Source organism: Macrotis lagotis, chromosome 1, assembly GCF_037893015.1.
Source record: "Macrotis lagotis isolate mMagLag1 chromosome 1, bilby.v1.9.chrom.fasta, whole genome shotgun sequence".
In the NCBI taxonomy this organism is placed as follows: domain Eukaryota; kingdom Metazoa; phylum Chordata; class Mammalia; order Peramelemorphia; family Peramelidae; genus Macrotis; species Macrotis lagotis.
In genome coordinates, this window is record NC_133658.1 from 908,125,405 (window position 1) to 908,261,369 (window position 135,965).

Here is a 135,965-nt window from a genome sequence, read left to right on the forward strand (position 1 = left end):
GCATGTAGTTGAAAAAATAAGTTAATATTATTTTCTTTAAGGTAAGAAAGAAAGAGGCAACTAGGCAGTGCAGTGGATAGAGCATGGGCCCTGGAGTTCAAATCCAGACTCCGATACTTAATAATAACTTAGCTGTGTGATCTTGGGCAAGTCACTTAACTCCATCGCCTTGAAAAAAAAAGTAAGAAACGAAGCTTGGCTAGTCTCAGGTGTTGGAGAGTGGACCCGGGAGATCTTCTGCCCACATATTCAAGTCGACTGGGCTGGCAGCTGACACCACCGAAAATGATATTTTCTTGTTGCTTAATGATCAAGTGATCCCAGGATGCTCTTGTTCCTAAAGTACCATATTGGTGACTTTGCACACTCTCCCAATGTGTGAGTGGCCTACAGTGCTGTCATTGCACTGTCTTAGTCTTAGGTTAAAAAACAAAACAAAACAAAACAAAAGCAACAACAACAACAAAAACCAACAAACCAACTTCCTAAGTAGCTAAACAAAATTTTCTGATGAAAATCTTGCAGTCTTAGTGGCCTATAAGTTCATCACAGAGTCAACCCAATGATAGGGAAGCCAAAATGGGACTTTAGATTGTATTAAAAGAGATGAGGTATCCAGGAAGGGGGGAACAGGTAGGCCCACCACAAGCCTGAAGAGGCTAAGGACAGAGAAATAACTAGAAGCTCCCCATGAGGAAAGCTCTGCAATCTTGGGCCAAATTCTCATTTTTGAGATGTATGGTTTGTTGAACTGGATTTTCCCCCTTTATAATAAAGAAGTAAAAAGATGGAAAAAATAAGCCCAGTTCAGTTAATCAACCAACCTATGTAAAAGTTGGAATTTCACTGTATTTACTTACACCAGATATCCCTCGTCTCCCAAGGAGAGTGAGGCTTTTTATGTCACTTCTCTGGGCCAGCATTCATTTTCAGGGCCTCTGGTACGGTTCTCATCTTCATCTTGTCTTCTTTCATTGTTCTATGTTCTAGCTTGGTTTACTTCATTTCCTAGTCATTGTTAATAAGATTCTTGCCAGAGTCCTCCTTAATAGTCTGATTCTTCACCTGAAAGACGGTCATTGACCTGAGAGTCATGTGGTTTCAGAAGGCTCAGAAATAGTCAATACTCTATTTGCTTATTGACAACTCCAGGAGAATGGCCAAGAGTAGAAGAGAGGTCTGTATACAGTATTGTAGATCTGACTAAGGTCTTTATCTGATACCATCAGTTGTGAGAGTTTTTGGAAAATGATGTCTAAATTTGGTCTCCTGTATAAGTTCATCAGTATTGTACATCATTTCCATGATGGCCCACGTGCACAGGTTCTGGAGAGTGGACAATGCTCTTGAGAGTTCCCAGTCATCAATGGAGTGAAACAAGGATGTGTCCTTGCTCCCATACTTTTGAGCGTGATGTTTTCAGCCGTGTTATCAAATGCCTTCGCAGTGGATGAACACAGCCTCAAGGTCAACTACTGCAGTGATGGTAGATGGTAGTCAATTCTTCAACTTCAAAAGGCTACAAAAGGGGTGGCTAGGTGGTGCAGTGGATAGAGCACCAGCCCTGGAGTCAGGAGTACCTGAGTTCAATTCTGGCTTCAGACACTTAATAATTACCTGGCTGTGAGACCTTGGGCAAACCACTTAACCCCATTTGCCTTACAAAAAAAAAAAAAAAAAACGCTTAAAAAAAAGACTACAAGCCAAGACCAAAGTGGAGGGAGTGTTGGTACAGGATCTTCTGTTTGCATAAGATTGTGCCTCAAGTCAGTCTCTGAAGCTGAGATGCAACAAAGTATGGATCGATTCTCTGCTGTTTGTGCTCACTTTGGCCTAATGATGAACATCAAGAAAACACAGGTGCTGCATCAGCCAGCACCACCCCATCCATAGGTGGAACCATCAATGACAGTAAATGGAGAAGTTTTGAGGACTGTGGACAAGTTCACTTACCTTGACAGTGTCCTTTCCAGGGAGGTCCACATTGATGATGAGGCTGACACTCGCATTGCCAGAGCTAGTTCAGTATTTGGGAGATTCTGAAATAAAGTGGGAGAGAAGTGTTAGATTGACTTCCAAACTGAAGGCTGTTGTGCTGACCTCGTTGCTACATGCCTGTGACACCTGTATGGTCTCCCAGTGCCATGTCAGGAAACTGAATCTCTTCCATTTAAATTGTCTAGGAAGATTCTGACTATCACCGATCACCCAGCAGGAGAAGGGGCCAGACACTGAGGTCCTGTTTTGAAGCAGCCTGCCTAGCTTCTGCCATTACTACAGAGAGTGCAACTGCCACGGGCCGGACACCTTGCTAGAATGTCAAACATAGGCTTGCCAGAAAGACCATTTCAGGGAGAACTCACAGAGGGCAAACACTATCAGGGGTGGGTCAGAAAAACCATACAGGGACATTCTTAAGGTCGCCCTTAAGACCCTGGCATGGGACCACCTAGGACGGCAGGCCCTTATCAGAGAGGGGGCTGTGTTCTATGAGCAAGGCCGAATAGAAGCAACTCAAAGGACACATGGGAGGCTCAGGTGTAGGGAAGGCACCCGAGGGGTTCTCATGCACTATCTGTGCCCCACCTGTGGTAGAGCAAACTTGTCTCTAACAGAGTGACCTCGTTCACTTCCTATTTTACCTGTGCCAGTCACGCTTCTTATATGTGCCATTTCTCTCCCAAAGCCACATCAGCCTGTTGGGCCTTTCTCTTTACCAACAGCCTACTTGGGTCATTTGCCCAACAGTGGGTGGAAGGGTCTGGACGTTGGCATCCCTCTCCACAAATGGCCTTCCAGAACGTTCCCACGATTCCCGGGGCCCCCACGGGGCATCCCGTGCCCGCCTCTTCTGCCATCTTGGCGGAGTCCACAGCAGCGGCGCCCGGGCCAGTGCGGCTGACGCCCATTTGCCAACACAAGGCAACAAGGGGGCGGCGGGCACCGGGGGTCTCCGAGGGAGAGTGGCGGCCGGGTTGCTGTGGGCGATCCCGGGAGGTGGGGGTCTTGGGGGGAGGGCCCTTCGGGAGGATGAGGATGAGGATGGGCAGAGACCCCGACAGGCTGGAGTCACCGGCTGAGTGGGGGGAGAGAAGCAGGGAGAGCCCCCGGATGTGCCCCCACCCCAGGTGCGCCCCTGCCCGGCCTGGCCCCGGGGGGCGCAGGGAGGCTCCGGGCCGCACAGGAGGGGGCCAGAGGAGGGGCCCGGGTGGGGGACTTGACTGTGGCCCCCAGAAGGGGCCGGGGTTTGGAGTCGGAGAGATCTGAATTCCAGCCCTTTGCAGACGCCATGGCTGTGTGACCCTGGACAAGTCACTTCCCCGCCGTCTGCCTCAGTTTCCCCACCTGTAAAATGAAAAGAACGCCATGCGGGATGTGTGGCAGGGGGAGGGGTCTCCGGGAAGCGCTCCGGCAGTGCCTGGCACACAGCAGGCTTACTCCCTCTTCGGAATGCGGGTTCTTCCCCCGCCCCACCCGAGCCTGGCATCCCCCGGTCTCATCCTCCCCGTGGCGCGAGTGCTTTGCGCTCCCCACCTCCCCCTCGGGCCAGTGGTTTCGTCCCGCTCCCCTCCGCCTGGTGTGAGATGGTCTCACCCTCCAGCCACCACCACCCCCCCCACTCCGCGCCGCCTGGGCGCCGGGAGCCGGATCCGGGAGGCGGACGCGTCCATCGCGCCCCGCTGCAGGGGGGACGGCGCCTCCCCCTCCCCGGGCGCAGTGGGCGCGCCCAGCCTGAGTCTGGGGCGGGGCGGCCCATCGTCCGCCGCGGGCGGGGGTCGGCCCATTGTCCCGGCGGCGGGCGGGACCATCGGGCCGGCGCGGAGGGGGAGCGCAGGGCGGGCCGCCGAGCGGAGCGAGGAGGAGCCCGGGGCCGGGGCCGGGGCCGGGGCCGGGGCCGGGGCCGGGGCGGGCAGGGCCGGGGCGGGCAGGGCCGGGGCCGGGGCCGGGGCCGGCAGGGCCGAGCTAGCGCCGCCATGAGCGGGAGCCGCAACCCGGCCAGCGCGCCCACGCCGGTCCAGGACGTGCAGGGCGACGGGCGCTGGATGTCCCTGGTGAGGCCCCGAGCCGGGGGGAGGGGCCCGGGGGGGGAGGGGAGGGGGCCGGGGGAGGGGGCCCGAGCCGCGGGCCGTGCTCACCCCCCGCCCCCCGCAGCACCACCGCTTCGTGGCCGACAGCAAGGACAAGGAGCCCGAGGTGGTCTTCATCGGGGACTCGCTGGTGCAGCTGCTGCACCAGTGCGAGGTGAGGCGGGGACACTGAGGCAGCCGGGCAGGGGCGCCCCGAAATGGGGGCCGCGGACATGACCCTGGGGGGCCGCCGAGATGACCCTGGGGGGCCACGGACATGACCCTGGGGGGCCCCCCGAGATGACCCTGGGCGCCTAGAAATGCAGGGCTGAACGATGACCACGCATGAGCCGTGGGCGCTGGGCCGGTGCGTCCGGCATCCGCCAGCCCTTCCCCGACCACGGTGAAGGGGTCAGTCAGGCCCCGCCGGTGTTTGGGTGTTTGGTGAGTAGGGGGGTGGGGGGGCTAGTAAAGGACAGCTCTTTGGGGGGGTGCGGCAGAGAGCCAGGAGGGGTGTCCACCTGTCTTCCCAGGAGACCCTCCCCTTCCCTCTGACCTCTTCAGCTCCCCCGCCCTCCCATCACAGCAGCTCATCAAAAATTGAACCTCAAAGCCCGAAGCTTTGGGGAAGAATCCGGTATTTTCTAGAGCACTTGCCAAAATGAAATGTTTGGGGTTTGGTTGGTCTTTTTAGCAGCAGGTTCGGGGCTGTTTAAAGGAAATTGGGAAATGGGATGGAAAAGGAAATCCATAGGCAGAGATCATTTATTTCATGAAATCAGAAACCTTACATCAAAGTACAATTGAGTCAACTTTGGAAAACTTTTATGGGGGAGGGGGGTTGGTCGTCAAAAGCGTAGTTAATTTTTTTTATTGTTACAATTCTTCAAACAATAAAAAGCAAATCCTGGTGGGTCTCTCATGCTTAGAATCTGAGCCCCTTCTCGTAGGCACCAACCTTGAAGCGCACTTTATGTTGTGTTTTCATGGAGCAGGTTTTCCATTAAAAAAGGCTGGGGGATCAGATCTATAATGAAGGTTGGGTCCCAGGACAGGAAGGGCCATTTAGATACTTGTAACACTCTTCTAGGATTGTATTCGGTCAAATGTGTTAATTCATCCCTAAAAAGCTCCTAGATTTATTGAATTTCAAGTCCTGCCCTGGCAGAGCCCCGGAGCCAGAGGCACCTCACCCCTGTTCTAGGGCAACACTTTCCTGGGGGCCCCCATGGCACTGACACGTTCAGCAGCAAGATGGACTGGGGTTACCACCTGAGAGCACTGGCTTCAGTTCTTTGGAAGGCTTTGCCAGCCTGGCCTGAGAATCGTCCATGTCTGGGGGTTGGGGGGGGGGTCTTACCTGAAGGAGGGCTGAGTTCCAGGCCCTCCCCTTCTGTCCTGGCAGCTCTGGAGGGAGCTCTTCTCCCCTCTTCACGCTCTCAACTTTGGGATCAGTGGGGACGGCACCCAACACGTCCTGTGGAGGCTGGAGAATGGGGAGCTGGAGCACATCCGCCCCAAGGTGAGAGGGAGGGGGTCTGGTGGGCCCCGGGGGGGGGGTGGCACCATGCCCATGCAGCCCCAGGTCTCTTGAGGCCCTATTTGATCGTGGTCTTGCCACCTTTCTCACAGATTGTGGTGGTCTGGGTGGGGACCAACAATCACGGGCACACGGCGGAGCAGGTCGCAGCTGGCATCGAGGCGATCGTGGGCCTGGTGAACCAACGGCAGTCCCAGGCCCGTGTGGTTGTGCTGGTGAGAGGGGCCGGGCCCGGGACAGTTGGACAGAGGGAGGGACAGCGGGAGACTCTCACCCACTAGACCATCTTGTCTTCCTGCCCTTTTTCCTGTACCCCTGGGGGCAGGTCCTAGGGCTAGGAGGTCTCCAGGAGTGTCCTTGGCACCCCTACTCCCATTTGACAGGGGAAAGAAATGGAGGTTCAGAGAGGGAAGGGGGTCTTGGCAAGGTCACCGAAAACAGGGTTGTGAAGAGGAAGCAAGGCTGGAGAGGAAAAGGCTTTGCCCATGCTGTGCCAAGCTGAGCCTCCCCTGTACCCAAGCCTTCCTGCCCCGCTCTGGGGAACCTTTCTCATTCATGTAATTCCCCAGGAGGGTTTGGGCTGAAAGAACATTCCAGTATCACGTAGGTCAAGCCCCTTGGAGAAGTGGAGGCGCTGGCCTCCATTTCTGGGGGGGAGGTGCCTGCCTTCTCTCTTCAGCCATGCCCCCTCCCCAGGCCCTGCTCCCCAGGGGCCAGCACCCCAACCCTCTGAGGGAGAAGAACCGCCGTGTTAACGAGCTGGTGCGAGCGGCCCTGGCCGGTCGGCCCCGTGCCCACTTCCTGGATGCCGACCCCGGCTTCGTGCACTCAGATGGCACCATCAGCCACCATGACATGTATGACTACCTGCATCTGACCCGCCTGGGTTACACGCCCGTGTGCAGGGCTTTGCATGCCCTGCTGCTGCGCCTGCTCACCGCGGGCCAGGGCCCCCCACAGCTGGAACCCAGCCCCTGAACAGCCTCCCTCCCCATTAAAATCAACCTCTTTCCCTAGTCCAGCCTTCAGCCTCTTTTGTCTCTTTGTGATTTTTGGCCCCCTCCCCATCTTACAGAAACCATAGACCCCTGGGGAGGCAGCTGGAGGGGATCAGGCCTGTGGCAGGGAAGGCCTGATAGGTCCATGGTGGGGAGGGGTTTCCTCAGCATATGAAGTGAGGCCTGGTCTGACCCAGCTCTCTGGGGGGCATCTTTTCACTTGGGGGATGGGGGTATCCAGAACCCCCATACTTAAGCTCTCCCTCTTAACCGGTGCCTGGAATGAGGGGGATCGGCCTAGACAAGGGTCCTTCTACATGGGACTCTGACCCCATACCCTGGGCACCAGGATGGCTACTGGGGAGCCTTGATAGGCAGGTCCAGCTGGTCCTTGCACTTCCCCTTGGGTCTCACAGTGGACCCCTCCCTTCTCTACTGATGGGGGGAGGTAACGAGGGGAGCGGCTGTTAGCCCTTAGGCCACGGGGTGGCAATAGGTACTGCCAGCAGGGGGAAGCCTCTACTGAACTGGCGGCAGCCCAGAGGTGCCAGAGGCAGGGGGCTTCTCCAGCGCTGGTGACAGTCCCCCCCCCCCACCCGGGCCCAGGCCGCCAGACACGTGTGTTAAAACAGCTTTAATCTTAGTCTTTGAGGCTTCTCGGCACAGTAAGAAATATTGCACATGATCAACATGTATTGTTCCGGGGGTGGGGGGGCGGGGAAATTGCCTTCTTAGAAAGTACAGCCTGGTGGGGGAGCAGGTAAGGAGGAAAGGGGTGCACCTGCCCTGCCCCCCCAACCTAGGACCAAAGTGCAGGAGGCCCCCCCCATCCTCCACCCCTACCCCCAAACTAACCTGAGTCCAGCCCCTTGAGGGAGGGGAGAGAGGGAAGTGGGCGCCACCCCCTCAGTCCTGGGCTATGTCCCCAGTCCCCCCCATGGGGGGGGCTCCCATCTTTCCCTCCTTCGGTCCTGCCCTCGGGAGCCTTTTTGCATAAAGTCGAGTGAAAAGATTCGATGGGTAACAAACTCCAGGTTATGTACAGGGGCTCCGCGGGGGCCAGAGCCCCCCTCCAGGGACGGAAGCCATGGGAGGAGGGAACCCCATTCCTCCTTTGCCTGGAGGGGCTGCCCCCCCCCCTTCCCCACACAGCTTCCTGCCCCTGACGCCACCATGCCCAGGGCCAGCTCAGGGCCTTCGGTCTCCTCGATGGGGCGCTACAGGCCCTTGGGGATGCCGCTCCCCAGAGAACACCTCACCTGCCCCCTGGGGAAGGTCCAGGGGGTGGGGGGGAAGGCTGGGGGGCCCCTTCCCAGCCGGCTTCGCCGGGCACCGGTTCTGAGGGCTGGGGCGGGGCAGCCGAGGAGAGGGAGGAGGAAGAGTCCGGAGCGGGAGGGGGCGAGTCCGGGCCCTCGGTGGGGGGTGGGGGAGCAGCCCCCACACTGGCAGCTGGGGGCCCCGGGCCGGGGGCCTCCCCGCCAGGCTGCTGCTCTGTGGGGGTGGCCGCCTGCATGATCTTCTGCCGGACCTCTCGGATCTTCAGCTGGAGACAAACTTTGGAGGGGAAGATGTCTGCGTAGCGGGCCTGGAATGCCGCTGTGGCCTGGGCTGCGGAATGAGGGAGGGCATCTTGAGTGACTGGGGGCGGTGTGGGGGGTTCAAGGGGGGAACCCCCCCCCCAGCCAGTGGGTCCCCTGCTCACCGGAGGGGAAGAAGCCGTGGTCCTGGAAGAGCTGCATGACCAGGGCGCGCCGCTGGTCCAGGGTGCGGCGCAGAGACGAGTAGGGCACCTTCTCGTACTCCAGTTCCCCCAACACATCCTCTGCCTCGGCGCCTGTGGCCAGGGAGGGTGGGTGAGGAGGCTGCCCCCCACCCCCTCAGCAGCCCCCGCCCCCAGCCATGCCCGGGCCTCACCGGTGCGGTCAAAGGTGAAGATGTCGCCCTCACACTTGGCGCTCTTCGGTGTGTTGGGCTCAGAGCTACAGCTTGAGCGGCGCCTCATTTTGCGCTTGGGGGAGGTGGGGTCCTCTGGGGCCGAGTCCAGGTCTGAGGGAGAGGCAAGAGGTATCAGGGGAGCTCCAGCCACCCCACCCCGGGGCCAGGCAGCCCAGGCTCCTCACCTGTCGAGTTCTTCCTCTTCTTCCGGTAGGAGCCCAGGATGGCGCGGGGCGAGGTGGCCAATGACTGCAGCGTGGGTGAGGGCAGCACCTCCTCCGGCCGGAACTCAGGCAGCTCTGCGAAGCGCTCCTCAAAGTCCACCTCAGAGAGGACCCTGCTGGGGGACAGCTGGCATCAAGCCCCAGTCCAGAGCACGTCCCACAGCCCGCCCGCCCCCCCCCCCCCAGCCCGGGCTACGCTCACTTGTCCACTGAGTCAAAAGTCTTCTTCAGGGGAGGAGGCCGGACCTTCACCTTCTTGCTGGGGGCTTCCTTCCTCTCTGGGGTATCCCCGGCCCCTGGAGGCCGCCCACCTCCCCCTTCACTGCCCCCAGGGGCAGGGGCCGGGCTGGGTGGAGCTGGGGGCTCCCCACGACTCTCCAGTGCCACGGCCGGAATCCTCCAATCAGGGGAGCTTGGGATCTTGCTGGCCTGGGGTCAGGAGCGGAGAGAGGAAGGTGGGGGTTCAGATCTGCCCCAAGGGATGAGACAGCAAAGGGATGTGAAGAACCCCCAGCTCCCGACCCCCCAGCTCCCTCACCGTCTCTGGAGCCTTGACCTCTGCCAGCGGGGCTGGGGGTGGGCTGGCCCGCGCAGTCTCTCGGCCAGGGGGGGCCCAATTATCCGCTGAAGATGTGGGGGCCGGCGTGGCAGGCTGGCCATCAGCCTCTGCCTCTGGGACTGCCTCCCTGGTGGGGCCCTGCTCGGGGGCCTGCCGGGCGGGACCGGGCCGGGCAGGTACCCCAGACTCATATGAGCCCACGGGGATGCTGGCAATGGCCGCCTTCACTTTCTGTGGGGGCTTGGGCGGAGGACGCTGGGCTTTCGGGGTCACCAAGCTATACGCCACAGAACCTGTCGAGAAAAAAGTGGTGCCTGGATGCTGCCGCTGAAACTCAGCCCCTTCTCTTCCCACATTCCCTCCCAGGGTTGGCGGACCCGCTCAAGTTCACCAGGGGCATCCCCCACTCGCCAGGGTAACCCCCACAGCAGTCACTTCCCGTCTGTGAAATCCCCATTCCCGCTTCCAAGCACCAGGACCCCGACCCAGGGTCATCACCCACCTGTGGCACTGGGAAAAGGGCTGGTTGGGGCCTGAGAGGCGGCAGGGGCCGGAGGACCAGGTGCCCCACCCTTGGGCAGGATGGCAGCAGGGGGGGCAGCGCTGGTGGCCACAGTATAGACGAGCCCCGGAGGGGCTGGGGTTGGTGGAGTTGGTTGAGGGAGGGGCATGGCTGAGGGGCCCCCTGGCCCGCCAGGGTAGAAGGCTGTGATGACAGGACCCCCAGCACAAGCAGGCGGCAGCTGGGGGCTGGGGACTGGGGACACGCCAACCTGGCCCGGGGCCAGCAGAGGAGCTTGGCCTGGAGAGGAAGGAGGAAGCAGGAAGCATGATCAGGCCTCGGGATGGTCATAACTTGCACCCCTAACTGGACTCTGGTGAGCCCATCTCCCAATAGCCAAGCCCCACCCCCCTCCCCCAACCCCTCCTCACCTGAGATCAGGGGTTGCACTATGGCTGGGCCGCTGGGTCCGATGGTGGTGAAGCCCAGGGCCACAGAGCTGGCAGGCCCATAGCTGGCCGGCGTGCCGGGAGCTCCACTCTGGCTGGAGGAGGGGCTGGGGCCCAGGGGAAGGGCGTGACCCGCAGCTGACTGGACGTAGGTTATTCTGACCAAGAGCAAGCATGAGGGGGTCAGCTAGGGCCTCAAAGGCCCCCCCCATGCCCATGCCCATGCCCGTGCCGGCTCACTGAATTACCTGGTGGAAGAGGGCAAGATGACCTTCTGAGACTGGGAGGCAGGGCTGGGCAGGGTGGCTGGGCTGAGGGGGGGGACCAGGCTGCCAGGGGTGGTCACTGGCACAGGGGTGAGCTGGATGATCTAGAGAAGGGAAGAGAGTGGGCAGTGCCTTTGGCTCAAGACCATGCCGCTGGTGCCACCCAAGGCCCCGGTCACTTACTTTGCTGGATGGCTGGGCTCCATTCTGCACTGGGACAGAGAACGGGGGGCTCACCAAGGGCAGAGGCTGGCTGGCCCCCCCTCCTCGGACTGCGACGCTAGGGGCTGCCAGGGGCACCAGGACCTTGCCGGGCAGCAGCTGGGCAGGGCCCGTGGAGGGCTGAGCCTGTACTGGAGACACTGATTGGGCTGGAAGAGAAGAAAGGGAGGGGGCGGCTAAGACTCCCGGCCAGCTCCCCATATCCCACCCTGTCCCCTCCACTCACCCCGAGCTCGCTGCCCTCTCCCAAGCCTCTGCTCTGTTGACACATCCTTCCCACAGGCACCAAACCCACTGCCTGCCGTGGCACCTTATGGGCTGAGCTGTCACCTGCCTCACTAGGGGCCCCGGGTCCCATCCCTGGTGCACTGAGGCCCAGCTGCCCTCCTCTAGATCATCCTGTCAGTCTGGTCCAGACCCTGGGCCCCAGCGGACGCTCTATTATTAAATCTCGTGCCCCATTCAGATTCCTGGATCTTTATCAAAAGTGGCCGGCTGTCTAGCCTCACCTTCACCACCCTCGACGGGAACCAGGGATGAACCTAAGGGCTGGCCTTCCCCCATTGGCGCTGCCCACCTGTGCCTCAGCCCGCCTGATCCCACATCTCGGGAGCACTGCCATCAAGTCCAGTGACGCTCTCGTTGCCCACCTCCCCCTCCTCACCTTTGGGGGGTGCGGCAGAGGGTACTGGTTGCAGGATGGGAATCCCAGGGGCCGGGGTGGCGGGTGCCAGGACCTTCCCATTGGTGGTAGTCCCTGGCGGCAGGGCAAAGCGGATGCTGGCCGTGGGGCCTGACCCCCCAACAGCTGCAGCTTTGGGGCCGGGTGCTGCTGGAGCCGGGGCCACTTGCAGCTGCTGGGGCAGGGTGGGCAGGATGTACTGCACTTGGGTGATGCCCCCAGGCTTGCCTAGAGGGGTGGGTTGCAGGATGCCCAGGGGCACAGGGCCATTGGGGCCACTGCTACTAGGAGGCCCTGCTGTGCCTGGGGCCCCCCCTCCACCAGGTGGGCCCTGGGCAATGAACTGTACGGCCGGAGGGGCAGAGGCTCCGTAGCCCGGGGTGCCCACAAGGAGGTTAGTCACAGTAGCGGGGGCTTTACCCACCCCCAGGAGGGGTCCTGCCACCAGATGCGGGGCAGTAGGGGCTGCCTGCTTTTTATCAGCGTAGACTAGACCGATTCCAAGAGGGGAGCCCCCTGGTGCTCGAGGACCAGCCCCCACCTCTCCTTTGGCACCTCCTTCAGCCGGCGACCCATCACCTCGCCCCGTGCCAGGGAAGGGTTTGGAAGCAATGGGTACGGGTGTGCTGCTGACCGGCCGTACCACGTTGGTCACCACAGTTGGAGCGGGGCGTGGGGGGCCTGGGGGGGCTCCGTAGGCGAGTCCTCCAGTTCCCAGGGAGGCGGGGGCCGTCACCAGCACCGTGGCTGACGGCAGGCGGGCAGTTGCACTGCTGCCGTCGCGCTCTGGGGGTTCCTTGGCCGGGTACAGGCCGCCCCCAGGAGGCAGCACTAAGGCTTGCAAGACACCCCCTCCTGGGGGTGAGGCAATGACCGAGGGACTGGGGAAGGGCTGGGGCGTGGGGGGCTCAGGCCCTCCCGTGCTCTCTGGCCGCTTGCGCCGATAGGCATTAGGGTCCACGGGAGGAAAGCGGGCTTTGGGGGGCAGTGGGCCTCCTCCGACCGGGTGCTGAGCACGCAGAGACCCTCCAGTAGCCCCTCGACTGGGCTCTTGGCTCTTGAAGGTCCCGGGGGCCAACTGGAAGGAGGAAGAGGAGGAGGCCGTAGGGCCATAGCCCTTGGGAAAGGCTGAAGTTGGGTCAGGGGCTCCGGGGGGCTCGGACTCCAGGGGGGGGCGGCAGTGAGTGAAGGCGGCAGATAGAGAGGATGAACGGATCACGGGCGAAAACAACTTCCTGCCAAAGCCCTAGGGGAGAAGGCACCAGGGTGAAGGGAGGCCCTGCAGCTTGGGGCTCCCCGCTTTCCCAGGCCTGGCCCAGCCCCTCACCTTGGCACCCTCAGGGTCCTCCCCAGAGCTGGCCTCACTGTCGCTGTCCGTCACCCGCTCCTTGCACTTTAGGTCGATGTCTGCGGTGCCAAAACTGTCGTCCGCTTGGGAGACCAAGAGGCAGAAAATCCACCAGTGAGCCCTCACCCCAGAGTCCCTCGGAAGTCAGTCCCTCTTCTGCCTCGGTGGGGACATGCTCCCCACCAAAGCCCAGGCTTTCCCCTGCTTCTGTTAGCTTTGTACTCAGGCTCAGGATGATCAGGAAAAGGCACCCATGGGATGTGAACAGCCCGACTCCTCTCTCAAACAAGGGCCAAGCCTGGGGGGGGGCAGGGGCTTGTGACAACGAACATGGGGCTCACCACACCTTTGGTGAGGGACGTGGGGGGGGGGGCAACGACTGGCCGTGTCCTCACCTATGACGTCGTCATCTCCTTCTTCCTCACAAATGACCATCCGCTCCTCATCACTGGTCATGTCCTCGCTGGCTGTGCGCTGGGAGCGGGAGGGCCGGGCAGGCAGCATCGGGGGCCGCCCCCCTGCCAAGGTGCCCCCTTCGCTGGGAGTGGCAAAGGGTCCGGGGCCTCCATATTGAGGCGGAGGCTTCGGCCCTGTGTAGGGAGCTGGGCCCGACACCATCTGTGAAGAGGGTGGAAATGCAGAGTTGGCTGATGGAGTACTAAGGACCCCTACCCTCAAAGAGTCCTCCCTTCAGCTCCACCTGGGTGAGCTCCTGCAGCGCCTGGCTATCTGGCTCGCTGCCGTCTAAGCCGTGCACGCCACTGTGGGAGAAAGCTCGAGGCCTGGTGGGGCCGGACCCCGCAGGGTGCAGCCGCTCAGTGGCGCCAGGGCCCGAAGCCGGAGTCTTGACGTCGGTGCTCAGTAGGGTCTGGGCCGCCGCCGACAGTAACTCTGAGGAAACTGTAGGAAAGAAAGTAAGTGGGGCAGGTGAGGGGCCAGACCCGGTGTCAGCCCAGGCTATAAACCAAAGTCTGCGGGCCCCCGGTGGGGGTGTCCCCAGAAAGAAGCCCATCCCTCTTCTTCCCGCTTGTCCCGTCACCCGCACGCACAAGATCTCTTCTGAGTTAAAGGTCCCCAACCGGGTGGTGCGGTGAGAAAGCTCAGCCCTGGAGTCAAGAGGACTCGGATACAAATCCAGCCTCAGATGCTTACTAGCTGTGTGAACCCTGACAACCCAGCGAAGGCCCTCCTGAACCGACAAATAAACGTGACCCTATTCCCAGGGAAAGGAGACAATCAGAGACCTCTAGTTTGCTACTTTTGAGACTAAGTAAGTGCTTCCCACTCAAGGGCAAGGCCCCACAATCTTCCACTGGGGACCAGGCTGGAACTCAGAAAATCACCTCTCTCGTCCTCTTGAACCTAACTCCCCCCGCCCCCACATCTTGGGACTCGGAGAAAAAAACCAAAGCTTCTGCCCAAAGTGAGGGCGAGAAAAGGGGTGTTTGATGAGAGAGCTCAGAGGGAGACTGGGGTGGACAGGAAGCCTGGGAAGCGGGGCCCTCTACGAGGAAACCCCTCGGCAGGCTTCCCCATCTCCACGTAGAAGGTGACACGCTCGGGGTTCCGGGTCTCCACGTCGCTCACCTCCAGGTGCGGCTGCCGTGCCGGTCTCTGACATGCTGCGCTCCCGCATCTCTTTGGGTCCTCCCGCCAGACCCAGGGCCACGGGTTTGGTGTCTGAGCTCGACTTCTTCCGGTCCTTGTTGCACCATTTCCAGTCTGGGTGGGCCTTGAAGTGGGCCTCCTTCACCTGGTGGGGTGAGGGACGCGGAGCTCCGGTGGGCCGGAGGCCAGGAGGCCCAGGCAGGAGAGCCCCAGAGGAGCCCGAGCCTGGGAGGAGCGGGGAGAGGAAGTGGGCGGGGGTGGGAGGGACAGGGACTCCCGAGCAGGTTCTGGGCCCCCAGCCTGGGCTCGGGTGGAGCCTCCTCGGCCAGAGGTATTTCCTGCCCGCCTGGGGGAGCTGGTGCCGCACTTCCTCTCGATCTTTACCGGGGAAGGGGTGAGCGCAGGGGGTTACCTGAAAGGCCAGATCGTGGTACTTCTGCTTCTCCTTGGGCCCCAGCGCGTACCACCACTCGCCCAAGATCTTGCTGACGGTCCGATTATCCTGGTTCGGGTGGCGCTGGTGCACCAGGGCCCGGTGCCGCTTGCTGAAGATCATGAAGGCGTTCATGGGGCGCCGAATGTGGTCCTTCTCCCTCTGGGGGCAGACAACAAAGAGGGCGCCGTCAGGCCCCGGGGAGTCAGTGGGGGGGAGGCAGAGGCGGGCGAGGGGAGGCCTAGAGGACCTTGTTGGGGCTGCGCCCGTCCTTCTCCGAAGACGAGTCCCTCTCCTTGGGCAAGGCGCTGAGGGACTGTGTCCGGCGCTTCCCCGGCGGGAGCGGCAGCTGGATCTCCGGGGACATGATAGAGAGGAACCTGTGGAGCGGGGCAGCGCGGGTGAGGGTCCGAGGGTCCGAGGGTCCCAGGGTCCCGCCCCCCCCACCCCCCGCCCCGCCCGCCCCCGCCCCCCGGACTCACGCATCGTCGTGGTCACTCTCGGTCTCGCTGTCCAGCCGGCTCTCCCCGGTGGGGCCCGGCCCTTCCTCCTCGGGATGCTGAGGGGGGCCCTTGCCGCCTTCCGAGCCCCCCGGGGCCTGCGGGGGGCCCGGGGCGGGGCTGGCGGCGCAGGTGGCCCCGGGCGGCCGGCCGGACTCGGGGGCCTGCTCGTGGGCTCCGGCCGCCGACTCCGCCGGCTCTGAGGGGGGGACACAGGGCGGTGAGGCGGCGCGGGCCCGGCCCGGGGCGCCCCGGCCCGCGAAGCGCGCCTCACCTCTGCTCTGGCCCGAGGACACGGGGTGGCCGGCCGGCTGCTGGGCCTCGCTGGGCTGCACCGACGGGTCAGGCTGGCTGGGCGCCAGGAAGGGCACGAGCGAGTGCCAGGGGAACACGGCCACGGAGCGCGGCTCCACGTTCGTCCACACTGCGGGCGGAGGGCGCGGGGTGAGCGGGCGCTGCCCGGGGGCAGACAATGGGAGGCGCCGCGCCGTGGGGGAGGGGCGCCCCCGGCCCAGGCCCGGCCGCCCCCGGCGCTCCCCGCCGCCCAGGCCGCCCGCCCCGCGCCGGGCCCGGGGGAGGCACTGACCGAACATGCCGAGGCCGCGGGGGGCGGCGGCGCCGGGCGCGGGCAGCGGCCGGGGGGCCGCGTACATGGTCCCGCGCGGGCTTCGGGCCGCTCACCGCCCGCCGCCTCCTGCTGGCTCTCGGCGCCGCCTCCGCCGCCTCCGCCGCCGCCGCCGCCGCCGCCCGGGCCCGGGGGGAGCGGGAGGCCGCCGCCGCATGCCCCCCCTCCCCCGCCCGGCCCGCCCCGCGCGGGGGGTCTCGGCCGGGCGCGCGCCTGCGCTCTCCGGGGAGGGAGGGGGGGAGGGGGCGGGGCCCGGCGCGAGCGAGCGAGCGCGCGCCGGTCCCGCCCCCTCCCGTGCCCCCCTCCCCCCGCGCGGGGGCCGTCACGGGGCCGGGGGCATCGCGCACCGCCCCCGCCCGCGCTGACAGGCGCGCGCACGCGCACTGACGGCCGCCCCCCCCCCCCCGGAGCCGCCGCCTGGAGCCGCCGCCGCCTCTTCCCTCTGGCGGCCTGGAACCGCGGCTAACGGGCGCCCTCGGCCCGCGGGGAGGGCGCGGCGCCGGCCGCCGCTCGAGCCTGCCGCTGCCTCGCCCGCCCTCCCGCCGGCCCTGCCCTTCCTCGGGCTGGCTCGCGACGTCCGCGCGAACAAGAAAGCGAGCGAGCAAAAGCAGCCGCTGCCGCCTTCTCCCCGCCCCGCCACTACTACTCACTCACTCACTCCCCCTCGGCCCCCCCCCCCGGCCCCCGCCCGCCCCGAGGGGCCTTCCGCGCAGGCCCGGCCCCCGAGCGGCGCGCCCATTGGCCGCCGCCGCCGCGCGCGGGTCAGGCCCCACCGCGCCCACCCCCATTGGGTGGAGAGGAGGAGGGACGTCAGTCACATGCAAATGAGGGCAGGGCGGGTGGATCCCGATTGGGCCGGGCGGGGCCGGGGGGTGGGGAGGGCGCACTGCAGCAAAGGCAGGGAGCCAGGCGGGGCGGGGCCCGGCGGGGCGGGGCCGGGCTGCGGCGGGGCCGGGCCGGCCGGGCCCACGGAGGCCCCCTCCCCCCGCCCGTCCGTGCGTACGCACGCACGCACGCACGCAAACAAACACACACGCACATGGGCGGCCGGCCGGGGAGCACGCACGCACGAGCGGCGTGGACCGCGGGGGGGGGGGGGGGGGCCCGCGGGGACCTCCACAAGTCGGATTCTCCGAAATCCGCCCCCCACCTCTGTGGGGGGGCTCGCGGCCCCGAGGCCCCCCACCTGGACCATGCCACGTCCTTGCGGCCCCGGCGGCCTGTGGTTGTGCCAGGGGCCACGAGCACGGGCATCCCCCGGGGGGGGGGCAGCTCGGCGGCACCAGACACCCCTCGTTCCACCCCGGCCCAGAGGCCACACCAAAGCCTCCTGGCCGGGGCTGCCCCCGGCCGCGGGCAGAGGTGGGCACAGGTGGGCGAGGGCCCGCGGAGCAGCCCGGGCGCCCCTCCCCCCGCGGGCGCCGCCCCTCCCCCGCCTCCCCCACTCCCCAGTCGCATTACCTCACCGCCCCCGGGACCCGCAGCCCCACAAATCGATGTGTCCGGCTGCCTCTCCCGCAGCCCCCTCCCCACGGTGACTCACCCACCTGGCGCTTAACCTCTTCCTGACTGCCCAGGTCTCCAACGCGGGCCTGCCCCCTGCCCCCTGCCCCCCTGCCCTTGCACCGTGCCTAACCCCCCAAGGCCTCTGTTTTCTCATCTGGACAGTGTTGGGGGGCTGTCTGGTCTCCACGGCCCTCCCGCCTCTTAGGCCCGGGCCACCAGGGGGCAACCCCCCCCATATCTCCCACTTGGCTCCAAAGGGGAGTCCCTCTGTGGAACATCTGGAAGTACAGATGGGGGCAGGGAGGGTAGGAGGCCTTCCCCAACCCTGGATGGAGGAGGGTTTGGAATCTGGGCGGGAAGGCCCCCCCCCTTCCCCTGGGCACAGTGCCAGACCTATACTTAGCAGTCATTGTTCTAGGGGGAAAGAGGGGAGGCATCAGAACCTGAGCTAATCCTCCCCCTCCTCCTCTGCTCCAGGCTAGGAGAGCCTCGTCCCCTCACCCCCCCAACAACCAACAAGTCTTTGGAGAGAGGCTCCGGAGGCCAGAACAAGGGCCCCACCTGGAGGGGTGTGTGCGTGTGTCTGTTAGGGTGTCACCACTGAGAGAGGAAAGGGGAACCTGGGTCTCCTCCCCTACTAATCTACCCCCACCCCACTCCAGACACAGGCAGAGACCTGCCCTCCAACTCCCAGGAACACAGTCCAGTCTGCATGCATCAAACACCCTTCCTTGGCAGCCTGCCTGGTCCGGGGCTTCTCTTCTACTCCGTGCCCCCAATCACAAAATGAGCAGAGTCAGAGAGCTGGCTCTGGGTTCAAATCCTAACTCTGGCTTTCTTCTCTCTGGGCCTCAGTTTCCTGATCTGTAACCTGCGAGAAGCTGGTCTACATTCTTTGACCTTGAACGGATCCCTCTCCCTCTGGGAGGCTCCGTCTCTTCACCTGCCCCACTTCCCTCACTGGGCTCAGATCAAGCCTCCACAGCCATCTACCTAATGGGCAGGTGTGGAAGGCCACTTTTCCACATCAATCACAGTGCATTCCCTGAGTATGGGGCTCTTAGGCCCTTTCTGAATCCCATTTCTGTAGGGCCTCAGTGGGTTTACAAAGACCATTCCTCGACCAGTCCCGGGAAGCGGGCCATTTGAGAGACAGGCATACCCGGGCCCTGGCAGATCTTGTTCCCAGTTACTGGGCAGATCAGGGCTTTCTCCAGGGTGGGCTGCCTTGCCCAATCACTCCCAAGCAGGACCACGAGCTACACCAGACGTCCTTAAGGGAGATGCCCGACTTTCCCTGCACCAAGGGAGTGCCACTCCACCCCCAGACTCCCCTGAAATAAGCTGAGTATCCCCATTTCTGTAGACACGCTGCAGCCTCCCCTCCCCTGTACACAGCGGGCCAAGGTTACCCGGGGAACTGCAGGAGGATTGGTGGAGCTGGGAAGGGATGGGGGGCGGGGGCTAAAAATAGCTTGGGTGGGGGTGAGTCAGTGGAACTCAGGGAGAAGGGATGGAGGAGGGATGGGGAGGAGGGAGGACCGAGGAGGGGGTAGATGATGGGGACCCGAGGGGTGGGGATGCAGGGATGGGAGAGACACCCAAGACCAGGGGAAAGGAAAGAGAAATGGGGGTGATGGGGGGATGGGCTTCCACAGAGGGGAAGGGAGGTAAGAGATGGAAGAGAAAGTTATGTAATCCCGAGGGGGGGCCGGGAGGAGGGAAGTGAGAAATGTGGGGAAAGAGAAGGGGGGAAGGGTGCCCCAGCCCCCCCACATCATCATCATCGGGGCTCCTGCCCCCGGGCAGGGGCTGCTTGCTCACGAGATTTTCCACTCCCGGCCTGGCCCTGGGCCAGCCCCCGCCCCCCGCGGGCCCACAAAGCAGCTTTGTCCGGGAGGCCCCACACCCACGCGGGGGAGCGGGCCAGCTGGCACGAGGGGCCGGGGGCGCCTCCGCCTGGGACCCTGTTGGGCCAAGGATGTGGGGAGCCCGGTCCCCCAAGCAAGGATGGGGCAGGGGGCACCTGGGTTTGGGCAGCGGACCACCAGGGGGCAGCGTGAGCCTGAGAGCCTGGGGGCTGGGGGGGGCTGCTGTCACTCAAACCCGGGGCCCCATCCAGCAGGGTCACCCCCCCCCACTGAAGCCCTTGCTGGGTCCCACCTCTAGACCAGCTTTCTTCCTCTGGAGGAGTGGGGGGATGGGGAGGTGTCCCCATGGGTTGTCCATGGCTTCCTCCATTTGAGGGCTCTGGGGCTGATCCCAGAAGCTAAGTATGGAGCTCGGAAGTGTGGGGGCCCAGCAGGGTAAGGGGCATTTTAATGCCACCCACCAGCCCGGATCTCCTGGCCCCCAGACTGAGGGTCACAGGTGCAACCCCCCCACCCCGGGTGAGGAGGTCAAGGGGAAGAGAAGCCTACTCATCGGGCAGGCCCCCACCTTCCTGCTACAAAAGGAAAACAGGTGTGGGTTGGAAGAGGGGTCTGGTGACAGAAAGCTCAAAGCATATTTCTGACCATGGAAAGGGAGAAACTGAGGCCCAGAAGGAGGGAAAAGAAAGATACTGAGAAGCCCCAGGCCTAGAGAAGGAGACCCACCCAGGCAGGCAGGAGAAGTCCAGAGAGCCAGAGTTAGGCAAAGAGAAACAGAAAATCAGTGGTGATGAGAGAAACAGAGAGAAAAAGGGGCAGGGGACAGAGAGAGACAGAGTTATGGAGGAGGGAGAGGGACAGAGAGGAACACTGAGGCAGAGTGAAAGAGAGACAGAGAGAACAAAAAGGGGTAGAGAGAGAGAGACAGAAGAAGAGAGGGACATAGACAGAGAAACGGGAGGTGGGGGGGGCAGACACACACAAAGCCTGGCTAAGGGCCACTGGCAGGAGCCAGGTCCAGAGAGATTAGGAGGAGACAAGGTGCCACCAGGTCAAGGGGCAGAGCTAGCTGGGCAGGGCCTTCCCAGGTCTCCAAGGGGACAGCTCCCAGCCCGAAGGGGCTTGCAGTGTCTGCGCCAGGCTCTGTCCAGGGTCCAACCCAGATGATGTGTGTTGAAGACTTGCAGATTCCGGGATATCAGGCAAAATATGGATAAGAAGAGACTTAAAGGATTGATGGAACTTTTCAGGACTGAGAGCGAATTGGGAAAGTGCAAAGGAGGAGCCAGAGCTGGGGAGACCAAGGGGAGATGGAGCTCTAGTCTAAAAAGAAAGAGACTGAGGCCCAGGGAGAGAAAACCTCGCAGAGTGAGAAGCAGCAGACCCAAGGGAGAGCCAGACCCAGGCAGAGAGAGACCCCTGGGGGCCCAAGGCCATAGAAGGACCCTGAGGCCTTAAAGATGCCAAGACTTGGGCAGATGAAAACCTAGGTAGGGTCAGAAACAGAGACCCAAGTGAAAGAGACCCTGTGGGAGCTGGCAATGAGGCTGGGACCTGTTGGAGGTCAAGGACCCCTATCCCTGGGCTCCTGGTGCTTTGACGGGGGGAGTGGGGGAGGCAGCGGCAGCAGCTGCCTGAATCGGGCCGGGCCCAGAATGCACAGAATGTGGGGGCGCCTGCTGCCTGCCCGGGCCCATCCCAGAGCGGAAGCAAATGCTTGCTGGCTTTGGCAGGGAGGGAGAGGGTCAGGATGCCCTGGCTCTGCCCTCACACCTGCCAGGTTTCTGAGGGTCACAACTCTGGTGACTCGGTTGGGGCCTCATCCGTATACACACACACACACACACACACAGACATCTCAAGGGCTTGGAGGTCACCTGGCCTTCCTGCTAACTTACTTTGGGCAAGTCATTAAACTTATTCAAACCCGCATCTCACAACAAACCCTAGCATCTCAGAGGTGGAAAGGGCCTGATCTCATCCGACTCCTGGCTGAAAAGAATTCAGCCTCAGTGGAAGACATCATCCATGAAATGGGTGAAGGTCCCCCTCCCTGCCCCTGCCTCCTGTGGCCTAGCCCACAGTCTGGGACCTGGGGTCGAGGCTGAGCAGGGGGACCTTGGGGAAGAGCCTTCCCTCCTCAAGAAGCTGATAGTGGCACTGGGCTTGGAGTCTGAGAGCCATGAGTTCAAACCCAGCCTCAGACTCTTCCTGACTAAGTCACTTCAACTCTACCTCAGTATCCTCAGCTGTAAAATGGGAATCCCAACAGCACCTCTCTCACAGAGTGGCCTTGAGGGTCCTATTGGATAATGGACGTCCACAAAGCTCTTTGCAGTCCTCCAAAGCCCATGGAAACATTGGCTGACTCTCCTTCTCTGGTTCTCGATCATGTCTAAGGTGCCTCCCCGCCCTGATAAGAGCTTGCTTCATCTCAAAGGGGCCTTTTTCTGCACATTCAGGTTATGCTCATCCCAATCTTGGCCCTCCACCTTAGGACCCTTGCTCAACCCCCAAAAGCATCACCTTCACAGCCCACCTTCTGCGGAGGCTGCTTACCTGTCCCAGGCCGGCCCATAATGACCTCCTTCTTGGGGGCAGGGTGCCCAGGATAGCTGCTGGGCACGAGGACTGGCAGCAGAGCAGCAGGTGAAGGGTGGAAGGCGACCGGCTGGAACGGTGAGGAGGCCAATCCAAAAGCCGGCCCTGGTTGAGCCATAGCAGATGGCCCGGCCGGGGGGACGCTGATAGGGACGGGGGCGGGCAGTGGCGGAGGTGGGCCCGGCTTCCCGCTGTTCGGCACGGGCGGCCCTGGGTGCTCTCGCCCAGCCCTGCTGGGCTGGCCACCGCCACGGGCCTCTCCGCCTGTGGCTACCTCCCCAGGGAACTTGGAAGGCAGCGGGACATCGGGGTTTCGGACAATTACGGGAGAATCCCGCTGGACAGCTGGCACCCGCCTCACCGAGGGGCCGGGATCTGATGTTAGGCCGGCTGGGGGGGGTAGCAGCAGTAGTGGGGACGGCTGGCGGGACCGAGGGAAGGGCGCAGCCGGTGACACAGCCCGGAAACCAGCCGGAGCGGAGGGGGTAGGTGTGTGGGAGACAGAGTCCACTCCCGAGTCCAGGCTGTCGCTCTTCTGAAAGTCCGGGCCCCCCCCACCGCCAGGGCCCCCGAGGCCTCCAGGGTGTGGCAGGAGCTCTGGCTTCCGTCGGCCAGGGCTCATGGGCACGGTGAAGGTCAAATTGGTCTGGAAGGTAGGCAGGATGCCTGAGGAATGGCGCTCCCGGGGGGCAGGGGGAGGCGGGTGGGGGCCCAGGTCTGGTGGGGTCAACACCCCGGCCTTCGGAGTGCTGGCGCTCAGGTGACGGCTCCGGACGGCCGTGCGCTGAATCACGGGTGAGGCATTGATGGGGCTGAAGTTGGCAGGCCGGAAGCCAAAGAGGGGTGAGGGGGAAGGAGAGGGGGCCGGCGAGAAGGGAGACTGGGTGGAGACAGGTGAGAAGGAAGGTGTTCCGGAGCGGGAGCTGCCTAGGGACACCAGCATGACCGCAGCCTCACACTCGTCAAACTCGAAGCGGGACAGGTCAGCGGGCGCCACCAGGCGGGGCCGAGAGTCCCCTCGGGCCGCCACACTGCTGGCCTCACTGTCCCTCGAGGTCTCGTCAGCCCAGTCAAACTCTGCACTGCCCTCTCGGGCGGCCTGGCGACCGGCCCCCCCCGCCCCTGGTCCGGCCCCCGCCTCGGCCAGGCCTTCCATCTCCTTGGTGCGCATGGACAGGTGACGGGAGCAGTAGCCTCGACGCTGGGACTCCTTCATACAGCCATCGCGGGAGCACAGGCGCCGCCACTGCTTGCCGTTGAACTTCTTCCGGATGCCATTGGGCGTGCAAACCACATCACCTTTCTTGTATTTCTGCTGGGCAGCTGTGAGGGGCGTCCGGGCCCGAGCTGGAGGGGCCGCCCCCCTTTCCAGGGAGGTCACGCTGCTGCTGCGACTGCCCCCAGCTCCATCCTGACCAGGGGAGGGCTGCTCGGCTGCCCGGCCAGGTCCAGCAAAAGCCGGGGACTTAGGGGGCGGAGAGAGCAGCTGGGGTGGGGGCAGCGGCAGCAGAGGCTGGGGGACAACAGAGGTGGCAGTGACAGTGGTGGTGGGGGGCCGTTTTTCCTCCTCTTCCTCTGGAGCAGCCTGGCCAAAGCTGATCTTGGAGACCTCGGCGTCCTCTGGTTGTTTGGCCTCCAGGCCAGGAGGGCAGGGGCCCAGCTGGAGGGGAGGCTGGGGAGGCGGCTGGACGGGTGGGCTCTCTCTCTGCATCCCCTCGTCTCCTTGTTCCCCTTGGGTGGCTTCCAGCGGCAGCTTCCTTCTCTCCTCGGGGTCCCAGGGAGGGCGCAGGAGGCGCAAGCTAGAGCGAGCCACCCAGACAGCTTCCCTGTCCCTGCGGGGTGGGTTAAGTGGGAGCCCAGGTGGAGGCCCATGGCTGAGACGCACCTTGTATGAAGCCGGCTTGGCATTGACCTCTACCACCACGCCCTCGCGATAGGCCGTCTCGCCAGGGTCCACACAAGTACAGACAGCCGTACCCACCGCGAGGGCCCCAGGGGGTGGGGTGGCATCCAGGACCACATCCACGCTGCCGGCCAGCGCCCCCTCATAGTAGGTGAGGGCCCGGTCTCCAGGGAACTGGACTCCAAGGTCTTGGCTGCGCCGGACCTGCTTTACTACTGCAGGCACGAAGAGTCCGTCCCGCCGGGCCAAGACCTTCTGGGAGCGCAGGAGACGCAGGTCACAGGTCCCGGCACCTGTGGAACCGGGGGGCCAGGGAGTTGGGGGGCCGGGCTCAGGCAGCTCCTCCTCCAGGTCGGCCGAGTGCTCACTGGCTGTGTCTGTGGAGGATGAGCGAGCAGAGGCAGGCAGCTGGACCGGCAGGGCGCAGGCCCTGACCTCCTCGGGGGTGGCTGGGGGCTCCTCTGGCCCACTGCCACCACCAGCACCATGCTCCTCTACGTACTTCTTTTTGGGAGCCCTTGACTTGAAGGTAGCAGTCTTTCGGCTCAAGGAAGGTTCCCATCGCCCAGGCTCCCCCTCGCCCTTAGGGTCCTCCGCGGGGGGTAAAGACTGAATGGAGTCCTCTGTGGGGCCTGAAGGGGGCAGCTGCAGCGGGACAGCCTCCGCATCTGGGACCCTCCCTTCCTCCTCTCGTTCACCTTCCTCCTCCTCCTCGGGAGCAGTCTCTTCCTGCTGCTGCTGCTGCTGCTGCTGCTGCTCCTCCTCCTCTTCTTCCTTGCCCCCCTCGCCCATTGCCCGGCGTTTCTGGGCTTTGGCCCTGGTAGCTGGGGGGGACTTGCTGTTGCCGCCATGGCCAGGAAGTCCACCTGCTTTTTTCATGGGTTTCATTCTTGTCTTCTTCCTTGGCCTGTCTTTACAGAGACCTGCAGGGAGGGAAGAGAGGCAAGGTGAGCTTCCTGTGGAACTCAGGCAGGAGCATTGGGGAATGAGCCCCGATGCGGGCGGAAGAGGGAGACGCTAACCCAGACCAGCCCCTTACTCTCTCTGTCACCTTGGCCAGTCGGCCCCCAGCGTAGGCCCCAGGCCTCTCAATGGGCCCTGGCCCCTGCAGCGGGGCAGCTGCGCAGGCCTTCCAGTTCCTGGGCAACTCGAGGTGAAAAGGTCCATAAGGGTTTACCAAAGCTTTTAGTTATATTTTGTAAATATACACCAATAGCTAATGTTTACCTCACTTGACACATGTGTAAACTGAGGCTAGACGGGAAAAGTGAATTGCTCAGTCTCCAGCAGCCAGTCAGTGACAGAGTTCTGCAGCAAGCCCAGTTTTTCTAATAGGCCACCCACCCTCCAGGGTTCTATCTCACAGCTCTTGCATTGATTTTCGGGGGTCCAGACTCTTTCCCTAGTTCCTAAACTTCCTGACACACCTTCCCATCATTCCTGGCTCCCCCAGGCCCTGCTCAGCCATGCTCCCCTCACCCCTGGGCAGGCACCACCCCTTTTGTGGGGAGGGCCAGTTGCTCTGCCCAATCTGCTCTCTGGTTCTGCTTGTACCCTCCCTACCACCAGTCCTCCTTCATTCCTGTCCTAGGAAAGAGCAGGCCATGGCGTGTCTAGGGCAGAAGTTCATAACCAGCTGGGAGGTGGCTTACTGGGTGTGCATGCACCCCCCCATGATATGAGGAAGACTGAACACACCCATCATGGACAGGGCCCGTAAACAGACCCCTTGCTCACCCCCTCCCCTAGGTAGACAGCTCACTCATAACAACAAGACCCTGAGAGATGGCTCAGATCCCACAGCCCTGTGCTGAACAGAACTCACAGTGGGCCGGGTGCGCGTGCGCGTGCACACACACACACACACACACGTGCGCGCGCACATGCACACTCTCTGTGTCTCTCTGTGTCTCTCTCTCTCTGTGTCTCTCTCTCTCTCTGTCTCTCTCTCTGTCTCTCTCTCTGTCTCTCTCTCTGTCTCTCTCTCTCTCTCTCTCTCTCTCTCTCTCTCTCTCTCTCTCTCCCTCTCAGGCCTGCCTGCTGCTTGCAGCCCTCTCTCCAGCCCCCACCCCCACCCCTGCGCCGGGCTCTTGGGTTCCAGGTTAGGAAGGAGTTCTGGGCCAGGCAGGCAAAGAGAAGAGATGAAAGCCAGGAACACACTGGGACAGACAGGCCCAGCCGCCCAACCTCACCCACACTTCCTGAATGTTCACTTTGGCCCGCCCCCTTTTGAACTGTCTTAAAAAAATAAAAATAAAAACTTTACTCTGAACTGAAAGAAGCAGGCAGAGCGAGGCCTAAGAAAGCCCGCCAGGAGCTGGGTGTGAGGGAGGCCGGGCCACCAGCTGCCCAAATCCTCAGGGAGAGAGGAGGGCTCTCGCCTCTCCCTAGAAGGGCCTTCTGTGGGCTGCCCCCTTCCCTCCCTGCCAAGGCTCTGCTGAGGCCCCCAGGTGAACGTCCTCTGACTAGGGACTCCCAACCTCACCGAAGTCAGCATTTTCCCCTTGGCATGGGCCCCTCTCCAGAAATCTCAGACCTGGGGAGAAAGCACCTGGGGCCTCATCCCTGGATTCAGGAGATGGTCTGATGGCCTTCTGGGGGGCACAGCCCAGCTCCCCTTCATGCCAGGGCCATCCTTCCCCAACTCTGTGCCCATTTCATGGGCACTGCTCCCCCATTCTCTCCCTGATTGCTGGAAGGGTCCTGCCAGTCTCAGGCCCTCCTGCAGCCCTAGTCCCAACCTCCTCCTCCTCCACAGGGCATCCACCTCTGGATGCTGCCAAGGCTTCTTGCCATTCACACCAGCCACAGACATTCACTGGCCCTGAAGTCAGCCCCTTAGTCTTGGCCTTGACATCAGTCTTGCCCTCTGTCCTGTACCCACACCCCCTGCCCCTATTGTCTCAGACCCCTCCTCCTTGGCTCTGCTTGTCCCTGATTACTACTCCCATCTCCATCCTCTCCCCAATCTCCACCTTGTCACCCCTCTTCCTTTAGGGAGGCCAACCCCTCTCCCTTTCACTCTTTCCTTAGACTTTTATGACCATATACCACTCCCTTCCCATATATCCTAGTGACCCCACTGTCAGCTAAATTCTCCCATTTTCAACTTGGTTATCCTTTCCCCTTCGTTTTGTCCTCATCTCTCTCCCCTCTCTCTCTCTGCCCCCCCCACCCCTGGGTCCCCTTTCTTTGTTTCCCCCTGCCCATTCCTGGATATTCTCTCTCTGTTTCTCTGTCTCTCTCTCTCTCTCTGTCTGTCTGTCTCTCTCTCTCTCTCTGCAGTCCCCTGCTCATTCCTGGGTCCCTCTTCTTCCAGGCCCCTCCCTATCTCTGAATTCTCTCTCCTCCTGTAGCCCCCTGGCCACCCCAGGTCCCTTTTCTCTGCATCCCTCTTCCCATCCCTGGGTTCCCTCTCTCTCCCCCTGCAGGCCCCTGCCCATCCCTAGGACCCTTCTCCTTCTGCATTCTGTAGCCATCCCTGGATCCCCTTTCCCTGCAGCCCCCTCCTCCCCAGCTCTGGGTTCTCTCTCTCTCTCTCTCTCTCTCTCTCTCTCTCTCTCTCTCTCTCTCTGCAGTCCCCTACCTATCTGTGCTAGACCCCTCTCCCTGCAGCCCACCCCCCATCCTTGGGTTCTCTCTCCCTGCAGCCCCCTTCCCATCTATATCCCTTCTTCCTCTTGCCCTCTCTCCATCTCTGGGCCTTGTCTTTGAAGTCCCCTCCCATCCCTGGGACCCCTCTCCCTGCAGCAACCCCTCCCCATCCTGGGTTCTCTCTCCCTGCTGCAACTTCCTTCCCAACCCTACGTGCCCTCTTTCTGCAGCAGGCTCTCTTCTCTCCTGGGTGCAGCCCCCTCCCCATCTCTGGGCCTCCTCTCTGCAGCCCCTTTTTCATTTCCCCACCTCCTGCAGCCCTCTCCCCATCTCTTTTCCCGTCTCCCTGCAGCCCCCTCCCTGAGTCCCCTTTCCCTGCAGCCCCCTCCCCATCCTTGGGTGCCCTTTCCCTGCAGCAGCCCCCTCCCCATCCCTGGATGTTCTCTCCCTACAGCTGTTTCCCTGCCACAGCCCCTTGCCCGTCCCAGGGTGCCCCCTCCCCACGCAGTGCCCATGTCATCCTCGTCCCCCAACTCCCCCCGCCGCAGCAGCTCGCCCCGTCACCTGGGCGGGGGTCCGGGCCGGACTCCCTGGGCTCCGCGGGGCCAGGCTGGGCCGGGCCGGGCCGGGCCGGGCTGGGCTTGCTGGGCTCGGTTGGGTTCGCCTCGGCCCGTTCCCCTCCTCCCTCCCGCCCGCCCACCCCCCCCCCTCCGGTTCCTCTCTCCCCCTCTCTCAGCTCCCCCCGTTTTTGTTTTTTTTTTTTACTCCAACACACAAAATGGTGAATGGACCTGCAACAGCTGGCAGCGCTGGCCAATCGGCGGCCACAACCCCGCTGACCGGCGCCGAGAAAGACCAATGAGAGCCGGCCGCCCCGCCGGCCCCGCCCCTACCAGGGCAGCCGTCAATCGCGGCCGCCGCCTCAGACCCGCCCCCTCCCCGGCCCGAGCGACGGCAGGGCCCGCCAATCCCCGCAGCTGCACTAACTGCCCCGCCCCCAATCCGCGGAGCGACGTCAACTTTACACCTCCTTCTCACCTCCCCCCATACAGTAACCAGTGGATGGTCGAGCGACCCCCGTGCGGGACAGTAGCCAATGACTATGAAGAGGTGGGGCTAAAGTAGGAGCCGACCAATGGAAACCTGAAGAAGGCGTGGCTCCGGAAGCTTGTTGCCGGGCCGGCCGTACTGTGCCTCCTGGGAGTTGTAGTCCTCAGTGGCGCCCTGCGCGTACATGGCAGCTGGGTCTGGACTACAACTCCCATCAGGCAGCGCGGTGCGGGCTCTGAGGAGCCGGGCTAAGGGAGGGCGAGCGAGGGGAGGGGAACAAGACTGGGGAGGGGAATGGGGAAAGAATCCGAAAGAACAGTTCCCGATGGGGACCCTACCGGACGCAGGCACCCTGGACTCACCCGATTTTCCGGCTTCGGCGTCGCCCGGCGGCTCCTTTCCGCGGCGGCGGCGGCGGCGGCGGCGCGAGGGGAGGCGCGAGGACGCGGCCAACCAACCGCCGCCCGCGAGCTGCCGCGGCCAATCAGCGGCGGAGGGGCGGTGCGATGACCTCACCGTGTTCGTCGTCGTAGGCCCCGCCCCCTCCAGGCGGCTGTGGTGGCTGAGAGTGGGGAAGTTCCAAGAGGAGGGGAGGAGAGAGAAAAAGGTGATGTCACCTTTCCGCCTTTCCATTGGCTGTGAGGCCCTTCTACCGGGCCAATCGGCGGCCTCTAAGAAGTCAGCGCGCCCGCGCAGAGGGCCCTGTTGCCACCAGGAGGGGATATGGGGAAGAGGGAAGTAGAGGCCACGCATGCGTACTAGATGGGGGGGCAGGGAGGCTGTTCTTGTTCCCCCTTTCCAGACGGTCCAGAAGATTCCTTCTCATTCCACCTTTGAACCCTGAAAGGAAGAAGTCGGAATGTGGGAGAGCTCCCAGCAACCCTGTCCCTGGGGGTTTCACACTGCTCCACAGAATGGGGGGGGGGGATATTCACAGTTACCATGATGACATCCCCTCCCCCCTTTTGAGTGGAATTCTTGAGATTTCATTGGTTTAATGAACCTGAGGGTGAGTGATTGTAAAGGTCCTAGTGACCCGGGGTCCTCCAGAGAGTGCAGTCTGGCTGCTCCCACCTTCCTCAGGGATGCCTTTCTAGTGTCAGGGGATCTCTGGAATGTTCATCCTACTGCCCCCCCCTCCTGCCACTATAGGTGTTCACACCACCCAGGAGGCCTGGAGCATGGCCAGGGCCGTGGAGAGTCCACACTGTCCCTGGGAGCTGGGTGTCCACTGGAGAGCCATCATCTTGTTGAAACGACCCCAGTGGTGCAGGATTCTGTTGGATTCTACCCTCTATTCACACCATCACTTCTGCCTTTGGAAGGCTCCCAGGCCCTAGAGGGATCACAATGGGGGAGTCAAAGCATTCCTGGAGGGGTCCAACTGTCCTTGGGATGAGACTATCCAAGGAAATTCAGACTATGAAATGTCCACACTCTCCATAGGTAATGAAATGATCCATACGTTTTATACTATGTCTGCAATCACAGGGCCTCTTAAGGGGTTCATCAAGTCTTCCATTGGGGTCACACAGTCCTTGGAGGACTTAACATTATTGAGAGAGTAGAGTGACAGTGCTGACCACTGAGTCACACTCTCTCTGGAAGTCAAACTGTCCTTGGGGTAGTCATGGTTTTCATGTGATTCTAAATTCCTTTGGGGCTTCATTCAGTTTATTGATGCTTCACATTGTCCATTGGTGGGAATCAAAGTTGAGTAGTATTCATGCTCTCCATAATATTAACTGGGGCAGAAAGGTCTGTGGCCAGAAACAGGGCCCCTGCTGATTATAGGGAGTCACACAATGGTACCTTCTGTCAATAAGGGTGTCACTTTCAGATATAAGGAGCCTATTTTAATTATGGGTTCACACTGTCCAAAAGGCTTCACAAAGTTCACTGAGCATATACATTGTCGATAAGAGGTACAGTTCAATTCCATTTAAAAAAAAAGGATTAAACTTTTTCCTCTGTTCAAGACACTGTTGCAGAATGATTTGTCCTGACTATCACAGAGTGAGTATACATGGGTTCACACTGTTCTTGAAACTGATTATAATGTATGTGAAGGGAGACAATGTCCTCCTTGGAGATGATCATACTTTATTTGATATGTATATGGTTAATGAATGCGTCACACATAAAGAAAATTACATTAACTGTTGGCCTAATTTGTTGATGGTGGGAGAGTTTGTGTGTGTGTGTGTGTGTGTGTGTGTGTGTGTGTGTGTGTGTGTGAATATACACATATACACTGCAGATGGGTCACATTGCTTTGTTTTTTGCTTAGTTTTACAATTTGTGATGAGATTATTATTAATAATAATTATATCAGAATTGATGAGAGGGGGAACACTTAATGTTCATGAAATCATTTGCATTGTGGTGGGGGGATGTGAACATTAACTAAAGTAAGGTAGGTTACACTGACTTGGCATAGTTTTACTGGGTTCCAGTAATGTGTGAAGAGCTACTGTATCCAAGGGTAACCTCAGCGCATCAGAAATGTGAATGGCTATTCTCAGATTCACCGAATCTCAGAGCCAGATAGGACCTTGCTGACCATCTTAGTCCAACCCAGAGTTGAATAATCCCTTATGAGTCCAAATGGCCAACCCTAAGGGATCATCTGGCTTTTGAAGACCTTTGAGGAGGGAGAGCCCATTACCTCCTAAGGTTGCTAATTCCCACTTCCATACAGCCCTGTTAGTTTTTCTTTACCTTCTGTCTAAAATTTCTTTCTCCCCCACTCACTGAATCTAGTTCTGTCCTCTGAGGTCAGTCAGAAAAAAATAAATCTTCCTCCCTCCTTCCCCCTACCATGAAAGCCTTTCAGATACTTGAAGACAAATAGAAGTCGTCTCTTCTCTAGATATTTTGTGAAACTAAATGACGCACTTTTTAGGAGGAGGGAAAAGATTGCACTGTCTTGGTGGAGTGGGTTCTAGCATCTTTGGTGGGGGACATCCTTTATTGAAGACAAGAGATAACATTGTCTGTGGGAGCCTAAAGGGGATTGTCTATGACTTAGTTATACTTCTATGGGATGTTACAATATGCATCCAAAGCTCATTCTGTTTGTGGGCTGTATGTACTGTCCAAGAAGGTAGGGGTCAATACTCTAGCCTTGAGCTTGACTTTGTCACTCACGGTGTTACATTATCCATTGAGAAGGAAACAGTGTGCAGAGGAGTTCATATCTTCAGTGGAGGAGTTCTACCATCAACAAAGAAAAGTCATTAGATTGTCTAGAGCAAAAGTCATACTATCCAGGGGACCCACAGTTCCTTTATAAGCCTTCATCTGTCCCTGGAGCTTTAGAAAAATCAATGGGATTGCTTTCTGGGGGCTTGAATTGCCCCCTGGGGAAGAGAAGACAGGATCATTAGCTTCCTGTAATATTCATAATATGGGAAGTTTTAATTGTCTTGAAAAAAGTTTTTCATTCTTAGGGTTTTAGATTCTGAGAGGGTGGTCTACTCCTCACAAATGGTTCATATTTTTATAGAGAGTTCACACTATCCATGGAGAGTATTCACACTTTTAATGAGGGATTTATTTAGTTCAATGGAGTGGGCAGTGTAATTCTGGGGAGAATTACACTCCCCTTGAATATTCCAATGTTGGAGGGATTGGGTGGGGGAAGCATAGCCTATATATGTGGAGAGTCCACACCATCTATGAAAAATGAGCTTCCTGTAGTTCACAAAAACAGTTATTAGCATTGTTCCTATGCACTATGACAAATGCAACATTCTCCTCTGGATATGACTTTTTTAAAATGTTGGTCAATTAATTCCCAAAAAAGAATATTTTCAAGAAGATTCAAACTGTAGACTATCAGTATTTATGCTGGTCTTTCTATTAAGATAGATTGAGGGGCAGCTAGGTGGTGCAGTGGATAGAGCACCTGGCCCTGGAGTCAGGAGGACCTGAGTTCAAATGTGATCTCAGACACTCAATAATTACTTAGCTGTGTGATCCTGGGTAAGCCACTTAGCTCCATTGCCATGCACAAAAACAAAACAAAACAAAAAAGGTAAATTGAGGTGTACATATGTGTTCACACTCATATTCCACTATATGCTAGACATTGGGAATAGATACAAGCAAAAATAAAGCTTTTAACCCTGCCATATGGAGAGTAGGTTTAGGATTGGAATAAGGTGTTTGAGATTTTATATATATATATATATATATATATATATATATATATATATATATATATATATATATGTACACATATACATATATGTATATATGTATGTATATCACAAGGCCTGAAATGCTTTAGAGTTCTGGACTTGAGAGTCAGGAAAACCTGGGTTCTAATTTTGTCTCTGAACTAGAACATGACCATATTGGAGCCTTGGGTCAGGGTTGATGGGAGAGAGAGACAATTGGTTTTCCTGTCATTAACATGGTGGTAATATGGTGGTAATAATACTTTTTTGTTGTCTATTCACCAGGGATGTTGTGAGTTTCAAATGAGATAGAGACTTTGAAAACATTAAAGGGGCTTATAAAGGTGATTTCTTATTGGTGTTATTTTTGAACTCTTCCAAGTCTCAGTGATTGTCTTCAAGCTTTTCTGTTTCTATCTGCCTATATCCAAAGTTCTCTAATTTCCAGGTCTGTTTCTTGGTATTTCTCTGTACCCAGTGGTCTCTTTTGGCACTTTCAAATCTCAGCTAAAATTCTACCTCCCAAAGGAAGGCTTTTTTCAATCTCTTTTACTTACAGTGCCTTCTATGATCATCTCCAATGTAGTGAGATCGTTCCTCATTAGATTGAGTAAGAGCAGTCTTTTGGCCTTTCTTTGTATGTCCAACAGTTAACACAGTCTGGTGCAAAGTTGGCACATTAGCATAGGCAAATAGGCTTGTAAATGCTCGTGGATTGTCAATCTTGAGTCTCCATTTCTCTCTTTCTGGGTTTCTTTGTCTCATAATTTGTCACCTTTGGATGGTTCTCCTTTTCCTCTAGTCCTTGTTGCTTCATTCATCTGCAAGGATAAAGCTTACTTGGTCCTAAGACCCCAGCTCCACTTCTCTTTGTGGATGAAATTGCCCCTTGTCTGCCCCATATCTGTCTGCCTTGGTGTCTTTCTTCTGGTTTCCTGCCTTATGGGGCCAAGCAAGGTTCATCTGGTTGCTTTTCCTCCCTTCTTCCCTCCTTCCATGCAACAAGACAGAGGGAATCCCCCTGCCTCTTCTAAGCTTGGGCCCTTCTCCACTTCTCTGGTACTCCCTAACCCGGTTCAAACCCTTACTGCCCAACTCCCATTCTCCAAGGATCTGAATCTAGACCTGTTCTAAAGTTCTCGGGTTCCTTAACCCCTACAGTTTCCTTCCTTAGGGACCCAGGTATCCTGATTCTTCAATTCCTCAGGCTGTAGATCTCATTTAAAAAAAGGCTTTCAAAAATCCTTTTCTTGGGGACTCAAGAGACGTCTCTCCTTCCTCCTGTCGGGACTCAAGTATCTAGGTTGTTGGATCTCCAAGTTCCTCCAGATCTAATCATCCTGACTCCTGCTTCTTCCCTTCCCCAGATCCTCCTCTGCCCTACCCTGGTTCCCTTTAGGGACCCAGAAGCCTTTGTTTCAGAATTTCTTGGAGACCCCTATGTCCATATCCTACTTTTTTAGGAACCCAAGCACCTGGGTCCCCAGTCCTTCCGTTCCTCTGTCTCAATCCCCCACCCACCATCCAGCTGCTCTGGCTCAGGGGTCCGGACCCACCCCCTCTCTACAACAGCTGCAGGCCCAGGCCGGATGCCCCTGAATGAGGCCTTACAATGACCTCTCTGGTCACTTCCTTCCCCAGTCAGTTGCCCCCCCCCCCCCCATCACTTGGCCAGGATGGGCTGAATGCCCCATCCAAAGGTGGAAGGAGGGGAAGAGCTGTAGCCTCCCCCAAGTTCCGACCCTGGCCTGGGGCCCAGGCCTCCCACCCTAGCCTACCCCAGCTGTCTGACCCTTTAGTGGTGGTGGTGGGAAGATGGATCCTAGCCCTTTTGATCCAGTATTAGTCTTTGCATCCTCTGCCTGAGGGCATGATGCATGATGTGATGGATACAAGTTAGCTAAGTGACCTTCCCCTCCTTGGGACTCAGTGTCTGCTTTTGGAAAATGTGAGGCCTGGGCTAGATATTCCCCAAGATTCCTCCCAAATCTTACATTCTGTACTTCACTGCCCCTTTAGCTGACATCCTTTTCCCCTAAGCCTCCCTCCCAATCAAATTCTGATATTCCCTGGGTTTTTTTTAGGTTTTTGCCAGGCAAATGGGGTTAAAGTGGCCTGCCCAAGGCCACACAGCTAGGTCATTATTAAGTGTCTGAGGCCGGATTTGAACTCAGGTACTCCTGACTCCAGGGCCGGTGCTTTATCCACTGCGCCACCTAGCCACCCCTTGATATTCCCTGTTCTAAGGGTCCTCTTGGCTCTCTGACATTCCCTGTTCTAAAAAAAATAAGGAATTAATTTTTTTAAATGTATTGGTTTTTTTTTGTTGTTGTTGTTGAAGGAATCAGGGTTGAGTGATTTTCCCAGGGTCACTGAGCTAGTCCAGACCAGTGCTCTATCCACTGTACCACCACTCTTTTTTCTGTTTTGTTTTTTCACAAGGCAATAGGGCTAGGTGACTTGCTCAAGGTCACACAGTCAGGTGGATTATTAAGTGTCTGAGGCTGGATTTGAACTCAAATTCTCTGGACTCCAGGGCCAGTGCTCTAATCCACTCTACCACCCATTATAAAGTATCGAATTTATATAACATCTATTAAATTAGGATGACAAGATTGATATTTTAAAAAAATGTAGAATTCATTTAAAAGAAAAAATGATCGTAGCCATTAAAGTTTAATAGTGGACGAAGGTGCCTCCCAGCTCTGACATGCCCCTGTCCTCGGGCCCCTCCAGCCCTTGCCTTCGGGCGCCTCCAGCCCTGACAACCCCTCCAGCCCCTCCAGCCCCGCGCCCCTGTCCTCGGGCCCCTCCAGCCCCTGTCCTCGGGCCCCTCCAGCCCCACGCCCCTGTCCTCGGGCCCCTGTCCTCGGGCCCCTGTCCTCGGGCCCCTCCAGCCCCTGTCCTCGGGCCCCTGTCCTCGGGCCCCTCCAGCCCCTGTCCTCGGGCCCCTCCAGCCCCGCGCCCCTGTCCTCGGGCCCCTCCTCCACCCTCTCAGTTCTCGGGTTCTCCAGGATCTCAGGCCCGCACTCCGGCGGCCTCCTGGGCCCCGAGCCCGTGTCCCGAGGCTCCAGGCCCTGCTGCAGCCTCAGTTGCTTCCTAAGGGCCGCTGTGGGGGCGCGGGGTCATTCCCATTCTGCAGAAGGGGCTACTGAGGCCCGGCGGGGCCGGGCCGCGGCTCTTGCTCCGTCCGGCCCGGCTCAAGGTCACCCTGCGGGGGGCGGGGGCGCGCTCTAGAATCCAGGACTTGGGCCTGGGGCGGGCGGGGCCGCCGGGGCGGGGGGGGGGGGGGGGGGAGGATGCACAAGTTCCCAGCCGGCCTCCCGCGGGGGGGGGGGCTGGGGGGGGCGCCCTGCCCTTCCCGGCCGCTCCGCGGCTCCTTTAAGCCCCGGCCCCCCCCCCGCGCCCCCCCCGCCCCAGCCCCCCCCCCCCCGCCCGCGCCGGCGCGCGCGTGTCTGGGTGTGAGTCCGGGGGGAGGGCGCGGGGGGAGGAGGAGGGGCGGGCGCAGCGTCTCCATGGCGACGCGGCGGTGACGTCGCCGCCCGGGGGGCGTGGGCGTCCCGGGCCCGAGTGCGATATTAACCCGGGAGGCGGCGGGCGGGGAAGGGGAGAGGCGCGGAGGCCGGGGCCGAGCGGGACGGGCAGCCCGGGCTGGGGCCGGGGAGCCGCGGCGCGGCCAGCACCCGGGCCCGGGGCAGCCTCCCGGCCAGCCGCCCCCCAGCCGCCCCCCAGCCATGAAGACCCCGGCGGACACAGGTGCGGGCGGGGGCCGGGCGGCGGGGGCGGCACGTGGGGGGCCGCCGGCACGTGCGGGGCCCCCCCTCCCCCGGAGCCCACAAAGTTTCCCGGCGGGGAGGGGGCGCCGGCCGCCGCCACGCCGCGGCGCGGGGGGCGGGGGGCGCGCGGGGACCTGTTGCTCGGGGGCCGGCGGCGGCCCCGGGCCGGAGGGCCGCGGCGGGGGGCCGGGCCCCGGGGGGCGCAGCGCCCCCCCCCCACCCCGCTCTTCCCGCCTCTCGGGCCGCGGGGTCCGCGCCGGCCCCGGGGGGCGCCCCGGCGCGCGGCCGCCCCGTCCCCGGGGGGGGGGGCGGCGCGGCCCGGCCCGTGACCTTCAGGGCGGCGGGGCGCGGGCGGGGGGCCCGGCCGGGGGGCCCCGGGGGGCCCGCGCCCGCGCCCCTCCCCCGCCCGGCCGCCGCGCGGCCGCCACAAAGTTGCGGAGCTCGGGCCGAGCGGGCGAAAAAGGAACTTTTTGTTTCCGACGAGCAACGCGCGGCTGAAGGTGGCGCCGGGAGGGGGAGGGGAGGCCCGGAGGGGCCGCGGCGGACCCTCCCCCGGGCCGCGGGGGCTGGGCGGGGACGCGGGGGGGGGCGCGCCCCCTCCCCCCGCCGGGCCGGCCCCTCCCCCCGCGGCCCGGGGCCCGGACTTTGCGCGGGGGGAGGGGGCGCCGGGCCCGTCGGAATCCGGGCCGGGGCGGGGACGCGGGAGGGGAGGGGGCGCCGCGCTGTTCGAACTTGTTTCCTTCCCCGAGAACTTGTGCCGACTCCCCTCCCCCTCCCTCCGCGCCTCTTAAAGGGCCCGCGCCGCGCGCCGCTCGGGCCGCCGACCCGGGCCGCGGGGGAGGGGCGGGGGCGCGGGGGGGGGCCGGCCGCCTCCCGAGGGGCCGGGCCCGGGCGCGCCCCCACCCGTGAGCGCGGCCAGGCGTGGCTCCCGGCCCCCGGCCCCCCGGCTCTCCATCCTCTCCCTCTTCCCACTTCCTGTTTTTCTCGGCTCCTGCCCTGGCGCCGGGCTCAGCCTGAGGAGGGGGCGGGGGGCCGGCGCCCCCCACCTCCCCACGTCCCCGGGCCGGGCCCCCCCCCCCCCGCCATTGTCCGCCCCGGCCCCGGGGCCCGGAGGGGGGGGACCTTCCCCTGACTCGGCCTCCCCCACCCTCCCCGGGGATGGAGGCAGCCCCGGCTCCGCCGCGGGGGGTCCCCTCCGGGGCGGCTGCGGAGCTCCTGAGTGGGCGCCGGGCCCGGGCCCCCCGGCCGGGCTCCCCCCTGCGCGGGGCCCCGGCAGCGGCCGCCGACGGACGCCCCGACGGACTCACAGACACTCTCGTGCCTGGCTCCGGGGGCCTGGCGAACAGAGCCCCATTGAGAGCCCCTGACGTCACCCTCCCCGGGAACAGGCCCTCGTGTATGTCTGTCTGGTCTGCCGCGGAGGGCCAGACGGACGGGCCGGGGGGCGGGGGCGCCCCGGGGGGCTCGGGCCGGGCCGCCCCCCGCGCGCCCCTCCCCGCCCGGCTCCCTTTGTGTGTCTCCCTTCCTCACTTCTTCTCTTCTCCGCAAAGTTTATTTTTAGCTCCCCTGCTCCCCCGCTCCCCGGCCCCATCTCTGAGCTGGTTGCCTGGTTACAGGGACATGGAAGCTTGGGGGGTAGGAGAAGAGGTGTGTACGGGGGAGGTGGGGGAAGCGTGCCTCCAGCCGCGGCCCCCTCCCCCTGCGCCCCGCGGCCCGTGGGGGTGACCGCGGCCCGTGGGGGTGGGCGGCGCACCTGGGCTCCTGGGCCTCGGGCAGCCGGGAGGGTCGGGGCCGCGGGGGCTCCCGGGGCCCGGCCCCGCTGGCCCCGCTCCCCAGCTCCTCGCTGCCTTTCTGCCTGCCCTTGGCGGCCCCTGCCCTCCCCCTTCCTCCTCCTTCCCCCTCAATTACCGGCTACATCGGTGCTGAATTATTGATGGACTCTGGTTGGCCCAGGGTTTGGGAGATGTGAGCGACCACAGGCCCCCCCCTCCCCCCCAGGGGACCGGCCAGCCCACCACCAACCTCTGCCCAAGGTTAATGCTGCCCGCCCCTGCTTCGGGAGTGGCTGAGAGCTGGGACCCCCAGGGCTCGGGGAGGAGGCTCTGGGTGCCCCCCCCACCCCAAGTTCTCAGACAGTCTGGCTTTCTCTCTCCTGGGGAAGACAGAGGCCCCTGTGTGTGCGCTGACCTCATCGGCTACCATCCACCCCACCCCTCTCTTCGTTTTTTCCAGACGCTTTTCCCCCTAAGGGTGTGGGGGGGCCAGGGCTGGGGTACAGGGGGCTCATCCTCAGATGGTGGAGGGGGGGCCCGAGGTGCTAAGTGCCACAAGCCTCCAGAAGGAATGGGTGGGGGCGAGTGAATCTGTGTGTGGGGGCCAGTCCTCTGCGCCCCAGCCTCGTGTCTCGTGTAGGTCTGTCCGCCACCTCTTCCTGCCCCTCCCCCTCGCTGGCAGCCCTGCCCGGAGCTGGCCGGCCGCCCGGCCCCCTGGCACCGGCCCCGGGACACGGCAGCCTCCGGTTTCCTGTTTCTGCCGGTGTCGCCCCAAGCCGCCGGCTCCACATCTCGGGCTGTCTCTGTCTCCCTCTGAATCCGGTTTTCCTGCCTTCATTTCCCCTCGGCCCCTGATAGACTCACTCGAGACCCCTGCCCATCTCCCGGATCCCTGGTGCCCGTCGCAAAGGGGTCCTGGAGGGCCGGGTTTCAGAGGGTGGGTGGGGATTGCAGGAGAAGGGGGCTGGGAGGCTCTGGATTCCGAGTTCAAACCCCTTGTTACCTGTGTGACCTTGGGAAAGTTCCTTTTCTCGTTGGCAACCAGAGGACATCAGCCCAGGAGATCTTTCAGGGTCCTGATGGGAGAAGAAAGGGAGGGTCCCGGTGCCACAGGCCTTGCCTGGGTGGGGAAGGGCATTCCCTGGGTTCTAGTCCCCCCCCCCCCATAAAGCGGCCCCACAGCTGCTTTGGCTTTCCGCCCTCCGGACCTTCGACTTGCTGATCCTTCTGGGGAAGGGCTCTGCTCCTGACCCTTGGCCCTGCCTCCTCTGCCCCCTCCCCAGGCTTTGCCTTCCCAGACTGGGCTTACAAGCCCGAGTCGTCCCCGGGCTCTCGTCAGATCCAGCTGTGGCATTTCATCCTGGAGCTGCTCCGCAAGGAAGAGTATCAGGATGTCATCGCCTGGCAGGGGGACTACGGGGAGTTTGTCATCAAGGACCCCGATGAGGTGGCGCGCCTGTGGGGCGTCCGCAAGTGCAAGCCCCAGATGAACTATGACAAGCTGAGCCGGGCCCTGCGGTGAGTGGAGGGTTCCAGGGGGGATTGGACTGGGAGGGGCCTGGAGGCTCAGGTGGGCATCATGGGGGCATGGGGTCCTGCCTGGCCAGCGGCGCCGTCATAGTCCTCTTCTGCCTGTCCCTTCAGCTATTACTACAACAAGCGCATCCTTCACAAGACCAAGGGCAAGAGGTTCACCTACAAGTTCAACTTCAACAAGCTCGTGCTGGTGAATTACCCATTCATCGATGTGGGACTGGCTGGTAAGTGGGGCTTTGCGGGAGGAGTTGGAGGCCGTCCCTGGGCTCCCTGCGGTCTCTCTCTGACTGGTGCCCCGCCTTCCCCCTCGCAGGTGGGGCAGTGCCTCAGAGCGCCCCGCCGGTGCCCTCTGGGGGAGGCCACTTCCGCTTCCCCCCCTCAACGCCCTCTGAGGTGCTCTCCCCCACGGAGGACCCTCGCTCGCCTCCGGCCTGCTCGGCCTCCTCGTCGGCCTCTTCCCTCTTCTCCGCCGTGGTGGCCCGACGTTTGGGCAGAGGCTCTGTCAGCGATTGCAGCGATGGCACCTCAGAGCTGGAGGAGGCCCTGGTGGAAGACCCCAGGGCCCGCCCCCCGGGCCCCCCAGAGCTGGGAGCCTTTCGGGGACCCCCTCTAACCCGACTGGCCCCCGATGCGGGTGTCTTCCGGGTCTACCCCCGGCCCCGCGGGGGGCCCGAGCCCTTGAGCCCTTTCCCCGTCTCCCCCCTGGCTGGTCCCGGCTCCCTGCTCCCCCCCCAGCTCTCCCCAGCCATGCCTGTGACCCCCACCCACCTGGCCTACAGTCCGTCGCCCACGCTGAGCCCCATGTACCCTGGTGGGGGTGGCAGTTCTGGGGGGGGCTCCCATTTCTCTTTCAGCCCGGAGGACATGAAGCGGTACCTCCAGGCCCACACGCAGAGCGTCTACAATTACCACCTCAGCCCTCGGGCTTTTCTGCACTATCCGGGGCTGGTGGTCCCTCAGCCCCAGCGCCCAGACAAGTGTCCGCTGCCACCCCTGGCCCCCGAGACGCCGCCCGCTCCCTCCTCGGCGTCTTCCTCGTCCTCGTCCTCCTCGTCTTCCCCCTTCAAGTTCAAGCTGCAGCCCCCTCCTCTAGGCCGTCGCCAGAGAGAGCGGGAGAAGCCCCCGGCGGGGGCCGAGAAGGGCACTGGGGCCCCCGCTGGGGAGGCCCCTCCAGCGCCTGGCCCAGCCCCCCCCCAGATCAAGGTGGAGCCCATCTCCGAGGGAGAGTCAGAGGAGGTGGAGGTGACCGACATCAGCGACGAAGAGGACGACGAGGACGGGGAAGTGTTTAAGGCTCCTCGGGTGCCCCCCCCGCCCCCCAAGGTGGAACCTGGGGAGGGCCCCGGCTCTGCCCAGTGCATGCCCCTCAAACTTCGGTTCAAGCGGCGCTGGAGTGAGGATTGCCGCCTGGAGGGAGGAGGTGGTGGCGGCGGCGGTGGGGGGCAGGAGGAGGAGGACAAGAAGGTCAGGGCTGGGACCCCCTTGGCCCCCAGGCGGGTTAGCGCCGACCTCCAGCATGCCACTGCCCAGCTCTCCTTGGAGCACCGAGATTCCTGAGGGGGCTTCCCTGGATCTCCCCAAGCCCCATGCCCCCCCCCCCCATCCTTTACTTCTCTGCTGCCTTAATTCTGCCCTCTCCCTGGTCATCCGAGGCGGGAGGCCGGCCAGTGGGGGGAGGGGGGAGCAGACAGCTCTTGGGGGTCCTTCCCCCAGGCCAGGGGACATTCCTGGTTCCCTCTTCTGGACCCTTGCCTTCTTCCTCCTGCCCTCTCCTCTTTTGTATAAAACTTTGGTTTTTTCTTTTTTTAAAAAATGGGTGGGATTGGGGGGGGAACGCCAGGGTCTCCATCTCTGTATTTAGGCCCTGGGGAGGGAGGGGGGGGTTCCTATTCCAGGGGAGTGGGTCGACCTCTTTGGGGCAATTTTTATTTGAACTGAGGTTTCCCCTTACCCTGATTCAGAAGTGCACAGGAATTTAAAAAAAAAATAACTACAGCTTAGGAAATGAAGCCTTGATCGCCCTCCCCGCTCCCCCCCCCTTTGGGGGCCATAGCACAGTCTCTCAGTCCTTTCCCCCCAGCCTGTTTGTCCTTTCTTCCCTGCCCCTCCTTTGTGTAGGGGAGGTGGGGGTCCGTGCCTGGGGCTGGCCTTGCCCACCAGGTCTGGGGTGGGGTGGGGAATTGGAGGGGATAACTTTGTACTTAACCAAAAACTTCTTGGGGTGGGGAGGGAGGTGGCATTGCCCTCCTGGGGGCCACAAGTCTCTCTCTCTCTCTACAAGTGCCTACTGCCCCCCTCCCTCTTGCCCTTCCCCAATAGTCTTGACCCAGCCTTCCCTCACCCCTCCTTCCTGCCCCCCCCCCCGCAACATACATGCTCCCTGGGTGAGGGGGCCCAAACCAAACAGAACTGGAACTCTTGGGGTGGGGTGGGGGGACTCAATCAGCCTTATTCTGTATAGCAGGGGTGGGGAGGGTGGGAGGGAGGGACCTGGAGAATGTATCAAAAACAATAAAATTTTGGGATCTTTACAGTGTGTCTGCCTGCCTTCCCTTCTCTCCCCACCCCACCACCCCATGTTGGAAGAACCCTTTAAATTAGGTTCTTTTGGTTGTGTGGGGCCTGGTTAGGGACTAGACTAAGGTCACCACTGCAGGAGTCTTCTGGCAGACAAATTGAGGCTGGCTCAAAGGGCCAGAGGAGTCAGTGCTTTCAGGACTTGTGGATATTGACCCTGGTTTGCCACCCCAGCCTCCATTTTACAGATGGAGGGAATCCAAAGGGAAGGGCCCAGAGCTGAGGTTGGAAGCCCACCTGGCTCCTGCCTCATAGAGGGCTCTTTCCTAAGACTCCTGTGTCCTAGTGCCATCGTCTCACTGAGGAAGAGGTATGTTGGCACCAATACTCCTGTCTCAGTGCCAACCTCTCAATGAGAAAGGTATGATGACAAATCCTTGCAGGAACCTTCCTCTGAAAGGAAGGTGGTTAGGGTGAATTGGATAGGCTGCTCCAGAGAGAAGGATCAGGTGAGAGGGGGCTCATTTGTCACCTCCAGCTGCCCTCCCCCACTTGCAAGGAGTGCCCATTGTGCCCATATGAAGAGGGGGTTGCACCCTGGATTTGGGCACTCCTGCAAACCTCTTGTCAGCTCCAGGCCCATCTGTATTCTCCCTATCCTTCCAGCCCCACTTGCTCTGAAGCTTTCTGAACACCCCCTTCATAGGGACCCCTCCTTCCAAGGGTGATGCTGTGTGACCTTGGATCAGGGAGCAATCTGGACCTGCTTCCTTTTCCTGGAAATGAGGGTAGTCATGTTTGCATTATCGATTCAATGAACGAGGGAAAGCACTTTGTGAGTCTTAAAATATATAAGCATATATATATATATATATATATATATATATATATATATATATATATATATATATATATATATACATATATATCAGGGAAACGTTTATTGGAAGGGACCAAGAGAATAATTTGGTAGGGCAAGGTCCTGATGAGGAAACTCCCCCCAGGCAATGCCAAGTCAGCACTGCCTTTGCGATTTCTGACCGGGCCTGGGGTAAGTGACTTAGTCACCATCTCCTAGCCAGGCTAGGGGAGAGCACATCTCTGCAACTGAACCAAGCTTTCTCTACCATGTTGCCAATGATCTGGGTTTGAGTTCAGGTTCTATTAATTTCTTACCTCTGTCCCTTTCCCTTTCTAGGTCTGTTATTTTGTCTATAAAAATGGGCATATCTGCATCATTAATTATACTGGGTTCTTGTATGGAGAAACCTTGGAGTCAGGGCTTTCATCTCAGGAGACACCCCCCCCCCCAAGTTTTCTAGATGTGTGAGCTAGGGTCATCACCTCAGAGCTGGCTTCCTTGAACTTCGGGGGGTTTGGAGAGGTCTAAGTGCGTAACAGAAGTTAATAAACAGCTTTTTAGCTATACTCGGGGACATGCTATTGAAGGAAATCATGGAGAAGAGAAGATGCACAAATAGAGGGAACATTGGCAAGAGACAGGAAGGATGGCTAAGATCAAAGTAGGAAGAGAAAGGGAGCTGGCTGATGGAGGAAACTGAGGCATAAGGTTGACAGGGCCAGGGCAGTCTCCTGGGTGATGTAAGTCACTCCCTGGGGTGGGGGCCGCTGGGGGTGGAGGCGCCAGGCTATTTCGGGAAGCTGTCACCAGGCAACGCAGATGCTGCTGGGAGGGTGGTGGTAGTGGGGGGGGGGGCGCTGGAGGGAAGGATGTCGTCACCTCCAGGAGGGGGCTGGGACCCTGTGGGGTAGAGACCATGGTTCCCACAAATTCTCATTCCCCACTGAAGAGTGGTCCTGACCCCAGCCCCAAGGGATCCCCAAGATCTCTCTGAGATGGTGCTGACCCTGGCCAGGACACCCAAACAAGCGGGGAGGTGACGACCCTTAGAGTTTAACACATTTCTCCTTGCCCTAAAGAAGCTAGCTACCCCTATCCTTTCCTTCCTTGAGCTCTGCATCCCCTTCAGTTGAGGACTATATCTGGTAAGTGAGCCTTTCCATCCTCATTAGTCATCCTTCCCCCATCTCCATCCCTCTCATCTCCCTCCCTGACCCCCATCTCCACTTAGCACTCTTCCATTCCTCCTAATATGAACCCATCCCTTTCTGAATCCCTATTATCCCGGGTCCCCACCTTCTCTCCTAGAACAAAACATCCTTTCTAACGGAGTCTCTAAATACGCCCTTGTCCCTTCTCCCTGCTGCAAGCATCCCCTCCTCGCCGAGCCCCTAACTCCTTAATGCAAGCATCCCCTCTTCACTGAACCCTTAACTCCTTGGTGCAAGCATCCCCTCATCACCGAACCCCTAACTCCTTGGTGCAAGCATCCCCTCATCACCGAGCCCCTAACTCCTTGGTGCAAGCATCCCTCATCACCGAACCCCTAACTCCTTGGTGCAAACATCCCCTCATCACCGAACCCCTAACTCCTTAATGCAAGCATCCCTCATCACCGAACCCTAACTCCTTGGTGCAAGCATCCCCTCATCACCGAGCCCCTAACTCCTTGGTGCAAGCATCCCCTCATCACCGAACCCCTAACTCCTTGGTGCAAACATCCCCTCATCACCGAACCCCTAACTCCTTGGTGCAAGCATCCCCTCATCACCGAACCCCTAACTCCTTGGTGCAAGCATCCCCTCATCACCGAGCCCCTAACTCCTTGGTGCAAGCATCTCTCATCACCGAACCCCTAACTCCTTAATGCAAGCATCCCTCATCACCGAACCCCTAACTCCTTAATGCAAGCATCCCTCATCACCGAACCCCTAACTCCTTAATGCAAGCATCCCTCATCACCGAACCCTAACTCCTTGGTGCAAGCATCCCCTCATCACCGAGCCCCTAACTCCTTGGTGCAAGCATCCCCTCATCACCGAACCCCTAACTCCTTGGTGCAAGCATCCCCTCATCACCGAACCCCTAACTCCTTGGTGCAAGCATCCCCTCATCACCGAACCCCTAACTCCTTGGTGCAAGCATCCCCTCATCACCGAACCCCTAACTCCTTGGTGCAAACATCCCCTCATCACCGAACCCCTAACTCCTTGGTGCAAGCATCCCCTCATCACCGAACCCCTAACTCCTTGGTGCAAGCATCCCCTCATCACCTAACCCCTAACTCCTTGGTGCAAGCATCCCCTTATCACCGAACCCCTTTTAGGACCTGCCCCCGCACCCCCCAGCAAAGAACCGGAGCAGAATGCTTCGGCAGGGCCCCGCCCCCTCCTAGACCTCCGGGGATAACGGCAGCTCTTCTCCGAGCCTCGCCCCGCCCGCGCCCCGCCCCCAGGGGTGGAGCTTTCAGAAGGAGCCGCGTGGTTCCCGTCGGAACATGCGCATTTCCTCTTTCGGGCTGACGGCCGGCAGGGGGCAGCGCGGTCCTGCCTAGGTCGGGAACTACAGCTCCCAGGAGCGCGGGGCGCGCAAATCTCAGTTTGGGACTTCGTCATTTTCTACGTCCCGCTGAAAAATGACAGAGATTTCTTCAATACCTCTGCTATCCGCTAGGAGCGCCGTCCCGCATCAGCTTGGCGACCTACAGGTCCCAGCCAATGTGGCTCCGACTGAGCTCTGTCCCTTACGCCCTCAGTCTGCCCATCCGCTAAAACTACAAATCCCAGAAACCTTCACGACGGGGGTGGGCATGTATGTGGACGGGGACCCACGTGAGGACTCCAATATAGAGATTCCTTGGCTTTAGGAAGTCCCCAGCATTTCCGGAGACACAGGTGAATGTGTCCCAGAGGACTGCATTTCCCTTCAGCACCGAGAGTGAGTGTTGGTGCACGCGGAACCGTAAGCTTGTCGGGAAGAGTGGCAAGAGTTCGCTTCCCAGCATTCCACGGGTGCGCGGGGAGGAATGAGAACGAAGTGCCGGAGGGGAAAAACGGGGACTGCATTTCCCAGCATTCCTGCAGTGGGGGAGGAGCTGGGAGGACGGGAGCGTTCCTTTTCCCGGCGGTCGTTGCGCCAGGGCGTTGGCTCCCGGCTCTTATCGGTTAAAGGAAGACTCCGTTTCCCAGAATGCTTTGTTGCTCGCTAACCCCACCCCCACGACGAGGGTGTGTCCGTGACGTACGCGCAGCTTTCTCTCCACGATCCCCGTCACTGAGTTCACTGCCCCCTCTCCCTGGCAACTAGCTTGCGGAAGGAGAGTGGAGGCGGGGGTGGGGCGGGGGAGGAGACATCTTTTCCCTTCACGGTCTGCATAGTATCCTCACTTTTAGATCCGGAGTTTGACAGGAGGGGGCGGTCTGGAACTCCATCTCCCAGGATCCTCTGTGGCTTAAGGCAGCCAAATGCTACAATGAAGTCTGTTTCCCGGCGTCCCTCGGCGTCGCGGTCCGTGACGCCAAAGGAGGTAGTTGGGAGTCTCTGCGAAGGAACTACGTCTCCCGATATCCCTTAGAAACCTCTTCTCCCTTCTTCCGGCCCCCCCCCTTCCTCCCAAGAGCAAGGACGCTACTTCCCCGCCTTCCTTGGCCTCCCTCCGCCCTCCCAGTGCTCTTCAGGGACCCGGACTTTCCAGACGTTCTCGGCGCTCCTCGGTCCGCCCAGCGCGTGGATGCTGTTTCCCAGGCATTCCTGGGCTTCTCTGTGGTGCCGGCGCCCCGAGGGCGCGCGCAGACTGCATTTCCCGACATCCTCCAGGGCCGGGCCCTTCGGAGCCAATGACGTTTCTTCTGCGGCAGAGCGAGGACTCCATTTCCCGGCATGCGCTCTGGGCCGCGCCCTCCCTCGTTCCCGGCGCCGAGCGGCCGCTGACTCCATTTCCCGGTACGCTCCGCGGGGCCGGGCCGGCGGTGTGAGCGTGCGCGAACTGCATTTCCCGGCGAGCCCCGCGGCGCGGAGCCGGAGCCGCAGCCGCAGCCGGAGCCGGAGCCGGAGCCGGAGCGGCCGCGGCCTGGAGCGGAGCCGGAGCCCAGCCCAGCCCGGCCCGGCCGGGGCGCCGGGGAGCAGCGCGGCGGCCCCTGAGGCGCCATGAGCGGCGGAGCCCCGGCGGGCGGCGGCGGCGGCGGCGGGAGCAGCGACAGCAGCGACAGCCTCTCGGGCCGAGCCCGGACCAGCTCCTTCCTAGACGCGGGGCCGGCGGGGCCGGGGTCGGGCTCGAGCGGAAGCGGATCGGGCCCCGGGACCGCCGCCTCCAGGATCCTCGGCCCGGCCCCGGCCCCGTCGGGGGTGTCCGGGCCCGGCCCCGGCCCCGCTGCCGGCCCCGGCCCCGGCCCCGGCCCGGGCGGCTCGGGACCCGCGGGCGGCGGCGGCGGCGGCTCGGGGGCCGTGAACGTGGCCCTGGCCTCGGGCTCCGGAGGCGGCGGCGGCGGCAGTGGAGGAGGCGGAGGCGCAGGAGGGGGCGGCGGCTCGAGCTTCCCGCCGCCGGCCGTGAAGCTGGGCCGTGAGTAGGGGTCCGGCGGGGCCGGGGCCGGGGCGCTCGAGGCCCCCCATGGACGTGGCGGGCCCGGGGGGGGTTCAGCCTCCTCCTCAGTAACCGGCCTCCCTGGAGATGGACAGCAGCCCCTACCTCTCCCGGGGACACCCCCCCCCCCCCAGCCGGGAGGAGCGGCAGAGACCCTGGGCCCCAGGACTCCACCCCGTCAGGCTGCCCCCCTTCCTGATATTGGGTGGTCGTGGTGGTCACACGGTGCCTCTTCTTCCCCCAACCCCCACAGGTACCTCTAAGGGGGCTGAAGCTGTAGAGGTCAAAAGCCACCGGTCAGCAGTCTTGTATCAGCCTTTCCCCCCCAACAGTAAGGTGGCCCTAGGGGCTGGAGGTCAAAGGTCAGGGGCCCTCCCCCTCCTCCTCCTCCTCCTCCTCCTCCCAGCTGAGGAGGGATGCTGAGATCAGCTCCTCCTCTCCCCCTTCCACAGACCCACAGGTCCCCTTTTCCCCCCCGAGGCAGCTCCCTGTCACTAGCCACAGCGCAGAGGGGGCGGGCCCAAGGTCAGGACCTGGCCACCTCCTAGCCCTTCCACTTGTGGGCCGGCGGAGCAGGGAATTACCACGTTCCTCTTCTTCAGGCGACTCTGGGAAAGTGACCACGGTGATGGCAACCCTAGGGCAGGGGCCCGAGCGCTCCCAGGAAGTAGCCTACACCGACATCAAGGTGATCGGCAACGGTTCGTTTGGCGTCGTCTATCAGGCCCGCCTGGCAGAGACGGGGGAGCTGGTGGCCATCAAGAAGGTGCTGCAGGATAAGAGATTTAAGGTACCCAGCTGGGGATGGGTGCTGCGCCTTTGGTCTCTGAGTCACCAGCTGAATGAGAGGGAGTGGAGATGGGCGACCTCTCTGGGTCTGGTACTGTTGGGGAACATGGGAAAATCTGCCAAAACAGGAGCCAGAGACCAGAATAAAGAAGAAAATTCTTTTGGAGCATGAAGCCTGGTCCCCCAAGTAGAGAGAGGCAGGGGACAAGGTGGAAGCTGTAGGGTTGGGGGGATGAGGAGAGCCAGGCTCAAGGATGGGCTAGGCTGGGGGTTCCTTTCTTTGGCTTGGAGGTCAGAACAAGGACAGGTCCTAGAAAGGAGCCCAAGCTTCTGTTGTAACATGTCCTAAGGGATTTGAGGGATGGGAGAGCTGAGGCCTGAGGAGAAAGAAGGAACTGGGGTCTGGGGGATGATGAGAGGGAATCTAGGACAGACATAGAGAAGGGGCTTCTGTAGATCTGGACCAGATTGGAGAGGAAGTCAAGAAGTATCTGAGCCACAGCTGGTAGATGAGAGCCCTGAGCGTTGGAAGGGATCACAGGATTTGGAGGTTCCTTCCCAGAGCGGAAAAAGGGAGAACTGCTTTCTGTGGATGGCTCCAAGGGGCTGCTCCTTGGGAGTGAGAAATGAAGATGTGATGGGGTGGGACTGGTTTCAGGGGGATCTGAGCTGAAATGAGGCTGGAACCTGGGAGACCTGGGAAGAGAAGAGCTTGAAGAAAAGACTCCTTGTTGAGATTCAGGAGCACGAGAGGAAGTGGGGAAGCACAGCGCAGTTGGCCTGAGGTCTCTTTTGGGGAATGGGGTATTTGGTGCTTGAGAAGAGGAGGGGGACCTCTTCAAGACTTAGGGTCCCACTAGCATCTGGACCATAGTCTAGTTCCTAAAAAGAATTGGGTAGAGGCAGTTTGACCTAGTGAAAAGTGAAGTGGATTTGACCTGAGAAGATCTGGGTTCAAATCCTGTTTGGGCCACTGTTTGTGTGGCTTTGGCTGTCACTTGTCCTTGGGCCTCCCCTTCACTGAGGGAGTCAGACTGGCTGTCTTCAGACCTATGAGCTCTAAGGTCCCTTTTACTGCTAAGCCTTATAATTTCTGATATTTGGGGAAGAGAAGAGTGAGCATCAGAGGATTCGTAGGGAAAGAGAAAAGTGGCACAAATGAGATGGGGGTCCTAAGGTGGGCTTGAGAAATGGTGGACAGACGAAGGGAGCAAGAGAAAGGAGGGAGGGAAGGTTGGGGCCTAGAAGTCAGCAGGGAGGTTTGGCGCCCCAGGGACAGGACAGAGCGTCTGAGGCGAGGACCCAGGGAGGAAACGGAGGTTGGGTAAGAGGGGCCTGAGACCACAAAAGGAGAAAACCAGACTGGGGTGGGGAAGAGAGGCATGCCACTGCTGACGCCCCCCCCCCCCCCCCCCCCCCCCCCGTGCTGGGGCTCAGCTCTGCCTCTCTCCCCCCTCAGAACCGGGAGCTGCAGATCATGAGGAAACTGGACCATTGCAACATCGTACGACTTCGCTATTTCTTCTACTCCAGTGGAGAGAAGGTGAGGCCTGGAGGCCCAGCAGACTCCTCCCTCTTGGCACGTCTGGCCCTGGGCAGGGCCTGGACCCCCCTCCTCACCCTCTTCCCCTTTCTTACGGCAGAAGGACGAGCTCTACCTGAATCTGGTGCTGGACTTTGTGCCTGAGACCGTCTACCGGGTGGCAAGGCATTTCACCAAGGCCAAGCTGACCATCCCCTCCATCTATGTCAAGGTGAGACCAGGCCCTGGGTGGGTCCTGCTCTCTGAGCCTTGGCATGCCTGACAAGGCCTGGGTTGGGGAGCTTGTTGGTTCCTGTAGCCCCTTGAGATGGGGAGGGCGAGGCCACAGGCCTCTTGGGCAGCCTGGCGAGGCCTGCCCAGCCCTTCCCAGGATCCTGTTTTTAAATAATTGGAGGAAATGCTCAATTTCAGTCGAAGGTTATTGCAAACAGAATGACTGCCCCTCCCCCAAGGGCCCAGCTCTTTGAATTGGAGCTGGGGTGAGGGGCCGTTTTTCTGCCCAGGGCCATTTGGATATTTGTAGCTTCATTCACCTGCTGTATTTGGGCAAATGTTTAATTCATTCCCTCCTCCCCCCCACCATAGGCTAGATTTATTGAATTTTGAGTCCCACCTGTGATTGCTGTGGCAGCACCATACCAATAAGGCCCAAGGACCCAGATTTAGAAGATGTTTCTTCCTGATCTGGTCATGAGCCCCAGGGCTCGAGAGAGAAAGCAGAGGGAGTCAGCGTGGGCAAGCACAGGCCATTGGAATGGGATGAGGACCGTGGGGTGAGAGTCAGGTGGGGGCTAAGAAATCCTGGGGACTTTGTGTGTAGGAATTTCTAGAATCTGGTATTGTAGCTGCCCTTCCCTGAGCTAGAATCCCTTTTGGTATTTCTGAAGTTTGATTCTTCATGGAGGCTTGGAGACCGCCTTGATGGGGAGCTCATTACTCTTTAAGGCAGCCCACCCCACCAGTTCTGTTTGCTTTTCTTTGACTTGAGTCACATTTCATTTTTCCTGTAATTCTGTCCATCACTGCCAGTCACAGAATAATCCTAGATTTGGAAGGTGGAAGGACCCTTGAAGGGTGCACGTGGGCCTGGTCACTCTTGTCCAGCAGATGGCAGAGCCCAGCCCCCCCTGCCAATTTCTTTTCCCTCCATGGTGCATCCTCCTGGCGCCAAACCTGGCCACCTTCCACTGCATGTGCCACTCACAAACACAGCCCCCACCCCATGTTTGGGCTTGGTGGAACAGGCAGGGGCTCAAGCAGCTGGGTCGCCTCTCTGCCAGGGCCCCTCACACAATAAGGGCTTTAGCCAACAGGAGCCCCACTCTGGTTCTGTGGTCCAGCCAGAGGGTGGCTTGGTGCTGGAAGTGGCCAGCCTGGACCAGAATCCCCTCGACCACATTCTCAACATGCTCTGCTGGAGGACCCCCGGTGATGGGGGCCTTACTGCCTGTTCTTTTGGGGGCCTGGTTCTGACATCATGATGCCCTGGTACCCATCAGAAGAGCCTTTGCTCCCTGGACCTTGTGACAGGTGAAGGTGTCCAGCTTGGAGAACTCCCTTGACCCTTCGCAGGAGGAGTGCTGCTGTGCTGTCTCTGCTTCTCTTCACGCTCCGGGCTGGCTGTCTTGCCCCAAGGGTGACCGCAGCGTGTTCCCTTACCCCCAGGTCTACATGTACCAGCTTTTCCGGAGCTTGGCCTATATCCACTCGCAGGGCGTGTGCCACAGAGACATCAAGCCCCAGAACCTTCTGGTGGACCCAGACACCGCTGTCCTCAAGCTCTGTGACTTTGGCAGGTGGGCAGAGCTGGGACCCAGGGCTCACAAAAATGTGGGGAGCGGGTCTGTACCTCCCCAGTCTTCATTTCCCCCCTCCTGCTCATTGACAGTGCTAAGCAGCTGGTTCGGGGAGAGCCCAACGTCTCCTACATCTGTTCGAGGTACTACCGAGCCCCTGAGCTCATCTTCGGAGCCACCGACTATACCTCGTCCATCGGTCAGAACTGCCAGGAGGCTGGGGTCATGGTGGGCTGGCAGCCCCCTGGTCCTCCCTGTCCCTCCTGCTTTTTGGTTGGGGGTCGGGTCAGGGAGGAATGATGGGGATGGTTGGTGACCGTGGCGGGGTCAGGGCCAGGAGATCAAGGTAGGGCATGGGACTGGGGCATCACCAGACCAGGCCTTCATTCACGGGACTGGCCTCTAGATGATGGCAAAGTGCTCGAATGCCCTGATAGCTTGTGACCTGCTCAGGCCAGCCATCTCTCCTCCCCACCGGACATGGTCCAAAAGGGAGGTGAAGGTCCCCCGAGAAGCAGGTCTCTTTGGCCTTCTGATGCCCTTTCTGTCTGCAGATGTGTGGTCTGCCGGCTGTGTCCTCGCCGAACTCCTCCTCGGCCAGCCCATCTTTCCTGGGGACAGTGGGGTGGACCAACTGGTAGAAATTATCAAGGTGAGTGAGGAGGGGTCCGGGAGATGTGTGAATGAGGAGTGCTAGGGGAGACCGAGCCCTTCATGGAGGTCACTGTGTTTCCTGCAGGTATTGGGGACACCAACACGGGAACAAATCCGGGAGATGAACCCAAATTACACCGAGTTTAAGTTCCCCCAGATTAAGGCCCATCCGTGGGCAAAGGTTTGGCCAGATTTTGTTTTGGTTTGGTGGGAGTTGTGGCTCTGGGCCCCAAGACCCTGCCTCCGGCCCTTTGGCCTGGCAAGATGGGCTTCACCCCTTCCTGTGTGCCCTCCTGTGCCTGCAGGTCTTTAAGTCACGGACCCCACCAGAGGCCATCGCACTATGCTCCCATCTACTGGAGTACACCCCTGCCACCAGGCTGTCCCCCTTGGAGGCCTGCGCCCATAGCTTCTTCGATGACCTCCGCAGTCCTGGGGCCCAGCTCCCCAACAGTCGGCAGCTGCCCCCCCTCTTCAACTTTAGCCCTGGTGGTAAGTTGGGGGAGGTGGTTTGTGGGTGGGAACAGAAGAAGAAGAAGATTTGAAGCAGGGGGTGTGGGGGTGGGGTGGGATTTAAAGGTAGAGATTAGAGCTGTGTGTGGGGAGGAGAAAGGCAATGGAGCTGGGTTGGGGGGCATGGAAGTGCATTGCTCCCTCTCTCTCACCTCATCTGTCTTTCCCTCCCTTTTCCCATTCCCCCATCTGTCTCTTCCTCTTCCCCACCCCCACCCATCTGCCTCCCCTCCTCCTGGCTGCCCTTCCCTAGAACTCTCCATCCAGCCAAATCTCAATGGTATCCTCATCCCTTCCCACCTGAGGAGCCCATCGTCAGCTTCTGTCTCCTGCCCTTCATCCTCACATGGTGAGTTGGGGAATTCCTGGTCACAGGAAGACAAAGGGTGACCTTGGCTGGCAGCAGGTCAACGGGAGGGGCTTGGCCTTGACCTTTTCCTGTGTTGCCTCAGTTTTAGGGGAGACCCAGGAGCGGCCAGGCCAGGAACCTTCCACATCTGTAGCCAACTCCTCCTGAGGGCCTCAAGGATACCCTTCCCGCTCTCCATCCTGGAAGCCCTGGGGTGGAGGCCGGGGTCCTCCAGCCTGCCTTCTCTCCATTCCTGGCTGGGTTCACTTTTTAGCTGGGGGGGCAAGGAAAGGGGAAAAGACAGCTGAGGCCCAGGCCCCTCCTACCTCACAGAGGCCAGAGCCTGTTAGGGGAAATGGGGGAGAGGCACCCCTTCTCCCCATGTTCCTCCCCCCCTCCCCCTGCACTGAGCTGGCTGGCCGAGCTAGCTTTTTAACAGAGGATTTTAACTGGGTGTTGGGGGGGTGGTGGAGAGAGAAGGAAGAGGCTCTGGGCTTGGCCTCTGGGATTTGAGCACTACCCCCCCCCCCCCCAACCCTGCCTTGGTCCCTTCCCTACCACCTCCCATTTGTCCCTTGTAAATAGGACCAGACCCTGCCTCAGGCCCCTCTTTCTTCCGGACCCCTTCCCTGTTCTTCCCTCTCCCCCCCCCCGGGTGTAAATAGATTGTTATAATTTTTTCTTAAAGAAAATGTTGCAATGATTCGCGCCGCCCATTTCCCCACCCCCAGCTGTGTTCCCATCCTCCCTCACCACTGTCCCCCTCAGCCCCCCTCCCCTTGCCCCCCAGCCCCCAGGGACCGGGAGGGAGGGGGGCTGGGGGGGTCCTGATGTCTTAGTTCCCAAAGTAGGGTTTGCCTGTGTACAGAACTTTCCGTTCAATAAATTATTGGCATGAGAAAGGAGCTGCCTCTGCCCCTGGTTTCCCTTGGGGCAAGCTGAGGAGGGGGGTGTGGGCTGCTGGTCCCTCACCCTGACTCTGCCAGGGGCTCTTTCCCTCCTGGACCTCCCTCTCCCTGTTGGCCTCCATGTTTCCTTTAGGCCCTTCCAAGCTGGGATTCCATGCCAGACCTCATTCCTCTAGGCTAACTTAGGGTTGGAAAACATTTATCCCCACAAATAAAGGCTCTGGGTAGGCAGCATGTGGACATGTGTTTATTGCCATTTTAGAGAGAAGGAAACCGAGGGCAGTGATTGGGATGAAGGCCTAGAAAGCAAGCTTGTCATGGACCAGGGCAGAATGAAGGGCTGGGCTTGTGTATTTGGGAAGATAGAGGAGAAACAGCCAGATGGGTCTGTGGGACGGTGACGTCAGCCACGAGAGCTGAGAAGGTCCCAGGGTTCTCGAGGGGGAGACTTGGGTGGGCCTGGGTCCTTGAGATCCTGCCAGGATATGGTGAAAGTCCTGGCTGCACAGAAGATCATCTCCTGTTGGTGTCCTGCACCTACTGTGGGCCTGGCTTTTATCTCACATGGTCCTCACAACAAAGCTGCAAGGGAGGCCCAGTTCTATCCTCCTTTTACAGAGGAGGAAACTGAGGCAGGCCTGCCCAGTCCCACAGCTAATAGGTGTCTGAGGCCAGATTTGAAAGACTGCTGTGGGAGAGGGGAACACCGGCTTGGTTTGAGAGCAGAACCCGGCCCCTGGCAGAGCAGAGTTTTGTTCATTGTTGAGTAATTCCTGAGAACTGCCAGGAGGTGAAGGAAGGTCTTCACAAGGTAGGGGGTTGAATCCCCCTAACAAATGTGACATATCGAGTTTGCTCAGCATCTGCCGGTATTCAGACAGAGACCACACAACCATTTGTTAGGGAAACACCTAACTCAGCCTAGAGAGCAGGCTTCTACTATATAGGCCTCAGTGCAGCCCAAACCAGAGCACACCACTAAGGTGCTAAGACATGGGAGTAATGTGGTAGCCCCCCACCCCACCCCTGGAGCTGGATCCTACCGGCCTCTGACTGCCAAGGCCGCCTGGCCACCTCACCAGGGTGTCCTGCAGGCTTCATTCCTGGTCATCCCTTCTGAACCAGAACCTGACTGCCATCACCAGCCTGGGGTTTATGGCCAAGTCTTGCAGTCTTCCACTGAAATGGCCTTGGGCAACTTGAACTGATAGTTGGATTGTGGGCCACATATTGGGCACTACAAGCCTGCAGACCACTGGTGGCTGGGGCAGGCACCCCAAGGCGCCCCTAGGGCTGAGATGACCTCTCCCTCCTCTCATTTAGCCTCTGGCTGGGGACCCTGACTTCCCTGGGCTTTCCTCATCCTCTCCTGACTCAGCCTCCTCCAAAGTCATGCATGGGTCCCCCAAGGCCTTGTCCCTAGTCCTTCCTCTATCATCATCAGCTCCCCAAATTTTAACTAAATCTGCTCTATAGCCGATTCCCAGATTGGTTTGTCCAAGTCTAACCTGGTATGTTCCAAACTGACTTCATCAGCACCCTACTCCCACTCCCACCCCCTAAGCCCCCTCCTAACTTCTATCACTGTCCCCACCCTGGTACAGGTCAGACTTGCAGCCACTGGGCCTCCAGATGGAACTTATAGTCATTCCCCTCTCCAACTTTTAAATGGAACACTTCCCTACCCTAGCCCCTGCTCCATTTTCCAGTCATGATCCAGTGACCATGCCCACACCTGGTCCCTCTCAGCTTCCCAGCTCTTTGACAGTGCCAGTGTCTTATTACCTGCCCCTACCCCCCAATTATCCAGAAGTGCTGTTTCTATGGTGTTGTGAACCTGAGCAGCTTGGGAGCAGGGGCTGCCATTTGCCTTTTTCTCTTTCAGTGCTGGGCTCACTGTAGGTGTTTGGCAAATGTTGGTGACTGATGAGGTGAGATTTAGGTTTTTTCCCTCCATCCAGTGGTGTCGCCAGGACACTGCTAGGTGCCCAAGGAAGTCCCTCTGGTCAGGCTTGGCCTGCCCCTCTGGTCCTCCTGGGAAAGTGGGCTAAAGCGTGTGCATGGAACAAATCTGTCCAGGAGCCAGTGGGTTCCTTCTGGTCCCTTCTGGCTTGGCGACATGAGGGGAATTCTCAGGGTTGGCTAGTGGGCTTCTGCCCTGGAGGGGTAAGGGTAAGGGGTAAGACTTATTCCTCTTCTAGAAAGTGGGAATGCCATTTTCCCTTTACCTCCCATGGGCCTGCTGAGGCCAGGGCTTCATCCTGGGGTTCCCCCTTCCCAGGCAGAGACTCTTGGCAGCTCCCCTTTAGGGCTCAGTCTCTCCCTCTGCGCTTGTGAGCTGGTGGCCCCAAGGGCCCTGGATTGGCTAGCTGGCCTCTCATCAGGGAGGTGAGGGGGTGGAATCGTGTTTCTGATTGTCCTGCTAAGCCTGGGGTAGTGGGGGAATGGGCTGCTCTGGCTGACCACTAGTCCGTGGCTGCTCAAATACCCAGCTGGCAAGAGGAATTAGCACAGAGATTCTCTGTGGGTCAAGGCAGATGCCTTTTGGAATCCTGATTCACCGTGCCCAGGGAGGGGCCTTAGAAAGCAGGAGTCCGGGGCAGCCAGGAGACGCCCACCCGACCTCCAGGCACATTCTCCTTTGTCCCCATATGAGTAAGGAAGAGGCCAGTTCTGCAGCTGGAGGCCGGAGGCAGACAAGGGCAGCTCACTTTGGCTCCCCTAAATCACTGGATTCTGGGGCCCTTAATTTCCTGATCTATAAAGGGTCGGCCAGTCGCCTGTCCTCGATCTAGGGTACATAGCTACGTCCACTGCAAACTCATTTATTAAGAGCCGGGCTCCCCCACCCGTCTGGGTCTTTCACACGAAAGCAGCATCTAGGTGCAACAACCCCCCAGCCCCACCCGTACCCCCCAGGTGCAGCCCCCCAGCTCCCAGTGCCACCTGGCACAGCTGCAACGTGTCCACCAGGGCGAGAGGCTGCGAAGTCTCGATGATGGCGATGGTCTCGCCCAGCTCCGTGCACATGATGGTCTGCTGCGGGACGGAAGCCGGCGGGGTGGGGGGTGCGGCGGGGCTGGGAGGGGCTTTGGGCTCCTCGTGCCCCACGCGGCCCCGCTGCTGGTGCCGCAGCCCGGCTCTGCCGGCCGCCCCCTTCCCGTACAGGGTCCGGACCGTGGCCAGACGGGCCTGGAGGCGGGAGGTCCGGGAGAAGGCCCCGGAGCGGCCGTGCAGCTGCCGGTGCTGCTGCAGGTTGGAGCTCTGGGTGAACCGCTTGCCGCAGTCGGGGCAGGGGTAGGGCCGGGCGCCCGTGTGGGTCAGCTGGTGGCGGCTGAGGTTGGCCAGGGAGGCGAAGGTCTTCCCGCAGGCGTGGCACTGGAAGGGCCGCTCGCCGGTGTGCGTGCGCAGGTGGTTGCGCACGTGGACCAGCTTCTTGAAGCCTTTGCCGCAGACCCCACAGCGGTGCCGCCTCTCGGGTGGGGAGTGCACGGCGCGCCTGTGCCTGGCCAGCCGGGCAGCCGAGGGAAAGGACTTGGCGCAGTGCGGGCAGGGCAGGGCGGCGGGGGGCAGCGGCGGCGGCGGGGCGGGGGCCGGCGGGGGCGCCCCGCTCTTGCCCGCGTGGGTCCTCCGGTGGTAGAGGAATTTCGTCATGTTGCTGAACGTCTTGCCGCAGGGGCAGCGGTGCAGGGGGTTGGCCGTGTGGGCCCGGCGGTGGGCGACCAGGGTGAGCTCGGTCCCGAAGCCCCGGCCGCAGTCCACGCACAGGTAGCGGGCCTCGCCCCGGTGGAGCCGGAGGTGCTGCTCCAGGGAGGCGGCTTTCTTGAAGACCTTGGAGCAGGCCGGGCACTCGTGGGTGCCCCCGACGTGGGCGCGGCCGTGGGCCAGCAGGCGGTTGGCGGAGCTGAAGCCCCGCTGGCACTGCGCGCAGCGGTGGAGGGCGGCCGCCGGGGCCGGGGGCCCCCTCCGGGGCGGCCGGGGCTCCTCGGCCGCGCCCCAGGCCCCCGGGCCGTCCCCGCACGGGCGGCCCCGGGGCGCTCCCTCGTCCTCGGGCGCCGGCGGCCCCTCCTCGTCCTCCGCGCCGTCCGCCTGCTCCTTCTCCAGGGAGGCGAAGTGGGTGCCCTGGTGCTCCAGGAACTCCTCGGGCGTGTCCAGCAGCTGCGCGCACTCGGGGCACTCGTAGGGCTCCATGGGCGCGGGCTCCGGGGGCGCGGGGCAGGCCTGGCAGTGCGCCAGCCAGAGGTCGGGCGACAGGAAGAGCCGCGCGCAGCCGCCGCAGTGGTACTGGACCTGGCCCTGGCCCTGCAGCGGCCCGCAGGGCGGCCCGGGCTCGGGGCCCGGCAGCGGCGGCTCGGGGCCCGGCAGCGGCGCCTCGGGGGCCGGCGGGGCGCCGCGGGGCGCGGCGGGCGCGGGGTGCAGCCGCTGGTGCGCCAGCACCGCCTCCAGCGAGTCGTCCAGCAGGCCGCAGGCCGAGCAGATGTACTGGGGCCGCAGCAGCGCGGCGCCCCCGTCCGCCATGGCCCGGGGGCCGGGGGGCGCCGGGGCTGAGGCGGGGGCCCGGGGCCCGCCGGTGTCTCTGGTCCCCCCGCCCCGCCTCCCGCGGCCCCGGGCGCCCCTCACCGGCCCGCCGCCGCCGCCGCCGCTCCCGTTATGCCCGCCGCCGCCGCCGCCGCCGCTGCCGGAGCGCACCCCGCACCATCGCCGCTTCCTATTGGGCGCCGCCGAGCCCAATAGGCGCCGGGGGCGGGGCCAACGGGAGCTCAGGCGGGTGCAAGGCGCAAGCGCGGGCCGAGGGGGCGGGCCGAGGGAGGGGCTGGGCGGGAGGCGCGGCGAGCCGGCTGCCCGCGGGGCTCAGGTACAGCGCCCCCAGCGGCGAGCCTATTCGGAAACGCGCCGCCCCCCCAAGAGCCCGGCGGGGAAGGGGCTGGGTTCGAATCCTGCCCTTCCCCGGGGCCGCCTGGGAAAGCCCCTGGTCCCCTCGGGCTCCCCGCGCCCCTGCCCCCCAGCCCCGCCCGGGGAGGATTAGCTAAGCTTCCCGGGGCCTCCTCCGCCCTCCTGCCCCTCCCTCCTCTGTCCCCCCCACCCCCGCACCGTGACCGTGACCGTGGCCGGGCCGTCCGGCTCCGCCTTTGCTGGGCCTCCCCTGGGAAGGCCCGGTACACAGCAAGCGCTAAATAAATGCTGGGGGCCGGGGCGCCGGGGCGCGGCTGGCGGGGGCGGGGGCAGCCCGGGTCAGGGAGGAAGTTTGTGTTTGGGGAGGCTGGGGCCCAGCGCCCCGCCCTGAGACCGACGCCCGGCCCCGGGACCCGCGGGGGGGCCCCTGCCCCGCTGGGGGTGAGTCAGGGTGGGCGGGTCCCCGGAGCCCCTCCCCTCCCTCCGCCCGGGGCAGCTGCACCCCAGAAGCCGCCGGCCGGCCCCACATCCGGAGCCAGGACAGGTAGGGGGGAACCCCCCCCGCAGCCGGGGGCCCCAGATGGTGGGGGCAGGGCGGAGGAGACTGGGGCTTCCGCGGGGGGGGGCGTCCTCTCAGGGTCCCCCGGGTCGCGGATGCTCCGCCCGCCCCCCCTCCCTCTTTCTCCCTTGGCCTCGCTCTGCCCACTGGGGAGGCCCCGGGTCTCGGGGGGTCTCGGGGTTCACCGGGTCCCTGGGCACCTCCGGGGCCCGGGGCGGTCGGGCTCCCCATCACTACTCTCGCTCTAGCCTCAGTTTCGCCCTCTGACCGGGGGCCACCTGTCCCGGTTGGGGGGTGATGGGCACCCCGAGGCCGGGCCCAGCCGGCAGGCGCAGACCCGGAGGGGGGGCGGGGACAGCCCCCTTTTACCGAGCAGAAGCTGAGGGCGGATTCGAACTCGGGTCTTTCTTTTTCCGCTCCCACCTGCAAGGGTTCCCGGGGCCCGCGGGGGGCGGTCAGGCAGGGGTCGGGGTGGTCCGGGCCCCGCGGGGGGGGGGGGCGGTCAGGCAGGGGTCGGGGTGGTCCGGGCCCCGCGGGGGGGGCGGTCAGGGAGGGGTCGGGGTGGTCCGGGCCCCGCGGGGGGGGGCGGTCAGGCAGGGCTCGGGGTGGTCCGGGCCCCGGGGCCCAGCATCGGGCTCAGTTTCCGGCTGGGGGGGCGCTGGGCGGGGCGGCTGCGACCTCAGGTGAGCTCGGGTGCACAGGTGCGGGACGTCTCCCCTCCTTCCCGACTCCTCCCCCCGCCCCCGCCCTCGCCGGCGTGGGAAGGGGCGGGGGGGCAGGTGCGAAGGGAGGCCGCCCTCGGCGCCTGCGCAGAGCCGGGCGGCGCGCTCGCACCTGCGCGGGTGCGTGGCCTCGCTGGGCGGGGGCGGGGCGGGGCGCTCGCGGCGCAGGCGCAGTGGCAGAGAAGGTGCGAGAAGCCGCCCGGCCGCCGCCAGTCCCGGAGGCCCCCGGGTGGACGCGACCCCCGGGCGGGCGGCCGAGGCCGCGGAGCGTCGGGCCTGCGCCATCGGGCGGGGGGCGGGGGGCCCCCCCGCGCCTGGGGAGGGGCCGTTCGTCCGGACCCCGCGCCCCGGGCCGGGCAGGTAGCAAGCGGCCTCCGCGGAGGGGCCGCGGGCGCGCCGTGACGCCGCCTTCCTGCCGCCCCCAGGCGCCGGCCGCCGCAGCCCCCGCCGGCCCCATGGTGGGGCCCCGCGCCCCGGGCGGCCCCCGCGGCCCCGGCTGGGAGGAGGACGCGGGCCTGGCCCGCCACGGGCTGCAGCCGCTGCACCGCATGTTCCAGGTGGTGGGCGCGCAGCTGAGCCAGCAGGAGCTGTCCGTGCTGGCCTTCCTGCTCAGCGAGGCGCTGCCGGCCCCCGAGCGCGGCCCCGGCCCGGCCCCGGCCCCGGCCCCGGCCCCGGCCCCCGCGCGCTCCGGCCCGGAGCTGCTGCTGGAGCTGGAGCGCCGGGGCCAGTGCGACGAGGCCCGCCTGGGCCCGCTGCGCCAGCTGCTGCGCGTGCTGGCCCGCCAGGACCTGCTGCCGCGCCTGGCGCTCAAGCGCCCCCGCCCAGGTACGCGGGGCCCCGGGCCGGGGAGGGCGGCCCGGGCCGGGCCCCGCAGTCCGGGTTGGGTGCCTGGCAGGGAGGGCCACGGAGGGGCCTGGCGGGAAGAGAAGAAAATGGGAAGGGGGGCCGAGGGCCGGACCTCTCGGGATTGCAGGGGCCTCCGGGCCCTCTGGGGTAGAGATGCAGCTTGTGTTGGAAAGGGGAGCTGCGGAGGTGCCACATGGGGAAGCCCACGGTGGGCATGGAACTAGAAGCCGGAGGCGAGATAATCGCTTAGATTGGTTTAGATTATCCCTGGGTCCTGGGATTCTAGGGCTTGGAGCTGGAAGGCACGGCAGTGAATGTCCTCATTCTGTAGATGAAGAGCCTGGGGTCCCCAGAGGCGACACAGCAAGTTGGGGGCAGCGCCAGGGTCTAAACCCAAGGCCCCCGACTCACTCCAGTGTTCTTCATAATATAACCAAGGCCAGGCCCACATCCCAGAGCCCGGCCCCTTCTCTTCCCCCTCCATTATCTCTAAATCGCTGACCCCCCTCCCTATTCTATGGGGGTATGCAATAGCCCCAGCTGCCTTCCTGGCCTGGAAATAGGAGACTTCAGGTCTTTACTTAGGGCTTGGACCACCCTAAAAGGATGGCTATCATTCTAGGAATGGAGAAAGTCAGGCACCTCATGGATAAAGGGTGTAACCTGGGAAGAGGGACAGGCAGAGCTTGGGACTTGATGGGATGGGGGAGACTTGGCATCTGGGCTGGAATTGCCCAACGACTCCATTCTTTTTTTCTTCCTCAGTATCCCCTGAGCGCTACATCTGCAGTCCCTCAGGGTCAAATGTGGAGAGGCCACAGGGTAGCTCCTTGGGCTCAGCCAATACAACTTCCCCTCGGGCTCAATGGGAGGCAGGTAAGCCCAATGGAGTAACTATCTATCTGTCTGCAACCTTTAATGAAGCCATGCAGTATGACAAGCAAGGTTTATTTATTGAAAAACCAAAATTTGAAAAGTGGTATGGCTTAGTGAGTAAAAGACCTGGGTGTGAGTCCTTCCTTACATTTTTAAGGCATTGGTGACCCTGGAGAAATCCCTGAAGGCCTGTATAAAAGGAAGGGATTCAATTTTGCCCCTAAAGTGCCTCCTAGCCCTACCTCAACAGTCCCAGGAATGTTTCTGGGTTTACAACAGGAATAGAGGAACCTTTTTTCTGCCAAAGGCAATTTGGATATCTAGAAATCATTCACAGGCCATATCAAATTATCAGCTTCAAAATTAGGCTGCTGTAGTTTGGCCAAACAATCAATTCATCCCTTAAGTGTGAGATTTATTGAATTTTGAGCCCGGCTTGCAGTTGTGACAGTGCCGGTCAAATGATTTCACAGGTGGGTGGGACATTTAGATCAAATTCCAACTCTAAAACAGATCCTAGATTACTTCTTTCTCTGCAATTGCGCCCACTTATGGGTAGCACAGCCCCTTCTTGCAAGTATCAAAAAAAATAGTTTTTAGATTTAGGATTGCAGGGACAGCAGTGAGATGCAGTGATAGAGGCCTGGGCCTGGACTCTTCTGAGTTCAAATCCAGCCTCAGGTGCTCACCAGCTGTTTGGCCCTGGACAAGTCACTTCATCCTATTTGCCTTGGTTTCCTCATCTGTCAAATGACCTGGAGAAGGAAAGGGTGAACCATTCTAGTATTTCTACCAAGGAAACACCAAATGGGGTCATAGAGAATTGTACATGATTGAAAAACTGAACAAAAAAGGAAGCTTCTTCTCCCCCCCCCCCCCATTGCCCAGTTCATTTTCAAGGCCCTTATTCTCCTACCAACTCAAATTTCCCGATTTTGATTTTTCATATATCATTCCTGCCCCTTCCCTAGTCCCTCAGGATCCTTTTCAGTTGATGCACTAGTAATGATAATCTCAATTTCTCTAGATTTCCCTTAGAACATTTGTGAGAATGTGACCCACTATTCCCTGTGTGGGATCCTCTAGTAATAAATCGAAGATTCCAAGAAGCTATCCAGTCCAATGCTCATTTACAGTGAGAAAACTGAGGCCCCCAGAGAGGCTAGGTCCAAAGTCACAGAGGCAGTAGAAGTCTGCAACAGGATTTGAATTTTACTCAAAGCCCTTTGTCTGACAGGTTCACCTCCTGGGAAGAGGCAGAGGAAAAGTCTGAGCCGCTCCAGCCCCGGGGGAAGGCGGCGGAGGGGTCCCCAGGGAGCTTCAAGGGCCAGGAATCCCATAGCGGCTCCCACTGCAAACAGAGTGACCTGTGGTGAGTGGAGGTTCTGTGAGGTCCAGCCTGAATCAGGGTACGGTGTAGGGGAGGAAGACTGGGCCTCACCTGTTGGCCTGGGTGATTTAGGAAGGCCATTGATAGAAGCCAGGGGAAGGTGGCCAGTGATAACAGCCAGGTCGGGGATAGAGGCCCCAAGTCAGGCCTTAGGTCCCTTCAAGGAAGGAGGAACTAGGAACGTCTGACCTGGGGAAATGTGGGAGCATCAGAGCTGTCTGTGAACATGTGAAAGCCTGGCCTGTGGCCCTTTTCTGTTTGATACCACAGGGCAGAGGCAGAGGCAGTGGGGGAAGTTACAAAGAGAGAGATGATCATTTGTCCCTTAAATAAGTGATCTTAAGGGCCTCAGAGGGCAGCACCTGGATGAGAATTGGCTCTGAGAAAGCTTGGGTTCTAGGCCCTACCTCATCCCTGGCTTGCTCTGTGACCTTGAGGGGCGTTCATCTGCCTTCTCTGACCCTTACTTTGCTCATCTGTAAAGGGAATTGTGTGGATCAGGTGCTTCTAATATCCTTTCTAGACCTGATGGGTCAGTCACCAGCATTTGCAAAGGGTCCACTCTGTGCTAAGCATTGGGGTTACAAAGAAAGACAAAAGGCAGTCTCTGCCCCAAAGTCTGCCTACAATCTACAAATAGCTGCATGCCAACAAGCTAGAGTCAGGGTCAAGAGAGAATGATCTCTAGAGGGAGGACCCTAGAATAAAGAGGAAGTGGAGAGATCTCTTAGAGAAGGTGGGACTCTGACTGGGACTTGAAGGAAGCCAGGAGGTGGGAGAGAAAGTGTCCCTGACAGAGGACAGCCAGAGAAAATGCCCAGAGATGGAGGGTCTTGTTGGTGGAATAGCCAGGAGGGCAGTGTCACTGGATCAAGGAGAATATTTTGGGGAGGAAGGTGAGAGAAGGTGGAAAGGTCAGAAGGGGGAAAGTTATGAAGAACTTTGGTGCCAAAGAGAGCATTTTGTTTTTGCCCCTGGAGCAATAAGGAGCCACTGGAGTTTAAAGAGTAGGAGGTGACTTGGTTGGACCTGTCCTTTAAGAACATCATTCCGGTGGCTGAATGGGGGAAGGATTGGAGTGGGAGAGACTTGAGGCAGGCAGACACTCTCCATCCTCCCCCAAACAGGTTATTGCAATAGTGCTGGTGTGAAGTGACGAGGGTCTGCGCCAAGGTGGAAGCAGTGTATTCAAGGGATGTTGTAGAGGTGAAGTTGACGGGTCTTGGCACCATATTGATTATGGGATGGTGGTGTGAGAGATGGTGAAGAATCTAAGAGGATGGTGTTGCCCCCTACAGTAATGGGTAGCAGAACGGGCAGAATTTAGTGGACAAAGATGATGAGTTCAGACGTCTGCGGCCCATCCGGTTCCTCATGTCAAATTGACAGTGGGAGATATGAGACTGGTGCTCAGTAGAGAGGTCAGGACTAGAGAATTCTCAGTATGGAGATAATTGATTTCATGGGAGCTGAGAGGCGTAGAGGCAGAGAAGGCACCCAGGACAGAGCCGTGGGGGCCATCCAGGGTCAGAAGTTGTAATCTGGAGAAGGAACCAGCCAAGGAGAAGGAGCAGTCAGAGAGATGGAGTGAACCAGGAGAAAAAAGAGGGGTTGTGCTGAAAACCTAGAGGAGAGAAGGAACAATGATGTCAAAGGCTATAGAAGGGGCAAGGAACAGGTGGATTGAGAAGAGTCTGTTGGGTTTGGCAGTTAAGATATCATTGTAACTGGAGAGAAGAGTTTCAAATGAAAAGAGATCAGATGCTGGAGAGTCGAGAGCAAAGGAAGTAGAGGCACCTCTTGTAGATGGTGTTTTCAAGGACTAGCTACAAAGAGAAGAAGACATATGGGAGGATGCTTAGTGGGGATGAAGAGGATCAAGTGAGGGTTTTTTCAGGGTGGGGGAGAGGGGGCACATTTGTAAGCAGGACAGAATGTCAGTGGAGAGGAAGAGATTAAAGGAGTGAGGGGGTGGGGGGTCTGTCTGATCTAGGAATGGGATGGAATGGGATCACTGGAACAAGTAGAGGGATTGGCTTGGTAAAAGGAGTAAGTTCATCATGTGAGGTGGGAGTAATGGAGGAGAGAGGTACAGAAGGCACCTGAAAGAGAGGAAGCTTATGGAGAATGGCTTCCAAAAATGAGACAAAAAGTCCTTAGCTGAGAAAGTGGGGAGAGGAAGAACCATGGAAGGTTTGAGGAAGGACTGAAAACGTTGGAAAGGTCAAAGTGAAGAGTGGGAGAGAGTTGATTCGGGAGGTACAGCAGGATCATCCAGCAGCAGTGAGGGTCAGCCCGAGATCATGTAAAATAAATTGGTAGTGGATCCAGGCAGTGGCATGTTTTTTCCATCTTGGTCAGCCTTATGTGTGTAGGAGTGTGGGAGTAATTCAAGGCTTAGACTTGGTTGGGCAAGATTATAGGATAAGAGGAGGAGACCATTTCACCAAGGGGAGATGGGGAAAAGAGGAGAAGGAAGAGGACAGGTCGGGTTTTTTGGTTCAGTCTTGTTTTGTTTTTTTTTATTAGGTTTTTTATTAGGGTTTTTTTTTTTTTTTGCAAGGCAAACAGGGTTAAGTGGCTTGCCTAAGGCCACACAACTAGGTAATTATTAAGTGTCTGAAACCAGATTTGAACCCAGGTACTCCTGACTCCAGGGCTGGTGCTTTATCCACTACGCCACCTAGCTGCCCCTTTGTTTTGTTTTAATGGAGGAAACCTGGGTTTGTAGGTAGCAGGGAAAGAAGCTTGGAGATTGGGAGAGAGTGACGATGAGGCGATGGGGTGAGATCCAAGACCAAAGGATCTCTACGGCTAGGGGAAGGGGCCGCTGTCCCTTTGAACCTGGAGCCAAGGAGGAGATGACAGGGAAAGAAACAGTGAAGAGAGGGCGATTGGGGTATAGTGTAAGGGAGATGAAGGCATTCCCCATAAAGGAGATGAGGTCATGAGAGGAGAGCCGCTAGGAAAGTTGGGATAGAGAATCCATCAGGGAGGAGGAAAAGCATTTGCATGCTGTGGGGAAGGGCCAATTGAAATGAGGTAGCAGGATTTTGAGGTGGGCCTGGCCACTGCAGGTAGCGGTGGAGAAGGCAGATGGTGGGGGGTAACCCAAGTTTCAAGATGGGTGAAGCATGACAGAAGGGCAAGGGTTGAATTGAGTAACTGTTGGGTCAAGATTAGGAAGGAAGGAAAGTGAGAGGTTAGGGGAAGAGTGATAGCCTGGAAACCATTGAGAGCCAGGAGACCCTGGAGAACCGGGTCCAAGCTGGATGAGAAGAGAATCTGGTGGCCTGGGTAGGAAAGGGAGGAGCAGGGGATGGAGGAACCAAGGCTGAGGCAGAAGAGGAGGTGATTGAAAGTAGGTGGACAGGCTCCGGATTCCAGCCTCATCCAAGACCCTCCCTTCCTTCCCTGTAGACATCCGCCTCCGAGTCCGAGCCGAGTACTGCGAGCACGGGGCAGCCCTGGCCCAGGGGGTGGTGTCCCGGCGACCCCAGTCGGTGGCCCGCCAACTGGACCTGTTTGGGCAGGCCATGGCCGTGCTGAAGTCCAGGGACCTGGGTTCCGTGGTGTGTGACATCAAGTTCTCTGAGCTTTCTTACCTGGATGCTTTTTGGGGGGACTACCTGAGCGGGGCCCTGCTCCAGGCTCTGCGGGGTGTCTTCCTGACCGAGGCCCTTCGGGAGGCTGTGGGCCGGGAGCCTATTCGCCTGCTGGTCAGCGTGGATGAGGGTGATTATGAAGCTGGTCGCCGCCGCCTGCTACTGCTGGGGGGTCGCCCTCCCGGGGGGCCGCAAGCCCTGCCACCCCGCTGACTCTGGACACCTCCAGGGCACTGCTGGCTGCTGCCCTTGGACACCCGGGGAGAGGGCCCTGCTGCCCTCCCCCAGATACCATCCTTATCTGACTCCTTTCTGGGCCACCAGGATGTCTAAAGGAGAACCTCTCCCTGCTGTGGGTGGGTTTGTGAGACCCATGATGCTGGAACCTAGCTAGCTGGGGTGGGAGGCGATGGGGCAGGGGGAGGAGGAGGAGGTGGCGGTGGCATCTGCCCTTTGTATTCCCTCCTCTCATCAAACCTGGGCTATCTCTACTAGAGACAGGAGAGTTGATGCAGAAGTAACTCAGAGACCTTTATTCCTCAGCCCACACTGCCCCAAGCTTTAGCCCTCACGCCTTTGTAGACCTGTTCCCCCCACTCCGACTGAATCCTGACTGGGCCTAGAGTGCACCTGCACCTAAAGACAAGAACACCCTTTCCCCAGCCTGCATCCCTTCCCCTGCAGACTCCATGCCTCCCGCGGTAATTCCCGGATAGGCTATTTATTTCCATGGCCATCTCTACACACGAGCACAGAGCTGGTGGGGACTTTGGAGACCATCTGGTCGAGCTTCCACATTTTATAGATGGGAAAATTGAGGCCCAGAGAGTGGCAGGGAGCACCGGATCAAGGGGCCAGGGATTGAGGGATAGATCAGCTGGAGCAGGGATTTCTTCTCCATTGTCCTTTAGGAGGCAGTGTGGAGTCCTAGTTAGATCTCTGGCCTTGGGTCCACTGACCCCTGATCCTTAACCCTTCTCCCAAGCCTCAGTTTTCCCATCTGTAGAAGAAGGGCCTAGTGGTGCCAGAGTTGGAAGTGACTTTCAAGGCTCTTTTGTGCAGTCCTCTCTTTGTGAGGAAGAGAAGAAGGAACTTGCTCAAGATCACCCATTTTCTACTGATTTGGGGGTTTGTGACAGGCTATGTGACCTTGGGCAAGTCCTGCCCCATACCCAGGGAAACAACACCAATGATGTCCCACGTAAGCTGTTTAGAGGGCTGGCAGTGGTGGGTCAGGAATTGGCCTGCAGGCTCAGGGAGGAGAGGGTGGAAGGCTGGAAATGTTGAATGGTGACTTGGAAGACCCCCAGAAAATCCAGGATCCTAGTCTAGGCTGCTGTTTCTGATCTGAAAAAATGGGTTCTTACTCTGTGATGAACTTGAGCTGCTGAGGGTCAGGCTGGGGCTGTGCATTCAGCCTGCTCTGGCCACTCACCCGATGGGTGGTCTGGGCACAGCTTCACTTAACCTCTTGGAGTTTGGCATCTTGGTAGAGGGCCTCAAAGCCAGCCTAGCCCAGTCTGTGACCCCAGCCTCAGTGAAACCCCAGGTCTAGTTCTCCCCATCTCTACCTGCAGGGAAGTTTTGGTGGGTCTGCAACCTCTAGGGCTTCTGGAGGAGGGAGGCACAGAAGCCCCTCTGGCACATCCATGAATAGAAGGTAGTTTTGTTTAACACCCCCTTGGCCCGTCCCCCCTCCCAAGCATCCAGCTAGCCTCTGTGTGTGGAAGGGAAGGGGAGGGAATGATTGCCCCTGGGCCTCAGTGGGCTCTTGGGAGTATGGTTGGGGAACCTGGCAGATGGAAGAAGCGTCTACCTGATATCAATAAAGAGGCCTGGCAGAGGCCAAACTAGCAATGAACCTTGCATCTGGGCCTGTTTCTTTTGTGGGGGGGGTATGGAGAGGGAATAGTAAAACGTTGGCTGTCGGCCATGGAAGGGTTCTGAATATATAAGCATATGAGAAGTCGGGGACTTTAGAACAGGGGTGGTTAGAGCTGGGAGGGGCCTTGGAACAGGGGGTGTCAGAGCTGGGAGGGGCCTTAGAGGAGGGCATGTCAGAGCTGGGAGGGGCCTTGGAACAGGGGGTGTCAGAGCTGGGAGGGGCCTTAAACCAGGGGATGTCAAGGCTGGGAAGGGCCCCAGACCAGGGGATGTCAACTCTAATCCAGGACTTCTGGGTTTTTTTTGTCAGCTCCTGACTTTAATGATCGTTTGTTCCTCAAACAAATGATCTCAGAGGGCAGCATGTGGATGAGAAGCTCCTGGACCCTGAGTCAGAAGGCTTGGGTTCTAGGCCCTACCTCACCCTGGCTTGCTCTGTGACCTTGTTCTCTGACCCTCACTTTGCTCATCTGTAAAGGGAATCGTGTGGATCAGATGCTTCTAATGTCCTTTCTAGACCTGATAGGCCAGTCACCAATATCTGCAAAGGGTCCGCTCTGTGCTAAGCATTGGGGTTACAAAGAAAGGCATTCCACAGGGAGCCCTTAGTCTAGTGGAGACAACCTGCAAACAGCTAAGAGTCAGTAATCAATAGAGGGCAGGCCCTAGAATGAAGAGGAGCTGGGGAGATCTGGAGGAGCTAGGACTCCGGCTGGCACTTGAAGGAGTCCAGGTAGTGGGAGAGAAAGTGTCCCCCGACAGAGAGGCCAGCCGGAGAAAATGCTCCAGAGCAGAAATATAGAATATTTAATTCACGAAACAGCCAGGAGGCCACTGGAGTAGAGGGGCATGTGGGTCCGGTATAAGACTAGGAAGGGGCCGGATAATAGACTTCAAAAACCAAATAGAGGATTTTATATTTGCTCCTGGAGCTAGGGAATGCTTTTGAAAGACCACTGTGGTGGCTGAATGGTGGACTGAGGTGCTGGCAGGCCCTCCGGGGCTGGGTTTCAAGTGTGAGGTGAGGAGGCCTTACCCCAGGTGGTGGCAGTCAGAGGAAAGAATGGACTGGAGAGGAAATGGAAGGTGTTAGCCATCGATTCAACATGGCAGAGGGGGTGAGGGTGAGAATCCCTGGGCGACTGGGGGAGGGTGTTGCCCTCTATGGTAACAGGGAAGTTATTTGTCCTTCAGTCTCCATGAGGACCAGCACCTCAGGGATTGGGGCCATTAGGAAGAGGCAGGGGAGAGTTAGCAAGAGGGTGTAGGGGAAGACCATGAGCTAGATTTTGGAAATGCTGAGTTTGAGACGTCTAGAAAGCAGTTGGAGATGCAAGATTTTAGGTCAGGGAGAGGTTAGGGTCAGATGAGTTGGTTGGAGAGTCATAAACAGAGATGTTTGTAGGTGGTGGAAAAGTGTGGACGGTAAACAAGCCGACTTGTCATTTTGCTGCAGTCCCAGCGGTGGCCACCAGGTGACGCGTGACACATGAGAATGTTGAATGCTGGGGTCCTTGGAGAGAAGCTGCAAAGAAGTCAGTCCAAGGGATCTCAAAGGGGGCAGACCGGATTTGAACCCTGGTCCTCTGACTCCAAATCCACGCCTAATGATCTAACTCCAGTCAGAATCCAGTCGGTTCTCTTTAAGCAGAAGCTTGGGGGAGGAGAGAAGACAGAATTTTTCATTTTACAGAGTAGAAAACTAAAGGAAGTTCAGAGAAGGGAAGGGATTGATCCAAGGTCATACTGGAATACACGTGTGTGTATGTGTATACTGGGTTACATACATGTAGAGTATATATTTGGTTCTAAAGTATTCATTTGAACCCAGTTCTTTTGACTCCCAAACCTCCCTTTCACGGCCACTACATCTCACTGTCTCTTCATTGGAATTGGAAGCCATCTCATCCATCCCCTTCATTTCACAGATGAGGACAGCAAACTCCAGAGAAGTGAGATGTCTTCCCCCAAGCCCTAAAGATCAGAACTGGGGTCAACTAATTTCAATCCACGATTCATTCAGTCTAGCTGCCTTCATTTTTCAGACATGGAAACAAAGTTCCCAAAGAGGAAAGTGATTGGTGTCTGTCTTCCCACTGCTAACTCTGTGGGGCAGATGGAGCCAGCATTTGACCTTGAGGCTCTCAATGTTGACACGTCCCAGGCTCTTTGCTCGACTGCCTTCTCCCCTACTGGGCTCTAGTCACTCAGTTCTCTCCTTGTCTTTACACCAATGCCTTTTCCCATTTCTTTCCCACCTCCACTCCCCTGTCCTCAGTTGCCATGCCTGCATTAATGATTCTCCCCCCCCCATCAAATAATTGATTTGATGATCGGAAGACCTGGATTCTAGTTGCAACTCAAATGAGCTAATGTGCAATTTTTTCCAATCTTTTCTTTCTTTTTTGGACCCTCTCCTAAGACATTTGCCTTGCCAAGACCTCCTAGTCATGGAGAATTGCCTTTTAGTACAAGAAGTGAGGCTGTGAGTCGCTGTTGTAGGAGGCAGCCTTCCTGACTCTAAGGCTCAGGTCTGTGAACCTGAAAGTACTAAGTAAATGTTAGCACTGTGACTTCCAGCCACTCTGCTTGCCAGTCCAGAGAGCCTGGCTAAGTCACTTCTATCTGGGCCAGCGATTTCCAAAGTTCTTGATCTCCCTGGGCTGAGATGGGGAACCTGATTAATAAACCCAGGAGGAACAGCAGGAGCTGGCCTTACTATTTCTTTTCACTCTGCATTTTGGAATCTCCCAACACTTAGTATTTATCTTATATTTCTATAGCTTTTTATATGCTGTTTTCTTCTGGTAGAATGTAAGCTTCTTGAGGGCAGGAATTCCCTTATTTCCATTTTTGTTTTTGTTGTTTTAAAAATGTGTGTTGAAACCATCAAAGACAATTCTAAAAGTCCTGTGGTGGAAAAAACGATCCACATCCAGAGAACGATCTGTAGAGCCTAAATACAAACCAAAGCATACTATTTTCACTTTTCAAAATTTATGTTTTTTCTTTCTCACAGTTTTTCCCTTTTGTTTGATTTTTATTTCACAACCTGGCTAATATGGAAAAATAATATTGGGGGCAACTAGATGGTGCAATGGGTAAAGCTCCAAGTTGGGAGGACCCAAGTTCAAATTTGACCTCAGACACTTACTAGCTGTGTGACCAGTAGCAAGTCACTCTGATTCTCTTTTCCAGAGCCATCTCCAGTCCAGGTTCATATCTGGCCACTGGAACCAGAAGGCTCCAGAGGAGGCAGTGAGGCTGGTGACTTAGCACAGCACCCCCCCCCCCCCACCAAATGCAATCACTTACTTGTCATGGCATCACCTCCCTGAGGTCCTGATCTTTTACAAAAGAAAAGCATCATCACCAACATGGAGATATGTTTAACATAGTTGTATATACATAACCTATATCGGATTACTTGCTGTTGTTATGGGGAGGGAAAGGGAAGGGAAGAGGGGAGAAAAATGTGGAACGCAAAATCTAGCAAAAAGTAATTGTTGAAAGCTACCTTTACGTGTAATTAGAAAAAAAATAAAAATTAAAAAGTATTTCTAGGGGCAGCTAGGTGGTGCAGTGGATAGAACACTGACCCTGGAGTCAGGAGGACCTGAGTTCAAATGCAGCCTCAGATACTAGTTGGGTGACCTGGGCAAGTCACTTTACCCTGCCTGCCTCAGTTTCCTCATCTGAACATGAGCTGGAGCAGAGATGGCAAACCTCTCCAGAATCCCTGCCAAGAAAACCCCAAAGGGGGTTACAAAGAGTCAACACAACTGAACAACCTATTCTGGCCACTGCTGAAGCAGAGGCATAGAAGGATGCTGTCCCCAAGAAGCTCACTGCCCCATGGTATCATCCCATCATTTCCTTATTGCAATCGAGTCTTGTACCGTAGCCCTAACAGCTCTCCCTCCATCCTAATCCAGACCTGGACCATTGCTCTCCTTGGCTCTCCATTCTCCTACTTCATCTCTAAATCCTAGTCCTTCTGGTCATTATCCATCTCCTAGTTCCTGCCCCAAGCATGGGGCCAGCCGCTTTCTCTCCCAAGCTGGGCTGCCAGCCCCCAGTTGCACTCTGATAGCCAGAATCGTTTCTTACCTCCCAACATCCCCTCCCCATTCTCCCTGCCCCTTCGCCCCACCCAACTCCTGGCCACCTGAATGGTCTTGTCTGGCAGACTGCTACTAGTCTATAGAAATGTTGTCTATTATTAATAATTATTAATATTTATGCTCATTGATAATAACTAGCTTGAGATTGCATTTGTTTTTGTAGCTGCCCAATTACATTGTTGACTGATGGTGAGTTTATGAGCCAGGAAAACATCACAAAGTGCTGTATGTCCATGTATCCCCCTCCCCCATCTTCTATTTGTGAAGTTGATTTTTTAAACCCAAATGGAAGATTTTTACATTTATCTCTATTGAACTCTGGTCTGTCAGGATCTTTTTGGGTCCTGACCCTCATCATTCCATTTATTAATTGTCTTCTAGCTTGGTTCCGTGTGCAAACTTGCTAAGTCACTTCTATTTCCTTTATCAATAAGCTTTGGAGTCAGCAAGACAGGAGTTCACATCTACACTCAGATACTTGCCACTCCTAGCTGTGTGACCTTGGGCAAGTCACTTAACCCTGACTGCCTCCCATTCAGGGCCATCTCCAGGCATCCTGATCCATATCTGGTCACTGGACCCAGATGAATCCAGAGGAGAAAGTGAGGCTGGTGACTTAGCACAGCACCCCCCCATTCAAATCCAATTCATGGGTTTGTCCTTTTCATCACCTCCCTAATGTGGTGGTCTTCTTTAAGAATGAAGGACAAAACAATATCAACAAGCCTCAAAAAGGAAAGATAAGCAGCACAGGCCTTAATACAGATCCCTGGGGACCTCCCTAAATGACATCAAGTCACTCATGCCTAGTCTTTGGAAGCAGCCACTCTTCTGGTTCCAAATCCACCAACTGTAGTTTTGTTCAGCCCTTATCTCACCATCTTTTCCTTAATAGCATAAGAGACTATCCCTTTTGTGAGCTTGGACAGCATAGAGGGCTGGACCTGGAGTTAGGAAGACATCTTCAAGTCTAGTCTTAGACACTGGGCAAGTCACAAACAAAAGAAAATTTTAAAAAAACCCAAAGAGGGGCTTCTAGGTGGCACAGTGGATAGAGCACCAGCCCTGGAGTCAGGAGGACCTGAGTTCAAATCTATTTCCAGAGAAGGCAACCAAGGCTAAGAAAAAAGGGATTTGGCAGAAGTTACAGATGCACCAAGAATAATGGAAACTAGGAATGGTCTACCTGCTTCCTGCCTGACTCCCTCTCTTTTGACCACCTCCAAGCTTCTGATTCCAAATCTTCTGTGGTCCAGACATTTCCCAGGGGTTCTGCACACATATACATGTATTTGTTGGGGTTTTTTAAAAGGTTTTTGCAAGGCAATGGGGTTAAGTGGCTTGCCCAAGGCCTCACAGCTAGGTCATTATTAAGTGTCTGAGGACAGATTTGAACCCAGGTCCTCCTGACTCCAGGGCTGGTGCTCTATCCACTGTGCTACCTAGCTGCCCACATATATACATGTAAACTACTATATAGTCATTTGTTGTTCAGAAGTGTGTTGGAGCTGCAATTCCACCCCCCAAATATAGGCAGGTTGTGTCCAGAATCCTCCCCAATGGGAAATAAACTGGCAACTGGGGAAAACAGCCCTAGAGTTAGGAATTTCAAGTCCATCTCTGCCACTTACTACCTGTGACCTTGGGCAAGTCACCTCTCTGCCTCAGTTTATCTTATGTGTAAAATGAAGAGTTGGAAACATCTTGTATTCTTCCTGGGTAAATCCATTCCACCCCTGTTTCATCCTCAGTTTCATCATCTGGAAGATGACTTCAAAGACTTTCTAGTTTCCCAGCTCCCCAGGGGCCCAAGAGACATCTGTTGTGCCTTTGGATCAGTGAACCCCTTTCTTCACTAGGACCTCTCCTAAAGTCCCTGAGGGGGATGCCTTCCTTCCCACTCCTCCGCCCCAGCCCAGGCCCCCAGTCTACACCACCCTGTGCAGTCTGCCCTCCAGCCTGCCCCTCACTTGGCTCCCTTCCCTAAGGATGCCCATCCTTTCGAGGCTCTCCTTGACTCTCCCACTCAGCCCTCAGCCCTGTTTGCTCTACTTCCCCCTCCCTCTTCTCTCCATCCTCGCCCTCTCTCAGCTTCACGTCGGACTGTGAGTGGGGGACACCCTCTCCCCGCCACCTGCCTCTCCTTGCCCTTGGCTCTCCTCCGCCCCTCTTCACACCCTCACTCTAGCCTCCAGGGGGGCACAGCCCCACATCCACCTGTCCCCTCTTGTCCACTTGCCTCTTCCCTCTGGCGGACCCGGCTTTCTTTCCTCGGTTCCCCATCCTCGCCCCCTCTGAACTCCGCAGCTCCAGCCAGGAGGGGTTGCAGTGCCCTGCCCTCCCCCTGCCTCATAGGCGTCTCCACCTGCCCCCTCCTCTTGTCCGCTCGTGGTGCGGCTCCCCCCTTCCACCTGCCTCCCCGGGGCTCCCCCTGGCCGCCTCTCCAGCCTGCGCCCTTCCCCGATGGATCCTCGGGGGCGCACGCTCCCCTCCATCTGCTTCCCCGGGGTTCCCTCTGCTCGCTGCTGCCCGCCTCTCGGTGACTTTCTGCCCTCTTCAGTCGGCTCGCCCCATCCGCTCTTGTCCGCCGGCCCTCCTCTCCAGCCGGGCTGCCTGCTTCTGTCCTGGCTCTCCCCCGCCGCTCCCCAAGCTGTCCTTGTCCCCACCCCAGCACTTCCTCACGTGCCCTGCAGGGGGAACGGGGCCTTCCCTCTCCACCGGTTTTCTTGGGGTGCCATCTTCCCCTCGGGCTTCTTGGCTGGCCGGGATGCTTGGCTTTCTCGGCTGTGGTCCATCGGCGTCTTCCGCGCACTTCCCCACGCTTGCCTGCAGGGGGCGCAGCTCCACCTGCCTCCCTGAGACTTCACCTGCCTCTTCTCCAGCCCCCCTTCACTCCATCTTTGGTTCTCCCTCTCCCCCAGCTCCTGTCTTCGGGGGGTGCAGTACCCTGATCTCCACATACCTCCCTGGGGCTTCCGCCGCCCCCTCGTCCCTTGTCCCCTCCTGCCCACTGGCCCCTCTTGTCCACCTGCCTCCCCTATTCTGCTGCCCCCTCCTCGTCACTCCATCCTTGGTACTTATTCATCCCCCCTCTCCCGCCTTCGGGGGGGTATAATTCTGCCCTCCACGTACCTCCCCGGGGCTTTCACTTGCCCCTCCTGCCCATTTGCCTCTCCCTTTTCTATAGCCCCTTCCTCTTCACGCCATGCTCGGTCCTTACTCGCCTCTGTCCCTCCTGCCTTCAGGGGGTGCATCACCCTGCCTGCCACATACCTCCCTGGGGCTTCCCTTGCCCCCTCCTGTTCACGCCATCCTCGGTCCTTACCCCCCCCCCCCCAGCTCCTGCCTCCAGGGGGACGGTGCCCTGCTCTCCCCACACCTCCCTGGGATGGCCACCTGGCCCCTCCCGCCCCCCTGCCCCTCCTGCCCCTCCTGCCCACTTGCCCCCTCCTGTTCACGCCATCCTCGGTCCTTACCCCCCCCCAGCTCCTGCCTCCAGGGGGACGGTGCCCTGCTCTCCCCACACCTCCCTGGGATGGCCACCTGGCCCCTCCCGCCCCCCTGCCCCTCCTGCCCACTTGCCCCTTCCTGGCCAAATGCCTCCCTGAGAGGTCCACCTGTCTCTTCTACTGCCCTTTCCTCTTCGCTCCATCCTTGGTGCTCCTGCCTCCAGGGGGACGGTGCCCTGCTCTCCCCACACCTCCCTGGGATGGCCCCCTGCCCCCCGGCCCCCCGCCCCCCGCCCCTCCTCTTCGCGCCATCCTTGGCCCCCCCCTGCCCTCCCCCCACGTCCCCGGGGCTCCCCGCCCGCCCCGCCCCAGCCCCCGGGGGGGCGCCCGCCCCCCCCCCCCCCCGCCGCCGGCCGCCGCGGCTCCCCGGCGGCGCCCCCCTCTCCGGCCTGCAGGGGGCGCGCGGCGCTGCCCGGCCGCCCGCTCCCTCCCCGCCCCCCTCGGCCGCCTGCTCCTCCCCCCTCCCTGAGCATCCTTGGGCTCGGGGTTGCCATGGGGACAAGGTGGGGGAGAGCCGGGGATGGCGCGCGCCTGGGCTCGCGCCGCCGCCGAGCGGGGCCGGGCGAGGAGGAGCGAGGGCGGGCGCAGCAGCAGCAGCGGCAGCGGCAGAGGCGGGAGCAGCCCGAGGAGCAGGCAGCGAGCGGGAGCGGGAGCGGGGGGCCGGCGGCGGCGGCGGCTCAGCCAGCCCCTCTGAGCCGGGCAGCTGACGCGCATGGCGGAGACAGCGGCGCCTACCGATGGAGCTAGAGGTGAGGCGCGCCCTCCCCTCGCCGCGGCCCCCCTCCTCCGCCTCCTCCCCTCCGCCTGCTCCTCCTCCCCCTCCCGCGCCCCGGCGCCCCTGCCCGCGCGCCGCCCCCCCCCGCTCCAGTTAAAAATCTTTAAAACTTTGCATATTAATAGCGGCGCTTTGCATAATCTGCGCCGCGCTTTATTGATTGCCGCGCGGGCTTCGTGCGGCCGCGCGGCCCCGCGGCGGAGAGCCGAGCCGGGCGCCGGGCCGGGAGCCGGGCTCCGCCGCCCCCCGGCCCAGCCCGCGCGCCCCGGCCGGCCGCCGCGGGGGGCCCGGGGCCCGAGAGGCGGGCGGGGCCGGGGGGCAGAAGAAAGAGGCGCCGGGGGGAGGGGGCATCGGGGGCCGCCCCCCCCCCCCGGCCGGGCCGGGCTGGACGCCGCCGAGCCCGGGCCGGACCGGAGAAGAAAGAGATGGGGCCCCGGCCCCGGGGGCCCCGCGCCCGACTGCCCCCCGGCGGGGGGGCCCCGAGACCCCGATTCCCGAGGAATCCCGGGGTGAGGGCGAGGAGCCGGGGGGGGACGCGGAGAGCGGGGGCTGGGGGCGCCCCGGAATGGAGGGGGTCCGGGGGGAGGATGCGGGGGGGTCCGGGCTGCTCCCCGGCGGACTGAGCCGAGCCCCGAGCCCCCGGCCGGCCGCTCCCGGCGCGGGGGCCCCCGGACTGAGTGGGCGCTTAATAAATGCGTTTGGAATCCGACTGGGGGGGAATGTGGGTTTTTTTTTTAAATGAGAATATCAGAGGAGATGGAGGGGGCCGTCTGCCGTTCCCAGAAATGTGTGTGTGCGTGTGTGTGTGTGTGTGTGCATGTGTGTGTGTGTGTGTGTGTGTGTGTGTGTGTGTCATGGCCATCTGTGAGGGGGTGCTGCCTTGAAACAGGCACCAAGTCCCGAGGTATGTGTGTGTTTGGGGGGGCGGCCGCTGCTTTCTGTTGAACAGGAATATTCATGAGGGGGGATGTGTGGGACTTTTCCCCCCTTTTACCTGATGGATGAAAAGTATGAGGATGGCAGGGGAGGTGGGGGCTGGGTGAGTGTGCACTCGGGCTGTTCAGGGGTGTAGGAGGGGGTAGCAAGGTGTACAAGGGGTCAGTCGGAGCATAATGAAGGTGTTCCGAGGGGGTGGAGGTGTGCGAGGAAAGCTTGGGATTTGTGTGACCAAGGGTGTGTGAGGGGGAATGTGGGGAAGGCGAGGGGCAGGTGGGGTGCGACGTGAAGCCAGGTGTGTGGGGGGTGCCAGGGAGTTAGCCAGGGAGTAGGGGGTATCTGAGCCGCGTGTGAAGGGACGTTCCCAGGCTCTTCGGGCTGCGTCTGCCTCATCTCAGGGGCATCATGAATGTGTGGACATGTGTGTGTATGGGGGGCATTATCCGAGTCGGACTCGGAAGCCCTTTTAGGTGTGTTTGCTGATAGAGGAAAGGAGGGGGTGGGGACTGGAAAGAATGAGATGGAGGGGACAGGAAGGGGAGTTGTGGTAGCTGTGGGGAAAAATACAGGTGAAGGGGGAAAGAAAGGTTTCTGGAATTTGGGAGCCAGAGCAGTCTTGGTGGGGGGGGGGGGGGGGCTACCTATTAATGGAGGTGGTGTCTGGGGGAGGGAGTCCCTTTGTCCAGAAGAAGAAGTGAAAAGTTCTTGGTCAGCCTGGCCAGGGCCTGGTCACATTCCCTCCCCGACGGTTCTCCTCCCTCCTCTGCCTTGAGATCATCCCTTCTCGATCCCTCTTTGTGTCACCCCTTTTTCTTTAGCTTCGTTCTTAGCTCCGCTTTCTTCTCCCCATCCCCTTTCCTCTCTTCCTTACTGTTCCCACCACCTCCAATCACTGCAGTTTCCCCTCCTCTCCCCTATTCTCCTTTCCTCTTCTTTCCTCTCCTCTCCTCCCCTCTTCTTCCTTCCCCTTCTCTCCCCTCCCTTCCCCCTCTTTCCCTATCTCTTCTTCCTTTTCCTCCTCCTCCTCCTCCTCCTTCTTCCTCTCTCTCTTTCTCTCTCTCTCTCTCTCTCTCTCTCTCTCTCTCTCTCTCTCTCTCTCTCTCTCTCTCTCTCTCTCTCTCTCTCTCTCCATACACACACCCAAATCTCTTTTTTCCTCATTATTTCAAGCTCTTTCCTTTCTATCACTCAGCCTCTGTCTCCCTATTCTCATTTCCTCAGACTTTTTGTCTCTGTCTCTCTGTGTCTCTTCTCTCTTTCTCCCTCTCCCCTCCCTCCTGATGGTTAATCTCTTCCCCTTTTATTCCCCCTCTTTCTTCTCTCCTCTTTTCTCCTGTTTCCTCTCCCTCTGACCCCCCACCCCCACCTCAAACCATCTTGTGAGGGTGATTGATAGATAAAGCCCATGACATTGCCCTAGCCCTTCTCTGAATGTGCCCCAGGCTCTGTCATGCCTGCCCTTTGGACTGTTGCCGCCCTGGGCCTTGGACAAGAGGGCATAGCCCAAGACCCCACTTCCTTTGGGTAAGGACCACTTGCTCGGATCCTTTCCCTGGGGCATTTGTCTGATATTTATGGGAACTAGCTCATCCCCAATGAGAAACCAAGCTAGCCAGAAGGGGTTCCAGGAAAAAGCACCGGTTCCTCTTTAAACCAAGGCCAGGTGGCCTAAGAGAACACAGATTACAGAGGGGGTTCACATATACGGTATGAATTCAGGGTTTGGGGGATGAGGGGGCCATGAAGTTGCTCATTCTCTTCCAGAAGATGGGCTGGGCCACAGGGGTACAGGGAAAAGGGGATTCCCAGATACAGAGAAATCAGTTTAGGATTATGGGGCAGTGGCTGTGTCCTACTGGGGGTTTACAAATGAATTCTGCATCCCTTTCTAGAGGCTAAGATGAACCACAGGGGTCTGGGGCTATTCCCAGTCTGAATCTTAGTTGGGATGTGAGGAAATAAGGGGGTGGAGGCTCCCACTTAGGCATCAGTAGGGAAATGATCTCAGGGATTTGAGGCCAGAAGATTCACATACAAGTCGGCTTGTCACCCTTCAGCCGCTATGGCAGGCTTTGGGGTCATGGCGAAGAGAGAGAGATTCAAGAAGGGGTTCTTAGTCATATGGACTTAACCCTATCAAGAGCCTGGGGGGGGGGTGCTGATTCAAATGCAGGGCAGGCAGATATGCTAATGGGGTTCCGGGGGAAAGTTAGCTATCTCCAGGGGGCAAGTGGGTTAATTTGGAAAGAGCCAGCTAAGAGGCATTGTAAAGAGAGCTGTTATCTGGGGCCACTGAGCCTGTGTCAGCCAGCTCGGCTGGCTCCTCCAAAGGGACCCAGCTTTAATCCAAGGGTCTGCAGAGCCTTCCTCTCCAGAGGAAATGACTGGGTGTCCTGAGAAAGACCCAGTATTTGTGTAGGGATCACAGTACCCATCGGAAGACCTGTGAGTCTGAGGCCAGGATTCTAGGAGGCTCAGGAGAGTGGGTAGTGTGTGTGTGTGGTGGGGGATGAGAGGTGGGTCAGGAGGGGGGGAGGCTGCTGGCGGCTGTTGGTAGTTATAAACCAAGATCTCTGTTCTGTGGGCATGACGGGTCCAAGGGCAGGTTTTTCCACTGTGTTTGTGTGAAAGGAATGACGGGTATAGAGGAGGGACTTGGTGTATCTCTCTGAATGTGTGTGTATGTTTGAGAGACATACACAGACACAACATGTACTGCACACATGACTGCTTTTGAATCTCTGACAACCGATGAGTGTGTGTATCCTGTGTGTGTGTGTGTGTGTGTGTGTGTGTGTGTGTGTGTGTGTGTACATCTGTGTGTCTGGGTTGGGATTCTGGACATCTGGGCTGCATCTAAGGCTGAGTTTCCCCGAGAGCAAGTAAAAGAGGTGGACATACATGTGCCAGGCCTGCAAAAGTCACACATGTGCTTAATTTGGATCTGTGGACCCAGTGTATGTTCCCGTGTGTCCATGAGTGTGCCACACAAAGGTGTATTCCAAGCCCTTGGGCAGATGTAGCATCCTGCACAATTCTGGGGACTGCTGGTATACCCCAACTTCCCCCTGGTTCCCTGTTTCTGATGTGAAGAGAGATGCCTCTACTTTTGTTGACTCTCATGATATCTGCCCACACCAGTCCCCCTCTCTATCTCCTTTGTAAAATGTGGGAGATTCCCACCAAGCCTTGTTCTCAGGGGCACAATGAGAGCTGCCCAATCATCCTTTCCCATGGCTGCACCATCAAAATACAACAGGGCTTTGGAACTTCATTCCTGTGTGACCTTCCATCCAAGTTTTCTCCCAGCTCTCCCATTCCCTGATCTAAGGACCCTCCCATCTCTGCCATTCCCTGTTCTAAGATCCCTCTCAGCTCTCCCATTCCCTGATCTAAGGACCCTCCCAGCTCTCCCATTCCCTGATCTTAAGGTCCCTCTCAGCTCTGCCTTTCCCTGATCTGAGGTCCTTCCCGACTCTGCCATTCCCTGTTCTGAGACTCCTCAAAGTTCTACCATTCCCTGTTCTAAGGTCCTTTCCAGCTCTGCCTTTCCTTGATCTAAGATGTCTCCTATCTCTGACATTCTAAGTTTTGTGTTCTAATAATAGCTATAATATTATTGTTCTATGTTCTAAAGGCCCTTTCCAATTTGATGTTCTAGAATTCTCTGATGTTCAATGATTCTACAGGCCCTGCTTCAGGTCTGTCTTCTTCCCTGCTCTGCCTAGCCACCTTCTTTCCCCTGGGCTCGCTTTCAAAAGCCTTTCATCTCTATCCCATCTACTCTGTTTCTCGCCTGGCCCTGGAAGTAAGAGTGGGTGAGGACTTTTCTTCCAATTGTATAAATGGAGGAAAGTTGACTAAACCCCTGGCAGGGGCTTGTCCAATACCACATGGTTAGTTACTACAGCAATCTCAAGGCCAGTGAGAACCAGATTGAACCTGGATCCTTGCAATCTTCTGCCTTTTCCCCTCATCATCCAGGAAGGTGTGAGCTCCAGCTCCCCCTTAGCCAGCCAGCCACCTGCCCAAGACTTCACTCATGACTGGCACTAGCATATCTCTCTCTACTTGCCAAGAGATAACTTCCTTTAATTGTTTCCTGAGTTTATGTGCTCACAGAATCATGGGATTTAGTTACATTGCATCTCATTTGATCCAACCCCTCTGCTCAACTTGGGATCTCAGTTGAGATGGCTGAGGTCCAAAGCTAGGGGATTAATTTGTAGGTAGTCTTAAGCTGAATGGGAAGGGGAGAGGTTAGGCCTGGCTAGAAGTGTCCCTTATTTCTTCTACCTTCAAAATTTGGGGCCAGGGTTGGAGTACTTCTCTCCCATGTGACACCCTGTCCTCTCATCATCACCTCCACACTGATTCTATACTATCAGACACCAAGTCGAAAGGGAAACAGACCAGTGGGCCTGGTAAGGAACCCTAGGCTCAGGGCACTTTGACTTGTTCCCCACACCCCTACTTGACTAGGTCTATACCCCAGAATGTTTTAGAGTAAGGCAGAAAGAAGGAATCTTCTCTCCTTTGCCTCTCCAGCGCTTGTGTAGCCTTCTTATAGGGTAGGGGAGGCTGGTTTAATAAGACTATCCATTCCTCTTCTTTTGGGTTGAGGTTTCATTACAAATGGCCAAGATGTCTGTTGGTGCAGAAGTGCACCAGAACATTACGTCCACAGCCAGGAGATGAGGGCCTATCTAAGTAATATATATCTACTTCCCCCAGCAGAGCTGTTTCTCTTTTCTTTCTTTGTGTCTCTTGTCTCCTGGCTTCTTGGTTCTTTCTCTTCCTTCTCCCTCTTTTTCATATATCTCTGTTTGTCTCTCTATAGCCCTCTGTCTCCTGTTTCTTTCTTCCCTGTATTTCTCATTTTCTTCTCCCACTACCTCTCATCTCTTTCAGCTTCTGGTTCTATCTCTCTGTGCAATATGATTCATTAGAGAGAAGCTGGGCCTGGGGTTCAGTCTTGGGAGGTCCCTCTTCCTGCTTCAGGGTGAGGGAAGGGGTCAGAAGTGCCAGCCTTCATTTCCTACATATCTGGGTTACAGATTAATACAAGTGGGAGTAGAGAATAGTTCAGGCTGACCTAGGTCTGAGATTCCTCGGTGTGAGGGCAAGCCAGAGTTTTCTTTTATGCCTACCTTCAGGCCAACCCCCTAATATTCTCATTCAGCAGTCCTATCTGACAGAAAGTCCTTGCCTAAGTTGCCACAGGCCTCTGACTATTAGGACAACCTTCCTAAAGGAAGTTGCACTAGATCTGGGACTTTGGGATTTGGGTCAATTAAGAGAAAGGTGCTTGGGGGCAGAGATAGGCCCAGAAAAATTCAGGGAATTGGGAGGCTAGCTAGAAATGGACCATAGAGACCTCAAATGCTAGGGTGAAGAGTTTGGACTAAACCTGATGGTCAAGAGAGAGATATTATAGACTCTATATGGAATAAATAGACTCTGGTGGGCCTAGAGACCAGAGATTTGGGTTTGAATCCCAGCTTGGTCACTTGCTTCCTGGATGTCATTTCCCCCCACTGACCTTACTGTCTCAGTTTCCTTATTTGTAATATAAAGGTCCTTTCTCTGTCAATAAAGGACCTCATGGGATGGTTTCTAAGGTCCCCTTTACCCTGATATCCCACCATTTTAAACCCGTCTTCCATGTGCACTTGTGTTTGGAGTCAGAAGACTCAAAGTTATGTATTGGATCAATGTTTTCCTCTCTCAGGATCTGCCTTTCCTTTCCTGTACAATTAGGGATGGGACTAAGTAGTCTCTTAAGATCCTTTTGAAAGGTAGTGTGGTATAGTGGAGAGAATGTTGGACTTGTAAAGTCAGGAAGACTCCAACAGATTTAAGCTGAAGGTCAGAGTCATTTTTTTCAAGTGGAAGGAACGGGACTGGGTATGGAGCTCTTCAAGGAGAACAGGTCTCTTTCCCACCTGGGACCTTTCTTTTAAATCCTTCCTCATGCTACCTGTAAGACCCTGGGCCTGTTCCTCAATTTCCTTGTATGTAAAATGAGGAAGTTGTACATGTGCTGTCTAAGGTCCCTGCTAAAATCTAGGAGCCTATGATCCTTTCCATCTTTGGTCTATGTTCCAAAAAGCATCTCAATTTTTTGGTTCTGTGATCTGTGTGCTAAGGACCCTTCTAGCTTTTTGATCTTAAATTAAGTCTTCTGTTGAAACACAGGTGGACACATATGGATAGGAGTCAAAAGACTAACTCTTACACTGCTCTGCACCTGTCCACTCCATGAGGATAGAAATCACAAAGGAAGGAGTGACCCACCAACTCCTGGATGCCAGAATTATTAGAACAGGGGTCAGCAAACTAAGGGATAGATTTGACTGTTATCTGTTTTTATATGGTTTAAATAAATAAATAAATGTTTTTTGTTGTATCTTAAATAAAGTTTTATTGTATTTTAAAATTTAAAAAACATTTTAAACTCATGGGCTTCAGGCTGGACTTGTCCTGTTGACCATAGGATGCCAACTCTTGTAAAAGAGTCTATTTACTCCATAGAGAAGAGTTCTGATTGGCCTGCATCTGAGAATCTCCCCCCCCCAAAAAAAGCCAGTGCTTTTCTGTCCCAGGTAGGCTTACTATATTGTATGGCAGAGATCTGATGGAGGAGCTCTTATCCACTCCAAACCCTTGCCTGGGACCTATGCCCACCAAAGAGACCTGTGTAGTAATGCCCAGGAGGCTTTGCTACATCCACAGCCATGGGGAGAATAGGAGAAGAAACCTTAGGCTCTCCTCTGAGAATTGGGAGACCATGGCAGCTACCCTTCCCAATAGCTCATCACAGACTTAGGATCCCTTTCTCTTCCCACAAACAGATACTTCAGTCAGAGGGAAATCTAGGTTTATCACTGTCAGGGACCTTAAGAAAGGAATACATATTCATGCTCACACATACATAGACACAAACTCACATTCATGTATACCCAGACAGAGGCTTTGACCACTATAGTCTGCATGGCTGTGAAAACACTCAAGTACATACATGTATATATTCATGTTATACACAGGTCACACTTGTCCATACAGACAGACACATAAACCCCTTTCTAGGCCACCTTAACACACAAAGGCCTAGTGGAACTCACACTCTGTATTCTTTGACCTGCATACTGAGCCCCCTTCCCCTACTGGTCCGAGAAGTTGCCCTGAATCCTGGTGGGTCCTGGGCTAAGGTGACGGACTGGTTTAGGTCTGCCCCCCAGGTGGGGCTGGAGGTATCCAAAAGCAGCCCTCCATCTTCCCTGCTGCCTGAGACGAGGCAGGTTGGCAGCTGGGGTGGGGAAGGGAGAAGGAGGAGGCAGGCCCTCTGTGTGTGTATGTGGTTTGTATGTTGTATTATATTGAGACGAAGTACAACCATGGGCCTGGTGCTTTCTGATGTCTGTGTGCTCTGTGTGTGTTTGTATGTTGTATTGAGACTATGTACAATTATGAGCCTGGTGCTCTGATGTCTGGGTAGCTTTCTTTCTTTGTGTATGTGTGTGTGTGTGTGTGTGTGTGTGTATGTGTATGTGTATGAGAGAGAGCTTTGTGTGTGTGTTATAATATTGAGACTATTATATTTTGTGTGTATGTGTGTATTATATTGAGACTATGTACATTTATGGGCCTGGTGCTTGCTGGTGTCTATGTAGCTACTTTTTTTTCTGTGTCTGTGTATGTGTTATATGTCTGTGTACCTGTGTGTCTGTGTGTCTGTGTGTCTGTGTGTGTAGGATTTGTTCTGTGTTTCTCTGAACATGTCCAGTTTCAGTGGCAGATCTATATAGAACACATGTATGTGTGTGTGTGTGTGTGTGTGTGTGTGTGTGTGTGTGTGTCCCTGGCATCCCTGGATCTTTCCATGTGTGTCTGTGTGTCAGTGAACATGTCCGGTGGGGGCAGTTGGCCCAGGGTCACCTAGATTTTTAGTGTGTCCAGGCTTGGCTTGGGGCCTGCAGACGTCGGCACATCTGGGAGTCTGGGAGGCAGAGCCTTTGTGCGTCCGTCCATCGTTAAGTCGGTGCCTGGGGGGAGGGGGGAGCGTGTTCAGAAGGATGGTTGAATGCTTGTCCACCACAGGGCCTCTGTCTGAATGTGTATGTTGTGATGGAGGGGAGTCAGGGAGTGGTATTTTTCTGGGGTTCTTTCTGCCTGGATCTCCCCATGTCTCTGGAGCTTGACACATGGGTCCAGTAGCATTTAGGGGCTGGGTGACTCCCTGTCTTTACATGCAAACCTACATTTTTGACAGGGATCTATAGGGTTTATTCCCGCCTGCCTTCTCATCTTTATTGGTGTCTCTGCATCTGTTCACTGATCTCTGAGCCTTTCATGATATTTTGGTTTTTAAAAGCCGACTCCAGGTCTTTGGGGGGGGGGGGAGTGAGGGGAGTCTCCCTAGCTATTAGTATATCTCTTTATCTGTTGATCCCCTTTCCCTATTTAGACTGGTTCTGAGTCATTTAGGGTGTTGATGTGTCTTTCAGGGATCCCTTCGGCTTCTGTATCACTCAGGGGTCTTTCTATATTTTAGGGTGTCTGAGTCTTTGTTTCTGTGTTTTTAGGGGGGCTGTACATCTTTCTCCTCATCTTTACACTTTTCAGGGTAGTGCTATGAATTTCCATCAGTCTCCCCACCTTTCTGCCTCACTCCTCATCTCATGGGGGCCTCTGCATTGTTGGGGGGGTGTTTCTCAGTATCCCGGGCTGTCTTCATCCTTTCGGGCTCTTCTGTTTACTGTCTCACAGCTGCTGGGCTGTCTCAGAATTCCCATTTATGGTGGGGGGGGGCTTTTGTCAGATGCAGGTAAATGAGGGGACTTGCTTTGTGTTCCCCCAAGAAGGGCCTGGATGGTGTCTACCTCCCCCACCCTGCAGCCCACCCCCTTCCCTCTTCCTCCTCCTCCTTCCCCCATGACCTCTGCTGCCTGCCAGCCCAGAATACATATTTATCAGAGTCCACAGGGGCTGCCCTTCCCCCACTGCTCCCCTCAGGGCCCAGGCTGCCCGGCTGCGGAGAAATTAACCCTATGACACAGGAGGACGGCTGATACCCGCCCTGCCCGCTGTGACACGCGCAGATACACACGTGTGGGAACCCAGCCTGGATGGGGGCCCTCAGCCTCCCTGGCACCCACCTACCCTCCGAGAAGGAGGCCCACTAACTCTCAGAAGCCAACACCCCCCCCTGCCCCCGGGAAAATGGGCCATGCAGACATGGACACAATAGCATGACGTGGGCTGCTTTACCCATGAAAGAGAACATGAATCACACATGTGATGGAACACCCAGGAGGTGTGGTGGATCACACAGAGACATACACATATGTGATACCCAGAGAGGCATGCATGTGAATGATACCCACAATGGGTCACATACAATCAGACACAGGTGACGAGACACAGAGAAAATGACTTCTGATGGAGTACAGAGAAATATGGACCCATCGGGGAAGATTCCAGAATTCAGACACATGGAGGAATACATGGAAATGCACATGTATTGTGGGATGTATAATAACACATATATTGTGGACCGCATGGAAACGTGGCCCCAAAAATATGCTAGAAGGGCTAGTGCTGGCCTTGTTCCCGCAATTGCTTCCCTCTGTTCCCCTCCACCATCCCCTAACCTGTTGCTTGATCCAAGGCCCCAGGGACAGGGAGGCGGCAGCCCAGACCTTCCTCTCCAGCCAGTGGAGCTGAGAGGAGCCCGCTGGGGACCTGGCTGGTCAAGGAGGGCCTCTGGGAGCTGGGGGTATGGTGGCCAGGCCTTGAAGGGCAGGGGGATGGGGGGGAAACTGAAAAGTCCTCCTCTAAGATCCCCAGGGAGGACCCTCTGCCTCCAAGAGCCACCCCTGGCTTAGCCTGGCCGGCGGAGTCTCCCTCTCTTGTCTGAGTTGCGGGCTCCTTCTCCAGCCCGCTTATCGATAGGTTAAGTGGTAGGGTCAGGGTTATTGACCATCCGATTAGGAGCTTGTCAGATCAATTCCCCTTTCGTCTCCTCCTTCTCCTCTCTTCCCTCCTCCCTGCCGCCCGCCCTCTCCTGGCTTGGTCAGGGAGCTCCCGGTAACTGGTATCTTTAGCAAAGGCCCCTGGTTCCTTTTCTCCTTCCCCCTACTCCTCCCATCATAGTGGGGGCCAGGTCCTGGGTCTGTCCCACCCTCCATCCCTGCCTCCCTCCCTTACCCTCTTCCTGAGATAAAATCGCAGAATATCACACTCCAGACTGCATTGTTACATGGAGGTCCAGAGAGGGGAAGGGACTTACCTAAGGTCACACAGTAAGATGCTCAGGATAGGAACCTAGGTCTGGGGCCGGCTGGACCAAGCCTCTGCTGGTCCCCCAGACACTACCCGGAGCTGCTTCACACACCTGGGGAGATGCCAGGTGCAGGGGCAACTCTTTCCTGGCCTTTACAAGGGGCCCAGCCAGACTGGCCTTTCTTTAGGCTTCAGTTTCCCTCCTTTCAGCTCCAGCCTCCAAAACATGGATGTTCCATGTTCTTCTGCCCTCATCCTGTTGCCTAATTGTGTGTCCCACGTTTCCATCTTTTCATCTATGTGGGAGTCCCATAGAATAGGTCCAGAATCAGTGAATGGAACTGGCACCAAACATTCCTCCTGTCCCTCTTTGGGCCAGCTTCACCCTCTGTAAGACAATGGACTAGTCTAGTGTCTTACATGCTGACAGTCCCTGTTCTAAGGTCCCTTCCACCTCTGACTCTATCAGTTTTGAGAAGGACCCTCCCAGCCTTGACATCCCCAGTTCTAAGGACCCTTCCACCTCTGACAGTTCATGTTCTAAGACCTATCTAAGCTCTGATATTCTCTGTTCTAAACTGCCTTTCCAGCCCTGATACCCCCTGTTCTAAGACCCTTCCAGTTCTGACATCTCCTGTTCTAAGGGCCCTCTCCCCCACTCTGACATCTCTTGTTCTAAGAACCCTCTCCCCAACCCTGGCATCCTCTGTTCAAAGGAGTCTCTCAACTCTGACATCCTCTGTTCTAAGATCCTCCCAGCTCTGACATCCCCTGATCTAAGGTCCCTCCCAGCCCTGACATCCCTATTCTAAGGACCCTCTCCCTAGCCTTGACATCTTCTGTTCTAAGGTCCCTCCCAGCTCTGACATCCCCTGATCTAAGGACCCTTCAGCTCTGACATCCCCTGATCTAAGGACCCTCTCAGCTCTGACATTCCCTGTTCTAAGGTCCCTCTGGCTGTGACATCCCCTGTTCTGAGACCCTACTGAGCTCTGACATCCCCTGATCTAGGGGCCTTCTCAGCTCTGACATTCCCTGTTCTAAGGTCCCTCTGGCTGTGACATCCCCTGTTCTGAGACCCTACCCAGCTCTGGCATCCCCTGTTCTGAGACCCTACCCAGCTCTGGCATCCCCTGTTCTGAGACCCTACCCAGCTCTGGCATCCCCTGTTCTGAGACCCTACCCAGCTCTGACATCCCCTGTTCTGAGACCCTACCCAGCTCTGGCATCCCCTGTTCTGAGACCCTACCCAGCTCTGGCATCCCCTGTTCTGAGACCCTACCCAGCTCTGGCATCCCCTGTTCTGAGACCCTACCCAGCTCTGGCATCCCCTGTTCTGAGACCCTACCCAGCTCTGGCATCCCCTGTTCTGAGACCCTACCCAGCTCTGGCATCCCCTGTTCTGAGACCCTACCCAGCTCTGGCATCCCCTGTTCTGAGACCCTACCCAGCTCTGGCATCCCCTGTTCTGAGACCCTACCCAGCTCTGGCATCCCCTGTTCTGAGACCCTACCCAGCTCTGACATCCCCTGTTCTGAGACCCTACCCAGCTCTGGCATCCCCTGTTCTGAGACCCTACCCAGCTCTGGCATCCCCTGTTCTGAGACCCTACCCAGCTCTGGCATCCCCTGTTCTGAGACCCTACCCAGCTCTGGCATCCCCTGTTCTGAGACCCTACCCAGCTCTGGCATCCCCTGTTCTGAGACCCTACCCAGCTCTGGCATCCCCTGTTCTGAGACCCTATCCAGCTCTGGCATCCCCTGTTCTGAGACCCTACCCAGCTCTGGCATCCCCTGCTCTAAGGGCCCTCCAGCTCTGACCTTCTCTGTTCTCTGTTCTGTGTTGTATGTTCTGGCATTTTGTGGCTGGTGGCTTGCTGTGTGGCTTCAGGGAAGTCTCTGTGCCTCTCTGGGCCTCAGTTTCCCCGCCTTGGTACCAGAAGGGTCTTGGACTTGAGGCCTGCGAGCTGGGGAATCCCCAGCCCCCCCTGCTCCCCCCAGCTGCCGTCACTTACAGCAGTATTGACGGCCCGCGGTGTCTGGCCGTGTTCTACACTCCGCGCGGCTAATTGTTTTGACTGGGAATTGGCAAGGCGATTAAACGCCATCGATTTCCCCCCGCGCGCTGCATCGATTTTTAAATTTCCTATTGATCCCGGCCCTAAATCTCCTTAACCAAGACCTCACAGCGCAGATGACAAGCCCTGATTAGCTCCCCCGCCCCTTGAGAGAGTGTGGGGGGGGGGGGAGACAAGCCCATGTTCCCCTTTTGCTCCCCCCCCCCAACCACTCAACCCCAGGTGGGGGATCCCACCAAACTAGCTTGGAAAAAAAATAGATTCAGAGACTCTTCCTTTCCCCTTCAAGTCCCTACTCTCTGGTTTTGGTGCTTGGGGATCATCAAGGCCCATCATTTAACAGAGAGGGAAACTGAGGCTCAGTAAAGGGAGGAAAAGAAAGAAGTGGATGGTCTAGGGGGCCCTGGGAGTTAAATCCAGAACAAGCCTAGGGACCAAGGTCTCCTGGCTCCCTGGCTCCCATCAGAGACTATTAGAATTAGGGAAATCTTGAGTCCAAGCCCCTCTTTTGGTAGAGAGGGGAGGTTCCTCTGCTTTTGACCATTGGGGTGACTTTGAACAAGTTAGTCATCTCTCTAGGCCTTGGTTTCCTCAGCTGGAAAAGAGGGGGAGTGGACAGAAGGCTCTGAAGCCCTCTCTGAAAGCCCACACTGTGCCAGAGTTCCCCAGAAGGCCAAACACAGACCCAGGATTGGCATTGGGCTTCCTGCTCTCCTGCAGCCTAAACTTGTTCTGCCCCTTACCTGCAGTCCTAAGAGACAGAAGGCTACTGAGCTATCATCTGCCCAACCCTGCCATGGCACAAAACAGGAAACTGAGGCTTGGGATGGGAAAGGGATTTCCATCAGGTCATATGGCAAAACCCTTTTCATTCTGGGCCTCAGTTTAAGAATCAAAGTGATATAGTGGACATTGGGATTGGCATCAGAAGACCTGGGTTCAAATCTTTGGACAGTTACTTGCTTCATGACCCTCGGGCAAGACACTTAAATTGTCTGACCTTCAATTTCCCCCCAGTCTACCAGCCCTGCTTTGGTTTTCTCTGGGAAGATTAGAACATAAGCCTTTTGAGGGCAGGCTTGTCCCTGTATCACCAGCACCTTCCTCACATCGGGCCTGGCATGCTGTAGCTTCTTAGTGTGTGCTTGGTTTTTGGTTTTTTGTTTGCAAGGCAATGGAGTTAAGTGGCTTGCCCAAGGCCACACAGCTAGGTCATTATTAAGTGTTTGAGGTCAGATTTGCACTCAGGTACTCCTGACTCCAGGGCCAGTGCTCTATCTGCTGTGCCACCTAGCCGCCCAGTGTGTGCTTGTTAAATGAATGAGTGAGAGAATGAAGGATTGGAGGAATGAATGAAAGCCCTAGCCCTGGGACACACTGGCGAATGCTTCTGATTTGGTCCCTGTCTTGCTGTGTGACCTTGGGGATATCTCTCACCCTCTCTGGACCAACAAGGTGTTGGATTGGTGTGATTATAGGCCCTAACATTATACGTTCCAAGACCTTTCTGACCTTGTAGGAGCCCTTCTGTGCCTGAGAAATCCTCCAGGACAGGGATGAGGGTCCTTGTAGCTCCTCCCCCTTATCCCCCAGCAGGGTTCTAGAAGGGGTGTGAGAGAGACACCAGAGGGAAGATTGTTGGCTCGAAGTGACTTTTCCTCTTTCTCCCTCTCTTCCCTTCCCCAACTAAAGGTTCTCGACTGGACTGGGTTGGTGGACTGAATGAGCTAACCCCACTGCTGCTGCTGCTGCTGCCCAAGAGGTAAGGACTGAGTCTGACTGAACAAGATCCAGGGTCTGAGGGAGGGAGGAAGAGGAGGTTCACCAGGGGTTCCTGTCTTATTGAATTAGGGAAAAACACCAGGCAGGGGGCCTCAGTGGATCAAAAATCCCATATGAGCCTGCCATGGGAAAGAGTTAGCCAACAGAATCTGGAGCATGTGGACAGAAGCAACGGGTCTAGCTAGAATGAGACTGGCAATGCTTCCACTGTCCTCAAGCTCTGGCTTGACCACAATGTGGGGGTCTGAGCTCAATTCTGGGCTGTCCCAGCTTAGAACACTAGAGCATCTAGAGGTGGGCAACCCGAATGGCGAGGGACCCTGAGATCATGCCATCAGAGACCCTCTTAAAGGAACTGGGGGGGGGGAGGGGTTTAGCCTGGAAAAGGGAAGACTGGGGGTAGGGAAGGACAAGGCTTTCTTTGTCCCAGAGCTTAGAATTAGGAACAGTGGGCAGAAATCTCAGCAAGGTTGTTTTGACCAAATATGAGGGAACATCTCAATACTCACAGTTGGCCAAAAATAGAGCTGCTCCTTTTTGAGGTAATGACTTTCCTGCCACCGAGATCATCAAATTGACTTTGGACATCCAAAGGAATCCAGGATTTAGTGTGAGAAGGATCTTTAGAGATGATCTCATCCAATGCCCTCCTTTTACAGATGGGGAAACTGAGGCCTGGTTGAGTGGGTGGAGGACTGGTTGCCGGGTATGTCAGAATGGAGGTATCTTCATGAATGAATTGAATGTGATGACCATTGAGGCTGTGCCCAACTCTCCCAAATTCTGCAACACTATGAATGTGTCCCAAGGTCAGATATCCAATATAATAAAATTAGGATTCGAACCCAGGTCCTCAGACCTGTGCTGTTTTCACTGCCCTACACTGCCATTCATGAGGGACTGGAATATCAGGGTTGCTCTGATATCTGGAGAAATCAGGAAATTCTGCCATGACTGAACATGTTTGGAAACAGTGGGTTTGGCTATGAAGGGTTCTGTTCTAAGAGTCGGGAAATCTGGGCCTCAAACTCCAGGAAAATCTCCCCTTTTCCTCCTGGGTGTATTCTCTGGACGTTTGCTTCTTCCTGGGTAATATGGTAAGAATTTAAGTTTCTCTCACAAGATTCTCACGAGGCCCAAATAATAATTGTTGTTGTTCAGTTGGTTCAGTTGTGACCACCTTTTTATGATTCCATTGGGCTTTTCTTGGTAGAGAGACTGGAGTAGTTTATCATTTCCTTCTCCAGCTCATTTTACAGATGAGGAAACTGAGGCAAACAGGGTGAAGTGATTTGTCCAAGGTCACACAGCTAGGGAGTGTCTGAGGCCAGATTTGAACTCAGGAAAATGAGTCTTCCTGTCTCCAGACCTGATGCCCTAGGTAATGAGGCACTTACCTGGCTGCCCTGCCAAATAATGGTAATGGATGAGAAAGGGGAGCAGTATGGACTCTATGAACTGGATTGTGAGTCATGGTGACCTTTGTCTATGGTCAAACTGTACAGGACTGTGTAAATGTCAGAGAACTTTGGGAACAGCAATTATAAAATCGAAAAAGCTTTGTAAACCATTCACTGCTCCGTAAAAGTGCAGAGAACTTTGTATGTTAGAAAGCTCTGAATGTTTTGTAAACCACTGAGGAAGGGCTTTGCAAACTGTAAAGTGCTTTGTGAACTGTAGGGGGGTTGTAAATACAAGGTGCTTTGCAAACAGTAAGGGCGTTCTAGTTTTTTGTAAATCTTTGAGGGATTTGTAAACTGATGCAACTTTCTTGAAGAAACTGAGTATAAAGATGGGATTAAAACCCTGGATAGGTTTTAAGATTAGGAAAGGGTTCAAGTCAGGGAGGAGAGGTGGTAGATAGAAGGACATATTGCTGTCAGTGTACATGGTGTGGACATCAACCACTCAGTGATGCTGACCTGGCAACAAACAGACCAGAATTTATTCACCAAAATGAGTGTTGATCTTAATGTCACCCTCTCCTTTGGGAGGCTACAGTTTGGTGCAGAAGAGATCTGTGGAAGTCAGAGCTCTGGGTTCCAGGCCCACTTTTGACCTTGACTTGCTCTGTGGCTTTACACAAATTTCATCCTTCCCTCCCTCCCTCCCTCCTTCCTTCCTTCCTTCCTTCCTTCCTTCCTTCCTTCCTTCCTTCCTTCCTTCCTTCCTTCCTTCCTCCCTCCCTCCCTCCCTCCCTCCTCCCTTCCTTCCTTCATCCCTTCCTTTCTTCCTTCCTTTCTTCCCTCCCTCCTTCCTTCCTTCCTTCCTTCCTCCCTTCCCTCCCTCCCTCCCTCCCTCCCTCCCTTCCTTCCTTCCTTCCTTCCTTCCTTCCTTCCTTCCTTCCTTCCTTCCTCCCTCCCTCCCTCCCTCCCTTCCCTCCCTCCTTCCTTCTTTCCTTCCTCCCTTCCTTCCCTCTCTCTTTCTCTCTGGACCTTGGTTGCTTCTCATTTAAAAGGAGGTCTGGATTGCATTATTTTGTCTATTCTAGTTCTGACATACATGTTCTGCATTCCCAAGTCTTCAAGCTCCGACATCCAGCATTCTAAAGGTTCTGATGTCCTCCTTTCTAAGGTTCCTCCAAGTTTTACCCACTCTTCTAGGCCTGACATTCCCTGTTCTAAGACACCTCCCCACTCCAGCTTTGACATTCTCTGTATAAGTTCCTCCTCAGCTCTGACATTCCCTGTTCTAAGGTGCCTCTCAACTTTGATGTTCCATATCCTAAGACTCCATCCCAACTCTGATATTCTTTATACAAGGTCCTTCTCAGCTCTGATAGTCCATGTTTCAAGGTCCCTCCCTGCTCTGACCTTCTAGGTTCTATGTTCTAAGGGTCCTTCCTTCTTCCCAGAACATACATGTTAGAACAGGAATGAACTAGATCGACCATGTAGCCAACCACTTTTGTTCTAGGATCCCTCCCAGTTCCTGCATTCTATAGTCTAAGACTCTAGGTTTGAGGTCCCTCCCAGTTCTGCAATTCTGTGTTCTAAGGACCCTCCCTGCTCCAACATTCTATGTTCTGTGTTCTAAGGTCCCCCTGCTCTGACATTCTATGTTCTGTGTTCTAAGGTCCCCCTGCTCTGACATTCTATGTTCTATGTTCTAAGCTCCCTCTCTGTTCTGACATTCTATGTTCTGTGTTCTGATCTCCCCCCAGCTCTGACATTCTATGTTGTGTTTTAGAGTCCCTCTCTGCTCTGACATTCCATGTTCCATGTTCTAAAGACCCTCCCTCCCAGAACATGCATGTCAAAACTGGAATAAATCAGACAGACCATGTAGCCAACCACATATGTTCCAAGTTCCTCCTAGCTCTGACATTCTCTGGTCTAAGGTCTCTCTCTCGCTGACATTTCTTCATCTAAGGACTCTTCTGCTTCTGACATTTTGTGTTCTAAAGGTCTTCCCAGGCCCAGAAGTTGTGCTTTGTGTTCTAGGAACCCCACCCCTTTAGTCTATGGGATTTGGCACCTGGGCCCATCCCTTTAGGTCTCTTCAGTGGATCCACATCTTAGTCTTGGGAGGGTAAGTTTTGTTTTTGGAGAGGACCACCATCGTGCTGGGCTGAGGCAGGAAGAGATGAACAGGTCTAATTTATTAGTCATGAGATAGGAGTTCCTTACATGGGTTGAGGTCGTGTCCTCCAAGATTGACTCCCAGCCATGGAACAGCAGAGCACCAGAGCTGGAGGGGCCTTCCCTGATGTGAGGAACTCTTCATGGAGCCAGGATTTACAGAAATACCGATTAGGCCACAGATGGGAAAGGAAGACGAGACAAGCAGAGCGCGGCGGCGTGCCCCATTCTTGATTCTCATCCAGGCATGTTTATTGAGATGCTCTTAGGGCTGTGGTTCTGAAATACAGATGTGGAGTGTGGCCCACAGCTGGGATGCTCAGGGCTGGCAGTGGGTCTGATTCATGCTGGGGATGGAATTGGGGACATGAAGGCTTTGGATTATAGCCATGGCAGATGGTGATTACAGATGTGCGATTTGACTTTTGTGTCCTATCTGGGCTTTGACTGGGTTGGAGGGGGAGAGTTGGGGGTGAGGTGGGAAGGGAAGCCTTCCAGATGTGGGCTTTCCTTTAATGGATGTGGGAAGGGAGCTCCAGATGTTGGTCAAAAACATACAGATTCTGGAGGCAGGAGGTTGCAACTGTGATGGCAAGGATGTAGAAGAGAAGTGGATTGGGTGAAGGGCTTGGGCGGGGGTCTTCTTAAAAATAGCTGAGGATCCAGTAGGCTTCCTGCTAGGACCTTTCATCCAGCACCAGGAGAAGTACTGGAGGGAGGTAGATGTGGATGGCTGGGTTTCAGCTGTGAGTGGTCCGGAGAAGGTGTGGCTTTCTTCCTGACAAGCTCACCAGGGACTCCTGGCCCACCAACCAATCACTGGAGGGGGCTGCCGAGGGACAGGTTCCATCTCCCCATCTCCAGAGAGCTTGCTTGATTGGGAAATCAGGGATCCCCAAATCTTACCTCATGGCCCGGACCCTAGTAGAATGGGACTCTCTCTCCTACTGACTCAACTCACCTTGGGCTCCTGTCTTTCTATCTCTTTCCTTCTGTCTTCCATAGTATAGTGGGAAGTGCTGAGTGTGAGACCTGGATTTGAATCCTAGCCCTGCTTTTTAGAGAACTGTGAGACCTTGGCCAAGCCTCAGTTTCCTCACCGGCAAAGCCAAGGTGTCAAACTAAGTGGCTCTGAGGAGCCTCATAGCTCTCAGTTTCTCCTCTGGTTCCCTGAACCTCTATCAGATGTCATTTTCCTTCCACCTGCATGTTTTTTCTCTCTTGGACTCTCTCAGTCCCTCTCCCAGGTGTGTGTGTGTGTGTGTGTGTGTGTATGTCCTACCAGGAGAGACTGAGGATTGTTGGGGAGGAGAGGACAAGGGTTCACAACACTGGAATCAGAGGCTTTCGGGAGTCTTGGAAGAGGTGATGGAAGAGAGTGGAAGAGGGAAGGAGAGAGACAGAGAAAAGTGGGGAGGCAAAGGGTGGGACAAGAGAGAAAGAAATATGGTGAAAGAGAAGAAAGCAGAGGAACAGAGTCATAAGGAAATGGTGAGAGACAAAGAGAAAGAGAGTTACACGGAGATGGAGAGACAGAGAAACAGTGGCAGAAAGAGAAACAGTGACAAAGAGATGGAGATGGAGAGAGAGACAGAGAGACAGACAGTGAGGAGAGAGACTCAGAGAAGCAGACAGGACATTCAAAATCAGAGGAGAGGCAGAGTCAGAGAGCAAATCAGTGAGAGACAAGATCAGAGATGAAGCAGAGAGAGATAGAAAGCAGAGACTGTCAACTAGAGAGAGTTACAGAAAGAGAAAGACGACAGAATCTGAGAGAAAGTCAGAGATTAAAGAGAAGACTGAAAGAAACAAAATCAGAGACAATCAGAGACAGTGAGAGATAAAAACAGAGACTTAGGAAGAAGACAGACACAGAGAGATACAGACAAGCAGAGAGAGAGACCTGTTGGAAAGACAGAGGAAAGGAGAGGAAGATAGGGACAGGCTCAGAGACAGTGTTGGTAAGAGACAGAAAGACAAGGAGAAAGAGAGCAACATCCAGAGAGATTCTCAGAGACAGGGAGAGAGACAAGGAGGAGAATCCGAGTCAGAAAATCACACAGAGAGCCAGCCAGAGGGAAAGACTCCACGGAGATGGGGCATGACCAGAGAAAGGGGAAGACCGGAGCAGGAGGAGAAGGGGCCTGGGGGTGGGGGGTAGCCCTGTCTGAGTTTGGTTCTTGCCCCTGGTGCTGCTGTCTGGGTGAGTCCTAAGAAGGCTCCTCTCTTTCTGGGGTGAGTGTGTGGAGTGCTATGGGGTTCTATGGGGGCATGAAAGAGAGACCTTATGTTGCTTTGTGAGTCATGAACCACCGCAAAGAATCTCTTTCCTGCCCCCTCCTCAGTCCCAGGATGGCCTTCCCTCTCTTGTTCTAGCTGGTCCCTCCATTTCCCACTAGCCCCCACCCCAGACTACCTTCTTGGAGTGACTAGAATACCTGGACCCCCAGGGTTCCGGGAAGGGGCTCCGACCTCTTAGGCCTTTGCCTCAGACACTCGAGGGGAAAGGTGTAATAGTCCCTGACACATAAGGCTCTCACTCTTGCCCCCACCTCCTGTGTCTACATCTGCCCTGCCTCCCAGGTCTTGGCTTCTCTGGGATGGAAAGCTTTCTCTGTCTCTGTCTCTGGTCCTGATCAGGCTTGACTCTTCCCTCTCTCCCTTGATTGCTTCCTTCCTCTGAATATGTCTCATTCCATCTTTCCCTTAGGAGAGATGCTCCCCTCCCCCTACTCCTTCACTGTCCCTCTTTTTCTGCCCATTGGGTCTCTTTCTTCTCTCCCCCTTTTCCTCTTCCTTTTCCTCCAGCCTCTCCATCTTCCAACTTAACGTGTGTCTGTCTTCCTCACTTCTCTCTCTCTCTCTCTCTCTCTCTCTCTCTCTCTCTCTCTCTCTCTCTCTCTCTGTGTGTGTGTGTGTCTTTCCATCTCTTTTTCTGTCTCTCTTTTTCTCTCTTCCTTGTTCCATTGTTCCTTTCTCTTCTCTGTGTCCCTTCATTTTTCTCATCTTCTGCCATGTCTCTGTCTCTGTCTCCTTCTGTCTCTGGCTCCCTCTCAATCTCTCTGTATTTCCCTCTTTCTTCAACCCCCCACCCGTTCCCCTTGTCTCTCTGTGTCTCTCCCTGTGTCTCACACCCACCTCGGAAATAATTGCTTTTGTCTGGGCTGGACTGGACTCGTGCTGCTGGGGGGGGAGGGAAGAGGAGGGGGAGCGGGGGGCTCTGGGGGGGTTGGGAGGGACGGATGGAGGTCGCTTGGTGAATTTGCTCAGACATTTGTCTGGGCAGAGGGGATGTTCATGTGCTGAGTGTACTGAGGCTGTCTAGGAGTGTGTCCACACACATGTGTTTCTGCATGTGTGAATGTTCATGAATGTGCAAGGCATGACCAGGGCAATCCCTGAGAGTCCCTTCAGAATCTCAGGGCTGTGTGTGTGGGGGGGGGTTCACACCTATTCTACCCCCACTGTCACTCAGACATACACAGAAACACACATGGACACCAGGATGCACACAGAAATGAATGGAAAACTACACACGATCACCACAGCCTAGTCATGAACCCGTGTGTCTTAACCATCCAGAACTAGAGAGAGGCACACATGGCTCCTGAGGCTCACACGGAGCCACCTCCCCCCCACACACACCTTGAGTCCTTGAGAGACATATATGGAAACACACACATGATTTATAACATATACATAGCACATGGAAACACGTGTGGTTAGTGAAGACACTGAAGAACACGTGTCACCCAGCATGTGAACACACTACATATAAACACAGATAGCCAGAACACCCCAGTCACCGACTCACACCAGCTCACACCCACGCTCGCCCTCATCCACACTGCAGACAGACCCCGGGGCTGCAGCCCTCCCTCTCTCCCTTCCCCCACCAAGGACATAGCTGCTAGGGCACACACACACACACACACACACACACACACACACACACACACACACACACAACAACTCACAACCCCAGAAGAACCCCACAGTAGGGCAGAGACACAGAGATACCAGACAGACAGACAGACAGACACACACACACACACACACACACACACACAGACAGACAACATCAGGAGGTTGGGTGGGGCAGGGATCAGTCCTTCAGCCTAAGGCTAGGTTCTCGGTCCCAGTCTCCCCCCAAGAATATCCTCCATCACATGTTTTCTCTCTTTCTCTCTCTCTCCCTCTCCCTCTCTCTCTCTTTCTCTCTCCTCCCCCCCACCCCGACCTCTTCCCCACCCAACCCCAGGTTTCTTTTCTCAGAGGTCTCTTGTTTTCTCTTCCCCCTCTCCACCCACCTCATGTTCTCTCTGCTTCTCTATCTCTGCCACCCCCTTCTCACCCTCCATTCAGGTTTATCTCTCTTCCTAAGATCTCTGCTCAGGGGCTCTACCCTAGTCCCCCAACCCCTGGGGAGTGCCCTCATCTCAAATCAGGGGGCCAGGCCTAGGCCACACTCACCAGCTCCTCCTGGCTGGGAGACCCCTGAGGTCCCTTGTGTCCATCCAAGGACCCAGCCCCAGCCCCAGCCTGGGGTGGAGGGGTCCTGTCTGGGAGAGGGGGCTGGTATCGGGGAGCCGGTGAGCGGAGCCCAAGATGCAGAGAAAGGCAGCCAGAGGCAGGGGCTTTATAAACCGGCCGTATTGATCCACCATGTCACAGCCCCGGTCGATAGCAGAGCTGGGAGAGAGAGAGAGAGAGAGAGAGAGAGAGAGAGAGAGAGAGAGAGCAAGAGAGTGGGAGAGAGAGAGAGAGAGAGAGAGAGAGAGAGAGAGAGAGAGAGAGAGAGAGAGAGAACAAGAGAGAAGGAGAGACAGAGACAGAAATGTAGAGAGAAATGTATACAAGGAGTTCCAAAGTGGGGGAGAGACAGAGAGAGGGATAGAGAGAAAGTATGAGAGAGAATAGAGACATGGAGAGAAGAATGAGATAGAGAAAAGACACAAAGGAAGTTAGAGAGGAAAGCATAGAGAGAGATAAACAAGAGACAGAGATTTAAAGAGAGACAGATGAAGAGAGACATAGATAGAGCAAGATAGACAAAGAGATAGAGAGAAAGAACAACTCATTTTATTTATACACCTGTGTGTATGTGTCTTTCTGTCTGTCTGTCTATCTATCCACCTACACATATATCTGAAGAGAGATAAAGAGAAACAGAGACAGTCAGAGAGACAAAAGAAGAGATAACAGAAGAGACAAAGGAAAAAAACGCGCATGTGTGTGTGTGTGTGTGTGTGTGTGTGTGTGTGTGTGTATGGAGAGATAGACACAGAGAGGAAGAGACTGACAGAGAGATAGACAAAGAAATACAGACAAAGAGGAAAATACATATATCAAGAGAGGAATAGAGAGAAAGAGAGAGGGAGAGTTAGAGGAAAAGAGAAAAGAGCCAGAGAGAGCCAGAAAGAGAAAGAGATAAAAAGGAAGAGAGAGAGGAAGAGACAGAGAGGGGAAGAGAAAGAGAAGGGAGGGTCAGACAGAGAGACAGAGACAGGCACAAAGAGAGAAGAGACAGAGAAAGAAAAAGACAGGAAGAGAGACAAATGAGAGAAAGAGAATGAGAGAGAGCCAGAGCCAGATACAGAGACAGAGAGAGAGATAGAGAGAGAGAGAGAGAGAGAGAGAGAGAGAGAGAGAGAGAGAGAGAGACTGAGGAAAGACCAACAGACTCAAAGAGGCAGATGAAGAGACAGAAGTCAAGAGAAATGGAATGATGCAAGAAAGACCAAAAACAGAAAATGGAGAGGAAAGGAAAGAGCAGGGAAGACTTGGGGGGGAAGGCCTCTCACCCCCTTTTTGTGTAGACTCCATCATCATAGCATGCCCTTCCCCTAGCTTTCACATGAAACTCTCACTTTCTCCATCCTTCTTTGCACAGGATTTAGGGGAAAGTGTTCTAGGGTTTCTCTTCTGTCCCTTTGTTGTGAAAATGGACAGGGGACAAAATCTTGAGAATGTCCCTGTGAGGGCAACTGAGGCAAGACCCGGCCCTGTTAGGCCATCCTGTTCTGGGTCTTGGATGGCACAGAATCTCCATAGACTGGGAGCCAGGAGAGACCTTAGAGGTCAGATGGTTTTCAAGGGCCTCATTTTACATGCAAAGAAACCGAGGCTCAGTGAGGAAAGGCTGTGAGTGCTAAAGGTACCTCCCAGAATGTCAAGGTCTCTTATTAGAAGCCAAGAGAGGGCAGATGACTAGACTAAGACCACACAATCAGGATGATAGTTGGTTCCTGGCCTCCTCCCTCCACTCCCTGTTAGTTTCCATTTCAAGAGCTCTGTTTTTTCCTCCTGCTCTTCCTATTTCACTGTCAGCATCTCTCTCTTCCTCTTGTCTCTCAAGTTCTGCTTTTCCTCCTTCTCTCTGGGGATCTGGGCTCCACTGAGTCACAGTCCTGTCAGAGAATGGGAAACATCTCAGTTTGGTCTGATGTCTAGCTGGGGGTCATTCCATTAATCAGGAGTAGGGGTGATCTTGAGGACCTACCCCCTACTCCTAGTAGGAGAGGCGGAGTCTGAGAGCCTCTTGGGTTGGCCTGGGGCTGGGGTTATCCATGGTGGACTGCCTTTCCTCTTATCTAGAGTTTGGCCTTTTGCCTCCTCATAGAAGGCTGACCAAGCTGGGGTGATGATACTTAGAGAAGACATGGCGAGTCCTTACAAGGACACCTTTTTTCTGGCTTTTCTCAGGTTCCTCCTGGTTTTTGAGGAGAAAGGAAACAGGGAATGGCTTCAGCCTATCTCCATCTCTGGCCTAGCTTCAATGTCAGTCCAACCCAGGCCTCCCCCAAGCCCCGTCCCAGCCCCCAGCCTCAGCTCCCTTTGTTTCTAGAGGAGGAGGGGATTTGCCAGTGGAGGGGCCTCATCGTGACCCCCGACCCCTCTCCCCCTCCCACCTCCCCCCGGGGCTCAGGGGGGTGGGCCCACGAACTCCTTGCCTGGGTCCCCTGAGGCCTGCTAGCCCAGTGACGTGATGGACAGCTCTGACCATCGGCCAAATGGCCCAGGGAGTGAGCCAGGGGCTGGGGAGGGGGAGGGGAGACGACTCTGAACGGCTAAACCAGGGGGGACGTAGGGGTGTGTGGTGGGGGCAGAGTGAGGGCTGGGGTTAGCTTGAGGGAGCAAAAGAGAGTGTTTGGGGACATGACTGTGGGGTTAGCAGGAGGCTGAGGGGACCATCTGCTTGAAGGGCTAGAGGGAGTGAGCAGAGGGTTTAGGTGAAAACTGTGGGGAAAGCATGGAATGGATTGGAGAGAGACTAGGAAAACTAAAAGAGATAGGGTGAATTCTGAGCTGAGCAGAGATTTGGGGAGACCCTCTGGTGGGGGAGTTTGTGGAAGCAGATTATGAGACAGGACTATTTCAAGGGAACAGTACTGGGATGGGCAGAGATTTGGGGAGACCCTTTGATGGGGGAATTTGAAGTAGAGATGAGAAAGGATTATTTCAAGGGAACAATTCAGGGATGGGCAGAGATTTGGGGAGACCCTCTGGTGGGGAAGTTTGTGGAAACAGCTAAGAGAAAGGATTATTTCAAGGGGACAGTTATGGGATGGGCAGGAATTTAGGGAGACCCTCTGGTGGGGGAGGTTGTGGAAGCAGAGATTAGAGAAATGACTATTTCAAGGGAACAGTTCTGGGATGGGCAGAGATTTGGGGAGACCCTTTGATGGGGGAATTTGCAGAAGTAGAGATAAGAGAAAGGATTATTTCAAGGGGACAGTTCTGGGATGGGCAGAGATTTAGGGAGACCCTCTGGTGAGGGAGTTTGTGGAAGCAGATTATGAGACAGGACTATTTCAAGGGAATAGTACTGGGATGGGCAGAGATTTGGGGAGACCCTTTGATGGGGGAATTTGTGGAAGTGGAGATAAGAGAAAGGACTATTTCAAGGGAACAATTCAGGGATGGGCAGAGATATGGGGACCCTCTGGTGGGGGAGTTTGTGGAAGCAAATTAAGAGAAAGGAGGACAATTTGTGTCTATTTCAAGGGGACAGTTCTGGGATGGGCAGAGATTTGGGGAGACCCTCTGGTAGGAAGGAAGTACCAGAGGAACACAGTCAAAATGGGTCGGGTCTGGGTCGGATGTGTGGAATGGACCCTCCAACCTGGACAGAGGCTCCAGTCCCCATCCCTCCTTGGTTAGTCGGTCCACTCTATCTGAGTCTTCATCTTGCCTACCTGCCCCTGTCCCCAGCCTTCAGCCTGACCAATGCAGAGAGTTTCAGAAGGGGAGGTGTGTGTTTGGGGTGGGGGGGAAGATTCCCTGGCGCGGGAGAAGCCGGGGGAAAAAATATAATGGGAAGTAAGCTGCCGAGGCTGGCTGAGAGAGAAAGGGCAGCAGCCAGCGAGGGGGGGCGCAGGGGGGCAGGCGGCTGTGGCCAGGCTCTGAGGAGGCCTGGCCGGCTCTCACACCGAGCCCTCCGCGTCCCCCCTGCCGGCCCCCTCCAGCCGCGATCGATCCAGTTTCTTGGCAATAAAGCATTTTTATTGTCAACTGCCCTGAATGCTAAATGTGAGGCCTGGTCCTTCTCCTCCCCCCCCCCACCGCCACTTTACTGGCCCCCCCTGCTCCTCAGCCATTCGCCTTCCCCCCCAGCAGCCCTCAATATCAGCTCCGTCCATCACCCAGCTCTCCCTCCCTCCTCCTCCTCCTCCTCCTCTCTTCCAGTCCCTGTATCTTGGATAAGCTACCCAATATCCAAAGCTGACCAGAGACCTCAGACCCTGAGGCTGTCACCTCACTGGTCCTTCCCCTCTTATTACCCCCTCAAAGTCACCTCTATCCATCCCCTACTTCTACTTTGTGTATTCTGCATACCCCACTTGGACCCATAGCTGGCCCAAGGACTTCTAGGAGTTGGGCTTCTCACCTGCCTCACTGGGTCACAACATATGTTCTGATGGGCCCCCAACCCGCTTTTTTTTGAATGTCACCCCAAACCCCTCCCTATGCCCATGGCCGGCCCAAGACTTTCCAGGTCCTGGGAACCTCTTTCTATCAGCTCCTTCCATCACTCATTTTTCCTTCTCCTTCTAATCTGTGTACAAATAAGCCACCCAGGGACCCCCCTCCCCCACTGCTGGCCCACTGCACTTCAGACATCAGGGACTCTGGCCTGGCTAGTAATTCTCTCCCCGCCTCCCCTCTCCCCCCACCCCTTTCAGCCATGGTCCACCACAGCATCTTCATCCATCACCCAGGCTTCTTTTCTCTCCCAGCCTTGATGACCTCTATAAGTCATGAAGGTGCCCTATGCCCACAGACTCCAGAGACCTGGGGCTCTGGGTTGGCCCCCGAATCCCAACTGGTTTGTCAGCCAGGCTTTCTCTCCTTCCTCCTCTCTCTCCTTCACCATGTTCTCCATAATCCACCCTACTATGGTTCTCAGAGACGGCAGCCCGCTGGCATCCAGGGATCTGGGACTGTTTTGTACCTGAATGTTCTCTTGTGACTAGCAAGGCAGCCTGGGCTCTGAGCTAGGAAGACCTGGGTTCTAATCCTACCTTATCTGCTATGTGACCATGAGGAAGTTGCTTTGTCCTCTCTAGGCCTCAGTTTCCTCATCTATAAAACAAGAGGGTTCAGTTTGAGGGTCTCTAAGGTCCTTCCAGCTCTATATCTATGACCCTGTGACCCTACTCCAGTCTCTAATGTCTTTTCCCTGTGCTCCCACCCCATATCAGCTGTATTTGTTACCTATCTTCCTCCTCCTCTTCCTCCTTATATTCCAGGGCCCTGGGGCTGTCACCTGGATTCCCTGGCTTCCTGCATGTCTCAGGTAAAAACCCTCTCTCTCTCTGCAAGGGACTTACCCCAATCCCCCTCATGCTAGAGCCCTCCCTCATTGGTGATCTCCAAGGTAGCCTTTCTATAGCATGTCCTTTCTCCTTTGTATGTTCTCTCCTAGGTACATTCCTGTACATTCCTTAAGGGCAGGGGCTGTTTTTGTCCCTTTGTTATCCCCAGGGCTTTGTATACATTAAGCACTTAATAACTAAGCTTTTACCTCCCTTTTCCCCTTCCCCACTCCACACAGCTTCCCCTTCCCCCTCTTGCAGGATGCCTGCCAAAAAGCCAGTGGGACCACCAAAGAGAGACTCTTGGGGACCAGGAATATGATTGGAAAAGAGGGGGACAGATAGAGGGAGTGGTGGGACAAGAGCTAAGGTAGGACTTAGGAGAGAAAAGTGGATAGGAAAGGTTTGACTGAATAAGGGGTTAAAGAGGCAAGAAGGGATGAGGAGAAGCAGAGGCAATGTTTATATAACCAGCGCTGAGGGACTCAGACACCCTGTTATTCTTTGCACATCCCCATGGCCCCAATATCATCCTTCCTTTCCATCTTCCATTCTTTAAGGCTCTAAGCCCTGCTCTCTGTCTTTCTTGTCCTGGCTATTCTCATTCCCCTCTGCACCATAAACCATAGCCATGGTTTTATCTCTGTGCTAAACAAAGCTCTGGACTGAGAGGACACCCAGCTTCTAGTTCTGAGTTTGCCAGAACCCATTATGTGGCCATGATTGAAAGCCCCTCCCTGCTCCAACAGCCCATGTCCTAAAGCCCTTGCTAGATCTGACATCCCATGTTCTAAAACCACTCCTATCTCTGACATCCTATGTTTTAGAGCCCTTCCAGATCTGACTTCCCATGTTCTAAAACCCTTCCCAGCTCTGACATCCCATGTCCTAAAGCCCTTCCAGATCTGACATCCCATGTTCTATTCTAAAACCCTTCTCAGCTCTGACATCCTTTGTTCTAAAGTCCTTCCAGATCTGACATCCCATGTCCTAAAGCCCTTCCAGATCTGACATCCCATTTTCTAAAGTCCCTTTCAGCTCTTATATTCCATGTTCTATTCTAAAACCCTTCCCAGCTCTGACATCCCATGTCCTAAAGCCCTTCCAGATCTGACATCCCATTTTCGAAAGTCCCTTTCAGCTCTTATATCCCATGTTCTATTCTAAAACCCTTCCCAGCTCTGACATCCTTTGTTCTAAAGTCCTTCCAGATCTGACATCCCATTTTCGAAAGTCCCTTTCAGCTCTTATATTCCATGTTCTATTCTAAAACCCTTCCCAGCTCTGACATCCTTTGTTCTAAAGTCCTTCCAGATCTGACATCCCATGTCCTAAAGCCCTTCCAGATCTGACATCCCATGTTCTAAAGTCCTTCTCAGCTCTTACATCCCATGTTCTATTCTAAAACCCTTCCCAGTTATGACATTCTAAGGGCCCTTCTACTGCTGTTAGTCCCTATTCTAAGCTCTCTTCCAGCTCTGATATCTCTGTTCTAACGGATCTCTCATTAGATGATGTTTTATTATTCCATATCTCAAGATGGAAGAGTTGGAGTTGGGTAGAAGGACTTGCCTCCTGAACCAGAGTTCTTTGCACACCAGTATTTCCACCATGACTCTCGGAACCTTCAGAGTGTTAGGTCCAGAGTTCTTTGGGGGCTCTTCTCACCGTGGGCAGCCTTCCTACCCCCTTGGGGTCTCTGTCCTAGAAGCCTTAGTGGGCTGTACCTGTGGTATAGGCTCTGACCAAGGTGCTGAATTTCTATTTCTCCTAAAGGTCTGTGATTTTCACATTCTGGGATATTATTCAGTCTAAGGTCCGGGAATTTCTAAGGGGTGTGTGTGTGTGTTTGCGTGTGTGTGTGTCTGTCTGAGTCTTTTTCTACCACCCCATCCTCCTGCCCCATATCATGTCCCTGATGGTTCTCATCTCCATCCCCACTTCCTGCTTCCTTCTGGGCCCTACTTCCTCCAAGGCCTCTAGCCACTGGTGTCTGCCCCTCCCTTCCCTCCTACTTGGGGTCCCTGTCTTCCTTTTGCTTGCAGCCTGGCTTAAGCCTCAGTCAACTCCTGATGAGCAATTCTTCCAGAGTCCCTTTAATTGATGGAATTCTGTCCCGACTTCTCCTTAGAAGCCTGGTCTCATCTTTCCTCCCTAGCTTTGGCTCCTTGCATGGGCATCATTCTCCTTTTTCTTTCCCAGATTCATCCCCATATGGCCCAGGCTCATAGGATCACATAAAATCACATGACTGGAACTAAAATGAGGATCTTAGGGACCATGTAGTTCCATTTCTCATTTTATTATTTTATTTTTTCCTAATTTTATCTTTTAATGAACAAAAATCTATTTTTCTTTCCCTCCCACTGGAAAAAGAAAACCCTTCTAATAAATATGCCAAGTCAAAAAACAAATTGGATACCTTTCCAATGTGTCTCATCCTGCACCCCAAATTATCTATATCAACAAGTCCAGTCTCTCATTTTATTTTATTTACTTTGTTTTTGCAAGGCAATAGGGTTAAATGACTTGCCCAAGATCACATAGCTAGGGAATTAATAAGCATCTGAGGCCAATTTTGAACTCAGGTCTTTCTGACTCCAGGGCCAGTGCTCTATTCACTGCACCACCTAGCGGCCTCAGTTCTCTCATTTTAAAGATGAGTAGGCTGAGATAAACAAAGACCAGTGATTTACTAGAGTTCATGCAGTAATATTAGCAAGTTGTTCCTTTAGGATCATAGATTAAGGGCTAGAAGAGAACTTCAGAGGCACAGTCCAACCCCTTCATTTGCAGATGAAGAAACAGGCCTAGCTGTCAGGGACTTGTCCAAGGTCACACAGGTGTAGCAGAGAGAGGATTTTTAGCTCAGCTCCCATAATGCCAAATCTAGTCCCCTTTCCAGTCCTCCATTTTGCACATCAGTCATTGACTTAGGACATAGATGTAGAGCTTAGGAAAAACCTGAGCTGCCATCTAGTTCAACCCAGACTTCACATGGGAGGCAAGAGAAGGGGCTTCTCATCTCTGAGATTAGATACACACTGTGAGACCTCAGAAACAAAACTTACCTCATTTTTCCACCCCAAAAGTTAGGGGGTTGGACAAAATGGTTTCCAAGGACCCTTTTAGCTTTGATATTTAGTCTAAAGAGACAACTCAGAAATTTCCAGAAGCCATTAATATCCATTAAATGTTACAAGCACTCTACATCAGACACTGTGAGACCAAGAAACACTGGCCCCCAACAAACTTGAATTCTTTTGGGAGGTGGGGGACAACAGAGGCTGCCAGGGAGCACCACAGTGCAAAGAGTGCCAGACTTGGAGTCTGGAATACTTGATTTCAAATGTGACCTCAGATAGATACTAGCTGTGTGATCCTGGGCAGGTCCCTTAACCTCTGCCTTCCTGTTTCCTCACTTATAAAATGGTGATAATAATAGCCTTTACCTTGTTGTTATGAGGATAAAATAAAATCATATTTATAAATGGATAGCACAATGTCAGGCATATTTTAGATATTATATCAATATTAGCTATTATTTTTTATTACATTTACACAGATAAATGAAGGAGGCAGTGCCATTTCAATGGAAAGAAATATGGAATCATGGAGACAGTTCAGATCCCAGCTCCATCATTCACTTTCTGTATGACCCTACACAACCCACTTCTATTCTGTCTACCTCAGTTTCTTTATTTGTGAATTGAGGGTGTTGAATTAAATCACCTCAGAAGTCCTTTCAAGTCTAGATCTATGATATTGTCAGTAAATACAGCACAGTATTTTACAGTATCAGAAAAAATATACAAAGAAATTTCAAGAGGGTAAGAGTGGGCACAAACAGTGATGGGGGAAGATCAGAAAAGATATGTAAGAGATGACACCTGAACTATGCTTTGGATGAAGCTAGGGATTTGAAGAGATACATTCCAGATGTGGGGTACAGCTAGCAGGTCAGTGTCATTTGCCATGGGGTATTGTTAAAGGGGATTAATGGGAAACCAGATGGGAATGGTAGCTAGGAGTCAGAATGTGGACCTGTTCAGCTGATGGGTTGAACAGATTCTTTTATCTTTGAGGCAATAAGGTATTCGTCTAAAGAACTGATATGGCCAGACCTGGGTTTTAGGACTAGCCATTCGGTGATTGTGTGGAGTTTGGATTGAAGAGAGGAAAGACTGGAGACAGCCAACTAGGGGACTGCAGCTGTAGTCCAGGTGAGAGGTGGTAATGCCCTAAACTCAGGTGGTGGCTGTTAATAAAGAGAAGGGGACAAGTTTGAGAGATGTCATGGAGGTAGAATTGATAAGATTCTGCAACTGATTGGGTATGGGAAGTAAGAGTCAAGGAGGACTTTGGAGTCATATACCTGAGTGATTAGAGGGATGTCCATGTCCTCAACAAAACTGGGGAAGTTTCAATGATAAATGGGTTTTGGGGGAAAGAGAGTGAATTCTGTTTAGGATAGGTTAGGTTTGAAGGGCCTATTGATTGCCCGAGTGGAGCTGTCCAGCATATGGGTCCTGATTGTAGGAATGCATGGGAGCTAGTAAGTTCACCAAGGGATACAAGGCAGATAATGGCCAAGGGGGCCCAGGACTGAACCTCAACAGATGCCCAGACTTAGTGGTCAGGAGTAGGGTGATGAGACAACAAAGCATAAAGAGAAGGAGCAATCAGAGGTTTAGGAGGAGAACCAAGAGCAAAATCACCGTGACTCCAGATACAGAGTTTATTTCTTATTGTTATGACTTTGTGGTTTACAACATGCATCCATCACAACATTTGTATCATTATCCTGCCTTTTGTAGATGAGGAACCTGAGGTTCAGAAAAGGGAAGGGAAGATTCCTAGTCAGTCATTCAGCTGGTAGGTGGCAGAGAGAAGAAAGGGAATCCAGATATTTATATATATTATATATATATATATATATTATATTATATATATTAGATATTTTAACCTTTGTTCAGGGTAGTTTCCTTGTGGTGTCTCGGACCCTGTTACTGAACCCTTCCCCACTGGATCAGAGAGGTTCTTCCAGGCATCCTCTTCTTCTGTCTCTGGTCCTTTCTGATGCCATCTTCCCTAGGGGAATTTTAGACTATCGTCAGACTTTGAAGGTCAGAGGTATGAAACATTTCCCCAGGACCACTGAATGTACTCCAGGGTCCACCCAGAGCTCTGGAGGAGATAGAATCTCCAGCCAAAGGGCCTGGGGAGCTGATTCCAGAGTAAAAGAGCAGGGTGAGGGTGGGGGGCTGAGTTACTGACCCTGCCCTAAGAAGTTTTACCCTCATATACTCTGGTCAGCTAGAGAAGGGAGAAGCTGTATACCCTCACCCTTAGTAGACCCTGGCCACAGAACTGGGAATTAGAAAGAAAGATCATTTTTAACCCCTTTATTTTTACAGACAATGGAGAATAAATTGGCATTTATATAGCAAACTAAGGCTTGTAAAATGCTACATGTAACTGTTCATATGTATTCTCTGTTTTTGATCCTCCCAACTGTGAAGAAACTTGGCATAGTGGAAAGGGTGTTAGGGGTTAGAATCTAAATTCAAATCCTCCTCCTCCTCCTTCCTCATTTTACAGAGGAAGAAACAGACTTGGGGAAATTAAATGCCCTAAGTTATATTGCTAGTGTTTTGAGATGATATTAAAACCCTTGTCTTCCTGACACAAATTTAGCACTTTCTTACAACACTCAGAAAGGAAAGGTGAAATTTCTTAAGAATAGCAGCTAATTAATGGAAGAAATGGGGATACTCTGGTTCCAGATCCAGGGCACTGCACAACACTCCCTTCCCTTATCCCTTGGGCTAAAGTCAATAGGAGAGAGAGAGAGAGAGAGAGAGAGAGAGAGAGAGAGAGAGAGAGAGAGAGAGAGACAGAGACAGAGACAGAGAGAGACAGAGAGAGACAGAGGCACATACACACAGAGAGACAGAGACAGCAGAGACACAGAGATAGAAATATTGATAGGAACCCAAAATCTGGGGAGAGTAGCAGGGAGAAGAATCCACAGCAGAGAAACAATAGTTGGGGTTCTGGAGAGGAAGAGGGAGCAGAGCTGGGGAAACTGTTGAAGGGAGGGCACCTAGAAAAGCAGAGAAAGACTCAATGTCCATGCTGGGTTGGGGTGGAGGAGAAAGGTATTTATATCCTTCCAGAAACTGAAGGACACGTGGAATCCAGGAGACTGGAAGTGTGAGGAAAACAGGCTGGAGAAACAGGGAGGAATAGAAAGGCTAGAGAAAACCTCAGAACTGGGGAGATTGTCAAAGAGAGTAGCCTGGACTCAGTACAGGTACCTGTAGGTAGAAAGGAGTCTAGAGAAGCAAAGTGAGATCCAGAATCCAAGAAACAGTCTCATAGGAAGGAGGTTAGAGAGAACATGAGCTTGGCGAGATCACCTAAGGAAGAGACTGTAAAGGCAGAGAGAAATAATTGGGAGAGGTTGGAGGGGGAAAAAGGACAGGAGGTGGGGGAGAGAGAGAAAAAGGTAGAGGGAAAGGGTGGGTGGGGGAGAGAGAGAGAGAGAGAGAGAGAGAGAGGAGGGAGAGAGAGATGGGGAGAAAGGGAAAGAGGAAGAGGGAGAGGGAGGGAGATAGGGAAGGAGGGAGAGAGAGAGAGGAAAGGAGAGAGAAAGAGGGAGAGGGAGATAGGAGGGAGGGAAGGAGTGAGGGATAAGAAGAAAGAGAAAGAGGTTGGGGAGAGAGAGGGAGGGAAGGAGGTAGAGAGAGAGGAGAGGAGGCAGAGAGAAAGAGGGAGAGAGATAGGGAGGGAGGGAAGGAGGGTGAGAGATAGGGAGAAAGGGAAAGAAGGAGAGAGGGAGGGGAGAGAAAGAGAGGGAGAAAGGGAAAGAGAGAGAAAGGAGAGAGATGGAGAAATGGAAAGAGGGAGAGAGGGAGACAGAGGCAGAGAGAGGAGGGAGAGGGAGGGAGAGAAGGAAGAGGGAGGAGGGAGAGAGAGAGGGAGAGGGAGAGGGAGAGAGAGAGAGAGAGAGAGAGAGAGAGAGAGAGAGAGAGAGAGAGAAAGGGAAAGAGGGAGGGAGACAGAAACAGAAGGGGGAGAGAGGGAGAGAAAGAGGTAGGGAAGTAGTGAGAGAGGGAGAGGGAGGGAGAAAGAGAGAGAGAGAGAGAGAGAGAGAGAGAGAGAGAGAGAGAGCACAGCGACCTCCGACTGGGAAGCCAATGAGGGAGGAGGCTGAGGAGACCGTGAGAGACCCCCGAACCGGAGATCCAGTTTTGGGAGCAGCTGGAGAGATGGAGGGAGGCCCCGGCCCTGGGCTCTGTCCCCATGGTCCGAGGGCACCTGGGGATCGTGGCTTGGGGGCGCCCGGCGGGAGAGGAATGGCACTCGGGCGTCCCCCGCGGCTGGCGGCTCCCCCGCCCCCCAACCCCCCGCCCAGGCCCCGGGGGACCCAGCTCTAATAATGTATTTGATCGACTCGCCGGCCGCGTACAAGCGATTATTGTCTTGTCGGGAGTCAAACGTATCGATCCGGCGAGAAATATGAGCGGAGCAATGGAGCCCGCGTGTCAGTTACCGGCCCCGCCGGCCCTGGGGAGCCCCAGCCGTCTCCTTTAATTACCGCTCAGCCCTGAGCCCGGCCCGGCCTCCCCCACCGCCCGGCCCCCGCGCCCCTCGGGGCTCCCCACTGCTCCCCCATGGCCTCTCTGTCTCTCTGGGCGGCGGCTTCAGCGGCAGAGCGCATCCCTTCCTCCCGGCCGGCCGAGGCCTCTCCATCTGGGCCTTCCATGGTGGACACTTCCCCTCGGGCCTCCCCCTTGGTGTGGCTGACTCGGTGGCCCCTTCCGGACCTCTCTCTCCTGTCCTGGACCCTGTTTCCCCAAGTCTAGACGGGCCTCCTCACCCAATCTTTCCTGCCAGCCTCTCCTCTCCACCCTCTTTCTTCCCAATGGAGGACTCCCCTTTCCCCATTCCTTCCCCTAGCCACTCTTTGCATACCCAAGGGGATCTCATTTCCCCCCTTAAACAGGACTGAACTCTCCAACATCCTGCGGCCCCCCAAGTCAGTCCTTGCTGGGCTTACCCTCCCTTCCCTCTTTCTGTTCTCTTCTCAACATCATTGCCATCTCTTATCAGTCCCAGCACCAGATTTCCCTTTGGCTTACTTAATGTGAGAAGGGGAAAGGGACCATTCAGAGAAGGAGGCCAGGTGACTTGTAGGCTCAACAGTGTGGGGTCCAGAGAACTCCAGTGCTCGATAGAATGGGAGAGAATCTATAAAAAAAAGATACAGATACCAGAGGGGCCCAGCAGAGGAAGAACCTGTGTAGAGAAGGCATCTGAGCCCAGCCCAAGATGGGTCCAATTTTAGAACTGTGTAAGAGATGGAGGTAGTGGGGTATAGTGGAAAGAGCTGGATTTACAGTCAGGATCTGTATTCAAATTCTGGTCCTGTCATTTATTGTAACCTGTGTGACCATGAGCAAGTCATTTCCCTTTTCTAGGAAGGCTCTGAAAGGGGAAGTAACTTTGCCCAAAGACACTCAATGAATTATCTAAATGCAGACTTATATCTGGAAGGGACTTTGAGTCATCTGACCCAACCCTCTCATTCTACAGATCTTAGAATCTAGATGGCCACAGCTAAAAGGTGATTGAAAATATGGAACATTGTGATATTCTATATGAAGGGAAGACCATAGAATAGAGAATATCAGAGCTCAGAAGGACCCTAAAAAGGGGGATATTAGAGCTGGCAGGGACCTTAGAAAGGGAAGGCCAGAGCTGGAAGGGCCTTAGAATTGGGAATGTCAGAGTTGGGAAGGCCTTGGAACAGGAAATGTCAGAACTGGGAGGGATCTTATAACAAAGAATGTCAGAGGGCCCTTAGACCAGGGAATGACAGAACTGGGAAAATCTTAGAACAGGGAAGGTCAGAACTGGAGGGGTCTTGTAACAAAGAATGTCAGAGCTGGGAGGGGCTTTAGAACAGGGGATGTCAGAACTGGGAGGAGCCTTAGAACAAAGAATGTCAGAACTGGGAGGGGCCTTAAAACAAAGAACGTCAGAGCTGGGAGATCCCTTAGAACAGAGAATGTTAGAACTGGGATCCCTTAGAACAAACACTGTCAGAACAGGGAGGACCTTTAGAACAGGGAATGTCAGAGCAAGGGGGCCCTTAGAATAGATTCTGTCAGAGCTGGGAGGGGTCTTAGCAATCAGAATAGCTGAACTCTAAGAGAGCTTCCTCTGCTAAGTCCAGTCCCTTCTTTTTTTATGTAGGGGTAACTGAGGTTCCCTGAAAGGACTTCTTTAAGGCCACCCAGTGAGTTGGGGCAGAGCCGATCCTTGAACTCAGCCCTCCTTTGGCTTGGAGGATCCACGCTTGGCCAGCCACAGGAGATTGGCCCAAACTGTAGAAGCCAGACAAGCTAGCAGAGCTTCCTCTCCAGGTGTGTGCCTCCTCCTGGGGAGGCTGGCTTCTGGTGACCCTCCCAGACCGCAGGGGTCTGCAGGCTGGCCCTGGGTGTGGATGGGGAGTAGCTGAAGAGGCGAGTTCTGCAGGGTCGGTCAGACTGGACACTAACGGGCAGCGGTCGCCCTCTGGTGGGCATCACGGGGAAGTGCAGGATTCTCCCCAACGTTGTACACCCAGACACTGGCCTCTGCCAGCTTCCAGAATGCCCTCCCTTCCCCACCACCCATCCAAAAGGGTAGTAGACGTCCAGTGCCTCCTCTCCCCCACTCCTTTTTTTTTAATCCAGATCGCTCCAGGTAAGGGTTACCCTTGCCCAAAGGCAGATAACACCTGCTCAACATGTTGCCTAGGGGCTCTAAAGAAATAAATGACTCGTCCAAGGTCATCTCTGCCAGCTGTGGTAGGACTTGAACCCAGCTCTCCCTCATCACAATTCCATCTTGCCTCTTAGCCTTGATTTACAGATGGAAACCTGAGGTCCAGAGAAAGGTAAAACAGGGATTCTTAGCCTCTTGGGATGTCAGTGTGGGTAGAGCAATGAATGGCTGAGCTGGAACTGCTTTATCCTGGGAACATAAAACATGGGAACCCTAGAACATGGGATGTCAAGACCTCAGAACCAAGAAAGTCAGAGCTGGAAAGAACCTTAGAGGACACGCACTCCACCCCTCCTTTTTTACATTCGGAGAAACTGAGGCCCAAGGAGACCATGTGAATGTGACACAGATCAGGTGGAGAGCCATGGACAGTATCTGGACAGGCAGACTCCTCCCAGGATTGGGCTTCCAGCCCCGTGGTGCCCTTCCCGAAAAGGGAGGGGTTGTGATAGCCTGGGCTCTGGGGCCCTGGGGCTGTCTGAGTTTGGCCTTGCTGAGTGTGTTTGTGTGTGTGGTAGTGGTGGGGGGTAGTTTCCCTCCCCAAAGGGCGGTCCTGCCCCTGCGGTTTCCTCTCTGGGTGACTTCCTGTCCTGGGGTTGGCTGTGGGGAGGGCTTGGGTCCCAGGGAGGGGGCGGGGAGATGACACAGTTGTTCCCCCAGCCCAGCCTCACGCCTGTCTACCTCCGCCCCCAGCCGGGGCAGCGTGGCGCACTCCGGCATGGGGGCTCCAGGTAAGGGCAGGGTTAAATCCTTTTGGAGGGTGAGAACCCGCGTTTCCTCTCCTTGCCCCGATTTTCAGGGTGGGCCCCCTCTCTCTTCCCATTCCCAATTCCATCCCTCTGTTTTTCTTCTCTCTCATCTTCCCTTCTGTTCTCTGTCTGTGTCTCCCTGGCTGTTTCTTCCTTCCCCCCACGTAAATACATCTCTGTCTTTCTTCCTCTCTTCTCTGCCTTCTTCCCTCTCCCCAGCCTCCACCTTCTCTCTTGCTCTCTTCTTTCTTTTCTTAGCCCCTCTGAGGACACTTCACTTTTCCCCGTGTCTCCTCTCCCTATAGCTTTCCCCCTCCCAGATTTCCTCCTCTCTTTGTCCATTCACCTCCCCCCCCCACCGTAGAGCCTCCATCCTCTCCCTGTCCTCCTCCCTCCTTCCACTCTTTCCCTGTCTCTGGCCCTCTTGTGTCCCTGTATCCCTTGGACAGAAGTTCCCATAGGCACCTCCTCCCCCATAAGTAAAGCTTTTGTTCTCTTATTTCTTCCTCTCTCCACTTCTGTCCTCTCTCTCTGAACTTCTTCCATCCCCTCACCCTCACCCTCAGTTTTCCCATCATGAGACAGAAAGTACCCTCAACAGATGACAGAATGAGGACTGGGGGGAGGTGTGAGGGACATCTCTTGATGTCCCCTGGGCTTGTGTAGCTGAATCTGTGTGTCTGTGTGGATGTATAAACTACCTTTTTCAGAGAATCTTTCATCTAGACTAGACCTTAGAACATAGACTGTTGAAATTGGAAAAGCCCTTAATTTTATAAAAACTAGAGTTAATAGGACCCTAAAAAAAAATACAGCATAATGAATCTGGGAGTGGTTAGAGCACCCAAAATGTCAGAGCTGGAAGGAGCTTTAGAACCAGGGGTTATCAGAGATGGAAGGAACCTTAGAACCCAGAATGTCAGAAAAGAAAGAAGTCTTAGAACCCAGACTGGAGTTTTAGAACCTGAAATGTCAGAGTTTGGAAGGAGTCTTAGAATCTAAAAGGTCAGAGCTAGAAGGGTCTTAGAAGAAAAAATGTCAAAGTCAGGAGGGAAAGGACTCTATGGAAGGGACCTTAGAATTTACCAATCAATAAGGCACAGTGAATGGAGTTAGCTAGCACCAAGCTCAAATCTGGCTTTAGACACTTATTAGCTGTGTGACCTTGGGCAAAACTCTTAGCCTCTGTCTGCCTCAGTTTCCTCAACTGTAAAGTGGATCTAGGAATAGTCCCAGTGTCCCAGGGTTATTATTCTGATTAAAGAAGACAGTATTTGTAAAACGCTTAGCGGTTTCTGGCAAGTCTGAAGACTTATTATTCAAGGAGCCGACATTCGATTGGAGGAGACATCCTGCATAGGTCGGCAGATAAAATGCCAAAGAAATGGAAAATTGTTTTGAAGATAACCCAAGCTGAGAAGGAGGATCAGGAAAGGCCTCCTAGAGAAGAAAGGGTCCTGAAGGACATGAGAGATCCCCTAAGAAGGGGATGAGGAGGGAGCCCATTCTTGGTGTGGGGTCCCCAAGTTAAAAATTTCTTTGGGGTCCTATAGAGAAGCTGGAGAATGAGACTAGAAAAGCAGGCTTAACTAAGTGCAAAGGATTTTGTCCTGGAAGTAACAGGGGGTTATTGAAGTTTATTGAGCAGGGCAGAGACTTGGCCAGACCTGAGCTTGGAGAAGACTGAACAGGTCCAGCAACTGTTGCATTGTCTAGGAGAGAGGGATTGAGGGCCTGGGCTAGGTAGTGGCTTAAGGAGTGGAGGGAAGGGTGCCAATGAAGAAGATAAAATTTGCTAATTGGCTGAAATGTGGGGGGGCGGGAAAAGTAGAGAACTGTGAGGTTGTGAACCTGGGAGTTTCAAAGGAAAGTGGCGGCCTGAAGAAATAGGAAAATTCAGGAAAAAAGTAGATTTGAGTGTGGCGGAGGGAAGAAAATGAATTCCATTTGCAACAAGTTGGTCCCTAGAAGGCACCTTAGAATAGGAGGTGTGAGAGCTGGGAGGGATCTTAGAACAGGGGATGTCAGAGTTGGGAGGGGTCTTAGGACAGGAAATATCAGAGCTTGGAGGAGCCTTAGAACAGGGGATGTCAGAGCTGGGAAGGCCCTTAGGACAAGGGATATAAGAACAGGGGGTGTCAGAACTGGGAGGGCCCTTAGTACAGGGATATAATCTGGGAGGGATCTTAGAGTAAGGAATGGCAGAGCTGTGAGGGATTTTAGGAATAGGGGATGTCAACTGGAGAGATCTTATACAGGGGATGGCAGGACTGGGAGAGGCCTTAGAATATGGAATGTTAGAAGTAGGAGGGACCTTTAAGAGCATTTAGTCTACAGCCCCACCCCCATTTTATTTATTTGTTGTTTATTTTTTTTTACCAGTTATAGGCAAAAAAATCCTTTTGCAAATTTTTGAGTTCCACATTTTTCTACCACCTTCCCTTCCCAGTGAGTAATCTGATATAGGCTATATGCGCACTTGGGTTTAACATATTTCATACCCCACCCCCATCATTTTAAATGTGAGGAAACTGAGGTTAGGAAGATTGAAGTTTCATAGATCCTGCTGAGCTCATGTTGATGTCCAGATTCACTCTCAAGAACTGGACTCTCAAGTTGAGCCTTCTTTCTTATCTTTTTTTTAAGTACTTTTTCTGTAACAGAGCCATGCCCAGTCAAATTAATTCAACAAACATCTTTTAGGTACCCTGGAGATGCAATGCTAAAAAATGACACTGTCCCTGCCTGCAGGGATCTTCCATTCTCCTGGAGGAATGGAATGCTACATTTGTCCAATAAGCGTAATCCAAAATAATGTGAGGAAGGAGAGATTGTTGGTTGATTGAGAGACTGCCTAGCATCAGAGCAGGTGTTTGTGGTGGGGTATGTGAGGAGATGACTAGGAAGGACCCCTGCAAGCCCCCAGTAAAGGGATAGAGGAGAGCAGTTGGACTGAACAATCTAGAAAGGCAAAGGCTGCAAAGGTTGGCAGAAGCCAGGATATGGAGGATTGAGGAGGTACCCTTGGGGTACAAGAGAGGCCCAGGACCAGACGTGAGATCTGGGCTTTTGAATTGATTGTTTAGGGAAGTACAAGGAGGGTGATTGGGAGAGAAGGAAAAGTGGAAACTAGGAGAGAAGGTAGGTTATAGATTGCTGCAGTAGAGGACCCAAACAAGGAAGGGGAAGAGAGGGTCTAAAAATGTGTTGGGGAAGAGCTGATTGCAGAGCCAAGTGTCTAGGATGACCCTGAGGTTATGAACCAAAGAGATTGGGACCATGATGGTGCCCTCAAGTGAAATGGGGAAGCTTGCAGGAAGGCCTATGAAGTTGGGGGGAAGATGACAATTCTGTTTTGGACTTGGTGACTCTGAGATTTCCCACCAGAAGGTACTTCAGAGAGATGACTGATGATGAGGGCCTGGGGTGCAGGAGATGGGTGATTAGATTTGGGAGTCATCTACATAGAGATGGTCCTCAGTTTTGAAATCACCAAGGGACAAAACAGTGAGAGAAGAAAAGAAGGTCCAGGAGAGAGCTCTAGGGACGGGAACTTGGGAAGTTGACCATGGGCCAGCAAAGGGAATATGGAACATGGAAGACTGAGTTGAATTACAGGAATATAGAATGGCAGCACTGGGAAGGACCTAAGAACAGGGGATGTCAGAGCTGGGAGGGGCCTTAGAACAGGGAATGTCATAGGAGGGGGCTTAGAATAGGGGATGTCAACACTGGGAGTGGGCTCAGAACAGGGGACATCAGAGCCAGGAGGGGCCTTAGAACAGGGGATGTCATAGTCAGGAGGGGGTTTTGAACAGGAGATATCGGGGTGGCTAGGTGGCGTAGTGGATAAAGCACCGGCCCTGGAGTCAGGAGTACCTGGGTTCAAATCTGATCTCAGACAATAATTACCTAGCTGTGTGGCCTTGGGCAAGCCACTTAACCCCAATGCCTTGTAAAAACTAAAAAAAAAAAAAAGAACAGGGGATGTCAACACTGGGAGTGGGCTTAGAACAGGGGACATCAGATCCAGGAGGGGCCTTAGAACAGGGGATGTAAGAACTGGGGGATTTTAGAATATGGAATGCCAGAGCCGGTCATCTAGCCCAATTCTCCTTTAAGAGATAAACCAACTAAGACTCAGAACAGTGTAGTGACTTGCCTAAGGTCACACAGCCAGTTAGGAATAGAACTTGGATTAGAATTTATACTTCTGGCCTCCTGGACGGCCCTGTTCCACCACATCTAATCTTAATCCCAACCATCCCCTTGGAATTGAGCTGAGTTTGGTCATGTTCGCCATAAGCCTAGATAAATTCACAATTCTGTATTTGTGTTGGTACTTGTGATTGTACATTTGTCGATGTTTATCTTTAATTCAACATTTATGTGTGTCTAAGTGTGTGAATAACTTTATATGAGGGGGAGGGGTGGGTCTCGGCCTGTTTGGGAGTACGCATCAGCGTCAACATGTCTGACAGTGGAGACCTGTCCTCACAGCTGCAAGTCCTGTCCTGATGTGTCCACCTGTCCGTATCTCCGTCCTTGCCCCCTGTGACATCTCACCCTCACTCTGGGGCCCAGCTGGGAGGAGAAAGATGCTGACCCCCCAGGGAATGGGGATGGGGCCTCCTGGGGTTCCGAGCATCAGAGATTGACAAGAAGGACCTGGGGACCCTGGGGACTGGCCAGGGAGGGTTAAGGGAGGCCCTCAGCCTCTCTATATTTAGTCCCATTTTCGGTAAGTGCTGGCCAAGGGCTGGTGCAAATCTGCTAAAAGTGGAGGGTGGGGGGGAAGCTCAGAGCAGAAGTGAAAGTCCAGCGGGCAATGGGGGGTGGGGAAGGCCCAGCAGGCCCTGCTTGTGAGCTCCCCTCTCAAGGCTTGAGGATCTAGGCAGTTTTGCATTGCTCAGCCTCAAGAGTCTAGGGGAGTTGGAGAGGCCAGAGGGACCCCCCCCCCGTTGCCCAAGCTAAAAGTCATGACTAAAACTCATTTCTGGGCTCAGTTTCATCATCTGATCTCAAATGAAATAACATGGAAGTACCATTATTACCAATCTTTCTTTCTCCCCCTCTCTCCCCACCACCCTTTTTCTTTCCTACTCTTATTCTCTCTTTTCTCTGCTTCTCGTTTATTCTGTTTGTCTCTCTCATTCTTTGAATCTCTCTCATGCACACACAAATATATATATATATATATATATATATGTATGTATGTATGTAAATGTATACATATATATCCACGCCTGGAGGAAGGTGCAATCATTGTTCTACAAGTTCCCTTTCAGTACCGACATTCCTTCTAAAAGATCTTTCCCAGTTCTGATAGTTCTTGTTCTAAGTTTCTCCTTAAGCAACCCACTGGCTGACATTCTCTGTTCCCTCCCAGCCCTGCCATTCTCTGTTCTATGTACACTTCCATTTCTTTTATTTTTAAGGTTTTTGCAAGGCAAATAGGGTTAAGTGGCTTGCCCAAGGCCACACAGCTAGGTAATTATTAAGTGTCTGAGACCGGATTTGAACCCAGGTACTCCTGACTCCAGGGCTGGTGCTCTATCCACTGAGCCACCTAGCTGCCCCTCTTCTATTTCTTTTTACAATTTATGTTTTATGCATAGGTGATGCCTCAGATTCTATCATTAGAGCCCAATTTCTTGGGCAGTATTCTGTCTTTGTTTATAATGTGGGTCCTCAGCTTTGGCGTTCATGATTTCTTCAAGGCCTTTGCAAAAGCGGGCTTTGATTCAGAGAAGCCAGGACTCAGAAAGTTGATGCTTCATTCCCCAAGACAAATTCAGTCTTAGGTGCAAGGGTTGGTAGCCATGGGCTGAGATGCAGAGGACCTGGGTTCTCTCTCTCTCCCCTGCTCTCCTGCTTGTGTGATCTCAGAAAAACGTCTGGGCTTTCAACTTCTTCTTCTGTAGTGGGGTGAGGATAAGTCCACACCTCTGGAACTTCCAGGCTCTGGTACCAATCTGAGTGGGCCAATGGCTGAATAAAAACCTAGTCAAGTAGGGAAGATTTTGTAAACCTCTAGGGGCTTTGTAACCTGCAGAAGGGGTGTTCTGTGAGAGAATCTGCCTATTACTGATTACCATCCCCGGACAGGTTAGTCTAGAGATTGGTAAAAGGTGGGGGGGTGGATCAAGTTCTTTTGACCGTAGATAGTAGGAGAGGCTTACCTTTTTGCCCCTTCTATCCCTCACTCTTTGTTCTTTCCTTGGGCCCAATTAAGTTGGACATCTCTGATTCCAATCTTGGGGGGCCCGGTTTTGAGGCCTCTCATCAACTTACTTTGGGGACCCTTTTTCTGATGCTTGCCAGCTTATGAACAACCTTCTTAAAAGGAAGCATTGGATACACTATCCTGTGCGTACTGATCAGAAGGTCCCCTGTATTCTCTCTTCTCCATTAGTTGTTCTCTGCCAGGGAGCATGTTTTTTGGACAGAAAGACCAGAACACAAGTGACTTCTAGGGATCAAACACCTGAAATAAATAGGGAGATAGAAGAGGGCCCCTATCTGCTCTTGATGGATTCAGATCACCAGGCTTGAAAGAACCATCAGAGCTGAGTCCTGAGCCATTCATCAGGGATATCTGGAGAATGGAGGAGGGAATGTAGGATGGGAGAAAGCCAGATATACTTAGAAAGAGAGGTGAGCCTACAAACTCTTAAGTTATGGAGCAAAAGTTTTCAGGACATCATTAAAGGATGGTTAGTGAGTGTGAAGAGGAGGCAGCAATGACAAGGAGCCAACATGACTTCAGCAAGAACTGGTCATAAGTAGACTACCTTCATTTCCTTTTTTGATGGATTTACTAGACGAGTAGACCAAGAGTACTTAGAAAATGGTCTTGACTTAGACTTTAGTGAAACATTTGGCAAAATAGGCAATGAGTGAATTTGGAACTCATTAAATGACAGCTCTTAGTAGTTTGATGTTTTGTTGGCAGGAGATCTCCAGGGGGAATGTCCCAGGGACTTGTGTTTTTAACACTGTGATCAGTGGACAAATGCAGAGATAGGCTCCTTGTGCAGATGACACTGGAGAGATAACTAGCACTTCGTTTAGTAAAGGATCTAGGTAACCCAGACCATTGGGCTATATCATAGTCCTGGAGTCGGAAGAGACTTTAAAAGTGACCTTCATTTTGTTGATGAGAAAATGGAAGCTTCGGGTGTGGTTAGTGGTCTGCCCTGTCATGTAGGTAGTGAGAGAACTGAGATTCTAGCTAAGACCTTCTGACCCCAAAGCTTTCTACTGTTCTACATTGACTCCCTACTGAATAAAATGAAATTAAGTGGGTGTCAATGTAAAGTTTTACCCTTGGGTTCAAACATCAACTCCTCCATCAGAAAATGAAGCAAAAAGGTCTCAACACCCTGGAATGCTAATCCAAATCAAATTAGATGAAACAGTGAAGAGTAAAAAGGTAAAACCCTACACTTAGGTACAAAAAAAATTAACTTCTGACAAATGTCAGAATTAGAGTCAGTCAGTACCATCAAGTGCAGGTTAAGCCTTGGAAATTCAAAGAAAGGCAGAAGACAGTTTCTGCTCTCAAGGGAAGATATGGCCAGAGGTACAACTGCTCATCTGAGAAATATTGGGGTGTTTTATTGACTCAATTTTCAATGACAGCCAAGAAAATTTGAACAACCATAGCCAGCTTTGAGAGACATGGTCTGCAAGACTAGAGGGGGGATGCCCTCATCAGATCACAGCTGCAGTGTGGCCGTCAGCCCTGGGAGCCCCATTTTTTAGAAAGGGCTCCCAGAGGAGGGCCTCATGGATGATGAAATGTCTTGAGAAAATGTCACATGAGGGTGAGTTTTATATGTCACATATAAAAAAGGAATTAGGCTAGTCCCAGAGACAATGAGTGGACCTTGCAAAGACACAGATTTAACAATGTAAGGTTTCATCAAGAATCATGGCCTTAGAGGCCATCTCAAAGCCCATCAAAGCCAACCTGGAGGCTGTGTTATTGAAGAGAATGTGGTTTAGAGATGGTCTCTGAAATCTCTTTCAATTTGGAGATTATGTATGTCTTAATACCTAGTGCACTAATGGGATCTTGAAACCCCTTTAGCTTTTTTTTTTTCAGCTGCCATTGAACAGTACTAATTTGTATTTATAACTCTAGCACTTGACTCCAGCACATAGTAGGTTCTTTTGGGGGGGATATTTTATTTTTGTTTTTCCAACTACTTATCATGAGAACCTTTCAACACTCATGCATCTGAATATTCATAGTAGATTTTTTTTTTGCAAGACAAAATGGGGTTAAGTGGCTTGCCCAAGGCCACACAGCTAGGTAATTATTAAGTGTCTGAGACCAGATTTGAACCCAGGCACTCCTGACTCCAGGGCCGGTGTTTTATCCACTGTGCCACCTAGCCGCCCCCCCCCATAGTAGATTTTAATAAACATTTATTGACTGACTATTGATGCAGAGGGAGCTTCTAGTCCATGTAAACCTTCAGATTTTTTCCAAATGAACTCCAGCCACATCTCCTATTTAATTGATTTTTTGAATCCAAGCGTAGGTCATCACATTTGGTCTTATTACATGTGAAATCCTAACTTTTTAAATTTTTAACTATTAAATCTTTCATAATTGTATATAAAAATCATTTTTAAAACTTGGTGTTTTTGAATTTTGAGTTTCAAATTCTCTCCCTCTTCCCTCCCCTCCCCCTCCCCCTCACTGAGAAGGCAGACGATTTGATATAGGCTATACATGTGCAGTCATGCAAAATGTATTTCCATATTAGTCATATCTCATTAAATTTGACCCAGCATTCTAGTCTGTTGATATCTTTTTGTTCGCTATCCCTTCTGCTCTACATTATCTACAGATCTGCTAAGTATGACTTTCATAGCTTCATCCAAGTCTGCTGTCTATTGTTAATCAGCATGAGATCTGGAAACTCTGGAAACTCCTCCAGATTCTTGTCTCTAGCTTGATAAAAGGCCATTAAGGAAGGACTACTTATGGCTTGGGTTGGCAACCTGTTTAGGGTCAGAGTTAAGGGTCAGGTCAAGATCTGCGTGGGAACCTGGTTAGGTCTCATGAAGACTTTGGGCCTAGGGCTAGAGAGGTGGTCAGGATTGTACTGAGGTTGGAACTAGAGATTGAATCAGTATTCAGGTCAAGATTAGAACTGGGGTTAGGGTTTAAATTTGGGTCAATGGTGGGAGCAAGGTCAGGGTTGGGATTTGAAGACTTGTAAGCACACATATCCCAAAGCTAGGATGGAGAAAAATATTTTAATAGACTAGAAAAAGTGTGCTGAAATTAAGATGAAATTTAAGGAGAAATCAATTTAAGGGGCATCACTTGGGGTCAATACAAGTTGACAAAATTTTGGTTAGACAGCCACCTGTCTAAAAAAATATTCTTGGAGTCTTAGTGGGTCATAAGCTCAACACAGCAGGGATGAACCATTAGGCATGTGAGCCAAGAAAGGTAAACAATGAGTTGCATTGCAGAGGGAACCCCTCTGTCCAGACTTAGGAAGGTAGTAGTCTTGCTATGTGGGCTCTCTCTACCTTGTCCTCAGGATATTTGTTGGCATGTGTTCAGTTCTGAGTACTCTATTTTAAAAAGGAAATTAGTAAGCTATGGTGTGTCCAAAAGAGGACAGGTAGGAGGAACCTCTGTGGTTGAAGGAACTGGTAGATGCTTAGCCTGGAGAGTCGTGGGAAGATGAGGAGGTGGGAAGGAGAGGGAGCATAATCTAGCTGTCTTCATGTCTTTGAAAGACTTTCTCATGGAAAAGGCAACAGGAGCAATGAGGAGGTGACAGGGTTGGGATGTTGCAAAGCAACCAATTCGGGCCTGATGTCTGGAAAATTTTCCTAACAATGAGTTGTCCAAAGTGTAATAGAGATTAAGAGCAAAGTCAAGGTTGCAATTGAAATCATGGTTGGGACCAAAAGTTTCCTTATTCTTCATATAATATATATGGGTTTGGGAGAAGAATGGGGATGCCTCATATTTCACTGAAAAAATGGAAGTTATTTGCTGTAAGTTCCCCCTCTTTTCTCTTCCTTCTCAACTCACATCAACTAGTTGCCTTTGCCACTATCTCTGCCTTCCCCCTGTGCGATGAGAAGAGATGATCTTTTTCCTGACCCTGCTAAAGGGAAAAGAGATCCCGTTTCATCCTCTCCAACATATTGACTCACTCTATCACCTCCACTCTCACTTATTTTCTCTTTCTCCCTGTCCACCGGTAACTTCCCTACTGCCTATAAAGGTGCAGTGCCCATGGTTCTCCCATTTTCAAAAGAAAACCCTCACTCAAGTCTTCCATCTCTGCTCTCAGCCCATTTCTTTCTTTTTCTTTTCTGGCTAAATTCCCTGAAACGACTGAATACAAGAGGTGTCTTCACTTCCTTTCTTTTCATTTTCTTCAACTCTCTGCACACTACTGACTTTATTATTCAAATGAAATTACTCTCTCTAAAGTTACTAATAATCTTTAACCAAATTCAATGTACTTTTCTCAGTTCTCATTCTCCTTGACCTCTCTTTCTACAGCCTTGACACTGTGGCTCACTCTCCTTCTTAATACTCTCATCTCTAGATTTTCACACCCCCCCCCACGACTCTCTCCTCTCCTCCCCCCCATCTCTGTCTTTTTCTATCTCTGTCTCTCCTGTCTTCTCCTACCACCTCTTTGACTGCTCCTTCTCTGAATCCTCCTCCAGATCTCTCCCTCTCTAATCATAGGTGATCCAGATTCTGTCCTGGCCCCTCTTCCCTTCTCCCCTATACTATTACTTTACTGGTGATCTCATCAGCTCCCCTGAATTTAATTACCATCTCATGCTAATGATTCTCAAATCTACTTTTTCTGCCCCAGTCTCTCTGCTGACTTCTAAACTGGAGTCTCCAATTCGCCTTTGGGGCATCTTCAACTGGAGGTCCAAAGACATCTTCAACTTAATGTTCAAAACCAAACTAATTATCCTTTCCCCTATCCCTCTCCCCCTCCCACTTTCCCTATCACTGTAGAGGACAATATCCTTCTCCCAGTCTCACAGGCTCAGAACCCAAGAGTCATCCTGGACCCCTCACTTTCTCTCAGCCCGCATGTCCAATCTGTGGCCAAGGGCTGTCGAGTTCATCTTGGCAGCATCTCTCCAATACTTGCAGTTTTTCTCCCCTGACTGCCACTCCCTGGTAAGACCCTCATCACTTCACAGCTGGGCTATTGCAATAGCTGTTGGGAAGGTTGTCTCAGGTCTGTCCCCACTGCACCATTCAGCCACCAAGTGATTTTCCTAAAGCGCAGCTCTGATCATGCCCCCCTCCCCCCTACTCAATAAGCACCAGGGTCTTTGATTATCTCCAGGATCAAATACAAAATGCTCTGTTCGGCATTCAAAGCTTTCATAACCTGCCTCCTCCTACCTTTCCAGCCTAGCCCTCCACATACTCTAGGATTCTGCTTCTGGATTGCCACGGTCTGTAGCCTCTTCCTCTCCCCATTAATTCTAGTGCCTTCCCTATGTTAATGATTCCCAGTTTAGCCACTATTTTTATACAAAGTAATATCCATGTTCTCCCCGAGCCCCACTCCACCCATTACCCCGGGAGCCCCTTGAGAGGAGAGATGGGTTCTTTGCTTTGGGATACTTCGTATTCCTAGGTCTTAACCAGTCCTAGTAAACACTTCATCTGTTTGTTTGAATGACTGAGAATCCGGGCCAGAATCAGGTTCTGAAGCCCGATTTTATGTTAAGTTGTTTCTGAGGGGCTGGGAATGAGGAGGTGATAGGGATGGGAGGGAAGGAGGAGGTTAAGGGACGGGGTGAAGAGATCCTACTCTTGTTTTTACTCACCTTAGAATACCAGGTGGAACCAGATAAGTAATGTGATAGTATGCATGTGTGGCTATGCAGGACCTAGGTTCTTGCCTCGGGTTCACTGTGTGACATCGAGGTCCTCTGAGCCTCAGTTTTCTCCCGTAAAATAGGGGAGCAGTAGGGGGTGTTTGGACTCCATTATTTTTCTCTGTTCTCTCCCAGTTCTAATGTTCTGAGGATGCTAAGCAGGACTTCTTGTAACTAATTATTACCCATTTTTTTCCCTTAGATATAGAAAAAAGTAGTATTGGATACAGAAGGATTAAAATGTTCTGGCATACCTGTCTGAAGTCAGATAACTCAGTTTTCCTGTTTGTTAAGTAGAGAGAGACAACATGGTAGAATGGGCTGCCAGAGGGCCTGGGTTCAAATCCCAACTCTGTGATCTTGAGCAAATTACTTGTATTTCTCTAGGGTACAGGGTCTACATCTGTAAAATGGTGGCTTTGGACTAGAAGACCATTAAAGTCCCTTCTGTCTCCCATGATCCTATGAATAGATAGTTACTGCTAAGACACCTCCCAACTCCGACCTTCCTGTTTCAAGGTCTCTTCCAGTCTGACATTGCTTGTTCTAGGTCCCCTCCCAGTTTGGGCATTCCCTGTTCTAAAGTCTCTCCCAGCTTTGATATTTCCATTCTTTGACATCCCCTGTCCTAAGAATCCTCCCAACTCTGACATTCTTGTTTCTAGTTGCTTCTAGGAGCCTTTCCAGACTTGACAGTGTAGGTTCTAGGCCTTCTCTCAACTCTGAGGTTCTGTGTTCTAGGATTCTCTCAATTCTTACTCTTTGTTCTAAGGGTTCTTCTAACTTGGATGTTCTATGTTCCATGACTTTTGTTCTAGTCAGAGGCCAAGGTCTGCTTTTGCATTTGGGGTGAGACTTACATTCGGATCTAGGCTCAGGGTTGAGTTGATCTAGTGAGATCCAGGACAGAATGGGCCTGTCCTTTGGCCTGAGGCTGCTGGAGGGAAGAGTTGAGGCTATGAGAGGTGGGGGGCAAAGCTGAAGAATTGTTTTGAGGGTTGGTGAATCACAGGCATGGAGTTGTTGATACACCCCGATCCCCAGAGCCCCATCCCACCACCCGCTCCTTGCTGCTCACAGCGGAAAACATGTCTCACCCGAAACCTACTGGTGGGACAGTGCTCTGAGGCACTCAAGGCCCCAGGGGAGGACCTCTGCCTTCTCTGTTCAGCTTTCCTTCGGATGCTTCTCCACCAGAGGGGCCAGATCCAAGCCATTCCCTGCCCCTGGCCTTCCCATCTCTGGCTAAAGGGCTAGACAGAATCACCTTCTGCTGAAAGGTCAGGAACCAGAGCAGAAGTCATTAGACCAGGGTCCTGGCCCCACTTAGGCCACTGAGGTGCTTCTGTGATTGTGAGAGAATTGCTTCCTCTTCTGAACCTCAGTTTCTCCATCTCTGGGAATGTTGAACTAGATGATTTCCAAGTCTCTTCTCCACTCTGATGGCATTCTATTGTCTAGGAGGAGCTGAGAGCCCCAGTTCCATGCAGGGTAGGATGCCTGGGTTTCAATATGGACCTGGTCCTCCAGAGCTGGGACAGTGGTAGTGAAACCTTCCTCATGGAGTGTTATGCCTCCCCTTTCATTTTTCTCTGCAGAAATAAGAATGTCTAAGCCCCTGGAGCCGGAGAAGCCAGCTTTGGACTCTCAGTCAGAGCACACAGGTAGGAAGGTTTTAGGGGGACAATGAGGAAAGGAGGTGGGAATAGGGCAGAGAGGGTCCAAGCTCTTCCTTCCTTCTCCTTGCAGATACAGAAACCAATGGACCAGATGCAAACCATCAGGTAAGGAAGGGGGGGCTAGCTGGGAGGGAGCAGGTCTGGGAAGGAGCCAGATCTCAAAGACTCACCTCCCCTTTCTCCCTTCTCTTTCCTTTCAGAACCCCCAGAATAAGGCTTCCTCATTTTCCTTGTCCCCAACGGGTCCCAGCACCAAGGTGAGAGTGGAACTTGCAATACTGTGGGAATGGTGGGAAAGTCTACATAGGTGAGGTGAGGTTTGGAGAGCAAGGGAGCTCTGGGGTGGAGTTCAAGGTTGTCCTTAACTCAGGAGCATCAGTAAAGATATTTCTCCTTCCCACCAGCCTGCCCCAAATCTATGACTCATCCCATCTCCTTCCCCTTCCCCTGGGGTTGAGGGGGGGGAGTTGGCTGGGGAAATCCCCCCTGGGGCCCCAGGGTATGAACAACAGGAAACTGAGGGCCCAGCCCCCATCCCTACTTCCCTGCCGGCCCTGGCTTTGCCCCGACTCTCAGCACCTCCAGAATCTCCCTTCACCCCAACAACTCTAAAAGGAGAGTTAGGGGGAGGAGGGAGATGGGGAGGACTGTAGGCTGAATGGAAAGGCTGGAGGAGGAGAGGCGAGAGCAGGGAAGCAGAGAATTATCAGGGGAGGAGATGATGGAGAGATGGGGGCGTGGGTTTCCTATAATGCATAAAACCTCTGCTGGGAGCATTTTCTGGGTAAGGGCCTGGGTTGAACCTGCAGACAAAAAATTCTCTGAGGGTAGAGAGGATTATTTTTCTTGTTTGGGTACCCAGCCCCTAGGGTTTGGATTTTCCCCCAAAAATTGAATTGTCAAGATGCAGGGGGGGGGGGATGAAGAAGAAAAAGGAAGATAAAGGGAATAGAGAAAAGGAAGAGATGAGGAGAGGGAAAAACAAAGCCCTTGGAAAGAACAGCAGTGCCAGAGACTCTCGGGTGTCTTTGGGCCAATCACCCCCTTTGCTCAGTTCTCAGGTTTCTTGTCTGCAGCAATGAATCTAGAATCCTGGCAAAGGGAGAAGAGATGGCTAGGAAGAGAAAAGGGGGAGAAATTTGAAGGAGGAGAGAGGGAGGGATGGGGAGAATGGAAGACAGAGATGGAGAGTCAGGGGATCAACCATTTAGGGTTGAAAAGGACCATCTGACTTAATATTGCAGCTGAGGAAACTGAGTCCTGGGAGATTAAGTAGCCTATACACACCAAATTTGTACTCAGGTTTTCTTACTATAGAGAAAGTTGGAAAGGAGAGGAAACTTTTGGCGGGGGGAGGGACTTGTAAGAAGGAAATCTTGTGATGGATTTGAGGGGATGGTGGAGAGAGGCCACCTGCTGAGGGCCACTCAGGAGCTATCACTCAGACCTGGGGAGTGGAGGAAGAGGCAGAGCTGGGCCAAGGGGCAGCCAAGCCCAGCTGCCATCCACAGATTGGGGATGGGGGGATGCTTCGAGAACCTCAGCTGGTCCCACGTAAATCATTTAATTTTTTCTGGGCCAAGGTCTAAAACCATCACTCTTTTGTTAAAGAGGGCAGAGGAGGAGGGGGGTGTAGGTTTCTTCACCATGATTGGTTCCTCTGCAGGACCTCGAACTTGCCTCTCTCCCCATGCAGATCAAGGCTGAAGACTCCAGCAGTGACCCGGCCCCAGTGGCCCCCCCACCCCCGCCCCCATCCCAGCCCCACCTACCCCAAGCCCAGCTCATGTTGGCTGGCGGGCAGCTGGCTGGGGTAAGTGACTCAGGATGGGCTCTGCGGGACCTTTGGGGTCGGGGCCCAGCTCCCCACAAAAAGGGGCTGTACAACACCAGAGGAGGGGAAACAGCCCAGTTATTGGACATATGTTGTCAGGAGAGGCTCTAGACCCCCCCCCCATTTCTTTCCAACGGGTCACTGAAGATGAAGCCTGGGAGTCCTCTTGTCCCACCTTGCCAAGTACTCACCCCCAAAACAAGAGGGGATGGCAGAATGGCCCTCCTGCCGAGCCCCCACCTCAGCTGAAGTTGCCTTTGTTCTCTGAGCAGCCACACTCGAGACCCATCTGGGGGGCCCCTTCTGTTGTTCTCCCATTGCCCCCAAGCGCAGAAAACAGCTCCAAGTAGACTTGGCTCCCAGGTACAGCCAAGGGACCATGAGTCCCCATCCACCTCAATTTGTTTCTTTTGTCTGACGCTAACCCCACCCGGCTCTTTTCGGCTTGGCTGCCTGGTCCCCAGCTCTGTCACTAACCCGCTGCTCCCTCTGCTCTCTCTTTGCTCCTCCTGTCTCCCCCTCACCCCTGTCACTCTTTCCTAACCCTGTCTTGCCCCATGACCCCTTCATCTCCTTCCTTGTCCACCCTCCCCCCCCCCTTGGTCCCTCTCTCCTTGCCCACTCTCCCTCCTTGCCCATCCTCTCCCCTTGCCCATCCTCTCCCTCCTCGCCCATCCTCTTCCTCCCTGGTCCCTCTCTCCTTGCCCACTCTCCCTCCTTGGCCTCCGTCCCTTCTCTCCTGGCTGTCGTCCTCTCCTCATGGTCTCTGGCCCCGCTGGCCGCCACCCCTCCCCCAGCTGACGGCCCTGATGCCCACCCAGCAGCAGCTCCTCCTGCAGCAGGCTCAGGCCCAGCTCCTGGCGGCTGCTGTTCAGCAATCCAACGCCGCTGCCGCCGCTAATGCAGCCGCCGCCGCCTCCGGGCAGCCCCCTGCCCCTGCTGGGGGGGGCGACCTGCCGCCGCAGCCACCCGCAAGCCAGCCCCCGGCGACCCCCCAGCTCACCCTGTCCCAGCCCATCCAGCTCACGGCCCAGGTAAGGCGGGCACATCTCCAACCTGGACAGGGCCAGCCGAGTGGAAGCAGCCAGCCCTGGCCGGGAGGGGACACGGGCTCCCCAGCACACCCCTCCCCCAGCGATCCCCCCACCTCTGTGGCCTTTGAGATCCCTCTGAGGCTGCTCCTCTTGCACCCTGAGCTTTCTTCTTTGCTGCCTTGAGCTCATGTCTATGCTATCTCCCAGAATTGTGCCTGATAGCTTGTGGGCCTCCTAGAGTCAGCCTGAGGCCTCATCTCCAGGGGTCATCTCCCCCTGCCCCTTCACCCTCCAGAAGCAGGAAGCCCCTAGTCCAGCAACTTGGCAGAGGCACCCGCTGCCACTTAGACATTTCCAGGAATAGGGAATGCCCTCCCTCCCCAGGACAGAGCTGCCCAACTTGGCAAGTCTGTCCTTCTGTGAGCTGAGCCCCCCCCCCAATATCTTCTACCCCAGCCCATGAATCTTCTCTCTGGGTTCAGTCAGGACTAATCTAATTGTTCTGATCCAGGAAAAGTCCTTCTGAGATTTGCAGAAAGGATGATGATATGGGTGCTGCTGCCAGAGCCTCTCTAGGTTAAATACCCACAAACCCAGAATGCCAGAACTAGGAGCAATCTCAGAACTTAAAATGGTAGAACAGGGAGGGCCCTTAGAACAGGGTATGTCAGAGCCAGAAGGGATCTTAGAACAGGAGATGTCAGAACTGGGAGGGAGTTTACAATAGGGATGTCGGGGGCGGCTAGGTGGCACAGTGGAAAGAGCACCGGCCCTGGAGGCAGGAGGACCTGGGTTCAATTCTGGTCTCAGACACTTAATAATGACCTAACTGGGTGGCCTTGGGCAAGCCACTTCACCCCGTTTGCCTTGCAAAAAAAAAAAAAAAAAAACTAAAAAAAAAGGATAGGGATGTCAGAACTGGGAGGGTCCTTGGAACAGGGGCTGTCAGAGCTGGGAGGGGGTTTAGAACAAGGATGTCAGAGTTGGGAGGGGCCTTAGAAAAGGGGCTGTCAGAGCTGGGAGGGATGTCAAGAGAGGGGCCTTAGAAACCCATTATCCCCCAACACTCTATTTTTCAGTTAAGAGGAAAATGAGAACCTGAGCAGGGCTGGGCAGTGCTGCCTGAGTGTGGGGGTGTCTGCGGCCCTCACTCGGGACTTCCCTTGCATGGATACCCTCTTTCCTGAGAATGGGGGGCTGGGCTAGCTGCCCCCAGGGCCAGGCTGGCTCTGACATGGGGCTCCTTGCCTCTCCCCCACCCCAGGACATCCAGCAGCTCCTCCAACTACAGCAACTCGTCCTTGTCCCGGGGCACCACCTCCAGTCACCTGCACAGTTCTTGCTGCCACAGACCCAGCAGGGTCAGCCAGGTAGGAGCCTTGCCTGGGCCTGGACCGAGGACGCTCCATAGCCCTCTGCCGCCACCTTGTGGAACTGCATCCTAGAACCTTGAAGCTTCTAATGCTAAATCCCTTGGATGGGGTAGTCCTCCTGCGATGGGGAGCTCACCAGACACAGTCCCCCCGCTTTGAGAAAGCTTTAATCATCATTCTGTGAGCTAACATTAGCCCTCCTGGCACTTACCCCCATTATTTCTTATCTCTTCCCGTTGGGCCTGGGCCAAACAAGCCAGATCTTTCTTTAAAAAAATGATGGGGTTGAGTTGAGTTGCATGTAGAATCCTAGTTTTGAGGAGTGGGGAGAGACCCCCAGAGGGCATCTGGCTCCACCTCTATGTGGGCAGAAAGGCCTTTCACAGCATTCTTCACCTCACCACCCCTGGATGCCTCGGGGAGTTCAGGCCCTGAATGGAGCCATCATTTGCTAGGAAGCCTCTCCTTCTTGCCTCCCTGGGACTCCCCCTAACTCTGCTGCCCCTCAGATCTGAGGGGGCATCAGATCTAAACTTGGCAGCCCTCTCTGGACCTGTTGGCAGGATGGGGGTGGGACATGCCTTTGCTAGTGGTGCCCTGAGAAGTCTGCTCTGGTCTGGGCAGGATGGGTCAGTGGGCCCCACTGATATTTGCACTGTCTCCCCCAGGCCTGCTCCCAACACCAAATCTGTTCCAGCTACCTCAGCAAAGCCAGGGAGCCCTCCTGACCTCCCAGCCTCGGGCTGGGCTCCCTACACAGGTAAGCAGTTGCCCCTCTGGGAAGAGCCAAGGCACCTGGAGTCTCTATCGGGAGCAAAGAGGCTCCTTGGTCAATTAAGCCTACAGCTGGCCCAGGAAAGGGAGGGACCCCTAACCTAGCCGACAGGAAGAGGGCATGCGTGTGTCTGAGACACTGCAACCCCCTCCCCGATGCCTGGAGCCAGGTCAGATAAGAATGGGGTTCCCAGGCAGTATCTCCTCTGATGTCTGTGGGAGCTATGAAGGTGAGCCTAACTCTGGGAGCTGGCCAGTTCCATCAGGCTGGGAGGGTTGCAGGGTGGAGCCCTGGATAGGTCAAGTCTAGAGAAGCTTCCCAGAGAGGCAGCCACAAGGCAATGAATCTGGGAAGGAACCTTCCATCAGATTCTAGCCTTGATGTCTGAGTTGGTGTATGAACTTGGGTGGGTTGCTTCCCCTCTCTGGGACCATTCCCTCATCTGTAAAATGGGTCTATAAACAGGTACCTTATGTACCTCTCAGGGGCTGCTGAACAAAAAATTGGAGCTAGCATTCTTTCTGTTCCTAATAACAGCTATTCCAAGTCAGGTGAAAATAACTCCCCTCTTGCAAATTAGAAAACTGGGTGGGGGGTGGCATCTAGGTGATGCAGTGGATAGAGCACTGGCCCTGGAGTCAGGTGGACCTGGGTTCAAATCCAACCTCAGACACTTAATAATTGCCTAGCTCTGTGACCTTGGGCAAGCCACTTAACCCCACTGCCTCAAATAAATAAAATAAAAAAAAAAAGAAAGAAAGAAAACTGAGGGGAGGGAAGGAAAAGGGTGAGACCCAAGATCACACATAAATAGTATAGACAGTCACTCCCAGTGCTAGTTTTTAAGCTCCT

At 55.5% G+C, this 135,965-nt stretch overlaps 7 protein-coding genes and 1 long non-coding RNA gene across 21 annotated transcripts in view; 5 read left to right on the forward strand and 3 right to left on the reverse strand.

Annotated features, from left to right (window-relative positions):
• Positions 1-536: 536 nt before the first annotated feature.
• LOC141491999 (uncharacterized) lies at positions 537-2,812 on the reverse strand. The gene is made up of 3 exons (XR_012469833.1): positions 2,643-2,812; positions 1,954-2,039; positions 537-1,833 (listed from the first exon to the last, which is right to left on the reverse strand). It is a non-coding gene; the product is annotated as an uncharacterized LOC141491999 (long non-coding RNA).
• Positions 2,813-3,922: 1,110 nt separating this feature from the next.
• On the forward strand, positions 3,923-6,623 carry PAFAH1B3 (platelet activating factor acetylhydrolase 1b catalytic subunit 3). The gene is made up of 5 exons (XM_074219387.1): positions 3,923-4,052; positions 4,153-4,242; positions 5,473-5,589; positions 5,700-5,822; positions 6,304-6,623. Exons 1-5 carry the CDS (start codon positions 3,975-3,977, stop codon positions 6,583-6,585), a joined length of 690 nt encoding a protein of 229 aa, XP_074075488.1. The 5' UTR covers positions 3,923-3,974; the 3' UTR covers positions 6,586-6,623.
• A 601-nt stretch (positions 6,624-7,224) lies between these two features.
• CIC (capicua transcriptional repressor) lies at positions 7,225-28,938 on the reverse strand. Of its 6 annotated transcripts, none has more exons than XM_074219383.1 (21): positions 28,846-28,938; positions 21,895-24,762; positions 15,608-15,757; positions 15,316-15,532; positions 15,084-15,213; positions 14,813-14,995; positions 14,380-14,545; positions 13,493-13,692; positions 13,188-13,410; positions 12,772-12,875; positions 11,427-12,522; positions 10,724-10,911; positions 10,523-10,644; positions 10,257-10,432; positions 9,826-10,125; positions 9,303-9,616; positions 8,967-9,193; positions 8,726-8,880; positions 8,520-8,651; positions 8,308-8,439; positions 7,225-8,213 (listed from the first exon to the last, which is right to left on the reverse strand). In XM_074219383.1, the coding sequence occupies exons 2-21, from the start codon at positions 24,725-24,727 to the stop codon at positions 7,861-7,863; spliced, it is 7,401 nt and encodes a 2,466-aa protein (XP_074075484.1). In that variant the 5' UTR covers positions 24,728-24,762; positions 28,846-28,938; the 3' UTR covers positions 7,225-7,860. The 6 variants fall into 6 exon arrangements, with proteins under 6 accessions (XP_074075484.1, XP_074075483.1, XP_074075481.1 ...); XM_074219382.1 differs by having other exon boundaries at positions 8,726-8,877; positions 11,427-12,690; XM_074219380.1 differs by having other exon boundaries at positions 11,427-12,690.
• A 7,302-nt stretch (positions 28,939-36,240) lies between these two features.
• ERF (ETS2 repressor factor) lies at positions 36,241-41,575 on the forward strand. The gene is made up of 4 exons (XM_074219388.1): positions 36,241-36,423; positions 39,499-39,733; positions 39,860-39,975; positions 40,065-41,575. Exons 1-4 carry the CDS (start codon positions 36,402-36,404, stop codon positions 41,306-41,308), a joined length of 1,617 nt encoding a protein of 538 aa, XP_074075489.1. The 5' UTR covers positions 36,241-36,401; the 3' UTR covers positions 41,309-41,575.
• Positions 41,576-47,192: 5,617 nt separating this feature from the next.
• Positions 47,193-53,883, forward strand: GSK3A (glycogen synthase kinase 3 alpha). 2 transcript variants are annotated; one of them, XM_074219390.1, is made up of 12 exons: positions 47,193-47,688; positions 47,963-48,040; positions 48,312-48,499; positions 49,958-50,041; positions 50,142-50,252; positions 51,707-51,837; positions 51,930-52,036; positions 52,392-52,489; positions 52,577-52,672; positions 52,797-52,983; positions 53,258-53,353; positions 53,457-53,883. In XM_074219390.1, exons 1-12 carry the CDS (start codon positions 47,277-47,279, stop codon positions 53,519-53,521), a joined length of 1,653 nt encoding a protein of 550 aa, XP_074075491.1. In that variant the 5' UTR covers positions 47,193-47,276; the 3' UTR covers positions 53,522-53,883. The 2 variants fall into 2 exon arrangements, with proteins under 2 accessions (XP_074075491.1, XP_074075492.1); XM_074219391.1 differs by lacking the exon at positions 47,963-48,040.
• Positions 53,884-54,226: 343 nt separating this feature from the next.
• Positions 54,227-58,871, reverse strand: ZNF526 (zinc finger protein 526). Its single transcript, XM_074219389.1, has one exon. The coding sequence runs from the start codon at positions 58,777-58,779 to the stop codon at positions 57,124-57,126; it is 1,656 nt and encodes a 551-aa protein (XP_074075490.1). The 5' UTR covers positions 58,780-58,871; the 3' UTR covers positions 54,227-57,123.
• A 496-nt stretch (positions 58,872-59,367) lies between these two features.
• Positions 59,368-69,013, forward strand: DEDD2 (death effector domain containing 2). 2 transcript variants are annotated; one of them, XM_074219393.1, is made up of 4 exons: positions 59,368-59,698; positions 62,047-62,157; positions 63,395-63,529; positions 66,968-69,013. In XM_074219393.1, the coding sequence occupies exons 1-4, from the start codon at positions 59,440-59,442 to the stop codon at positions 67,363-67,365; spliced, it is 903 nt and encodes a 300-aa protein (XP_074075494.1). In that variant the 5' UTR covers positions 59,368-59,439; the 3' UTR covers positions 67,366-69,013. The 2 variants fall into 2 exon arrangements, with proteins under 2 accessions (XP_074075494.1, XP_074075493.1); XM_074219392.1 differs by lacking the exon at positions 59,368-59,698 and adding an exon at positions 60,599-61,260.
• Positions 69,014-77,211: 8,198 nt separating this feature from the next.
• Positions 77,212-135,965, forward strand: part of POU2F2 (POU class 2 homeobox 2) — a 64,988-nt gene continuing 6,234 nt past the window's right edge. Inside the window, exons 1-10 of one of the 7 annotated variants that reach the window (XM_074219394.1) lie at positions 77,212-77,418; positions 92,434-92,503; positions 105,857-105,903; positions 130,017-130,082; positions 130,168-130,202; positions 130,298-130,354; positions 131,794-131,910; positions 132,729-132,965; positions 134,230-134,335; positions 135,007-135,098. In XM_074219394.1, the coding sequence (XP_074075495.1) occupies positions 77,382-77,418; positions 92,434-92,503; positions 105,857-105,903; positions 130,017-130,082; positions 130,168-130,202; positions 130,298-130,354; positions 131,794-131,910; positions 132,729-132,965; positions 134,230-134,335; positions 135,007-135,098 (864 nt within the window). In that variant the 5' untranslated portion in view covers positions 77,212-77,381. Of the gene's footprint in view, positions 77,419-92,433; positions 92,504-105,856; positions 105,904-115,211; positions 115,357-116,408; positions 116,491-130,016; positions 130,083-130,167; positions 130,203-130,297; positions 130,355-131,793; positions 131,911-132,728; positions 132,966-134,229; positions 134,336-135,006; positions 135,099-135,965 lie in introns of those variants that run through there. The other 6 variants (XM_074219400.1, XM_074219399.1, XM_074219401.1 and 3 more) reach the window with 6 other exon arrangements.

Coding starts and splice junctions, on each gene's coding strand:
- PAFAH1B3 (XM_074219387.1), top strand. CDS start 3,975: ATGAGCGGGAGCCGCAACCCGGCCAGCGCGCCCACGCCGGTCCAGGAC. Junction 4,243..5,472: donor AGCTGCTGCACCAGTGCGAG/GTGAGGCGGGGA, acceptor CTGTCCTGGCAG/CTCTGGAGGGAGCTCTTCTC. Junction 5,823..6,303: donor AGGCCCGTGTGGTTGTGCTG/GTGAGAGGGGCC, acceptor CCCCCTCCCCAG/GCCCTGCTCCCCAGGGGCCA.
- CIC (XM_074219380.1), bottom strand. CDS start 24,727: ATGAAACCCATGAAAAAAGCAGGTGGACTTCCTGGCCATGGCGGCAAC. Junction 10,645..10,723: donor GAGCCCAGCCATCCAGCAAA/GTAAGTGACCGG, acceptor TCCCTTCTCTAG/ATCATCCAGCTCACCCCTGT. Junction 10,433..10,522: donor ATCTTGCCCTCTTCCACCAG/GTAATTCAGTGA, acceptor GCTCTTGGTCAG/AATAACCTACGTCCAGTCAG.
- ERF (XM_074219388.1), top strand. CDS start 36,402: ATGAAGACCCCGGCGGACACAG. Junction 39,734..39,859: donor AAGCTGAGCCGGGCCCTGCG/GTGAGTGGAGGG, acceptor CTGTCCCTTCAG/CTATTACTACAACAAGCGCA. Junction 39,976..40,064: donor CATCGATGTGGGACTGGCTG/GTAAGTGGGGCT, acceptor TCCCCCTCGCAG/GTGGGGCAGTGCCTCAGAGC.
- GSK3A (XM_074219390.1), top strand. CDS start 47,277: ATGAGCGGCGGAGCCCCGGCGGGCGGCGGCGGCGGCGGCGGGAGCAGC. Junction 50,042..50,141: donor TCTACTCCAGTGGAGAGAAG/GTGAGGCCTGGA, acceptor TTCTTACGGCAG/AAGGACGAGCTCTACCTGAA. Junction 51,838..51,929: donor AAGCTCTGTGACTTTGGCAG/GTGGGCAGAGCT, acceptor GCTCATTGACAG/TGCTAAGCAGCTGGTTCGGG.
- ZNF526 (XM_074219389.1), bottom strand. CDS start 58,779: ATGGCGGACGGGGGCGCCGCGCTGCTGCGGCCCCAGTACATCTGCTCG.
- DEDD2 (XM_074219392.1), top strand. CDS start 60,891: ATGGTGGGGCCCCGCGCCCCGGGCGGCCCCCGCGGCCCCGGCTGGGAG. Junction 61,261..62,046: donor GCTCAAGCGCCCCCGCCCAG/GTACGCGGGGCC, acceptor TTTCTTCCTCAG/TATCCCCTGAGCGCTACATC. Junction 62,158..63,394: donor TCGGGCTCAATGGGAGGCAG/GTAAGCCCAATG, acceptor TTTGTCTGACAG/GTTCACCTCCTGGGAAGAGG.